The following is a 144,179-nucleotide window of genomic DNA, read 5'->3' as shown; positions in this document are numbered from 1 at the left end:
CATGGCAGAAGACATAGTGGCATTAACAAAGAGCAATAACAAAACCTGCTTAAAGTTCCAAAACCCCCCCACCCCAATACCTCATAAACTTAGAAGTATCTATCGCAGCATGGTCCAGGCCTGAACCCCAACAGGGGGTAGCAGCTAGGAGCAGCCAATGGATCCCCTGTACAAGTCTCCTACCCATAGAGAAACGGAACAACAAGTGGTCAGAGATTTGCAAGACAATAGAAGCCTGCAAGAAAAGTATCTCGTGAGTGACATATGGCCTGAATAGTTACAGTTCTTGGAGTTGCATCTTTCAAGACTTTGAGCGTTGAAGGTGAACATAAGGGAGTCGCTTGGTACCAATGCACATCGTTTAAATTAGAAATTAAGTTTTCTAACTTTCATTGACAAATTCGTAGTCCTGTGTCTACAGGAGACTTGGGCAATCGAAAGTATACATATGAATGGGTACAAGACATACCACACTCCAGCGACCCAAACCCTAGTGGTAGGCCAATAGGGGAGGATTATGCGTTTATATATCTCAAATCGGCTGGCCACACATAAGAGTGTGATGGTTAGTTCTGAATTTTTTTCCAAATGGTGTTAATAAAGATGGATAGTAATAATGCATTGCTTCATGTAAATTTCTATAATAACATTGAAATAGCCCATTTGGGATTCATATTAGAGAAGCTTAGTAGAGATATTGCTAATTCAGAACTAAATGCCAGTGCTGAAACCATACCTATTTGGGGTGGGGATTTTAATACTAATTTGTGTCCATTGGTGGGTGGCGGGAAGTGCGGTGTACCCCTGGATAACAATGATCCATCATTTCATTTCCAACACACTATAAAAGGCGACCAGTTTAATGAGATTATGTTCAAACATGACTTGGGATTTTCTAACGCCTGTGCATGCCTATGGTAGAGTTCGATTATACATTTATAGGGAGAGGTGCTAAATCACTTATTGATTTTATTATTACCCCAAATCGCTATGCTAGCTATATGAAGGACTTTGTTGACCACCAAAATGTCATGAGTGACCACCTGGCCATTAGTGTGAACATAAAAATTCCAAGCTGGGAGTCTAAGAATAATAGTAATAAAATAGCATGGGTGCAGGATATAGAACTAGGGAGAAAAAATGGATATGCTATCCGCTGGGGAAGTAGGGACACTATAAAACTAAGTACTGAGATAGTAGTAAAAGCATTAGATCCAATCTTAAAATGCCTAAGCGATAGCCCGACGCATGACGAAGTTTTAACTGCTTTCCAAAACATTACTGAGGCGGTTAGAACCATCCTATTTAAAGACCCTAAGGGTACCCAGAGGGTGAGAGGTGTTGCGCCGCGGCCAGGGCGACTGACGCTGGAATCTGGGGATCAGGGTTCGATCCCCGGCTCCGGCGGCAGGTTAGCCCAGCACCATGTGACTCTGGGCAATAGCTTGCCCCCAGCGCCTAGAGACCCTTACGGGTGGTTGTGCGCTTTACAAATGTGGATTATTATTATTATTATTATTATTACCCACAACACGAAAAAAGGATGGTTCGATAAAAATTGTACCGAAGTTACTGTAACTTGAAGAAGGCCTTACATAGTGAGGCGAGAGACGTGACTGAGATAAGGGAGTGTAGAAAACTATCTGTAACTGTAACAGGCTTGGATAGACTTCTTTTCTAAAGTATATGCAAAACAGAAGTCTAATGAGGAAGCAGTTGAGAGGCCTGAAATAGAGAATGCAGAACAGCCCTTCTTACCTATTAAACTTGATATCTCACTCCAGGACGTAACCGCCGCAGTTAAAGCAAGTAAGAGTGGCAAAGCCGCTGGCCCCAACGGGATACCAATTGACCTATATAAGTCTAATCTGGAGGTATGGGACCCCATTTTAACAAGAGTTTTACAAGCATGTTGTGAAAGAGGTTTTATCTCTACATGGTCCGAATCCATTATAGTACCCATTTATAAAAAGGGCGATTGTGAGAACCTTGCTTCTTCCGCCCGATATCCTTGTTGGATTCTTTGAGGAAGGTGTTTGGCAGGATTGTACTATAAAGACGTGAGTCCCATGCTCTCCATGCCACTGGAATCAAGCTATCCTGGCTGATGAAGGCTGATAGCCAGAAACCGGTCCTAGGATGCTTGATTCCGGTCCAGGGAAGACATGGCTTGGCAGTTCGGGCTGGACTGTTCCCATGAGGCACAGGGTCAAGACTGATTTGCATATGGTCATGTCTGAACTGGGGTGGTGTGGTGAGCAAAATAATGATGGATTAAACCCAGATCTGTGACTGGGGGTGAATGTTTTGCCATTGTGCAACATTCCGTCCATCAAATGTTGTTTTTGCATTTGTCCTAGAAAGATTACAGGGATGGGCCGATGAAAATGACATTTTGAGCGATGTCCAATATGGTTTTAGAGCTGGTTTAGGTACTAACGAGCAGATTTTGAATTTAAGTATTTTAATTGGTAAATATACTAGGGCCAAAGTATGGAATTTTTATTCAGCCGTTGTAGATCTTTCAGCGGCTTTTGATTGTGTAGTTCATGAGAAATTATGGGGTATTTTAAATGAACTGAAAGTTGACCCTGTTTTAATTCAATTTTTAAGACACTTGTATACCAGAGCTACTGCAAAAGTCCGCTACGGCAGTGAGGGCGAGTGTACCGCCTCATTCATAATTGAACGAGGTGTAAGGCAGGGTTGCGTATTGGCACCACTCCTGTTCTCCTTATACACCAACGCTTTAGAACAGGAGTTGGTGTCACATATCAGGGATCCACCATCTGTAAATTCCCGCCCAATCGCATCTCTCCTTTATGCTGATGATGCCGTCCTCATTTCCCGTACTCAAATAGGATTACAAAGGGCCCTTTCATTTTATACTAGTTTTATGGATAGTCTTGGCCTAAAACTAAACGCCAAGAAAAGTTTTGTGATGTCATGTGGGACAATTAGAAATAAGACTAGAAGTTTCCAGGCGGTGGGAAATAAGGTGGAGACCATCCCTGCGTTTAGTTATCTGGGCATGCTTTTCGATAGATCTGGCTCTTGGGCACCAGCAGTAAAGGCTAGGTCCCTACTTTTCATGAAGTCAATCGCAGCCCTTTTTAACTTCTCTAAAAAATTGGGGAAAAGGCCACCAGAAATTTTATTACAAATATGTATCGAGCAAAGTGCGTAAGTACAGCAATTTATAGGGCAGGAATCTGGGGATTCCAAGACTGTACCATAATTCAGCGTACGAAAATACCTTTCTGAGGTCCCTTTTAGGTGTTCCAAATAGTGCCCCCATTTTTAATTGCCATTCCGAGCTGGGTTTTACATATATTTCCGATCTGATTAAGGTGCAGCCAGTGTTGCTATGGCATAGAATTTGGACCACATAGAATGCTGGACTTAACAGAGAAATAATAAAGGACTCAATGAGATCAGATAACGTGCGTACAATTTTATGGTTGAAATATGTTGACAATTTTATGCAGGATAAATGCCACCCAGAGTATTTCACCATGCCCGATAGTATGAATCTTATAAAACTGAAAGATTTTTAAAAAGTTGTTATGACTCACCTAGAAGAAAATAGGTTCGCATTTGAGTTGAATAAACCTATGGTAATCTGTCATTCAATTGACCATCACGACTGTTAATATTCAACCATACTTGCTGTGTGTCCAGGGTGGCTACGATAGGTATCTCTTGACCAGATTTGGTCAATAGAACTATGCTAATGTCCCTGTGATAAAGTATCTAGACAAAGCACAATGCCTGTAGTTTTATTCTGTAAGTTGTATACCAAAGAGAGGCTAAGATGGTTAAAACCACTTTTAAAACAGGGAGGATGGAGACAATGTCGCCCTGCTTTTATACATTTACAGATGCTCGAAAGTTACTACTGTATTGGGTCTATGGTGGGCTTCCTAAAGAATGTATTGAGGACAGGGAAAGGTGTTAATATTTGAACTTTGGGTAACGTGTTTCAAAATGTTTACCCAAGGGACATATAACATTTTTCTAAATATACTATGAACATTTTAGAATTCTCCACATGTTAGCTGTACATAAATGAGTATTTTTAATGTAATATATGATAATGTACTGTTTTCTCTTTTTTCATATGTTTGCTTTCATGATTTTAACCTTACAAAATCGAATAAAGCTCGTTTTGATTAAAGTTTGTATACCTGGGGGTTGATACGCTGGATGTGATGAAGTCTGCCTATTCAACGGGGCTCTACTATTTTTGAAAAAGATGGTTCCACCCAAATATCTCTGGTTTGTAAAAGAATCCAAGGGGTAGAACATGGACGACTGGGGACCAAGGGGAGCGATGTTCAAAGCTGTAACCAAAATCCTTTCTGCTGTATGAGGTCTGTTGAAATTGATAAAAACACAATCACCCTTGCAGAATGTGGGGTAGTAGCCTACCCAGTTAACCCTTTGCACCGTTATTACAAACGTTGAGAGGAGTTCCTATAAGTATCAGGAATGAACTAAAGGACATTCTAGACAATATGGTTAAAGATGACATCATTGAAGAAATAGAGTCATCGGAGTGGGTTTCTCCCATTGTTTTGGCCCTTAAACATGATAAAAGTATCAGAATGTGTGTGGATTTAAGAGCATTGAACACAAATCTTGTCACTTATTGTCATCCCCTTCCTAACATCAACCAAATGGTGTGTATGCTGGAGGGTGCTTGCGTGTTTTCTACTTTAGATCGCCGATCTGCATACCATTAGATCCAACTTACAGATTATTCTAAGTATTTTACAGCTTTTATCACTCCTCACGGCCTCTTTCAATTCAAGAGGATGCCTTTTGGATTGGCTTCGGCCGCATCCGTTTTTCAGAGGGCGATGTATCACATTTTTAAAGATGTAGGGATGTTTGTCAAATGCTTTCAGGATGATATCCTTGGTGTTCTCTAAAAATGAAAGTGAGCATTCCAATCATCTTAAAGAGGTGTGCTCTAGGTTAGGCGAGTATGGTTTAACATTTAAAGCTGGTAAATGCACATTTTTTAGCAAATCTGTGGAATACTTGGGTCATACACTTTAAGGTGAAGGGGTTGTACCAAAGAAGGCCTTAATTGATGCTATTATTAATGCTCCTGCTCCTGATGATAAGGACAAACTGCTCTCTTTTGCAGGTTTATTTGCATATTATAGCAAATGTATACAAAATGTTGCTACTAAGATGGAACCCCTTAGAGAATTGATTAGAAAATCTTCTGAATTTGTTTGGTCTGAAAGACAAGAGGCTGCTTTTAAGCACATTAAAAATGAGATTGTTAATGCTCCTACTCTAAAGTCCCTTTGCCTTAACAAAAGGTGTATCATCACTGTGGATGCCAGTCTTTATGGTCTAGGAGGTGTTCTTAGTCAATGTTCCGGTAAGGAAGAGTGGTGTGTGGCATTCACTTCAAGGACATTGTCTTCTACGGAAAGAAGATATTCAGTGATAGAAAGAGAATTATTGGCTTGCATTTGGGCAGTTGAACACTTTCGTAATTATGTTTGGGGAAATAGATTTACAGGTTTATTTGCATATTATAGCAAATGTATACAAAATGTTGCTACTAAGATGGAACCCCTTAGAGAATTGATTAGAAAATCTTGTGAATTTGTTTGGTCTGAAAGACAAGAGGCTGCTTTTAAGCAAATTAAAAATGAGATTGTTAATGCTCCTACTCTAAAGTCCCTTTGCCTTAACAAAAGGTGTATCATCACTGTGGATGCCAGTCTTTATGGTCTTGGAGGTGTTCTTAGTCAATGTTCCGGTAAGGAAGAGTGGTGTGTGGCATTCACTTCAAGGACATTGTCTTCTACGGAAAGAAGATATTCAGTGATAGAAAGAGAATTATTGGCTTGCATTTGGGCAGTTGAACACTTTCGTAATTATGTTTGGGGAAATAGATTTACACTCAGGGCAGATCATAAACCTCTTGTTGGAATTTTGTCTCCTGGTGGTGGCTGGAATTCTACGGCTCATATTGATCGAATAAAATAAAGGCCTCAAGAATATGATTTCCAAATCGTGTATGCACCGGGTAGGAGTAATGTCACAGCTGACTTTCTGTCCAGGTTACCCTGCCAGGAGGAAACCATTTCTACTATTGAGCAGGATGTAGATGTTATTGCGACAATAGGTGATTGTGTCTCTCATGAATTTGTAACTTTATCTGAAAAAGAATGGTTTGAGGAAATGACGAATGATGTTTTGTGTCAGCAGATTTCAGAGTATGTCAAAAAAGGATGGCCCAAGGAAAGGTGTGTTTCTGCTGATATGTCTCCTTATTGCCATGTGTATTCTGAAATTGAAGAATCTGGAGGTTTGCTGTTTAAAGTAGGTAAGATTATTCCTCCTGTGTCTATGAAAAAAAAATGTTGTTGTTATCTCATCAGGTTGGTGGAGAGTGGAATAATGGTACCAAGTTAGTTTTAGATGTTTAACAATACCAATCACACAATTGTATATGAAGCAGAAGGCTAAATTACAAAACATAGGCCAACCAATATAGTCATTAAACCACCAAAGATTGCAAAATTAAACCACTATGGTACACATTCTTTAAATTCAAGTCAAGATAAATAAGAAAAAAGAAAGCCAGAAAATAGTTGTATGGAAAAATATATATACTTTGTGTATTTATTCAAATGTTAACATTTTATCACAGTGATAGCAAATCATTAAAAAAATATACATGAAGTATATTAGACATTTCATTAAAAAACTTAAAAAATCACATAAAGTAAACATTGGTTAAAAGTTCAAAAGAACATGGGTCGACGCGGCGTCTTCAGTTGTACTCGGGTCTGGTCAAGATGGATTTCCATCTTGACCAGACCCGAGTACACGCTGACGGAGTAGGAGCAGGGAGGCCGAATTTAAAGCCCGAGTGGCAGGATGATCCCCACTATGGTATGAACGCCAAAACTGATACACAAGCCAATTGAAAAGCTCGTGATAATATTCAGTTGCCAGTCATTTAAAACTGGTACAACTGAAGACCAATATCGGTGGCTCCTACTACCAGAGCGATATTCATTCCTAGACAAATACAAGATATCAATACAGCGTATGTCTAAACTTCGCGAACTAATAACAGTTCCTGACCGGATTCTATAATCGGCCCACGGTATTCCAAGATTTATCTGGAATCCATTTCTAAATACAGAACTTGGTCCTGAAGAAGGTTGTCTATTGTTAGCCTGTAACCGAAACGCCGCGTCGACCCATGTTCTTTTGAACTTTTAACCAATGTTTACTTTATGTGATTTTTAAAGTTTTTTAATGAAATGTCTAATATACTTCATGTATATTTTTTTAATGATTTGCTATCACTGTGATAAAATGTTAACATTTGAATAAATACACAAAGTATATATATTTTTCCATACAACTATTTTCTGGCTTTCTTTTTTCTTATTTATCTTGACTTGAATTTAAAGAATGTGTGCCATAGTGGTTTAATTTTGCAATCTTTGGTGGTTTAATGACTATATTGGTTGGCCTATGTTTTGTAATTTAGCCTTCTGCTTCATATACAATTGTGTGATTGGTATTGTTAAACATCTAAAACTAACTTGGTACCATTATTCCACTCTCCACCAACTTAGTGGTAATTTTGTGGGACAAATTTGGTTTACAACATATCTCCCCTGTCCCAAAGTTGACAGATAAGGGGGCCTCCTTTTTACTTTCTATGAGTTATCTCATCAGGGACACTAGGGAATTTCTTCTATGAAACGTCTCATTAGAGCAAACTTTTGGTGGCCTGGACTTGATAAGATGGTGGACAGAACAGTTAGAGAATGCTCGGAGTGTATAAATAGTGACAAAATGCTTCATGTGTCTTCAGCTCCTCTTAAACCTGTCTCTTGGCCTAATTTTCCATGGCAAAAGGTAGCCTTTGATGTTTCAGGTCCTTTTAAGCATCTTCCTATAAATGCTCGTTATGCTTTGGTCATTGTGGATTACCACTCCTAGTGGCCTGAAGTTAAATTTGTAGTCAATGCTTCATCTCAAGTTACTATTTCTTTCTTAAAAGAAGTATTCGCTCGTGAGGGCTCTCCAGAAGTCATTGTCACAGACAATAGAGTACAACTTGTCTCTCATGAAACGAAACAATTTTTTCAAAATTGTAATGTCAAACATATTACTACATCTTTATATGAACCCAGAGAAAATGGCCAGGTGGAACGCTTCAATCGAGTTCTTAAGGAAAGTGTTCAATCTGCTGCCTTATCCTGTGAACCTTGGATGGATGTGGTGAGAAAGAAATTATGGGTATATCGTATCACTCCACATTCAGTCACTGAGGGAAGTCCTTTCATGCTTTTGAAAGGTAGAGAAGCATCTTCTGATATTTGTCCATGGTGGATTAAAAAAATTATTAATACCAATGGTAAGGTTGATGTTGATTCTATTGCCAAACGTGTTGAAGATAAACAAAACAAGATGAGAAGGGTGTTTGATTCTAAAATGAATGTTAAGCTTCCCAATTTTGTTGTGGGGGAGTGGGTCAGGATAAAAAAAAACTGGTTTCTTGGTGAAAGGAGTTTCCAAATTTTATCCTCCCATCAAGATTGTGAAAGTTTGTAAAAATAGTGTTATTACTTAAGATGGAAGAGTATGGAACATACGAAGAGTTGCCAAATGTTATATGTCTTGCAATTCCCACAAGAGTAACAAAGTTCATGATAATTCTGTTCATGATAATTCTGTTCCTCCTATTCAGTCCATAGCTTCCAGAGTCAAAAGCAATGTACGACCAAATAAATTACGTGGAAGATACTTATGTTGAATTGTTTTAATTTTATTAGGGGTGAGATGTGTTACATTCTTGTATTTCCTTATTGTTCGGTCTTGCATGGCTGGCGTACATGCTGTCTGGAACTTGGAACATATTGATGCTCCTGCATCTAACATGTTGTGTTCCAGGTTCCACAGCTGGCAGTTACATTTGCCTTCCGTTGCTGTCAGGTGTGCTGTGCCTTCCTATTAATTTAAAAAAACGTATTTTCCACTTACCTGCATTTTGGAGCTCTCGGATCTCTACAACGGTATTAATATTTTTCTCTACCCATGTCCCTAGCGCAGTATTACAAGATAACCAATGTAAAACTTTGTTTATCAGTTGAGAATAGTCCTCCTTGGCACCCTTGGTAAGGGTTGGCACATTCCCCAGGATCACAACATACGGCGTTGCCTCTGGTGGAAGATGTATAACAAGCAGATTCTGCATAGAACCCTCCCCTTCCCCCAGAAGTGGCTCTCCAGCTATATTACTCTCAAGAGTGGATTGATCACGTATAGCGGGCCTATCCACAGGGCCCATGTTCAAACTAGAAATTCAAAACTGTGATTCAGAGATGGCTGCGCAGGGCCCCTTTATGGATTCAAAGGGGAAGGTGAGGGTTCCCTGAAAGAGGGGCTGTCAAGGCAGGTCCTTTCGTTACCACAGGGTCAATTAGACACCTTGATTCCAGGGAACCCAGTTGGGAGTCCATCATGGCCTTCAAAGAGACCTGGAAAGATTTTAATATGCACGTCATGTCCACCTTTGTAATTACTTGAGTGCTTGAGGGCTTCTGGGCTGTCATCTCAGCTCTCGGTTTTATTGGCCTTTCCACCAGACAATTGGCCCATTCTTTTTGTGCCTGACCCTTGCCCGACCAACTCTACCCCTCCCGGTCTCCCTCGCGTGGCAAATCCAGTAATTATCGGTTGCTTAACCTGATGCTTAGTAGGTGTGCCAACCACATGTCCTTGGCTACAAGGTACATCAACCCCTCTATAATTATTGACCAGTATAGTGGGTGTAAGTGGTAACTGGTGGCCCGTTGTGCACCTGTCCAGACCATCTACTTCTTGCAGCCCGGAGTTGTTTGATAATCCATCAGCATTGTCGTCATAATGGCCCTTGCTGAACGTGGGAGGGGAGCACAGGTGACCTGGAAAGACGCCAGATTGATCACCTTGTCAAGAGTCCATTGTCACGACTGTGGCAGGCTTGGCCCTCCCAGGATCCATGGTCACCCTGTGTTTTCCCCTTGTGTACCCTGACCAGTGTCCCTTAGCGCGTTTCAGCATGTTTCAGCACAAATATGAGTAGACTCGGGGTCTACTTGCACGCACAGGGTATTAACCTCACAGACCCAGGTGCCCAAAACACAGTGTCAAAATATCCATGAACACCCAAGTGCCTCAGCCCTCTAACCGGCCTCTTATGGATATTTTACAACTGATAATACCAACAATACAAATGATTACAAGGGGTGGCGCCTCCCAACCTGCTTCTCTGCCTCTGCCACTGGAGCTGAAGGATGACCAAACTTACAGTGTTGAGGTCGTCAAGTTTGAAGAGGCGAAAACAAAGAGGGTAAGTCCAGCCCAGCCTCCTCCAGTCTTGGACGGGCGCCGACGGGCCCACCCTTGGCCCAGCACACCCGGCCCTTCACACGCTGCGGAAGTATTGGGCCGTTAATATGCGCCTCTTGACGCGTGCACAACGTCTCCCCTGATGCGGCCTGCCGGGAAGTGGAGTCCCCTGATGCACCGGTAAAAGTTGCAGCGTCTGTTTACTCTGTCCCGTGCTGTGGGAGTACCGGGCCGTTAATATGCGCCACCTGGTGCCTCCTTGCACGTGCGTGGCATCTCCCCTGATGCAGCCTGCAATGTCATCTCGTCTGCCACATTTCCAAAAGGATTGACACGACATAGTGCCTCTCATGGAATGTGCTTGAAATATCTTGAGGTCGACGCCTGCTAACTACATAGTTCCTTTAGCCCAGCGAGGAATTGTTACACAAGTCACTGCGTTGAAAGGTTTAACAAAGTAAATGAGAAGCTGATTAACAATGTCTTAGCGATGTTCATTCATTTTATAATCATATTCTTTCATACAGTCTACCTCACATACCGTCAGACATTGTTTTAGTTCTTCTACCCATTTCAAACTTCACTCCAAAAGCATAGTAAATTCTATTGCTTACCTAAAGCTCTCACATCCGTCACACGTCGGCAAGAAATAAGGCACAGTAAGGAGGCTAGCTTCATGGAAAGCATTTTTTGCTTAGAAATCTTTTATTTGGCCACAAATTCAATAGATTTAGGACCAAATTAACATCCCAGACAGATTCATATTAAGGCTTTGTGGGCTTCTTAATCTTAAGGATCCTACAGACCATAACGCTTTTCCCAATGATCTTTCCATGTGCTAAGCTGTGGCCAGCTGAGACTGCTGACTTTTAACAGTTAAGTGTGCTGTACCTAGGGCCCTTGTCAAATTGTTCTACCAGAAAGTTAGATACCTGGAATATAGGTGCCTCCATGGGATCCAGATCTGTTTCCAGGCACCAAATTGCATTGTATCTCTTCTGGGTCCCTTGAGCCCAGTACTCCTTGAGGAGCGCTTCAGCTCTTCCCAAAAGTCCTGACATCTCTTTAGATCTCCTGACACCTTCCAGGCAAGGAGGTTCTAAGTTCCTGTCAATTCAATTCAATTCAAAGATAGCTTTATTCGGTATTTTGACAAAAAACCATAAAAGCAGACAGAAATGCAAGATACATACGTTGAACACTCTAAATAACTTTTCTCATTAAAAACTCATTACCAAGTGCAAACATCATACGTGGACGAACATATAAACAAGTCTTAAAATCCATATAAAAATTAAAAAATTCATTAAAAGATCATAAAATTCATACGGTGTTCAGGGATACATGTTTTCATTTTTGATTATTATGTATTATTTGATGTAATTATGAACAAAATAATACATTTTATCGTCAAGATCCTAATTATTACCCATGGTCCCTCTACATTTTACAGCGAATGTCAGAAATTTGATCGCCGTAACAATGGTGAGTTCATCTTGCAGCATGTACAGTCTGATCAGTGCAGTTTTACAATTTCTCAGACCCCATCTCTTTAGCAATGGTATCAAGTATCTTTTTCTCCCCCACTGATAATACTTGCAGAAAAAAATGCAATGTATATTTGACTGGGTGGATGAATCATCACACGGGCATTTTATCAATTTGGCAGACCAATCATTGGGAACAGGGAACGATGTTAACCTGTAAAAACACTCAGTCCGCATTCGTGTCAAGAGCATTCTATGGTAGCACGAATAGGTTGGCGCCAGGTAAGGATGAAGGCCCACACCGTGAAGAATGCAACGGTGGGCTACGATAGTAGACTTATTCCCGTCTAAATACCACCTCCTCTCCTCTAGTAGATCAAGGCATGCCACTTTTAAAGCTTTTTTAGTTATTTGTGAGCATGATGTGGGATTTAGATAGAGATCTGGTTGGCCAATTGAGTTCAGGAATTTTTTAACATAGGCCAACCATGGCTGCTTGTTAGGGGCGGATTGGTTTAAACAGTCCTGGATTACTTCCCTGTTAAAAATTGTATCCTCACATGTCCATATCTTGTACCACAGCATAACTGGAGCTATCTTTATCAGATCGGTAATGTGTACTCTATCAAGTTCGTTATGGCATATGGTTGTAGACGTGGATCGTGGGACTGATAGCAGGTATCTCAAAAATGCGTTTTCCACTGTTTGTATTTGGGTGCAATCTGCCAATCCCCAGATGCCAGCCCCATATACAGCAGTGGAGAAACATTTCGCTGCATAGATCTTGAGAAGTATATCTACAGGTTTCCCGCCCAGTTTTTTAGCAAATTGTTTGACAGCGCCTATTGTGCGAGAAAAGGCCAGGTTCCGCGAGGTAATTGCTGATGTCCATGTGCCTCTATTATTAAAAATGATACCTAGGTAAGAAAATGTTTTGGTCGTAGCTATCTTTATGTTGTTTAGAAAGGTTTTACAGTCTAGTTTGTTTTTTATAGTAGTACAGGGCATTGTAAATGTTTTACCAACATTTATTTTTAGACCTCTGGTACTCATAAAAGTTGAGAAACCCCTTAAGGCCCTCTGGAGGCCCAGCTGTGTGCGAGCCATAATCACAGCATCATCTGCATATAATAAAAGTGGGACTGAGAGGCCATTTATTTTAGGGTAATCCACTTCTAGGTCATTTAAAAAGACTGCTACCTCATTGATATATAAATTAAAAAGGAATGGCGCAAGGATGCAGCCCTGTCGAACACCCTTTTCTATGGGGAATTTTCTAGTTCGCTCTCCGTTTTTGCCATATCTAACCGTGGCACCTGCGTCTCTGTACAATTCCTGTATGAAGTATAAAATATTTTTATCTATCCCCATTTTAACCAAGGTTTCCCATAACACTCTGTGATCTAAACAGTCAAATGCCGAGGATAGATCGCCGAATGTTAGGAACAGGTTCCCTTTTTTTACTCCAATATATTTGCTCGTTATTAGGGCCAGGTTTAAACCCTGCTCTACAGTGCCTAGGCCGGTCTTAAAGCCGTATTGGAATTTCAAGAGAATCCCATTACTCTTGGTCCAGGCTTGTAATTTAGTTAACAGCACTCTGCCTGCAACTTTCATCAGAGTGTCTAGCAAGGAAATGGGACGGTAACATTTTGGGTCCTGCCTGTCCCCTTTCTTGAATATTGGGATTACTATTGCTTCATGCCATGTGTCGGGAAAACCTACTTTGCTGTAAGCGTTTATTACGTTTGCAAGCAAGGGCGCCCAAAGATCTACATTCTCTTTAAATAAATCGATGGGAACTCCATCTGGACCAGGGGCCTTTAAGTTAGCACTCTGACAGATTGCTTGCTCAACCTCTGATGGGGTAGTAACTACATTTATTGGGAAACTAACTTGACTCGGTGCGTGTTCCGCCTGCCCACTATTCAGATCATCTTGTGGTGTCGTTGTTAATAAGTCTTTCTTATATAAAGAGGTAAAGTAATTAACCCAAACATCTTCCGTTAAGGCTATCTCCATATAGTCACCCTTACTATCCGAGAAGAAGGGGGCATTAATTTCTTTCCAGAAGGAGATGTTATCCCGTAAGGCACTTGCCTTTAACAAGGCTTCCCATGCTTGGTTTTTCAATTCATCCTGTCTAGTTCGGAGGGTCTGCTTATAGGCTCGCCTGGCGTCTTTCACTAAACCACTATCTTTTGGGACAGTCTTTAATGCCTGTAGAAGAATTTTATGGGCTTTAGTACAGGCAGAATTGAACCAGCCGTATAGTCTTCTTTCCTCCCCTATCTTTTGTTTTTTAGTTAACTTATCATTTACAGTGGCACTTATCCTTTCATAAGCCCCTATAATCAGCTTGGGATTAGTGCTAAATTCTAAACAGGTAGAAAAATGTTCCTGTTCTTTCTGGACTAAGTCCTTCAAGAAATTTGTGGAGTCAATCTTTGCCCATTTGATGGCATATCCGTTTTTCCTGGCCAAAGAAACCGAGTGACAATGAAGTGTACCCGATATGCTTGTTGTATGGCTCCCGGGCTTTCCCACAGAAATGCTGGTGCTGATCGGGAAGTGGTCGCTTAAGGCCAAGTCTTCCGTATCGAACCTCCCCAAACAACCCTGGTTCCTATTGGACGCTAAGATGTCATCAATTACAGTGCCTGCCCCTCGGCCAAAAAAGGTTGTTTGGAATGCTACAGGTGGCTCACAAAGTTCGTTGGCAAAACCCAAGTCCCAATCATGCATGAGTTGATTTAGCATGTTGCCCAAGGTAGAGTGTTCAAAGTGTGAGGTAGGATCACCTCTTAAGTTAAATATGCCACAATTTTTTGTGTCGCTGTAAGGACATAGATGACAATTAAGGTCTCCTGCTATGAGGATACAATCTGCATCCCGACCACCTCTCTTTAGCATTGCAATAAGCTCAGCTATTAATGCTTTGAGATCAACTTTTGACACATTATTGTATATGTTGATCAGAAAAAATGACCGCCCTTTCGCTTTAATCGCGAGTCCTTGTAATGAGCTACCTACACCTATTTTAGGTCCTCTCGCCTCGTATGTGGTCAGTTTTATATTGCATAAATTAGAGGCAAAAATACACAGGCCCCCAGAACCTCTTCCTCGATTTCCCTGTATGGAAGGAATATAGAAGGTGCTAAAGCCCTCTATATGAGTCTCCTCCTGGTCCCAACACTCCTGTAAGCAGATTATGTCCTGATTTCCCATAAAGGTCAGGAATAACTGGTCCCTAGATTTTTTACCTAGCCCTGCAATATTCCAGGATGTTATTTTTAATCTGGTTATTCCCTCATTTTGTAAGCTCCCTTCTGCCTGCTGGGTTAACAACGCAATGCCCTCTACACTAGATACTACCTCTTTTTGGGTTAGTGTAGTATCCGGCAGACTTAAGTATGTGTTCGGGCTGTTGAATTTTTCGTGGGCTAGAGATCCTTCCCCTGTTACACCCATGGCTAGTTGTACTAATAATTGCTGATCTGGGAGCAGTAAATACCCGCCTGGGGGGTCGGGTATATTCCCTGATGGGAGGATATTGGTACTATGAATCTGGGGATCATCATTATGGGTCTCGACTGATTGGTCTAGAACCGGGTAAACATGGCATAGCATTGCTGGCTGGTGGGCCCCTTGTTCCCCTTTTGTTAACATTATTGGTCAATCGACCATATCTAAACAGTCATACCTGTTCCTTGTGGGGGCACCCCTCCAATATTCAGGATTTGGCTCTTCTCTTCTAGGTAACCAGGGGCGAGCATCCCAACCTCTGGTCCAGTAATTATTTCTGTTCCTATTTCTGTTTCTATTGAAGTGCCCCACCTGTGTCCAAGGCCAGTCCTGGGCTTCCTCCCAACTGGTAGAATCACCATAGTTAACAATATTTAAAGGTGGATAAAAGAAGGAGAGACGCTGTACGTCAATCCCCCCCCTTTTCTCTAGAGCTGGCCAAGAGGAAATGTAGTCGGCTGTGGAAGGGTCATCACAGTTGACTATGACACAGTCGCCCTGTACGCTTTTTTTAGTATCGCCAATCCAAAACACTCTTCTAACTGAGTTGATTCTATTGTGGTTTGAAGGTTGTAGGGGTCTATTTTGACTCAACCACTGCAATACCTTATTGCGCAGTGACCATGGGGGTTCATCTACGCTATCTGCCAACTCGGGGACCCCAGTAAGAATGATGGTGTATGGGGTCGCCTCAGGAGGCAGATGTATCGGGCGCCTATACCTAGTGCCTTTCCTCTCATTGGCCTGAGGTTGAAAGGACTGAGCTTTGTGTGCTATATGTGGCAGCTCCTTCAGCCTAGCTGGCTGAGTGTTTGGTTCCAGGGGGGCCGGAGTTATTTGGGAGTTATCTATAATGCCATTTGGCTTTACATTCCCTTCTGATAGGGTGGATTTTGGGGTGTTTTGTGGGTTTTGTGTGGCCCTCTTAGTAGATTGAGTGTTTACGGCTCTTTCGAGCGGAGGGGGCTGTGGTCGGGTGACTGGTAAAGAAGGTTTAGAAGGTTGGGCCATTTTAATTGGCTCTTTGGGTTTCCCCTCCCCTGTGGTGAGTGTGCCTAATGTTTTCTGTGTGAAAACTGGGGTGTTTAGTTTCGCTAACTGTTTTTCTATGATCATGAGGCTCTTTTCCATAGGCTGCAAGTGGCGTTTTAACAGCTCCCCCAAGCTTTTTATGAGGATATCGTGTAGTGTTGCACATACAGTGCATGGTTCCTGTGTGCCACCCACAGCCCCCCGAGCCTCTAAGATCTCTCGCGAATCAGTGTTTTGAGAAGTCAAGATGTATTCTACATTTTTAGTAATAGGAGTTGACTGATCTAACACGATTGTGTCACTGTTTGGAATAAGCGAAGTCTTGGTGTTATGGGAATCAAGAGTGATCCCATGTAAGTTCGTCTCTATGTTTTGCCTCTTAGCTATAGCACCCTCCCGCCTGCCCGTGGAATTCGGCTCTACTGTATCCACATGATTGTGGGAAAGTTGTAAGTCTGGTGTTTGTTCCAAATCCTCACTGTAGTTTGACCCTAGTGACAGTTGGGTAGCAGATAAATCCACGGTGTTTGGGACCGTGTGTATTAGGACATCGATATTTTCTGCTTGGTTAAGCAGCGGAGTAATCGGACCCTGGTGGATAGGAGTTAGGGCAGAAGCTAGAGGCCCCATAGATGATCTTCTCGCAGCCTCCAATTCGTGTGATACCCTACGTTCTAGCAAGTGTATACTTTTCTCAATCACTTCATTGGTCTTGGTAATGAATAGGTCTATAGGGCCTGTTATCTCGGTGACTTTAGGGGTCTTTTTCCTTCTAGTACCCCTATTCATTACTGCACAGCAGAAAGCGAGTTCAATGGTAATTGAATAATCTAGGCTGTCCACAATGCACAAGCAGCCGCGTGGGTCCACACGGTGTCTGACAGGAGATAAAGGATACAAGTAAGAAAAGAAGAATGAAATACCGTGGCCCAGTCCAGTCCCTCACAGTCTTGAACGGGCTTAAACGGGCCCGCCCTTGGCCCGGGCTTCTCCCGGCGTCCCGCGAGACGGGGGTGACGCTGTTTTTAAGCGCCTCCTGGCGCGCAAACGTCTCGGAGAGTGCCGCTATGGATGCTGGGTAATGTAGTTTTTGGGCACCACACCACGCTCCACTCGGCGGCCAGACCCCAGGATGTAGCAGGAGTCGGCGGCGGGAGGCGGGCGGTCGCAGGCACAGGTCCCAACAAACCCAGATGGGCTCAAGTTCAACACAGGTCCGTGAGTACAGCAGGTGAAATTGGCAGAAAAGTTCCCCCCCTCGACCGGGGTGACGCTGTTTTTAAGCGCCTCCTGGCGCGCAAATGTCTCGGAGAGTGCCGCTATGGATGCTGGGTAATGTAGTTTTTGGGCACCACACCACGCTCCACTCGGCGGCCAGACCCCAGGATGTAGCAGGAGTCGGCGGCGGAAGGCGGGCGGTCGCAGGCACAGGTCCCAACAAACCCAGATGGGCTCAAGTTCAACACAGGTCCGTGAGTACAGCAGGTGAAATTGGCAGAAAAGTTCCCCCCCTCGACCGGGGTGACGCTGTTTTTAAGCACCTCCTGGCGCGCAAATGTCTCGGAGAGTGCCGCTATGGATGCTGGGTAATGTAGTTTTTGGGCACCACACCACGCTCCACTCGGCGGCCAGACCCCAGGATGTAGCAGGAGTCGGCGGCGGGAGGCGGGCGGTCGCAGGCACAGGTCCCAACAAACCCAGATGGGCTCAAGTTCAACACAGGTCCGTGAGTACAGCAGGTGAAATTGGCAGAAAAGTTCCCCCCCTCGACCGGGGTGACGCAGTTTTTAAGCGCCTCCTGGCGCGCAAATGTCTCGGAGAGTGCCGCTATGGATGCTGGGTAATGTAGTTTTTGGGCACCACACCACGCTCCACTCGGCGGCCAGACCCCAGGATGTAGCAGGAGTCGGCGGCGGGAGGCGGGCGGTCGCAGGCACAGGTCCCAACAAACCCAGATGGGCTCAAGTTCAACACAGGTCCGTGAGTACAGCAGGTGAAATTGGCAGAAAAGTTCCCCCCCTCCACCGGGGTGACGCTGTTTTTAAGCGCCTCCTGGCGCACAAATGTCTCGGAGAGTGCCGCTATGGATGCTGGGTAATGTAGTTTTTGGGCACCACACCACGCTCCACTCGGCGGCCAGACCCCAGGATGTAGCAGGAGTCGGCGGCGGGAGGCGGGCGGTCGCAGGCACAGGTCCCAACAAACCCAGATGGGCTCAAGTTCAACACAGGTCCGTGAGTACAGCAGGTGAAATTGGCAGAAAAGTTCCCCCCCTCGACCGGGGTGACGCTGTTTTTAAGCGCCTCCTGGCGCGCAAATGTCTCGGAGAGTGCCGCTATGGATGCTGGGTAATGTAGTTTTTGGGCACCACACCACGCTCCACTCGGCGGCCAGACCCCAGGATGTAGCAGGAGTCGGCGGCGGGAGGCGGGCGGTCGCAGGCACAGGTCCCAACAAACCCAGATGGGCTCAAGTTCAACACAGGTCCGTGAGTACAGCAGGTGAAATTGGCAGAAAAGTTCCCCCCCCTCCACCGGGGTGACGCTGTTTTTAAGCGCCTCCTGGCGCACAAATGTCTCGGAGAGTGCCGCTATGGATGCTGGGTAATGTAGTTTTTGGGCACCACACCACGCTCCACTCGGCGGCCAGACCCCAGGATGTAGCAGGAGTCGGCGGCGGGAGGCGGGCGGTCGCAGGCACAGGTCCCAACAAACCCAGATGGGCTCAAGTTCAACACAGGTCCGTGAGTACAGCAGGTGAAATTGGCAGAAAAGTTCCCCCCCTCGACCGGGGTGACGCTGTTTTTAAGCGCCTCCTGGCGCGCAAATGTCTCGGAGAGTGCCGCTATGGATGCTGGGTAATGTAGTTTTTGGGCACCACACCACGCTCCACTCGGCGGCCAGACCCCAGGATGTAGCAGGAGTCGGCGGCGGGAGGCGGGCGGTCGCAGGCACAGGTCCCAACAAACCCAGATGGGCTCAAGTTCAACACAGGTCCGTGAGTACAGCAGGTGAAATTGGCAGAAAAGTTCCCCCCCTCGACCGGGGTGACGCTGTTTTTAAGCGCCTCCTGGCGCGCAAATGTCTCGGAGAGTGCCGCTATGGATGCTGGGTAATGTAGTTTTTTGGGCACCACACCACGCTCCACTCGGCGGCCAGACCCCAGGATCTAGCAGGAGTCGGCGGCGGGAGGCGGGCGGTCGCAGGCACAGGTCCCAACAAACCCAGATGGGCTCAAGTTCAACACAGGTCCGTGAGTACAGCAGGTGAAATTGGCAGAAAAGTTTCCATCATCTTGTTGTGTTTGAGACGTGTACAGAAAGAATATTTGTCTCCCAGGAAGAAATATTCACTTACAGGTGTGAATGTGCTTAATCCTGTTGTTAGCTGTAGGCACCTGTGGTATTTGGGATTAAGCAGAGACCCTATGAGAGCATATCACACTGGTGAGAAAAGTGTAACTTCATATCATAACTAATCTCTTCCACGCAGCCCTGCTAGTACAGAATTTATGACATTCATCATCTGAGTGGGGGAAAGGCTGTCAAGATCAGAGGGTGTTCTGCTCATCTATGTTTCCTAAGAGTCCTTCTTCGCAAGGAAGAATAAAGGGTATGTTGCAGGCCAGTACCAAGATTGTTGGAAACCATGCTTGAGATGGCCAAAAGGGAGTTATTAGGATCAGGGAGCATCTCTCCTGACAGACCTTCTGAAGAACTCTCTGGATCATCGTGAAGGGGGGAAAGCATCAGCCTGAGTTCCTTACCAGGGATGTATGAAGGTGTTCACTGCTAGGGCACCCCGGTCTGGCATCCAGCTGGAATATTATTCCAGTTGGATGGTGAATCCGCTTGCAAACAGATCCAAATTCAGTGGGCCCAAAGGACGCATAGTTTTATGAAGATTGATATGTTTAGCTTCCAGTCACTGTAGTCCCTTAGAAACCTGGTATTCAAGTCGGCTGAGACATTGGCTTCCCAGGTATTCTGCTTTCAGGGAGATCTTGTGTTCCAGGCAGAACATCAAAGCTTCTTGGCCAGATCCGACATATCTCTGGATGTTGTGCCACCACAATGGTTTATATAAGCTACTGCTGAAACATTGTCCATCCTCAGTAGTTCTGATCTGCCCTGTAATTAATGTTTGGAACTCATCACAGATAAAGGCCTGCGGTTAGTTCCAGAAAGTTTATATGGTGAGACCCCTCTGTGTGGGACCACAGTCCCCCGGTATTCTCTGAGCGCAGACAAGAGCCCCATCCCAGGAGACTCGCATTGGATTTGAGAATGTAATCCGGAGACGATCCAAAGATTTCATGTATGCCCCATGCATCCAGGTTGTACTGCCACCAGCTTAGCTCTGATTTTGCTTCCTGATTCAAGGAGATGTATCCTCATACCACAAGCCTGCATGAAGAGTTTTTGCTTTTATTCTCTGGAGAGCACAGATGTGAAAGGGTCCTAGAAATATGGCCTGAATGGAAGAAGACATGAGACCTAGAAGTCTGGCAAGTTCTCCCAGGGTTAACTGATGTTGCTTCAGTACAAAGCGTATATCTTTACGGATTTTGTCAACCTTCTTCAGGGGTAGAAGAAGAATAGATTTTACTGTCTATAGAGCAACCCAGAAATGTTATGTTTTTTCAGGGTGTAGCATATACTTGTCCTTGTTTTTAATGACGCCCAGGCTTGGAGATAACATTGGCACTCTTGAACCATTGGAATAGTGAAATAGGCGTCTTTGAGGTCTAGTTTTACTAACATGTCTCCTTCCCATAAGATGTCTCTTAGTAGACGGATACGTTCCATTTTGAAGTGCCTGTATATGTTCAGGTCTCTGAGATTTACTACTGGCCTCCAACCTTTATCTTTCTTTTGTACCAGGAAAAGTGTTCTTACAAAAACGTTCTGATCCAGTTGGATTTCTATTATGGTGCCCTTTTCTTTCCTCCTCTACTACCTTCTCTTGGTCTTGGGATAGACTTAGCTCTCTTGGGGAATGGGATTGGCGCTGTAGTTGTAAGAAGTTTATCTTGAACGCCTGGACAGTTTCTAGGACCAAAGGGTCCCCAGTGATTGATTGCCAGACTTGGGAAAAGAGTCTGAAGAATCCACCTACTTTTACCCGGAAAGAATTGTGAGGTTGAAGGTTGGTACTCACTGCTAAAGGTGTTTGTGTTCTGTCCGTGTCCCTGGAGGGCTCTTGAACGGGAGCCTTAGCCACATTGTGGATAAAAGGGCAGTGGTGTATCTTGGTGGAAGCTCCTACTGGAGCCTCTTGGTCTGAAGTTGGGCCTGTATGAAGCACGGCCAGCAGAAAGGCCTCTTCTTTCGGCCCATCCAAAAACACTCTGGGTGAAGACCCTCCGCATGTTACACTGGGCCTTATCTAAAGCAGTAAAGGTAGCTGCGAATTTGCCCAGAGACTTAATCATGCCATTCCCCGAATAGGAGGCCTTTGGGGTTTTCGGATGGTTCTTGAGTAGCTAGGTCACCCAACTTGGAGTTTATCTTGGCTAAAATTACTCTGCGCCATTTAGAGTTTATGCTGGTGTTAGCATTACTCAGCAGGATGAGGGTGTCAGAACCCCACAAGTCTTACCTTCTGCTTGTGATGCAATCTCGCAGAGATGACATGAACAACCACCTTCTCCCACCTTACCCTAGAAATGGCGTGTGTACTGACCAGGATAAAGATGGGACCGGGGGATGAAGCTTTAGTGGTATGGAAGATATCCTCCTGACGACCAGAATGGTAACCCCACTGTGTTCTCAGAATCCCTCTGGAAACACCGTCTGGAAGGAGAAGCACACGGTAACACTATTACCACTGATACATTCAAGCTTGTCTATACACAGTACACAAACAGTGCTCAACGAATCGTATACTACGTAATGAACAGGGGTTCTGCCCGAATTACCCTCCCATACCTGGGCAAGGAGCATCACAAGGATGAAAAAGTAGAGAGAAAGGTACTGAGGGACAAATAAAGCAAAAGCTACTTCAAAACAGGATACAGTTTATTATCCTGTTTTCTACAATATTTTTGTCATCATTAAATGATATGATTTGAAAAGGACAATATTATAAATCACAAAACGGGTGGCCAGATTATATACAGTAAACAAAACTTATAATAGCAATATATACATTATATAAACAACTATGTACCTTAAACAATAAATAATAAAAAAGGGAAGAAGAGGGGGAAAAAAACACAATCAATTATCTGTCGACGCAGTCGCGGTCGCGTTTCCGCCAGTAGTATCTTGTGGCTTCATCAGGACAAGGGTACTTAAACTGATCAAGCGGTCCCCCCGAGAGGGGACACCACCCTGAGGGATACAGCCAACCTCCTCCTATAGGACAAACAGTTCGATCTCTCCTTGAAACTCCAAAATGATCAATTCGGGGTCTACAGAAGTATTTAGTTCACGGGTGTGTATTTAAACAAACACCTGGGCGTATCACAAAACCTCATTAGAATCGCGGGAACCACCTCTACGATTACAGCTCCCCAGATAACCATTAAACTGGAGGGGCACTCAGTGTACGTCCAACCGGTCCACCGTCCGAGAGTTAACAAACAATCCCGAATCGTATAGTCACCATATGTGTGGCACCATAATGGACGGAAAAGATACTTTTTCAGCAGGGACAGAATAATAAGGAAGCGCTCCTGCGCATGTGGCAACTTCACAAAGGAAAATGCTAGAGCTCCTGCGCATATGGCAACTGTACAAAGGAAAAGGCAAGCGCTCCTGCGCATTTGACAATAGTATAAGGAAAAGGCAAGCGCTCCTGCGCATGCGGCAACTGTATAAAATGAAAAGGCAAGCGCTCCTGCTCATGTGACAATAGTATAAAGGAAATTAAAGCGTACCTGCGCTCGTGCCCAAAGAACAACTGATATGCTAGGGCACCTGCACTAGCAGCCAAACTGAAAGGAAAAGATAAGCGCTCCTGCACTTGTCTTTTGGCATCAAAAGAACGGCTATGTGCCGCAGGCAACGAAGATACGCCAGGAATCTTTGGACTTGTTTCACGGAACAAGGGGACGGTCATTGCAGTATGGTTTTGACCTTCATATTATCCATTTCTTTTGCTGCAGGGGTTAGGATATGACTCAGGAATTTTACTGAAGTGTTGTGGAATACGCTTTTCTCTAACTTGACGTACAGACTGTGATGTTGTAGACGTTGAAGGACGGTACATACATGTTGTATGTGTTCTGGTGTGGTTTTAGAAAAAATCAGGATTTCATCTATGTAGATAATGCAAAGAGATTGATGAATTCTCTCACCACTTCGTCGATGAAATACTGGAAGACAGCAGGGGCGTTACAGAGTCCGAAAGGCATGACCTGGTATTCGAATAGACCATATTTGGTTTGAAATGCAGTCTTCCATTCGTCACCCTTCCTGACCCTGACAAGGTGGTAGGCCGCGTAAATCCAGCTTGGTGTAAATGGCGGCGTCTTTTACCTGATCAAGCAGGTTGGATATCAGGGGTAAAGGATATCGTTTTTTTTATTGTTATGGCATTCATGGCCCTGAAGTCAATGCACGTTCTCAGGTCCCCCTCTTTCTTGGCCATGAAAAAGAGGGGAGATGAATCAGGCGATCAGTAATGGCGTATAAATCTGTTGTATAGATACTCGTCAAGGTAGGTGTGAAGGTGGTCATTTTCCTTTTCCGTAAGAGAGTAGACACGGCTACAGAGAAGCGTGGAACCTGGGAGTAGGTCTATCCTCCAGTCGAAACTGCGATGAGGAGGTAGTGTATTAGCGCCTTTATTATCAAACACTGTCGCCAGGTCTAGGTATACTTTAGGACGTCCCCCTGAATAACCGTACCCATCCCAGTCAGGGGTAGCGCATGGGCTTGTAAAGCCCTTTCACCAGAGGATTGTGTCCGTGGGTAAGAGGAGTAGTTACAGTGAGCCGAATCCAATGATATAACCCTGGATACCCAATCGATACTAGGGTTGTGGGTTACTAGCAATGGGAGGCCTAATATCAATCGGAACTGGGGTGCGTCTATAACATTGAAGGTGATGGACTCCGTGTGCTTGTTCCCAAATGTCATCTCCATGTTCTCCGTTTGAAGACAGATAAGACCAGAAGTAAGATCCATGCCGTCCACTGCCTTTATGGTTCCTGTTTTTTCTTTGTTCACTGTAGCCATGCCTAGGCCTGTCATGTACTGGGAATCAATAAAACTCTCAGTGGCTCCTGAACCAATAAGGGCTGTAACCTGCCGTACCTGGCCTGTCTGTGCCCGTAACGACACATCTACACCCAAATGTTGGTTGCTGCCACAGAAGGCAGGTGTCGATGTCTTGAAGGACGAAGAACCCAGTAGCTGGACCCCATTTTCTACTGGGTTACGCCGTTTCCTGACCCGTCTCCCTTGGATATCGGAAGGGCAAATGGTTTCTTCCCTCTTGGAGTAGCTGGTTTTACAGGACATTCCCTGACATAGTTTTCGCTTTTGCCGCAGTAGAAGCACTTGTTCTGTTTTCTCCTTTTTTCCTTTTTGTCCTTGGTAAGTGGACCATGGATACCACCTATCTGCAATGGTTCTGGGCCATCATGGGGTTTTGATGGCTCGTCTCTGGGTTTTTCTCTGTACACCAGGAACCGAGAATTGCTACCCTTGATTTTTTTGATCTTTCGTTCCTATTTTCTGGAATTCAGCTTGACCACCAGATCGATGAACGGACCAATCTCTACTGGGGGCTCTGGCATCTGGGAGATAAGGTGCTTAAGTTCATCACGTTAACCCCTGTAGAAGACGGACACCTTTTTAGACTCGGGCCACCCTGTTTTAATCACTAGTCTACTAAAGGTGGTGATGTAGTGTAACAATTCTGTGTTGTCCTGTTCCAGGTTAAGACGCTCATTGTCCGCAGCTTGTACGAACTTGTGACGGGTGAACTTTCTTCGCATGGTCTCCTTAAATACCGAAAGACTGTACAACATGAGATCGTCACTCTCCACCAGGGATATGGACCACTGGGCAGAGGTACCCCCCAGATAGGTAAGGATAAAAGCAACCTTGGAAGCATCATCCAGAAAGGCAGACGCATGAAGTGTAAATGACATTGGTTGAGGAAAATATTGTGTTTGGCACTGTCCCCAAACAAGCACTCTGGAGCAGCTAACTGTACAGAGTGTGGGGCTATTAGATGCATGGGAGGAGTAGTATGAAAGCGCTCCTACGCTTGCTACAGCAATGAAGATACAGCAATGAGCACTAGAGAGAGCCAGAACCAAGAAAGAAGCAAGCACTTCTGCGCTTGCTAAGTACATGAATCAGGACGTCCGAAGGAGCTGGATGAACAGACTCCAGCAGGGCAAAGGCATTAATCCAAAGGACTGTTCGGGCGGGCACCGCAGGCAATTATGCAGTTTCCCCCAGAAGCGCTGATTAGCTGTTTTGGCGTCTACTTCCGGTGAATGGAGGCTAGACCGCCAACCGGCACAATGTGTCCTGACGTCACCGAGTGCCATAGAAGTCAGGAGGCATGCACCACACACACTCGCCAGACATGCCTGCCGGTCTGGAACCATGACATAGGGCCCTTTGACTCAAACCCCTAAGTTGAGGGACATCTACGGGGTTTTGGTCGAGGTGGCATTCTTCAGCTATTCCTAATCCTGGCTAGGGAGCCCAGTATATCGAGGAGACAGTCTTAGCCTTAAGAGACCTCTCCATGCCCTTTCTAGGGTCTCTGCCCATTTTGAACAGGAATGGTATTAGTTCTGGTTCAAGGTTAGGGGTCAGACATACTTTATCCTGAATGTCAGGTCTAGAGCATTCACTTCAAAGGGTGTTGCATGTTTCTCTTTCCAGTGGGTTCCTTAACCACTTCTTCATGAATTTTCTCACATGGTCTTGGAACCACCATTCCCCACTTCTAGGGTGTTTAATGTTATTGGGGGTGAACATTTCCTGACCTAGAGGGTCCAGTATTAGGCCACTAGAGGAGTCTATCAACATCCAGATCACGTTGGTCCAGATCGAATATGTATTCGTCCAGTAACTCTTCATTTTGGGAGTCCCTTTCTTCCAGTGCATTTTCTGGTGCCTTTCTTAGGCTAGTGCGGGTAACTGTGCTGTTTTGTACACTCCTTAGGTTTGTGCAGCGTCGGGCACCCAACATACTTGAGGTGCTTAGACCTCCCTTTAAATTTGAGATGCTTAGACTTCCCACAATGCCATTGGAAGAAAGACACTCAATATACTTGCTCTTTTTTAATCTCTTTCACCCATTGCTTAGCACTATCTGACTCAGATATTGTGTCTGGGTCAGGTTCTTCCTCAGAGAGGATGGGCCTTTTATTGACCATAACCTGATGTATGGTCTCACACACACAGGTGCGCAGTTTTTGATGGATTCATCTTCTAAGTAAGTCCCCATTTATTTTTGAGAGGGGGGTTTCAGAGCTCTGGCTATCCTGATCTGACACTTTTGGGATTTTGAAAATAAGGGGTAGTCTCTTGTAAGTAGAGATATTGTTAGGAAATGAGGAGGTATATTCCTGATGAATTATCTCTACCAGTTTGTGCAGAGATGTGTAGGGATAAATATAAATATATATATGGTTTGGTATTGGATTATCTCTAGGGGTTATTTCCTTTAAAATATATGGGTTGATATCCTCCTATTTGGATTAAAAGTAAGACTGCGTAGTGGGGCTATTCTTTTAGCATATATAAATAAATATCTTTCCGGAGCGCAATCCTTATCAGAAAGACAATCAGATGTGTTCAGGTGAAGGGAGGTTGGTTTTACCGGGGGATTTATCCAGACGGGGGTAAGGTTGGGGATAAGGATACCGTAAATTGGAGGCCTGAATACAGAAAGGGAAACAAACACAAACTTTAAAACAGGTATGAAAAGTTTCATGAAATGGTCAAAACAAATATAACAATGAACAAAGTCATATATAGTTACGTTAAAGACAAGCATGAATCAAGTCATATTCAGTTATTGTTAAAGACAAGCAATGTGCAAAGATAAAGAAGATACTGTAGTAACATAGTCCACGCTGGTAGGATGTGGATTAAGTAGGTTTATTGAAGTAGACAACATGTAGCATAGATCCTGTACAGCAGCCCCCCCACCAGGAGTAGCCTGCTAGCTGCTCAGCCCATCCACCAACTGTCTCCACTCACACCAGTCACCCAAGCATTCCTCTCATGGCCCACACACCAACATTCCACACAGAACACTCACACTGGCTGAGCAGATAGGAACAGGATAACATAGACCACTATGACACACAGGAAGATACTGCATGATCTCCTTCCTAAAATAGAAGAATAATGAAACCAAACTTTTAAAAACTGTAGACAATAAAGTACAACAGAAGTCAATAGTCCATAACCCAGGGATGAACAGTACAAACCACATCACGAGGGGGAAAAAGACTACACAAGGAGGAAAGAAAAGAGAAAAGGTACATACAAAATACTCATCCTCCTCCATTAATAAAGAAAAGAAAATACTAACACAATGTGTATACTCCCCATGTAAGGAGAAAATCCATGGACAATGTGGAAGAAGGGACAGAGACCCAAATTCTTACCCCTCAAATAAGGGACCAAAGAGACCAAACCCAATAGACTATGAGGTAGTGAAAACACCCACTACAACAACCAAAACGTGAAGCACAAGGTGACTTACACACTTAACATAACGAATGTGTAGTACATGGTGGCTTATGCACACAAGGAACAAGAAAACCTTGCATCAAGTGGGACTCAAACCCATTCATAACATGAAAGGGAAACTAAACCTCCAAAACCAACCCTTTTGAAAGGGTAAAGTGGCTATAGTGTGGATATGGGACTAAATCCCATTCCTATTGTGAGAGGCAAAAATCCCTTAGGCCAACCCTCATGTAAGGGTAACATGGCTACCGTGTGGACATGGGACTAAAACCCATTCCTATCGTGAAGGGAAAAAAACCCTTAAGCCAACGCTCATGTAAGGGTACAATGGCTTACAGTGAGGACATGGGACTAAAACCCATTCATGTGTGAAAGGGAAACAAACCCCTTAACCCAACCCTCTTCTAAGGGTACAGTATCTTAAAGTGTGGAAATGGGACTAAAACCTATTCCCATCCTAAAGTAAGGGATACATAAATTGAAAAAGGCAAGCCAAAACACATCAAACATGCCACCATCATGTAAGGCTTGTAACACCCACTTAAAATATAAAAATGGGCATAGTTAAATACAATTGCGAAAATCAGAATAGATCAATTTTAAAACATAAACATTTTCTAAACCAGCATGAAATGAACAACGAATCTGCACCAAACACAGTAGATTTACCAACATTGAACTGCATAGTCGGCTAACCATTAATTTAAGGTGCTACCAGTAGGTCGCAGATGCACCACACACTCTGTGTAGCAAAAGTGCGGCACGCGTAATGATCAGCACAAGTCTCTTGGACTAAATATCTCCAAAAGAAAATTAGTGGTTGCCTCAGCCCACACGATACCTTACATTTCCAAGGACAACATTGGAAGTCATTACAAACACTGATGCTCATCACCTGATGGGTCTAAAATAAACACCAACACACACCAGGGCTTCATGTAATTCTCAAAATGACAGTTTTTGCTCCGAACACATGTCCTTGCGCAGCGTTAATAGTAGAGATGACAAAAAGAAAGTCTAAAAAGATGTTGCTCACTCTCCTTAAAGGTGCAGTTCTTGTAAATGTGTCCAGATGAAACAAAGTACAGCACGCGTGGGCTGGGGCTGTCGATGTAGGTCTGATAGGGCTGCATGGCGTGCTGTTCCAGTTTATTTGGTTTCCTTTGTGGCTCCTTATATTTCCAAAGTTCCTCTTGAAAGACAACTTGCGCTGTATGTATGGCCTCATGTGACCCAGACTTGTTGGAATTTTTCCTGTGTGTTGTCTGCGCTTGTAGATTGGGAAGCTTCTTCCCAACATGTTACCTGTATGTAAATATCATCTTTAGCTTCATTCAGACCAACTTTTATGCGTGAGAAAGTCTCCAACTCGTCACCAAAAATATGTAGTAACATAGTCCACACCGGTAGGATGTGGATTAAGTATGTTTATTGAAGTAGACAACATGTAGCATTACAAACAGAACACTCACACTGGCTGAGCAGCTAGGAACAGGATAACATAGAACATTAAAAACACATGAAGATACTACAGACACTTATCTGTGTGGAGCCGCATTTAAAAGAGGCAGATTGTACTGAGTGCATGCCTATTATAGCCTAGCTGCATTATGTTCTAAAACAAACTATATTGTTATGTAATACTTCAAAGTGGCTGTGTGGAGTTGGCAATAAAAGATTAATGCATAATGGTAGACTCTGGTCTTGTAATGAAATGTAAATGTGTGTTAAAAAGTGATGAAAAATACATGCTTAATAGGTTTGACACTTCAGTTCTGTTAAGATGGGATTGAACACTTTTTAACTTTTGACACTCTACTAGACCAGTTTTTTAGATAATTTTACATTTGACTCTTTTCATTAATCCAAACTCTGAAAGCCCAGAAAAGGAAGAATCAACTGTATCTATCTTGTATGCAAAGTGTTCATTATGTCACAGACCTAGTAAACTATCTTAACATCCTGATATGAAATCAGAAAAGATCACTTATAAAAGTGAAACTAAGAATTCACAGTCAACAGGTGCAAAAGTAAACACAAAATGGCAATAAAAAATGGCACCCCAACTAGAAAAGCATGAAAGCAACATTGAGTGTGAGACAGAAGACAACTCAAAACAGAGTTACAGCCTGATTTACGTACCAGGGAATATTAAAAACAAACATATTTCCATATTCCTCTTGTATGTATATTGTCTAATGCAGCCCACATAGAAAGAGGAAGAAACGAGGAGAAATAATGATATTTCTACTCATTACGCCTCTGTCAAGTACGCACACCAATTTTGGAGCAAAGCCAGATTTACAAGTGTTTGTAAAGGTCCATGTAATGTGCCTTCTAGGTTACTTTCTTATTACTAAACCACGTAAAGTAAATGACAAAAATGGTTTTGCGTCAGGACTACGCCACAAAAGTGATGCCACCCCAATGGAAAATCATAGTAGTAAGTCTGGGCCAAGGTTTATAACACCCACACACATACTTGTTTCTGTGTAGCCACAAACTTTTTCGGTACCCATTGCCAACCTTGAAATGATTGGAGACATTGCGCTGATATACTATAGTTCTTGCAATAATGCGATGCATGAACATAAATGCTTACATGTGAGCATAAATGGAAATTCACTAAATATTTCCAGGACTATTCTTGACAACTCAAATATTTCGAAAATTTACATATAATGTTGAAACCTACATGTACAGATTTTTTTTTTAAAGAATTGGAACTTAGGGATGTACATTTCACACATAATTTGCAATACTGGTGTGGTCATACTCACTTGTATGAACCAGTGAAACCATCTTTTTAATTACAGAATAGAATCTGCTAGTATTCTTGCAGCATATAAAGTATGCTATTTGTGGATATGATTGGACTAGTTTCTTTAATGACATACAATCCAGGTTGTTTGTTCTACTTTTGAATTACTTCATTTTCCACCTTTCGCAAGACAAAACATCTGTTTACACATTGTTTACTTTCCACCTTCCTCATTGGTTGCTAGACCGGGCATAAATTTTGTTGGTTGCAGAGAACAACAAAGGCACAAGTATACCCAACCAGATTGACCCAAATAATTTCTCCACTACTACTTCATCTTTCCTTCCAGGGCATCCAGGTAAAGGGCAGAAGGTTAAGGTCGCAATCCAGTGACGTCTTCCATGTTTTGGCCTGTTAGGCCATGGACAGATGAAGATTCCAGAAACTCTGACTTTCCCCCTTCCGTTTCCTGAACCCCTTTCTCCTCTCACTGTAGAGTAAACACCATATATTACCCTTTGAAGACCTAACCATATAACACTCCTTGATTGGTTAACAGTGCCTTCTATTGGTTGCTCCAATCTCTCTTCTGCCCCTCCTGAGTAGACCACATAATATTTCTTGGTGATTTGACATCGCCATCGCTGGCTTTCTCGTTTCTGCCACTTCTAAGTAAACAACACAATATTTCCAGGAAGTTTACCAATACTATCAATAGGTCACAGCTCTGTTGCACCTGGATAAGCACCTTATAATACTCTTGAGGGGCATAGCAAGGGCCTTCATTGGGCTACTCCTTTGCCGCTCATGGGAAGACTCAGTAATATTACACGCTGCTGATATTAATGGGTCAGTTCCATATAAAATAATTTTGCACATCAAAAGCAGTTCCTATACATGATAATGCCCACCCAAAACATTGTAAGTACCTGCAGGCACAGCTGCATCTGTTCTCTAGCTCTCTGCAACACTCAATGCAGTGCTTAATTTGAGCCGGGGGTTCCGGTGCTTGGCACCAGCACTTAATTGGTTTCCCGATGCTTGGCACTGCACTTAGGGCCTCATTACGATGCCGGGCAGAAAGCCTCCTGACAGCGTCTCGAAATCGGGATCGACCGACTGATTTGCGGTAGGCGGTTCCGACCAACGGATTATGATGCGACTGAACACTGTTCGGTCAGAGTCCCATTGTTCCCTATGGGAGCTCGTGTTCCACCCGACAACCGGCCGTAACACAGGTTCTATGGGGAAATGGGGTGTGTGCAGAAAACACAGCACCCTGTTGCAGGCACCCCATTGTGCCTGCCACACAGTGCAGGGGTTTACAGGGGGTTTGCTTAGGAACCCCTTTGGCCCCCAACCGGATGCCGCAGGATGAAGGGGATCCTGCCAGGGCTCCCAAAGTCACTTTCCGACAGCCTTTCCATGTCAGACAGGCTGATTCGGAAAGGCTGTTTGAAACCGACATCGTAATCCCGAGGACAGAAACACTGTCCATAGGGGTGTACAATGTGGTTTCGACCAACACGGATACTCCGAGAGCCAGTCAGAACTGATTTGGAATCACCGACTGGTTTACTTTCCGACCACAAACATTATAATCGGTTGATCCGAATGTAAACTGACAGAGTGAGTCGGAAGGGTTCTGATGCGGTCGAGGAAATTCCGATTGTCGGGAGGAGGCTTTCCACCCGGCATCGTAATAAGGCCCTTATTACAATACTCTGCCACATGGTGACGCTGCTCATCTAATTTAGAGATGAGCAGAACAACGGTTGTTTATGAATTCAATATACATAACAAAATACTAATACCTTCCTGCCCGGCCATTTCTTTAGCTTTGTGGACCTGGAATAATCGGACTGTTGCACTTGCAGCCGAGAGAGATGGTTAGTGGTTGTTTTGTTACCCTCATTGGCAGAGATGATGGGGAAATGGGTGATGAAAGCTGCAGTAAGGATTTGATTTGATTGATTTGATTGGTATATTTGTAAAGTGCACAAATGCCCGGGGCCGTCTTGGCGCTGGAGTCAGTAGAGCAGAATGATTGCTGATATGGTAAATACGCTTCCTTGTCAGGGCCCTTGCACTTATTATTTTATAAATTAAGCACAGACTCAATGTACCTTGCACCCACTACATCCTCAGACCTCATACAGTTCTTAAAACATGTCTCACTTGGGACAGGTGACAAACAGCACCCTTCAACCGTGCCCATTAAAGGCCTATATAAATAATACAATCAGACCACCCAGAAAGCGCTTTGGATCTGGATAAGGTTATGAAAGGCACTACATATGTAACAATACAATACAATATTCTTATTTCATTGCATTATATTTCTTAGCAACCCTCTAGGTAACTGTGAATTATTATTACACAAGGTACACTGCATGGCAATTACCTGTGTAATATACATGATCTGCTAGTCCGTTATACTAAACATAAACTACAAACTCCACAGTTGCCTGATTAATTGCAATCAGAAGTTCTATGTATGTTTACAAGACAAAACCGCTAACGTTTTAAAGCATCCCATGTAACTGAAATAGCATGATAACGTGCAACCTCATTATATAACGAATTACACAATAACTTTGCATGAGAGTTTAGGGTGTGCGAAATTGTGTAATTGTTTTTACCTAAAATTAAGTGAAATAACAGGAAAATGACACGTAAATTACCAAAAATGTTCTTTTGAGTGTCTAGAGTAAATTGAAGGTGGGGGCATAGCTCACGTTCGAAAGTGTCACGCAAAATATTATCTGCTAATATATGTTTCCTGTGAGGCATTCTGGGTAATTTGCATAACGCGAAAGTGTGCGAATTAGGAGAACTGAGCAAGCATAATTTGAAAAATACCGCAGGCCCAAATAGATTACTATTACAAACTGCAATAAACGGCAAAACAAATTGTACCCCTTTAGCATGACTAGGTTACTAACAATGGTGCTAGTAATTTGCAAAGTAGTTCAGCGCTTCGTGAGGTGTAGTAAATGCTTTTTAACTGTTTAAGCTATACCATATAACACCATGAATTTATAATAAATAGGTCGCAAAAGCAAGCTAATGAACTACAATGGCAAACTCTTCACATTAGACCAGCAGAGGGAGCCAGGGGCAATGGCTGCAACCAAAAACCTGCAGTCATGAACCTCATTCATTGAAGGGAAACTACACTCTGATGCTGCCAATACCAACCAACAGGAACAAAGAATTCCCGAAATACATTTTTTTTTACATATTTGCACAGACTTTAGTAAACACGAGATAGTTCTTAACTCATACATTTGAGGCACATGACGCCCAGAAACATGCGAGATATGTGCTACATGACGGATAAAAGAGACGAGGAAAGTTGAAGGGGAGGACCGGCCCTCTATGTGATAGAAATCTGTGTCATTATCCTGTGTCCTCTCTGTTGTTGTGCTTGTCATTTCCAACATGAAAAACACAATTCGCATGCTGCTTCCTACAGAGCCTCTGTCTCTAAAAAAATAATAGTGGCTCCAGCCCATGCCACTGCACAGTATAATCATAAACCTGTTTCGCAAGCCGGTTTCCAAAAGTAATAGTGCCTTACTCCTGTTTTACATGAATTAAACCTGAATTTCCAGGCATGATTCAAGAAGCATGTTCTGTGTTGTGTCTTATTATTGTAGGCTTAGGTGTGACTTGTTTATATATTCCCATGCATAGGACTTGCTTACTTACTGACATCCGCTTAGTGAGTCACAAAACATACGCATAAACAAACAACACTACAGGCACACATGCACATACAATACATCCAGACACACAGGCAACGTGTAGATACTTCTCCACGTGCGCATGCTATACACATGCACACAGAGGCAACAATACAGGCACACACACGCCAAGAATATCTGTGCATGCACACACAGGCAATAAATACAGGCATATTTTTAGTGCTGGGAAGGACGGGGAGCACAGAGACCTGCAGAGTGATGGGACACTTTTTAATTCTCAGTACACGGAAGGACAGGATGTCAATGGGTTAATGGTTGAATACATGATTTAAATGAATGTACTAGGGCACTTGTCAATTGATAGTATCAGGAAGAACAGAACATCGGTGAGTAAATGGTTGAATACATGATTGAAATTATGCAAGGTTGAATGACTAAATAAATGCATGAACAAATATATAACTTTCACAGTGGACGGATTCATACATCAATTATTTTACACATGAAACATCCATCTGTAATGTGTAAGTCACAGCCCCAGCCCCAGCCCCAGCAACGCAGATGAGCAGCCTACTGAGTTTGTTACAATTATGTGAATAGCCACAGGGCTGCCTTCCCATAACATACATCAGAAAGCCACCCGCTGCTTATAAATGTGTGTAACCTGAAGGTCTCAAAACCCAAAAGGAAGTCTAGGGAGTCCATTGACCTACTATATTGATCTGTGTTTAATCTGTGGCATCAACCTCTATAAAAGGTTCATTATAATAAATCTGTTACAGAGATCTGTGCTCATCTGCTGGTCACAAGGAAGAACCCATTTGAATGCAGTGTTCATACTTAGGGTTCAAATGAGCATTAGAGATAAAAGTATCGCCTCAACCCTGGCTGTTTAGGTCTCGCGACCTATCAATGCGCGCATTGAGCGGAGCGAGAATTCAAGTGCTCAAAAAGCTCGTCAAACCAAGGGCTTTTTGCTGCGGTTTTCTTTGAGTTCACGTGAATCACGTGACCAAACAAGCACGCGCATCAGCCTCCCTCCCTCCCTCCTAATTGCATTTTTTCACGGCCGCCCAGCACATCAAAGGGCTTCGCCCAGCGTGCGCTCTGCGGCTTCTCCTCCCCTATTTAACCCCTTGCATGCTGATGACGGAACCGCTCCGTCATCAGCTGCGGGTGCGCTGTGCTGATGATGGAGCGGTTCCGTCATGGCCCGCCCCGCTCGATAGAACGCTCATGCGCGGCGCGAAGTCCGCGCCTGCGCTGAGGGTTCTATTGAGCGGGGCGGGCCATGACGGAACCGCTCCGTCATGAGCACAGCTCAACCGACGCTGGTGACGGAGCGGTTCCGGCACCAGCATGCAGCCGCCGCGCGGCCGCCCCGCCCCCTTAGCACTGCGGCGGAATAGCCGCCGCAGTGAAGGGGTTAATCATGGCTGGCCGGCCGTACTTTCAGTTTCCCGGCCGCTCTTGTTTTATCTCTCCCCCACTGTATCTGATTACCTTGCGCTGTGCCTCCGCTGCAACACACAATATCGAACTGCGTCAATGTGACAGTGGTCTTTATATCAAAAATGTACTTTTAGAGATGGGATGTCTTGCGCTCGCCTCAACTAATCGCTTTCACAAGTTTGCTTTTTTCCGCTATTAAAAAACAATCCTCCTGCTACACTTAAACATGGTGTCTCTTTCACTTTACAGCATATCGCGCTAGTTCCTCTTTCTTTCAGCGACGCTCCACATTCATTTTCTGTTGCACTTGCGCATTGACACCAAATCCACAGACTGTCTTTTACAATCCTCATGGGGGGTCAAGTGCTCCTCTCAACCTTCCTTTATGGGTTTGTTTTCCTGACTGCTTTCGCAGGATCTTGAAGTTCACGCTGCGACTTTGTCATTGAGCCGGCAAGTCGTCGCAAAAATGATGTTGTAATATGAAGCTCTGGGACTAATAAGCTTGTAATTAAAAGGCTTTATTAAGCTTCATGGTCAGGCGTGACTTCTCCCCACGCCAGCACAGGGTAAACTGCAGACGAGTAGAACGTCAGGCTCATTTCAGTAACCACTGGAACAAACAAGCATTGGCATAGCCGATAGGTCTCGCCTTTGGGACCTTATAAGTGTTTAGCCATGCAGCAGTTGATTTTGTTGCACCAAGGTTATTCGGCTGCATAACTAAATACTTATAAGGTCTCAAAAGCGAGACCTATTGGCTATGCAATGCTTGTTTTAGTTTTGTCTCCCCCTGAAGCAGGTACTGCTAGATTGGCTTTGACTCGTCAACATTTATTTTTGTGAAGGATTAGCAGATTAGCAGTTGCCCCGTTTTTATGGATTTTCTGCCACCTGTTGTAAAAATAATGCCAGCCCGCTTGGCAGATCAGATGGAGGAGCCCCTGTTTCAGGAGTGCTTCAAATGTAGCAAACGAGCCCTAGACACGAGCCAAGAAGCTGGCTGCTCACCCAACTCGTTTGTCAATGACCCCATCTTGATAGCTACCAGTTGTATTTCTGTGTCAATGTATCTGCAGTCCTGCCAACTGAATGCAGATTTATCACAGTGCATTTCACAACAGTCAAAATGCTCCACAATGCAGACTTTCCTAGCTTTTAGTAAAGTCTAGATGTTATTAAAGACACAGAGAGAGTATTGTGCTTACTTTTCTTGATTTTCTTGATTTATTTTTAAATAGCAGCAAAACCTTAAACAAAACCTAAAGCTCCCTTGATGCTCGTCAACATTAGGCCATTAGGAAATAAACAGTATTAGGCCAATCAGTGAAACTCCTTCACAATTATATCCTTGGCTGCGACCGAGAGCCCTATTTTCTTAAATGAGGAAGCAATTAAACATTACGAATCCTTGGAACAATTCGAAAAACAATATGAACATCCAGCAGGAGAGTCTAACTTTCCTGAGAGGTTATAACAAAATGGCCACTTGAACTAGACAATGAATTCCAACAGCTTGAGGTTCCCTCTGGAGTTGATGAATGAACCATAGATGTTGAACATAACAGGTAACCATTGAAATAAGAAATCATTTTCTTATGAGTTGGAGTTGACTTGATTGGTAGCAGCAGACTTACATTAGGGAGGGAAACTTTAGTCATTAAATGGTGGTATAGTACTCACCTTTGTGGTTATAATAAAATCTTGATTTTCCTTTACTAACAGCTAAGAACATCTGCTTTTTTGACAAAACCGGCGCACTCATTTTATATTTGTTTAACGTATATCAATAACACTGAAGCAACACAATAAATGGTGTGAGGCTTTTTATCATAAGACCAGTCTGTCCATCTGAGGGTATCCTCTAGTCAAGAACTACCCATTAGACATCTGGTGGAACGAGCCCCAGAGAAAGTAATGTCGATACTAGCAAAGAACATAACCCATCTCATCCAGTGGCTAAATTAGGTGAAGAAACTGGTTCATAAGGTTTTCTACATAAATTAGCAACCCGGAATAAGAGGACATTCTTAGATGTTCCGTTTTCTGCTCACAAACTTGAAGACAATTTCAAAAACAGAGCTTTCGTTGATATGCAAAGTAAAGACAAAACAGTCAATGACATAATACCATTGAAAACAATATAGATTAACAAAGAGTATTGAAACATCGCAGAAAAAATTGTTAACAAAAATATACCCACCCTTTACTTAATACAAACATAAATATTGATGACCAAATTTGGGCAGTTAAAAATATCTATTTCTACTAACATTGAAACCACAAATATCAGAAAGATTGTTACCATTAAATAACTATTTAAAATGTAAAACAATATGGAAATACACAATATAAACTGCACTAATACGCACAAATAAAGTAAAATATTACAAAATACTATGATACCTCTGTTTTTTCTAAACAACAAATAAAATTTAACTCAAAATAAATTAATAAATCGTCTAACTACATTATTGAAATATTCTAATATTCAAATAAACGGTAAATATAAATAACTAACTGTAGGTACTAAAGGAAAACTACAACACAATTTACAACTCACAGAATCACCAAAAAAGTTCAACAATGGAGATAGGGACGTAAGTGAAATCAAAGTACTTCTAAAACTACCCATAAACTGTGTTTAAAATAGAACTAATACATGTTATACACTAAAGATGTTACATTCACTACTTTCACTTTTATTGAAACCATTTTGGCAGGAGTTGTGCACGAAAGGGTTCACAATTACTGTTCTCGTTCCAATCTAATCCATTTAGGGAAAGGTGTTGGACACTAGAGGGGTCCAATCTACTATTCCCACTCCAATCTGAGCCATATAGGGGAATGTGTTGGACAATAAAGGGGTCGCATCTATCATTCCCTCTCCAATCTAACCCATTTAGGGGAAGGTGTTGGACACTAAAGCGGTCACATTTACCATTCCCACTCCAGTCTAAACCATTTAGGGGAATGTGTAGGACACGAAAGTGGTCACATGTACCATGCCTACACCAATCTAATCAATTTTAAGGAAGGTGTTGAAAACTAAAAGTGGTCATATTTACATTTTCCACTCCAACCTAAGCTATTTACTGAAATTAGTTGGACACTATTCCTACTCCCATCTAAACAATTTGGAGGAAGGTGTACATTTACTATTCCCACCCCAATCTAAGCCTTTTAGGTAAAGGTGTTCCCATTCTAATCTAAGTCATTTAGGGTAAAGGTGTTGGGCATAAAGTTGTCACATTTGCCATTTCCACACCAACCGAAGCCATTTAGAGGGAGGTGTCGGTCACTAAAGTGCTCACATTTACTATTTGCACTCTAACCTAAGCCATTTAGTGGAAGGTGTCAGACACTATAGGGTAGAGATGTGTGGGCGAGCACAACTATTTAGAAGTTGATTAACATGAAAAAATTAACTTTTTGTAAACTTAGTGTGCTACGCCCTCAACTGACTGCCTAACACATGACATAAATTTGATTAGGGCCAAGCTATTGTGTGTAGCTCAGACAAGGGGGGCACAGCTGGAAATAATATATACACCGTGTAACAATGTAATCAATTGGTTAGTAAACAAACAACGAATGATATATGCAGTTTTTCAAGAATCATTTATCTTTTGACAGGACAATTGTATCCTATATACAATACAAACGTGTAGTTTCAACAAAAGAACAAATCATAACATTCCATAATTCTTCAAAAGTACAAATTATAACATTCCATGAATCGTCACGTCAACTTTCAATAATTATGCCCAATTCATTTCGAGATTGGGGTCCCTTCTTCAGGGTTAATCTATAATGAAATGAGAAAATAATGATACAGCTTTTACATCAGCATCAGAGTTGTTGTGTCAACCAGAATATACAGTAGTAATATTGACTACAAATGTGTCATGTTAGTTGCTGCTGCATGTGGGCAACATAAAATGTGGTTAACTTTGTAATTAATTTTCCTTGGTTGTTTGTATACTAACCAATTGAATACATTGTTACACTGTGAATATATTATTTTCAATTGGACACTATAGGGGTCCCATTTACTATTCCCACTCCCATCTAAGCCATTTAGTGGAAAGTGTCGGAAACTAAAGGGGTCCCATTTACTATTACAACTCCCATCCAAGCCACTTAGGGGAAGTGTTTGCCACGAAAGTGGTCTCATTTAACATTCCCACTGCAATCTAAGTTATTTAAGGGAAGGTGTTCCCACTTCAATCAAGGCCATTTAGAGCAATGTGTTGGACACTACCAACAGCAACTACTGACCATCTACAGACAACTCTTTGGCCACCTAGAACATCACAAACTACTGGACGACTCACAGTGAGTATTCCAAAGCAACCACAGCACCAAAATTGCCCTCATTACTGCCACAGATGACTTAGCCATGGATAGACAGCTGCCCTCTTCCTCCTTGACCTCTCTGCCGCTTTTAACACAATCTTCCCCCACACACTTATTGCCAGACTACACATGGTGGGAATACAAGAACCAGTTGTTAGAAATGGTGGCCTCTAGTTGGCAGGTTGTTGTATAGTCCAAGTAGGGACCCTTCTTTCTAGTCAGGATAAGAGGCATATACTACTGAAATAACCCCTGCTCAACCCCTTTGTAGCTTGGCACGAGCAGTCAGGCTTATGTCAGAGGCAGTGTGTAAAGTATTTGCACATAACATACAGTAACACTGTGAAAACACTACAAAAGGACACCACACCAGTTTAGAAAAATATCCAACATTTATCTGAGTAAAACTAGATCAAAACGATAAACATCCAACATACAATAATCAAAATATGCACAATGCAAGAATAACCTTAGAAATGCAGTTCCTTGAAGTTGGTAGTTCCATCTGGTGATACCATGGTGCTGAAAACAACCAAATCCAACGGTTTCAGTCGAACGCATCAGTGCGGACCGGCATTGGTGTCAGAAGACTTGTAAACAGTATTTTTGTTTGTTCTGACCGACTGTGGCGGTGTGGGTCGGCAACGGCGGTCATCAAAGCTGCTGTGTGAAGTGGAGCGGTGCGTCGTGTGGTGCCCTCAAATCGCGGTGCAGGTAGCGGCTCAGTGGCAGTCATCCAGTGGCATCTGTGAGACCAGGGCTGCGGTGCGAAGCAGGGGAGTGCTCATCGTGGTGCTGATGGTTACGGTGCAAGCGGCGGTATCCGTTGAATATTGGTGGTCGATGGGGCTGGCGTCGGTGTGCCGCGGTTGAGGTATGGGATGGGGCAGTGCTTTGTGTAGCTTACGAGCGGTGCCCCCAGACCAAGGTGCAGACCACGGCAGTGATGTCAGCTGGCAACGGCATCATCAGTAAAAACAGGGAGGTGGAGTGAAGCAAGGTGGTGCCAAGTGCAGTGCCTACAGGTTGCAGTGCAAGCAGGGGCTCTGTAGTGGCGACCGTCGTCATTGAGACCAGGTTTGCGGTGCAAAGTGCGGTGGTGCCCTCTGCGGTGCCTTTAGGTCATGGAAACGGCAGCGGTCTTGGTGAGGGTGTTGGGTTGAGGTTTCCCGCTTTGATGACTGAGACACATGGTCCCAGAGGCGGTACTGAGAGTAAGGTGAAGTCTTTGCTGTTCCTAAGACTTCTTGAACATAGGGCAAGTTCTACCTCAAGCCCTTGGAGAAACTCAAACAAACAAATTGCAGAAAGTTCAGTCCAGTCCTCTCTCTTCCCAAGACAGAAGCAGCCACTGCAGGACAACACACCAAAGCACACATCAAAGTGGTAATTCCTCCTCACAGCTTCTCCAGCTCTTCTTCCTGGAAGGTTTCCGAGTCCAAAAAGTTCTAAAATCCTGGGGTCTGGGCCGCAATATTTATACCACATTTCCCTTTGTTCTCTTTTGGCAAAGAGTATTTGCGCTTAGTCCAAACCAGTTCTGTTCTCTCTGGCCCAGCTTCCTGGCAGGAGGTGGAGACAGCATTATGTAAGGCAGACCAGGCCTATTCAGGTGCATGGAAATCTCCTCCCACTACTCTAAATGCAGCCTAGGTCTATTCAGCCCAGCCCTGACTCCTCCTGGAAAGGCAGGACACACCTCGACCCCCCTAGTGGCTGTCTAGAATGAATGCACATCCCCAGCCCCTGTCACTTCACAGCCAGAAAGTCGAGCCACAACCCAGCAGAGGCACACAGGATGGTTAAGCAAGAAAATACCCACTTTCTAAAAGTTATACTTGGAAAATGTTACAAAGTGTCCCACATTCTATCCTATGGGACAGATAGCCTTTCAATAGCGAAAAACAAAATACACTGTAGGAAATGTCACACACATCAGTGCATGTCCTACCTTTCACATAAACTGTGCCCTGCCCACAGGGGTACCTTGGGTATACCTTAGGGGTGACTTACCTGTAATGAAAGGGGAGGTTATGGCTTAGCAAGTGGATGCATTTGCCAAGTCGACATGGCAGTAAAAACTGCACACAGACACTGCAGTGGCAGGTCTGAAATACCTTTACAGGGCTACTTCTGTGGGTGGCACAATCAGTGCTGCAGGCCGACTAGTAGCATTTGATTTACAGGCCCTGGCACTCTCAGTGCAGTTTACTAGGGATTTACTAGTAAATCAAACATGTCAATCATGGAAACACCAGTCCTTAACATAATTTATAGTAGGAACACTTACACTTTAACACTGAACAACACTGAGAAAGAGCAGAGACACTAAACCCTCAAAACCAGGAGGTCAGAAAGCAAAGATTCTGGGGGTAACCCCACTGAAAAAAACAAGTCTAACACCAGTACTCAAATGAATGGCTTTCTTCCTCTCCAGAAGAACACAAAAAGTCAGGTTTAGGCCGCTCACATCAGAACCCAAGGACTTAACCCCAGATTCATCAATGTCCCGATTTGCGAGTCCTTAATAGTGATTATTAAGGAATCGCTATTAAAGACTCGCAAAACGGGATTCATGTAGAAATCGCACAATTAAATGCGATTTCTACTGCTTCCTTATTTGCGATTCGCTAATTGCTAATCGCAAATAAGGAATGACTCCCCAAAGGCCCATAGGAATGAATGGGGATTCCTTATTTGTGATTAGAAATTAGCGAATCGCAAATAAGGAAGCGATTTCAAGGGTGCCAGGGTGTCCAAAGGACACCCTGTAGCACCCCTGAAATGCAAATGTACACAGGTGTTGCGCACACACATGTCCAAAGGACATGTGTGTGTGTAACATACAACTTAGAAAAATGCACTAATGTGCATTTTTCTAAGTTTTCGCTATTTACCACGAAGTTATACTTTGCGGTAAATAGCAGCCCCATATTGCGAATTCGCAATTTTAAAAAGGTTCATGAATAGCATTTAAGGAATCCCTACTTGAGATTCCTTAAATGCGATTCTTCGCAATTAAGCGATTTCTGTAATTGCGATTTTTGCATTTGGGATGATGAATCCCAAATGCAAAAATAGCGCTCGCAAAGGGCCGGATTCTCAGAATCTGGCCCTTTGCGAGCCGATTTTACATTGATGAATCTGGCCGTTAATCTGCGGAGTCCCACTGAGGTCATCACTCAGCCCCACACTTTTCAACATATACATGACTCCTCTGGTTAACCTCATCATATCCCACAGACTCAACATCTCCTATGGTGTTGACATCCAACTCATTTTATTCCGTCTCAGATGACACCATCACCACCAAGACAAACTTCAAACAATGCATGACCGTCGTGGCTAAATGGATGAAAAAGAACTGCTTCAAGCTCAGCAACAAAAAATTGAAGTGCTGATATTTGGGAATAAGAGCTCACCTTGTGACTCCACCTGGAGGCCTACAGAATCTGGACCCACACCCATCCCATCTGACCACGCTAGGAACCAAGGCCTCACCTGGACACCAACCTCACCATAAACCCCAGGTCAACGCCATCACATCCGCATGCTTCCAAATTCTCCACATGTTACGTAAAGACTTCAAGTGGCACCCACTGGACATCAGATGCACCATCACACAGGCCCTAATCACAAGCAGATTGGACTAAAGCAATGCACTCTATGACGGCATCCCAACCCATCTTCTTTGCAGTCTTCAAACCATCCAAAACATCACCGCCAGACTTATCCTTGATCTCCTGTGTCGATTCCACAGCACACTACTCCTCAGAGAGCTCCACTGACTGCCCATTCAAAAGCGCAGCCAGTTTAAACGTCTCACACACGTATTCAAGTCACTACACAACACGGGACCCACATACCTCAATCACTAGCTTCACTTCCACCAACCCACCAGACAACTTCACTCAGCATCACTCTCACTTGCACACACACCCCACATCCACCGAAGCGGAACAGGATGTCGATCATCCTTCTACCAAGCTGCAAAATCCTGGAATGACCTCCCCTAACACATCAGGGCCTCCTCACTTCTTGAAGTGTGCAAGACACTGAAGACCTGGCTTTTCAATTAGTCTTCTTGAGGTCCCATCAAGACTGCCTGTACTGAGGCCCAGCCTCACCGCATGCCTACTCTCACCTACTCAGTGCCTGGATGTCCTCACCGGTGACAAACAGCACAAATTTACCTTACATTACACTAAAAAGGTCACATTTAATATTCCCACTCCAGTCTAAACCATTTTAGAAAATATCTAATGCTTTAACATCAGTGAGATGTTTAATAGAAAGTAAATAGAGTAGCATAGTTAATTTTGCGCATACAATTTTTTAAAGACAAAGCAAATTATCCACCTAAGAAATAAACAATTTAAAAATGGTAATAACATCTTACTAATAACTATACTTAATCATAGGCGGATTTCAAAAAGGTACTCCCTTTAAAAGATAACAAGTCAAAGGATATTCTTAGACACTTTTTCTGATTACTTTAACACGTTCTGCTGAAATTGCTGAATGGTTAGAGTTAACTGTTGTGCAGGTCTGTCCTTGACTAGCCAAAGGGGCTAGAAAATGTACAGTTAAATTTGCATCAAAAGAAAAGTACTCAACAAATTTCACCCTATCACCAGCCAGCTCATGTTGACCAAGTGGAATGCTAAGCTTTTGAGGTACTTGGTGCACAAGATTTTCAGATAAATTCTGCGTCTTCTGTCCAAATGCCTAAAATTACCCAAGCCGCCCCAAGGCCTTCCAAGCTGTTAGGGGTAAGGTTGTGTTCAAAATGATATTGTGCATACGTCCTTGAGGGGTCTGTAGCAGATTGGAGCAAGAGGATAGTAGAACTGGACAGTCTGATGCTAGTTCCGACAGTGTTGTGAACTAAGCCTGGGATTGCCAAAATGATGTCACTAAAACTATGCGTGCTCCTTGATGGCAGACTTGAACTAGAATGCTAGAAATCATTGTAAAGGGATGAAAGGCATGATTTCTCCCTTTAGACCAAACTTTTATAAATGCATCTTTTGCAGCAGACAGGGGATGAGGCGTCTACTTTGAAAAAGAAGGAGCTTTGGCATTTAGGTGAGGGGCAAAAGTTGCAGCAGAAATGATCACCACTTTGAAGAAAGTCCTTGGAATATAGAAGGATGAAGACGCCAATCACTGGAATATCCCAGAACTAATGAAATCCCTTTCCCAGTTTTGACAGGAGTTTAAGTTTCATTCCCCCTAAATGATTTACATGACTAACTGCAGTCACATTGCCCATTTGGAGTATATTTGCCCACTTACCTAATTATTGGCAAAGATCTGGATGTCAACAGAGCAGGAAAGTATCTCTAAGCAGTTTATATCTAGAGAGGACTCCTGTTTGGTTCTTATGCACTCCTAAGGACTTTATTTTAACAGTTAATTTAGTGAAATAAACCATATAACTACTTGTGACAAAGTGGATTCATCAATAATTCAATATGTACTAGTTAAGAAGCCCAAATATATCAAAGAGAGGGCTAACAGTAATGACTTTTTCAAATATGAAAATGTATTTTTATTGTCTCTACAGTATCCTAGAGAAAGGTACATACAAACACCATTGGACACAAGTCAGCATCTTACATAAACAAACATGCAAAAGATTAGGCATTTCCAACAAGTAGTTCATGAGCTATCAGTAGTTCTCCAGTTACCTGTGAGTAGCTCTCCTGTGTGCATCCCAGACTACTAAATTAGAAGCTTTTGCTTGGTTGAATTATTACTTGTATACTAAAATTGAAAAGCATGTATTTGAGACGAAAATGTGTATTTTTCCAGACCTCATGCGATGATGAGTGGAGAAAAATGGTTAATTTTGAAAATGGATTTAAATATATTGGAGTTGGCGAGATTTATTACTCATATAATGACTTTGGTGCTGGGGATGGGTTTAGCTATGGATGTTTTCTATTACCCATGCAGATGTATTCAAAATTGATAGCGCTATTTTACATTATAGCAGGCAACCCTGCCTAATACATTGATGTGATTCCGGCTGACAGTCTTGGCTGGGGTGCTCACAGTTACAGCACTAACATCAGTAGCTCTGGCTGATTTTAGTTGAACATAAGTAGCCCTTATTACAGAAAAAGTTGGAGACTCCTGCTATCAATAATTCATTTATAATTAGTCAAATCAATGTCAGTTCAATCAGTGTCAGTGCTTTTCATGATTATCATCAGGACTAAAGTGCAGACCTGTAATAAAAAACATAGGTTTCAGGGACGTTGTAGTTAGAAATTAGCATATAAAAAAAACCTTAAAAATTCACAGAAAAAAACATAGGTTTTAGGGATGTTATAGTTAGTTGGAGATTTCACTCATACAAAACCATAGAAATTCGGCTGTTATAGTTAGTAGACCTAACTATACATCGCGCCCCTGCAATGCACTGCTGATGACATCACATATTACATCACTCATGACAAGCTCAGTGACATCATTCATGACATCTCAAATTAAAAAATTACATTACTGTGGTTTCATGCAGTGAATGTGTGTTTCTGTTAAGTATAAAAATATGTTTTATATATATATATATATATATCCATATAACGTGCAGCCATCGCTACACTGCGCTTTGACCCCTCCTCTACCAACAGTAGTCCGTGCTGGGCAGCGAGCCCATTAATTCCAAGGGGAGCAAGGGGAGGAGCCCCGAAACGCGTCGAGTGACATTGTTTCTGTTTGCCATCTGCTGAATAAATATTCTGAGAACACGCTATTTGTGTCCATGCTTCACGCTGTCCCAGGATTGTGAGGACGTGAGTGTGATTTCCTGGAATATATATATATATATATATATATATATATATATCCATGATCTCCGTTTCTCCGTCGAGGCTGCCCGCTGTTAGCGCCTGCCCAAACAGCACAGACACGGACCTTAGTTCCAGTGCAATTTTTTATTCAGTAACTTGCGTGCTAGTCGCCATAACGTTTCGGCTCTACCCGAGCCTTGTTCACATGACAACGTGAAATCTAAGAACACACCCTTTTGTAGGAATCCTTCCCTCTGCACGTGATACTGGTAAGTCAGCATAGACAGGGTAAACAGACTACACAAGAGCACACATTTCAATATAAAATGCATTTACACATATTGTATATATGAAGAAAATCTTTGTGTTAAACCATAGTGCGATACCTTATAGAATTGCCTGAACATGAACTGCAAATTAAATGAAATGAAATGACAATTGCCGATGCGCTCACGTAATTTGTGGGCACATTTACCCTGCGAACAATATTCATACACAGTATTTCCGGCCGTCTCATAAAACGAATGCACTGGAACATGAATGAAATATAGAATATTTAAAAATCACATTTATCTGGTATTGTGATTTTAATTTGAATATCCGGATAATCCGTATGTAGCTACACGTGCATAGTTAAATCTATAACACAATAGTGCAAATATCGCAAAATCCTATATTGCAGGACATTGGCTGTAATCTGTACAGTAAAATCCCTGTTGGGTGCAGCATTTACGTTTACCTACGGTCAAACTTGTTGCCAAAATTGACCAATTCAGAAATTGCGGGATAAATCCCTAGATGTCCAATCCAATTTGTACAATACCAAGAATCTGCTGCAAAGCCTTGCAGCTGTGCAAACAAAGGGAGTGCAAGAAAAGTGCAATGTGCGTAAACAGTGTAACACCACTAAATGTGATAAATCGACATTAAAACGGGTAAGTAGCAGTTATCAATTCAAAATTGTCTTAAGTGGGCAGACTGAGCCCAGTCACGTCCATAAATTTCTATATTGCACCCACAATGGAGTGTTAGCAGCAATGATGATTACTTACATAATTCTATCATTTTCTTCATTTTGTATCCTCGAGGCTCATAGGATACATGAGTAAAGTATCATTATTGAAAACCAAGATATTGAAGTATAAAGATATTAAAGTGCAACAGTGCCTAGGTTCTACCTGGAACAAAAATCTCCTGAGTCACATACTATCACATGAGATCAAGTGCAAAATATGGCAATCTTTAGTAACTATACCTGATCATGTTACTTAAAAGCACTATAAAATAATAAATAGTACATAAAATGATTAAAACTATGACCACAAAATGATTAAAAAACCATTATAAAATCATTGAAAGAATCAAATTCATATATGTACAGGTAATTACAGTGTCCATCTGATATCTAACACATATACCAAATTAAAAGCAAGTATCCTAATAGAAACCTAACCTAGACTAGTGTGCATATCTTCAGTGACATTCAGACCCCCTGGGGACTTGGAGTCTAGACGGAGTATATACTTAGTTTCTAGTCTGCGGAGCACAGCTTCCCCGTTCCCTCTACGTCTACTTGCTGGTACCGCATCAATTACAAAGAATGTTAATTCCTTGTTATTGCTCTGATGTACATCTTTGAAATGGCGGGCCACCGGGTAAGTATTGTCTTGGTTAGAGATTGCCCTCAGGTATTGCAGGATGCGTTTATGCACCTCCAACTTGGTGCTGCCCACATACCTGAGTGCACAGGGGCATTGGAGCACGTAAATAGCATACTCCGTTTTACATGTTAAAACCTTATCTATTTTGTGCTCCCTATCCCTGAATACATCTTTATAGGTTTTGGTGTTAACCCCATGTGTACAAGATTTACATACTTTACATTTGAAAAATCCACCATGGGTTTTTAAACAAGTGCTTTTTCCATGATTTCGGGGTTCGTGTTAATGAGGCAGTCCCTCATCGAGGGAGCTCGACTGAAAGTGAGGGTTGCCCTGCGTGGAAGTGTTGGACCCAAAATGGGATCACTCATCAGAGTAGGTCAGTTACGATTGAAAATACGGTATAACTCACGATGTTGTTTATTGAACCCCGTTATAATTCTGAACTCATTCTGTGATTTAATATCTCCGTCAGTAACCAAGTTGCCGGTGATGGTTTGATCGTATTTATACAGCAGATCTTGTCTCTGACACTTGTTTGACTCATTGTGACCGTAAATCTAAGATTGAGCCTATTGATATTGATGGCCTTGACAAACTCCTCTGCCGATTCCTTGTCACCCCGCCACACTACAAACAAATCGTCTATGTAAGGATACCAAGCAATAATGTTTGTTTCCATCACCACGCTATATTCTGTTTTGAGGACCAGTTTCTCCCAAGCTCCCATGTGCAGACATGTGTAGCTTGGGGAGAAACTGGCCCCCATAGCGACTCCCTGTAGCTGTCGGTAAATCAAATTGTTGTACATTAACACGTTATTATTTAAACATATCTTAAGTATTTCTAGTAGCATAGCAGTGTGATCTTTAAACTGTTCCTCCCGTTGGGATAGATAGTACTCCATTGCTGCTATGCCATCTCTATGCAGTATGCTCGTGTACAATAATGAAACATCCAATGCTAACATCCAGTAGCCTTCCTCCCACTCAACCGCTTGCAGTTTAAACAGGAAGTCCCCAGTGTCCTGGACATAGGACTCCAGTGATTTTAGTGCCCCCTGCAAAAAATAGTCTATATAGACTGATGTTTTCTCCAGCAATCCACCCCTGGCCGAGATGATAGACTTTCGGGATGAAGTATATGAGTGGGATTGTCGGGTGATCATTTTTCAAAAATGTATATTCCTCGTCAGTCAACAATGCCTTGCTTCTCCATTTAGATAGTTTTCTGTGGTATTCTGCTTGCAACATTTTCACCATTGTCATATTGCTTCGCTCATAGTGCTCCCTGTTGTTTAGCTGGGAATAGGCCTCTTTGTCATTCATTGACCTTGTCAGCAGTACAATGTTTCCACCTTTATCACTGCCCGGTACTATGGTGTTTTTATCCTTACTTAATTTGTGGATTAGTGTCTCATATTGCTTGCTCCTCATGTCAAACCTAGGCTTCTTGTGACTAACTGTCTTGTGCAACTCTTTGATCTGAGAAATGACATTCTCATTGAATATGTCAAAGGAATCCTGTGGCATAAGGGGACTGAAGGTTGAAATGGGTTTGAACGGAGTAGTCGGAGATATTTGCTTTGTAGCTTCCTTGTTACCGTACTACTCACACTTCCAGATGTTATTGCCTGAGAATCCATCCCTTCAGTCATCAATAAACCAACGATCCCGCTGGGCATGATTGTTCCAGATGCCGTGACATTGTCAGAGATCTCTTGTACTCTTGCCACTGCCAGATTTTTGTTTCTCATTAGGTGGAACTTCTGAAGTTTTAACTTCCGCACGGCTTTGTACACATGCACTCTTGTATACGTATAGTTCATATTTGTTTGTGGGGCATAGGATACACCAAGTTTAAAAATGTTCTCTTCATCCTTGGTAAGTTTTGTTGGGGTCAGGTTAATAATAGTGGTTTCATCAGCTGTTTTGGCTACTGATTCTTGGCTTTCCATTGTCCCCTGCCTCTCTTTTTGAAGGATGTTCCTCCTCCTTGCCCTGTGCCTCTGTCTGCGCTTGTAGTTTGCGTATATTTCCTCCGTAGTTCCTTTGAATGCAAGGTCGTAGGGACTGCATTCGTTCCTGGCACAAAAAATGTATCTCTTCTCCCAAATGTGGTTTGGCCATATTGTTTGTTGCCAATATGTCTCGTTGGTCTGGCTCCGATTCACTACCTGACACCGAGTTGAAGTCAGATCTGGTTGAATCAGTTTGATCCTTATTTCTTGTTGCCACTTTGGACTGGCCCTGGGATTTGTTCTTAGTACCCCGATAGGCATCATATTTTTTGGAGAAGGTAAATATATATATATATATATATATATATATATATATATATATATATATATATATATATATATATATATATATATATCCAAAGGTTCCAATCTCCTGGTGACACTGTCTCACTTGCAGATAAATTTATTTCTGTGCAAAAAGTCGGCATGGCGCTTTTCGCGCTACAAAGAGCGCTTGATCAGATGACATGGTGAAGTGTGTACATTGGTTTAAATACAGTTTGAATGCTCTCGTGTGCAATTGGCTTCGCTAGCATACAAATTCAACTGACATAGAAGAAACACTGTGTACAAAAACTACAGGTATGTCTTCCATAATATTCCTTCACATTGCAATCAAATTTCAATGTTAAGAGCAAGTTAAAATCCACATACCACACCAATGTTGATTAATTGTGCAAAAAAGTGTTAAAGTGCATAAAGTTTTAGTTGTGGTGTGAATATAAAAAAATATATATTTCAAATTTTATCCACAGCAACCTGGTTAAATAACAGTAGTATGCAATTAATTAATCACTGTATAAATACATCCAGGTCAATGTTTGGGAGGGCTTCAAGCGACACAGATAGATATATATAAAACAACATTGGGGCCCCAATGTTGTTTTACCCCATTTCTTGATACAACAAAATTATGTAAGATATCTAATATAAGTAACAGACATTCCAGGGAAATTAAGGATTAAGGAGGCTGGTTCAAACTCTGGTTCAATCTCACTTGGTTGATATCTCGGTTTAAATACCTAGATGTAAGTGCAGGGGGGACTGTCATATTTTCCAAAATTAAATTGAAGTTGGTTATTAAGAGAGAATTGGCTCCCCCGACTGGCCAAAGGTGCATTTTTAAGAGGCTGAATTGCCCTAATATCGACACCAAGTAACTGTTACACAATAGATTAAGTTAAGCTAAAAGACTAAAATTATTAGATAAATACACTATTAGCTTAACATCTATTCCTATATATAAAATCTTATTGAATATAAAATTCATATATAAAAGAAACATGTTACTAATATAAATAGTCAATAAATAATGTGCAAACATGACAAAACCCCCAATAAACTTCATAGTATTAAAACCTGCTGAACCTCTGTACCTATTTAAAAGAGATAGTCCTATTAGATTGGAGTTTGGTGTTTTCAGAGGCATGTAAACAAATCTTCAGTGACGTTTAGACCTGATGGTTGTTTGGTGTTAAGTTCCAGAATATATCTGGCTGGGACACAATCAATGACATAATATCTTAAATCACGGCTTTTGGATTCATGTTTCAGTTTGAATTATATATATGTGTATGTATACATATATATATATATCACAAAACTCCCTTCACAGGTAATTGAAAACGCACTCGAGGATATCCTTTTTCACAGTTGTTTTATTGCACCTTCGCTCTCAACAGAAACCAACGCGTTTCACCGCCCACAGACGGCTTGATCACGGTCAATCCTCCTTCCCTCTCATCCACCTATAAGGTGTTCTCGTGCAAAGTCATGTGATTAACATTTTTCTTTATCTCTATAGGGGAATTCTGGGTGATGTAGTTTTTGTCCCTTAATTGTTTTAGCCAAACACAATTATTAGCTGCACATATTGTCGTGTCATTCTGTTCATTTACAGAACGCTCATGCTTTGTTTGAGTATCCCTCGCCCTCCAGTGGGCTGGCATTTCCTCAATCCAACCATTTTATGCCCTCCAGTGGGCTTAAGCCAAGTTCCATCCATGTGATATGTGCCTCACCCATTTAGAAAGGCATACCAACAGTTAAAAAACTCCCATTCCTACCCCATTCCCCTACATCCTATAGGTCAGTTCACAATGTTACCTAACCATTAAGCAAATTGTTTTACCTATGTACAAATATACAAATGAAGTCTCCCCTTGTGATAATGCAAAGACACAGGTTCCTAGTTACAAGATTGTTCAAAGGTGCACATAAAGTTCTTCGCTCTGGTTGAGGCCTTCCGGATGCAGAGTTCTGAAGTTAAGTATTTGTCGAGATTCCCTACATCTCAATTTGCGTTCTCTGTCCCCACCTCTCACATGAGGAACAATGGTTTCTAGTGCATAGAATTTAAGAAGCTTCCAGTCCCCGTTGTGTGCAGCCTCCATATGCTTCGCAACGGCGTTTGCTCTGTCTTTATTCGCTGTTGCCCTTATGTGCTCCAGAATTCGCAGCTTCAGCTCCTTCTTTGTGCTGCCAATATATTTTAGTGCACACGGGCACTCGATCACATACACCACGAATTCTGTCTTACAATTGATTAATTGTTTGTTCACCCAAGTTCTCTTGTTTGGTAAGAGCACTTCTTTCTTGTTTACAGTGATTTGGCACGCCTTGCATTGCTGACATTTTTGAAATCCTTTTGTTTTTAACCATTGAATTCCCTTTTTCTTGATTTCAGGGTTTTGATGGTGACTATGCACTAGCTTATCCTTCAGACTAGTAGCTCTTCTGTATGTTATTTCCGGATGACTTCCCACAATTTTTCCTACAGTCTCATCCAGATGCAAAATTCTCCAATTTCTCCTCAGGATATTCACGATTTGTTTAGATTCCTTTGAGTGGTCCATGATGAGTCTCACTTTCTGATTCTCAGGTTGCTTTAATTTCACTTGTAGAGTATCCTCCCTTTTGGTCTCATTTGCCTTTGCCCAGCATTTTTTGATCACACCTTTCTTGTAACCTCGTCTCGCGAATCTTCTCGCCATCTCACCACTGTTTGTGGTCCATTCCTTTTCCTCCGAGCAGATCCGACGGAGTCTCAAGAATTCCCCGTAGGGGATATTGTTTTTTACTGAGGCTTGGTGAAAGCTATCCGCATGTAGGGTTGCGTTTGTTGAGGTTTCTTTCCGGTAGAGTGTGGTTTCTACTTTGTTTTCATGGATGTAGATTTTAGTATCCAAGAAAGTTACTTCCTCCCGGCTGATTACATAAGTGAATCTTAAGTTTGTGTCCGTGGAGTTCAGTATTTGGAAGTAGGTCTCAAATTCCTCTGCTGTTCCGTCCCATACTATCAACAGGTCATCGATGTATCTTAGCCATTTCGCTATCTTCGACACATGATGATCGTTGTCCGGATGCCAGGCCACCTGTTGCTCCCACCATCCCATTGTTAGACACGCAAATGCTGAGCTGAAGGAAAACCCCATCGCACAACCCTTGACTTGCTGGTACACTTCTTCCCCAAAGAGAAAAATATTTTGGGTGAGGCAGAGCTCAATCATGTCCAAAAGCATCTGGTTGTGGCCATTAAATTGTATATTTCTTTCTTGGAGAAAGAAAGCACATGCCCTTATTCCAATGCTATGCTCAATATTGGAATACAGGGCGACCACATCCATTGTTATCAACATGTAGGTGGGTTGCCATGATAGATCTTGTAAATTTTTCAAGAGGTCCCCAGTGTCTCTCAAATATGAGCTTAGATTCAGAACGAATGGCATAAGGAAATGGTCGATGTAATTCGCCACCGGTTCCATTAGTGAGCCTTTTGCCGAGACAATCGGCCTCCCTGGTGGTTTCAGTGGGTTCTTGTGAACTTTAGGAAGGAAGTAAATGGTTGCTGTGACCGGATGTTTCGTTGTTAAAAATTTACTTTCATCCAGGTCGATCAGATTTTCCCTGGACCAATCCATTATTTTTTTATCCAAATTTGATTTGAAGATTAGAGTGGGGTTCTGCTCAAGTTTCCTGTAATATTGTTTATTTCTCAATTGGGAATGGGCTTCGATGATATAGTCTTTTGTATCTAAGATGACAATATTTCCACCCTTATCGGCCATTTTTATTGTGATTTTTTGATCCTTTTAACTGTTGGTATGCCTTTCTAAATGGGTGAGGCACATATCACATGGATGGAACTTGGCTTAAGCCCACTGGAGGGCATAAAATGGTTGGATTGAGGAAATGCCAGCCCACTGGAGGGCGAGGGATACTCAAACAAAGCATGAGCGTTCTGTAAATGAACAGAATGACACGACAATATGTGCAGCTAATAATTGTGTTTGGCTAAAACAATTAAGGGACAAAAAGTACATCACCCAGAATTCCCCTATAGAGATAAAGAAAAATGTTAATCACATGACTTTGCACGAGAACACCTTATAGGTGGATGAGAGGGAAGGAGGATTGACCGTGATCAAGCCGTCTGTGGGCGGTGAAACGCGTTGGTTTCTGTTGAGAGCGAAGGTGCAATAAAACAACTGTGAAAAAGGATATCCTCGAGTGCGTTTTCAATTACCTGTGAAGGGAGTTTTGTGATGTGAAATCAGCAGGGCTCTGCTGAGGAAAACGCACCGGTGGGAGAGCGCCAGGGGTCACCAGAACTGAGCCAAGTTGCGGATAGATTTGGAAGGCAGACCCGGTGAACGCCAGATGAGACAAGGACGAGCGCGGACTTGAGCGGGAAGGAGTAAGAAGCTGACCGGCGGACCGACATCGGAGGGTGGAGGTAAGCACGGGTGTGGTTTCTGATCCCTAACTGCCCAGCAGCGCTAAGTAGCGGGCGATATATGCCCAGATCTGGTTCATTTCGAGCACAAGGGCGGAATCAGTAGCGCCGAGGAAGCAGCCACAATTGTTGACAATCTCACAGGATTGCAAGTGGGAGCATTTGCAAACGGCAGCTACAGAGCTATTCAGCCCCTCGAGAGGATATCAGTATAAGTCCAAGGCAAAGGAAAACGGACTATATGTATTGCAAACACCAAAGATAAGCAGCTCTCGCAGTTAAGGTTAAATTACAAAATGGAAAAGAGGGAAGCAAAGCGAAGTGAGCAACTAGGCTCTCTCTTTGATGAAAATGCAGTGACACAGCAATCTGAAATACACAAGCAAAATACACAAAAATCGGACACTAGAACGAAATTGAAGGTTTGGGAAAAAGTGAGCAAAAAGGAAATAAACAAATGGTGGGAATTAATCACCATAAAAAAATACTTGGAAGTAAAGAGAGTGCCAAGGGGTTTGAGGTTATCGCTGATGCCTAGTCAACAGGATGTCACGGATGAACTACTGAATGAATGGGGACAGCATCTGTTGGAATCCTCATTAGGACTAATGGTGATACTGGTAAAGCATCTGGAAAAATCTTTGGCTAAAATAAAGGAGGAATTACAAGAATTAGAAAAGGAATTGTCAAAAATAGAAATGAATGATGAGATGACGAAACTGAGAGCCGACCTGGAGAAATACGTGGAAAAACATGAGGACACAGTAAGAATTCGTAAGGAAATGAAATATCAAAGAGATAAAGAGGACTACATCCATGGACGCATTTTTACATATGCGAAAAAATTCGACATTTTTCAAAGCCAGAAACAAAGCCACAGGAACTCAGAAAGCCGTTCAAGTGCAACCTCACTAACATCAGTGGGCACGAATGAGGAAGGAACAGAAGAAAATATGGATCAAGCCACGAGGGATTTTTTAGGGGATATGAGGCTCGTTCTCAGCCAAAGATTGTGGGAACAGAACCAAAGCCAAGGTCAAGGAGGGAGAGCCAGAGGCAGAGGGCGCAAATGGGTACCAAGATCAGGTCCACCAACATCAACAATAAAAAAACCAGGAGAGGCAACAGGAGGAAGTGGCTCCTCCGAGGAAATCGGGACAAAAACCAGGAGCATGCGCCAAAAAACCTTGAAATAAACTGGCAGGAACAAAATGCGACAGATGACCTTGTGATCATGAACTTATCATCTCGTCCCCTAAATCAAAATGAAGAAACATTGCTCAAACATGGCATTAATTTCTGTCCAACCGAAACAATGGATATGGCACAGACACGCATAGATATATATAAATATATCAGGAAAATTAAACTGGCAAAGATCTTTGAGGAAAATCAAGAAATGTCGAACTATACCAAAAAGAAAAGGGAAAAGCAACCGGAGATAAATACGGAAGCGCAAGGACTGACAACGAGCGACTTACCAGCGCTGATGATACTTGTAAATCTGGACAACATGGATGGCAGTGATGAAATTCCTGAAGAAGTTGTTTGCCCTCAAAAAGGAGCTGGCCTCAGTGGAAAGAAACCGCGGTCTAAATTTTATCCGCAATTACCTCAAGGCAACAAGATTGACCTTTTTCAGGAGGCGGTGATCCAGGACATCTATAAAATCAAAGGCAAGAATTTTCAGGACAATCTAAAAATGGAAGAAAGGGCTGCCCTAAAAAACCTCATGGAGGATCAAAAAATCACAATAAAAATGGCCGATAAGGGTGGAAATATTGTCATCTTAGATACAAAAGACTATATCATCGAAGCCCATTCCCAATTGAGAAATAAACAATATTACAGGAAACTTGAGCAGAACCCCACTCTAATCTTCAAATCAAATTTGGATAAAAAAATAATGGATTGGTCCAGGGAAAATCTGATCGACATGGATGAAAGTAAATTTTTAACAACGAAACATCCGGTCACAGCAACCATTTACTTCCTTCCTAAAGTTCACAAGAACCCACTGAAACCACCAGGGAGGCCGATTGTCTCGGCAAAAGGCTCACTAATGGAACCGGTGGCGAATTACATCGACTATTTCCTTATGCCATTCGTTCTGAATCTAAGCTCATATTTGAGAGACACTGGGGACCTCTTGAAAAATTTACAAGATCTATCATGGCAACCCACCTACATGTTGATAACAATGGATGGGGTCGCCCTGTATTCCAATATTGAGCATAGCATTGGAATAAGGGCATGTGCTTTCTTTCTCCAAGAAAGAAATATACAATTTAATGGCCACAACCAGATGCTTTTGGACATGATTGAGCTCTGCCTCACCCAAAATATTTTTCTCTTTGGGGAAGAAGTGTACCAGCAAGTCAAGGGTTGTGCGATGGGGTTTTCCTTCAGCCCAGCATTTGCGTGTCTAACAATGGGATGGTGGGAGCAACAGGTGGCCTGGCATCCGGACAACGATCATCATGTGTCGAAGATAGCGAAATGGCTAAGATACATCGATGACCTGTTGATAGTATGGGACGGAACTGCAGAGGAATTTGAGACCTACTTCCAAATACTGAACTCCACGGACACAAACTTAAGATTCACTTATGTAATCAGCCGGGAGGAAGTAACTTTCTTGGATACTAAAATCTACATCCATGAAAACAAAGTAGAAACCACACTCTACCGGAAAGAAACCTCAACAAACGCAACCCTACATGCGGATAGCTTTCACCAAGCCTCAGTAAAAAACAATATCCCCTACGGGGAATTCTTGAGACTCCGTCGGATCTGCTCGGAGGAAAAGGAATGGACCACAAACAGTGGTGAGATGGCGAGAAGATTCGCGAGACGAGGTTACAAGAAAGGTGTGATCAAAAAATGCTGGGCAAAGGCAAATGAGACCAAAAGGGAGGATACTCTACAAGTGAAATTAAAGCAACCTGAGAATCAGAAAGTGAGACTCATCATGGACCACTCAAAGGAATCTAAACAAATCGTGAATATCCTGAGGAGAAATTGGAGAATTTTGCATCTGGATGAGACTGTAGGAAAAATTGTGGGAAGTCATCCGGAAATAACATACAGAAGAGCTACTAGTCTGAAGGATAAGCTAGTGCATAGTCACCATCAAAACCCTGAAATCAAGAAAAAGGGAATTCAATGGTTAAAAACAAAAGGATTTCAAAAATGTCAGCAATGCAAGGCGTGCCAAATCGCTGTAAACAAGAAAGAAGTGCTCTTACCAAACAAGAGAACTTGGGTGATCAAACAATTAATCAATTGTAAGACAGAATTCGTGGTGTATGTGATCGAGTGCCCGTGTGCACTAAAATATATTGGCAGCACAAAGAAGGAGCTGAAGCTGCGAATTCTGGAGCACATAAGGGCAACAGCGAATAAAGACAGAGCAAACGCCGTTGCGAAGCATATGGAGGCTGCACACAACGGGGACTGGAAGCTTCTTAAATTCTATGCACTAGAAACCATTGTTCCTCATGTGAGAGGTGGGGACAGAGAACGCAAATTGAGATGTAGGGAATCTCGACAAATACTTAACTTCAGAACTCTGCATCCGGAAGGCCTCAACCAGAGCGAAGAACTTTATGTGCACCTTTGAACAATCTTGTAACTAGGAACCTGTGTCTTTGCATTATCACAAGGGGAGACTTCATTTGTATATTTGTACATAGGTAAAACAATTTGCTTAATGGTTAGGTAACATTGTGAACTGACCTATAGGATGTAGGGGAATGGGGTAGGAATGGGAGTTTTTTAACTGTTGGTATGGCTTTCTAAATGGGTGAGGCACATATCACATGGATGGAACTTGGCTTAAGCCCACTGGAGGGCATAAAATGGTTGGATTGAGGAAATGCCAGCCCACTGGAGGGCGAGGGATACTCAAACAAAGCATGAGCGTTCTGTAAATGAACAGAATGACACGACAATATGTGCAGCTAATAATTGTGTTTGGCTAAAACAATTAAGGGACAAAAACTACATCACCCAGAATTCCCCTATAGAGATAAAGAAAAATGTTAATCACATGACTTTGCACGAGAACACCTTATAGGTGGATGAGAGGGAAGGAGGATTGACCGTGATCAAGCCGTCTGTGGGCGGTGAAACGCGTTGGTTTCTGTTGAGAGCGAAGGTGCAATAAAACAACTGTGAAAAAGGATATCCTCGAGTGCGTTTTCAATTACCTGTGAAGGGAGTTTTGTGATGTGAAATCAGCAGGGCTCTGCTGAGGAAAACGCACCGGTGGGAGAGCGCCAGGGGTCACCAGAACTGAGCCAAGTTGCGGATATATATATATATATATATATATATATATTTATATATATATATATATTTTTGTGGCGTGGTTCTGAGAATGGAACGCCGGAGCTCTCTGTTGTAGCGTGGTGCTGTCTCCTCAAAACGACAGAACCAGTCGTAGAAATGCGCACAGAAACCGGATCAGCACCGGTAGGCTTGATCACGGGGTCAAGCCTTCGGCTGAAGGCGAAACGCGTTGGGTTAAGACGAGTAAGCTAAAATAAAGCAGTTGGTCTAAAAACTGAACTTTGCCTGAGTGAGTGCTTCCTTACCGGTGCTGATCCGGTTTCTGTGCGTATATATATATATATATATATATATATATATATATATATATATATATATATATATATATATATATATATATATATATATATATATATATATATATATATATATATATATATATGCCAAGGTGTATTGAAGTATGAGTGGGTCTATGAGTGTCTGAATGGATGATTTAGTAGGTGTGTGACTGACTGTATAAGTTGGTGATTAAATGTGTCTTACTGAATGCATGGGTTAGTGACTAAACTGTGTGAATGCCTTTATTAGTCTGTTAGTTGGTGTGTAAGAGGCTGCATGACTTGGTGAGTAGCTACATGAGGGTCTATATTGGTTATTTATTGGTTGTCTGAGTATCTGTCTGGGTGCCTGAGTGTCTTTGTGGGTGGGAGTGCGTGTGACTCTGTGCATAGATATGTGAGTGGTTGTTTCAATGGATGTATGGGTTCAAGAGTGCATATGGAAACAGCTGTATGGGGGGATGAGTGTGTGTATGGGTTTCTTGGTGAGTGAATGGATGTCTCAGTGGTGCATGTGTGAGTAACTACATATGTTTTAAAGCAGTGTATGTGAGTGTTGGAGTATATAAATGACTATATGTGAGAGTGAGGGATTGCAAGACTATCTGTATAGATGAGTGTGTGTTTCTATGAGTGATTGTTTAAGAGAGTAAGTATGTGTTAGTATTTGTATAAATAAGTGCGGTGGTGTGTGTATGACTGTATAAGCAAGTAAATGGGTGTGTGATAGTTTGTTTGCATGACTGACCAGGTGTATGAGTAACTTTGGATGAGTGGCAGTGTGTGAGTGTCTATATGAGTGTATGAGTGGATATATCAGTGGTTGTGTAGATAAATGACTGTGTGTATGAGTGACTGTATGGGTGAGTGGGTGGATGTGTGTGTAGACGTATGAATCACTGAGCAGGTATGTACTAACTGCTATTGGTCTGTCTATGTTTTCGATATTGGTGGTCTGTATTTTAGAGTGGGTGTATGAAAGGTTTTATTAGGGTATGAGGAGGTGCATCAGATGATCATGTGGATGATATCATCAGTGATGTCCCTGAGCATGTCATGAGTGATGTAATATGTGACATCATCAGCAGTGTATTGCGGGGACGCAGGTTATAGTTAGGTCTACTAACTATTATGGCTGAATTTCTATGGTTTTGTACAAGTGAAATGTCCAACTAACTATAACGTCCTTGATTTAAGGGGACTTACTCCCCCAATTTACAAGGCACCAGAGGGCCCGTTTGCACAGTGGTGAAGGGAAGGGGAGGGGCCTGATGTGACAAGTGTACAAACGTGCCCGTGGCATGTTTTAGGTTGGGGGATTAAGTCCCCTTGAATCCTGAAGGTCCCTGGGCACAACTAGCCCACCAGGTACCTACAGTTAGCACCACAGAGCTGCGTTGCAGAGAGGTGGTCCGAGGCCACGCCCCTTTTTCACCTCTCTGCAATGCAACTCCCAGGGGAGGTGGTGGTCCCCGGGGCTTGGGGGTCCGTAACGGACCCCCAAATCTAAATATACAGTGCCCCGGGGAGGTGGTGATCCCTAGGGTGTGTGGGGGCTCATGCCCTCCCCATACATTTTTTTAATTAATAAACTGAGCCCCGGGGAGGTGGCAGTCCCCGAGGCTGCGGTGGGGCTGCATGCCCCCCCCTTCAACTCATAAATCTTGCTCCGGGGAGGTGGGGGTACCCGGGACAGCGTGGGGGGGATTGGGGCCCCCATGCATATTTTGTTTTTTTGTTATTAAACTGACCCCCAGGGAGGTGGCGGTCCCCGATGCAGTGTGGGGGGATTGGCCTCCCCTACCCATTTTTTTCAGTGCCCCAGGACCTGCCCACCCAGGGGCTTTAATACAACAAAGCGCAGGAGACCGCGCTTCATTTATTAAAATTTTCTCGCCCGGATTCGCGACACCATTGCGAATTCGGCCAATTTAAAAAAAATGCTTTTTTGGGCCCTCTGGGTTCTTGTGGGACCCCCGAGCAGGCCTAGGGGATAAGAGTGTTTCTACCCTGACCCTTTTTCTTGTTTTTTCACTGTGTTTCATTGTTTTCTTGTGACTCGGTCACAAGATGGCTGCCAACACTTCCTGGTTTGGAGTATTGGCAGCCAATCACTTTGAAGCTCGTGCTCGGGAGGGGTTGCGATTCAACCACGTCCCTATATATCGAAACATTTTCTTTTTCAAATTTCTCAGGAACTACTGAACGGATTAACACCATTTAACAAAAAGGACTCTTTCTGGACCAAGGGTTTTTTGCCAAATTTGTTTTGAGCCCCCTATTTTTTATCAGCCCCCACTTGTCAATTCACCCCGAAACTTTCAGGAGCTGATCAGAGTGGGCCACTAGTTTTGAAAATTTTGCAAAGATTCGTCAACCGGCGATAAAGATATTGAAAAATCAAAAGACGCTTTTCCTATGGAAACTAGGTCCTAACTATAACTACCTACTGGCGACCGCCAGTAGGTAATATATATGTATGTATATATATATATATATATATATATATATGTCCACCAACCTGTCCTAACTTCGAAATGCGCTCTTTGTACAGCTGGTGCGCGTGTTGAGGCAGGACAATCCTCGTGATTATTTCCTTCACCAAGACGCCAAAAATAACACGCGCACTCTCACAGATCTCAGATTAACGATTTATTTTGTTTGTAGCAGTGCCATTCTCCCCCTTCACCAACCCGTTTTACCCTTCTGGGCTCGATCACGGTGTAAAATATCCATGATATCTATATATATCCACACAAGAGATTTCTTCAGCCGAACAAAAGAGACCAGAGGGACACAGCGGGGAGCCAGGAAGATTTGTTTTATTCAGCAAAAACAGCATGACCGGTTTTGGCTTGAGTGCCTTAATCATATGCCTGTACCAGTATCTCTCACCAGTCGCTTTTCAAATGTTCCATTTTATTTCCATTGGTCTAAACTCAGCTTAGTCGATTGGTTCCTGAAAACCCATGATCGCAGCCTTCTCCAGCAGACTACGATTCCCAGAGAGCACCAACTTGGCTAAACAGGGTAAGTGTTTTTGCGTCGACTGGTAAAACCCCAAGTAAGTGCTGGTGATCATGATAAAATGAAAATGGGTGTTGATTAAAATGTCAGGTATCATTACTGAACACACTCATCTCCCTGGCCCCCTCACGTCTCACTGTATTTCCCAAGTCCTGTGATGCCAGAGATTCCGCTACAGTGAGCTTGCCTCACCGGGAAGTCATATATATAGATATATCTATAATTTCAAACTTCGGTGAATCAAAGTACAGCGGGCACTCCAGTAAGTATGTGAATTTTCTTTTTCTTTTTTCATATAGCAGCCAGTTCCAGCTCACTGACTCGTTTTGGCTTTTCCAAGCCGTTCTCAAAGTGTGTGAGCCCCACCACCTCATGAGGTAAATAAACAACAGTTCTTAACCATGAAAAACATACTTGTTGTTTTCAGGGTCCTCCAGCCGCGGAATCCATTATTTTCACAATAGATAAAGCAATTCATAAATTGTTTATAAATATTTTAAAAAAACAATCACACATATATAATATAAGCAGAGTAAATTAAAACATGAAAAAATGTGTTTACATTGAGTATGAGTTTCACAATATAAATAGATAAATAAATAACAATATTAAATATCCAATTAATCTTATATATTATATTATAAAATCCCCTCAGGTCCATAAACCATTAAACTCATTCATGGCTCTGTCTCAAATTATACACTGTAATAAAATGACTCTTATGGCTCAGCTGGTGCAATCACTGTATTTCTTTATCTTGCTCCTAATGCCATAATATAAACAGTACTCCAGGCAAACACCTTGGGCCAGTGCCCATATCTCACAATGTATTTCTACATACAAGTTAATGTGCAATCAGGACATACCTTTTCCTTTTTCTCTGAATTTACCCTTCTTTAGTTTTTCCCACAGATTATGTTATTGATGCTGTTTTTCTCTTATTCCTATATATTCATAGGTTATATATATATATATATGATCCGTCAAGCGGGGCCGAGAAAAGGGGGTCAAAATAATGTATTTCTCATGTTAATTCCGATTGGGAATTTAGACACTACTACATCCCGAAAAGCTGAACGTAATTGCATACAATTCGGCAAAAAGCTAGATATTGGTCCAGAAAGCGACCTCTTTGTGATTTGGTGTAAAACGGTTCAGTAGTTTTTGAGATATTCAAGAAAATCCAAATTTGTATATCTAGGGTCACAAATACTTAGCGAATATTTAAAATCTCATGCAGCGATCTGATTAGCTGCCAACACTTCAACCAGGAAATGTTGGGGATTGGGCCCCCAGGGCCTAACAAGGCTTGGGGAGAGGGGCCAAGCATCCCCCTCCCCCTTCCCTTTATTAAAAAAAACTAAACGGCCCTATGGATGGGGTCCCCAGGGCCTTACAAGGCTTGGGGAGGGGGCCAGGCTGCCTCCTCCCCTTTTAACATATATGTACAGCCCTGGGGCATGCGGCCCTACTCCCTTTTAATTGAAATAAAAGCCCTGGGAGATGGGGTCCCTAGGACCTAGGACCTAACAAGGACAGGAGAGAGGGCCACATGGCCCGTCCCCATTAAAATATATATGGCCCTGGGTTTGGGTGTCCCCAGGGCCATAATAGGTTTTGGAACAGGGGCCACGTTGCCCCATCCCGTTTAAAAAAAAAGGCCCTGGGAGATGGAGTCTCTAGGGCTGAGGCCAACCCCCTGCCATGCACAGCCAAAAGCCATGTGAAATGTGTAGTTGACTGCCTTTGGTGGGGGTTGGCCACTGGGTATGGCTGCATGTCAGGACTTCTGTGTGCATTGTGGGGTTGGTTGCATGTGGGGAGATGGACACAGGGCCTGGCTTCAAGCCAGCCCCTGTGGCGAATCCCCCCATGGTGCACGACCAAATGCTCTGCACAGTGTGGTGTTGGCTGCCTTTCAGGGGGTTGGCCACACAGCCTGGCTGCACACAGTGCCCAGCACAGAGATGAATTTACATATCGCAATGAAATATTACTTTACGTAAAAAAAAACTAGAAACTCACTGAAAAAAACAAAGGTTAATATAAATAACGTTATAGTTAGGTGTGAAAAAAAATGTTTTTCTTTTTTTTAAATCCTAGAAATTCACTGAAAAGAACATACGTTAAAATAACGTTATACTTAGGTGAATTTTTCAGTGAAAACATGAACATTTTGGCAAAAAAACACAGAAATTCATCAGTTATAGTTAGGAGAGCTAACTACAACTTGCGCCCCTGCCATGCACTGCTTATGACCTCACATATGACATCACTCATGACATGTTCTACGACATCATTTATGACATCACTCAAGACATCTCAAATTACATTGTTAATGACATCACTCATGACGTCACTGATGGCATCATCCCGGCTTCTTTTGTACACATTGCTCTATAAATGGGTATACCATTAGAGCTATGGCAGTTGAAAATAGCTCAGAATAATATGAAGCATCTTTACTGCTAGTATGCATACAACCCCATAGGTAAAGCAAGCTTGTGTTATTTTATACCATACACTCTATGGGTAGCCGGGTTCATGTTGACCACAGAGGAAAGGGTAAACTATACTGCACATAGTGTTCAATCTGTATATAACAGTTCATGGAAAACCAAGTTCATCCAGATACCCAAGCGCTGGTACATAACTAATACATTACCATGGACGGTCTTTACCTGTATCAAACCCCTAGCAATCACTGAAACTACATTGAGAAATGAAGTGGATATGAATAGAAAAGTGCATACTGTTAATACGGTTTACTCTATGGAGAGAGTTTACTCTGTAGCACACTGTTTGCAGACATTGAAACTTTCATGAGAAATACAGCACAGAGTATTAAATGTAGTTACTAAGCACAGTGTACACTCTATGCAAACCTTGACTATTCACTTAAAATAAGTAGGGTCTGATCATACTACCTGCAGCCCTCATAATGTGAGGAAAAATGTACAGATAGCTCATCTTCATCAGGTACCTGCCCATAGACTGGTACCTGGTGAACACAGTACTCTATGTTAAGTAGAAATTATCATACTGAGATGATTCTGTCTAATAACTCAAGGCTGCTTACAATACTTAGTAGGTAGTATGTAGAAACTTTGCCCTGTTGGAAACTTTTTCTGCAGTACCAAAAAACTTGTGTGGAACATAATGAACACAAGTAAACTATCATCTGCACACAGAGTTACTATTCAATTGCAAAGATTTATAGCGTGTTCAATACCTCTACACACCTGTTGTGCATGCGTTTTGTAAACATTTATACCAATTAGCTGGTCACTGGCTGTACAAAATTAGGTAGAAAAGTACTGTGGTAGTTACCCACCACTATGTAAACTATAAAAACAAACTAACACTCATTGGATAATGTCATCAATGATGTCATCAGTGCTTTCATCACTGATGTCATTTGAGATGTTGTCAATGATGTCATAAATGATGTCATGAGTGATGTCATAAATAATGTCATGGAACATGTCATGAGCAATGTCATGTGAGGTCATAAGGAGTGCATGGCAGGGCACAAGTCAGGGAATTTCTGTGTTTTTATATTATACTAGCAGCCCGTCCCGACGTTGTGGGGGGTATGGCCGATGTTCAGTGTTGCCTCAGCCTTTACTTTTTGTTTGCGTAGTATGGGTGTTTAATTCATCCGCAGGTTTTCATTGAGCCACACCTAATTTTGTTTTGCTGTCCTTGTTGAGAGTGTTCCCCCTGTGTGCGAATGTTGTTGTTTCCCAAATGTTGTAATTTGCGCCGCAAGTGCAGCAAGTGTTACAGTGGTCGCTCAGATGTTTTTGCCTGAAATTGCGTGTTTGTGTTTGTGAAAGGGGCTTTCCTTGTTTACATTTTCGATCCCTTTACTGATGTCTTTTTTTTGTTTTTATGGGTGCAAGTACTGGCAGTGTTCCACTGAGTGTTTGAAATTCGGAAGTGTTTGTGTAAGTTTTAAATTTTGTCCGCAGCATACGTAATTATTCGGAGCCTTGTGAGTAAAGTCTCGTTCATATTCCGTCGATTGGCTTTCTTGTCTAAGAAATGGGTGCCTCTTTTGTTTATGTTCCTCCCCCTGTGACAACGTTGTCGTTTGTCAAATGGTTAAACATTTGTTATATTTTTGTATCGCAACTCGTGTGTGCGTTAATCATTGTGTGTCGTGATTGGTGGGCTGTGCGAAGCAACGCGAATGATAGGCGGCCCTTTTTGTAAGTCTGCCCCCTGTGGCACTGTATTATTATGGAAGGCGCGCCTCTTTTTGGATGTCATCCCACGAAGGCGTTAATGTTTGAAGGGTAACGCCGACGAATGCGCGAATGTCGAGGCGAGTGATAGGCGGCCCTTTGCAAATGCGCGGGATGCACAGTTAAGTGTGCGCCTTGTCCAGTGAAATCATTGAAATCGCATTTGCGCTATGCACATTGAAGTGTGTGGTGAAGTGTGTGCCTTGCACAGTGAAGTCAGTGAAATCGCATTTGCGCTATGCACATTGAAGTGTGTGGTGAAGTGTGTGCCTTCCACAGTGAAATCAGTGAAATTGTTTGGCATATGTTTATTGTTTGTACTTTGGGCCATGCCCCTGTAAACGCCCACATCTTTTGTTTGACATGCCCCTCTAAATGCCCACATCTTTTCTTTGACACGCCCACGCTAACGCCCACAAGGGACTACTTTCCCACTTTTGGCGTTTTTGGTTTTTAATGTATATGGTGTCCACATCTATAGCCTATGCCCTTCTGCTACATCTCCCCTTTCAAATGGTGTATTGGGTGTAGTGATTGGCGCAGTACTTTTTGAGTTTACCTGGCTCAAAGGTTTGTGTTCTCTCTTTATAATAGTAGTATATATATATATACACTAAACCTGTTCACAATCCAGACTTACTGCCATTGTCAATGCTTGTTCACACATATATTACTTTACTTTAGTTTTTTCAAAGCACTCTTCCCTTTTAGATTCTTGCAGCTTTCTAACATTCATTCTTCTGATTATTGTATATCTGTTCCCAACCATACACCTGGACTTGTCTTCCGTAGTGGTATCTCTAGAGGGGGGCATATGCCCCTGCTCCATTTGTCCTGGCCCCTCTTTGCATTACACCACCACACCTGTTGACTGTGCTGGGAGGTGACACAGAAAAAAAAGACAACGCACCCAGGTACACAATTTGATGAACTACCTTTCACTGCAAAGCATTAATTGTTTGAGGCAATTACACAAGCCTGTGTTTGTTTAACGTGTTTATATCTGAGTAAGGATGTTGAAATGAGATAAGAACAAACATTTAAAAGAAACAAAACACTGAACTTTGCCAGTCATATTTTAGTGAACCAACTATAATTTCTGCCCTGCCCTACACTGCTTATCACCTAACATATTACATCACTTGTGATATGTTAAATGTCATTATTGATGGCATCACTGAAAATATCTCAGATTACATCATCCATGATACTGCTGTTCATGTTACTCTATATCACTCTATAAGCCTCTACATCATTTTAAAAAACAAAGTTGTTAATGAATGGTGTATAGCCATGACCTCATTTGGATTGCAGGTGCATGTTTTAAAGTAGGTTGTGACCTAAAGCCACAGCCTGTTTAAAAAAAATATGTGACAATAGCCAAAGCATTTGTTGCCAATAGATTATTCACCAGTGGGTGTCTGTGCATGTGTCAGGGTTAAATAGTTGTAATTCGGTGCTAAATTGTAATGAGGACTTTCATACGGCATGGATATTTATTTCCAAAACTTGGTTGAAGATTTTAAGGCACTGCAGATCATTTAATAAGGTATAATGTCGGAGTGACCCACTTATAGGTGGTTTAACTCCCACCAGGGTTGCAAGCATGATGGTAAGTTTGTATGTCGTTGTGCTCATCTCAGGAATTTGTGCAGGGTATTTTACCAAACTACGAAGGGTTGTCCATAGGGCCTGGCTGGAGGTGTCGTATCAGGGCCAAATGTCTCGGGAAACAACCTTTACAACGCAACTTTTACAACGCACTACCATTACAACGAAACTTTTACAACGCAACATCCATTACAACGCATGTCTTTACAACGCAACCATTACAACGAATGACACTACAACGCATACCATTACAACGCATGTCATTACAACGCAGTCATTACAACGCATACCATTACAACGCATACCCCTGGAGTTATAATAGTAATATTTACCCCTACACTATCCAACACTTACCCTACTGTTGCACCCCCTGGTGTTAGAATAGTAATTATTACCCCTACACTATCCAATACCTACCCTACTGTTGCACCCCCTGGAGTTAGAATAGTAATTTTTACCCCTACACTATCCAACACTTACCCTACTGTTGCACCCCCTGGAGTTAGAATAGTAATTTTTACCCCTACACTATCCAACACTTACCCTACTGTTGCACCCCCTGGAGTTAGAATAGTAATTTTTACCCCTACACTATCCAACACTTACCCTACTGTTGCACCCCCTGGAGTTAGAATAGTAATTTTTACCCCTACACTATCCAATACTTACCAATCATGCAATGTAATTTTTTGCGTTGTAATGGAATGCGTTGTAAAAGTAGTATGCGTTGTGATGGAATGCGTTGTAAAGGTAGTTTAACAATATTCGTTGTAATGGCATGCGTTGTAATGGAATGCGTTGTACTGGATATTGCGTTGTAAAAAATGCGTTGTAATGGTATGCGTTGTAAAAGTATGCGTTGTAAAGTCATACATCCTAATGTCTCCCTGTCAACTTCTTGAGGGTCATGTTAAGTGCTTACGAGGGTGATCACAGTAACATGAATAGAGTACAAACTCTTTTTTGAAGGGTGTTCAAGGTTTAAAAGGCGGGTGACCTCATTAAAGTTTAGGGAAGCATTTATATTGTTAGGTAAGTAAATACAAGTAAAAGTGTTTATTCAAATAATTTCTAAGCTGTATTTTAAACAAAACCATATCTTGTTATCACACTTAAATATATTGTTACTTTAACCTTAGTTTTTTTGGTGAAAATATATATATAAACTGAGACCTACCCAGAGTTCTCTCCTTCTTTTTTGCATAATTTATGCGTCACTCTATGCCTGAAAGGGTTTTGTTTTGACTTAATACTGGGTGCTCCCTTGTGTCTGGACAAAGCTATACCTCTCTGAAGAGCTCTAATTAGAGCGAAACACTGTGTCAGGGGTTGCTTTTATTCATTCCAGGTTGGCTTGAGTTGGTATTTTACCAATTCAAAGCTGTAATATTGTGCCTGGAGTGATAAATGGCTTTTGTTATTTGACAGCTCGGCAAGGACTGCACTGTACTAGTCCTATGCTTAAAGACTTTGCTGTTTAAATGGCGAAAGACTTTGTCATTTTCTATCTCGGCATGGATAGCACTGTCTAATCCTATGCTTAAAAACTTTGATAGAAAAACAGACATTTGAGGTGAGCAGATCTAGAGTGTCGCTGGTGTTGAGAGTGCTCTAACAGGAGCTGCTTTCCACCTAAACTGAGACCTACCCAGAGTTCTCTCCTTCTTTTTTGCATAATTTATGCGTCACTCTATGCCTGAAAGGGTTTTGTTTTGACTTAATACTGGGTGCTCCCTTGTGTCTGGACAAAGCTATACCTCTCTGAAGAGCTCTAATTAGAGCGAAACACTGTGTCAGGGGTTGCTTTTATTCATTCCAGGTTGGCTTGAGTTGGTATTTTACCAATTCAAAGCTGTAATATTGTGCCTGGAGTGATAAATGGCTTTTGTTATTTGACAGCTCGGCAAGGACTGCACTGTACTAGTCCTATGCTTAAAGACTTTGCTGTTTAAATGGCGAAAGACTTTGCCATTTTCTATCTCGGCATTGATAGCACTGTCTAATCCTATGCTTAAAAACTTTGATAGAAAAACAGACATTTGAGGTGAGCAGATCTAGAGTGTCGCTGGTGTTGAGAGTGCTCTAACAGGAGCTGCTTTCCACCTAAACTGAGACCTACCCAGAGTTCTCTCCTTCTTTTTTGCATAATTTATGCGTCACTCTATGCCTGAAAGGGTTTTGTTTTGACTTAATACTGGGTGCACCCTTGTGTCTGGACAAAGCTATACCTCTCTGAAGAGCTCTAATTAGAGCGAAACACTGTGTCAGGGGTTGCTTTTATTCATTCCAGGTTGGCTTGAGTTGGTATTTTACCAATTCAAAGCTGTAATATTGTGCCTGGAGTGATAAATGGCTTTTGTTATTTGACAGCTCGGCAAGGACTGCACTGTACTAGTCCTATGCTTAAAGACTTTGCTGTTTAAATGGCGAAAGACTTTGTCATTTTCTATCTCGGCATGGATAGCACTGTCTAATCCTATGCTTAAAAACTTTGATAGAAAAACAGACATTTGAGGTGAGCAGATCTAGAGTGTCGCTGGTGTTGAGAGTGCTCTAACAGGAGCTGCTTTCCACCTAAACTGAGACCTACCCAGAGTTCTCTCCTTCTTTTTTGCATAATTTATGCGTCACTCTATGCCTGAAAGGGTTTTGTTTTGACTTAATACTGGGTGCTCCCTTGTGTCTGGACAAAGCTATACCTCTCTGAAGAGCTCTAATTAGAGCGAAACACTGTGTCAGGGGTTGCTTTTATTCATTCCAGGTTGGCTTGAGTTGGTATTTTACCAATTCAAAGCTGTAATATTGTGCCTGGAGTGATAAATGGCTTTTGTTATTTGACAGCTCGGCAAGGACTGCACTGTACTAGTCCTATGCTTAAAGACTTTGCTGTTTAAATGGCGAAAGACTTTGTCATTTTCTATCTCGGCATGGATAGCACTGTCTAATCCTATGCTTAAAAACTTTGATAGAAAAACAGACATTTGAGGTGAGCAGATCTAGAGTGTCGCTGGTGTTGAGAGTGCTCTAACAGGAGCTGCTTTCCACCTAAACTGAGACCTACCCAGAGTTCTCTCCTTCTTTTTTGCATAATTTATGCGTCACTCTATGCCTGAAAGGGTTTTGTTTTGACTTAATACTGGGTGCTCCCTTGTGTCTGGACAAAGCTATACCTCTCTGAAGAGCTCTAATTAGAGCGAAACACTGTGTCAGGGGTTGCTTTTATTCATTCCAGGTTGGCTTGAGTTGGTATTTTACCAATTCAAAGCTGTAATATTGTGCCTGGAGTGATAAATGGCTTTTGTTATTTGACAGCTCGGCAAGGACTGCACTGTACTAGTCCTATGCTTAAAGACTTTGCTGTTTAAATGGCGAAAGACTTTGTCATTTTCTATCTCGGCATGGATAGCACTGTCTAATCCTATGCTTAAAAACTTTGATAGAAAAACAGACATTTGAGGTGAGCAGATCTAGAGTGTCGCTGGTGTTGAGAGTGCTCTAACAGGAGCTGCTTTCCACCTAAACTGAGACCTACCCAGAGTTCTCTCCTTCTTTTTTGCATATATATATATATATATATATATATATTATATATATATATATATATATATATATATATATTACCTACTGTCCATCGCTAGTAGATAGTTATAGTGAGGACCTATTTTCCATAGCGAAACCATTTTTCCCTTAATAAATGTAGTGCTGTTACAGATATCTCCAAAAAAATTTCCAAACTAGTGCGCACCTGAGTTCAGCGGCTCTCTGCTAAGTTTTGGATTGATGCGTCAAGTGGGGGCCGAGAAAAAGGGGGGGTCCCAACACGTGTTTTCCCCAAGCAACTTCCTACATGACTACCCCCAAACTACAGAATGGAATTACATCAAATTTGGCAGAAAGCTAGCTCTTGATCCAGATAGAGCCCTTTTTTGTAATTTGATGTAAATCTGTTCAGTAGTTTTGGAGTTATTAAAATTTTTTTTTATATCTAGGACCTGAACCCTCCACGATTGAGAGGGATCTCATCCTGCGATCTGATTGGCTGGCAACACTGCAACCAGGAAGTGCTGGCAGCCATGTTGGTACTCTGACTCAGCCACACACCCCCAAAAAGTTATTTAAAAAAAAAGAGAAGGGGGCGTGGTCGGGCAAGATGGCCGAGCAGACGTGACCTGCTCCGGTCCGCGCGGCGCTCAGAGGGCTTTCCCGGAGGCACTTCGGAACGTAGCTTGCCAATCTGGAGCGTTACTGACGGTGGACTGTTCGGGGAGTATTGAGCCGCCTCTCATGTGAACGGAGAGGTACTGGATCTCCGCTTTTCGCCCGCCTACTCAGCGCTGAACCCTGATCGCAAAATGGCGGCTGGAGAGTGAGCCGGGACGTCCGCCGGGAGCTCCGGCCACAGACTACATAGACCCAAGAGGTGAGCGACAGACCGGCGGTGCTACCAAACACCTGGGGGCCCCCACTGACATCCCGCTACCGACAGGCTGGCCCTGGGGGAGAATGGAGATGGCACCCCCGATGCCTGACTCCAAGATGGCGGCCGCTGGGACGCTCTGAATGCACGCCGGCCTCGTGGGGCTCTGCGGGGTCCCTGCACTCCGGAGCTTGGCCTAAATGTTTGCGAGGCGCCCAGTAATGCAGCGCAGACGATTCCTGAGCACCGACCACTCGGACTAACGGCGGAACCTGGGAGGAAAGCAGCTTTGTCGGGGCCTATGCCGGGAAGCCTTGGGGGGCGACGCGCCGAGCGGCCTGACGGCTTGCAACGCTGGTGAAGGGCGAGGAAGCCCATCTAGGCCGAGGGTGATGGGCCTACCAGTGAACACTGCATAATTATTGAAGGGCTATCACCTGCACATCTCTATCACGGCTACAAGCTGAGGGGCACAAGAGTCTTCGCTGGCATACGTGGAAACACCGAGGAGGGCGACCCTAGTCCTTATGCCTCCGAAGAAGGGCACAACTAAAGGAACTGGCAGGGTTTCAGATTTCTTCGTCTCCACTGACTCCAGGCCGGCGCTCCGGGGCTCTACGGAAAAAGCAGCCATGGCCCTCTCTAAGACGGACCTCCTATCCATGCTTAAGCACTTCAAGTCAGAAGTTCGAAAGGAACTGAGCCAGGACATGAAATCTTCCATTGACCAACTGCGCTCGGATATCACGGAGCGCATGCCCTCACTTCAACATGATGTGGACTCAGTAGGTACAAGAGTGCTCGACTTGGAGGCCAGCCACCAAACACACAGTCAAGCGTTGGGGGAATGCCAAGACGACATCAAATCTCTGATGGAACAGCTCCTGCAAACGCAGCTGAAGACCGAAGATTTGAAAAATCGCGCAAGGCGGGAAAATGTCCGCATCAAAGACCTTGAAGAGGGTGCGGAGGGGCCCGACCTGGAGGTGTTCATGGAGGGCCTCTTTGTGGAGATCCTACACCCCACGGTGCTCAAAATAAAGCTTGACAGGGTGCAGAGAGTGGGCCCCCCCCAAAAGGCGATCGGCGGTGGCCCCGGGATGTCCTGGCGAAATTCCACTCGTATAAAGTGAAAGAAAAGGTTCTACAAGCTGCAAGGGCCAAGGACTCCGTCTCCTTCCAGAACTTTACGTGCTCCGTCTTTCAAGACATTGCTCCGTCTACTCTGGCGAGACGACAAACTCTACGCCCTGTCACAGCCAAACTCTAAGACGATGGAATTAAATATAGGTGGACCTACCCCTTTGGTCTTAGCTTCGAACTACACAACAAACGACACCACCTCACTTCCCTGGGAGAAGGTCTGCGTCTCCTGGGGCAGCCGACAGAGGAGGGAGACCCAGCACCGGACACATCCGAGACCCCGCCGGGAGGTACTGCTTCCACCTCGCCTTGGTCGCAGAACACGAACAAGAAAAACCGCTGATGGTCTTCCTGGTGAGCGATTTTCTTCTTTTTCCACTCTGGGGAGATACCGCGGAGACTACGGCTGGCCACCTCCGGCTGTGGAGGACACATCCATACCGTCTGGGCCGCCGAGGACATTCCTATCCTCATGGTTGGCTAACGCTGTGCTGTTTGAATCGAACTGTAAGTGACTTTAAGTTCCAATGACTCTATGTTACTACCGCTGAAGTGCTGCGCGGTCCGGGTCCCAGGACCCGTAGTTCCCACCAGTCTATGCGTGGGGTGGGCTATCCCGCGCGGCGGCTACACAAGTATTTACAGTTTTTGTTATGGTTGTTCATTCTGTTGATGGTTCTGGGGAAGGGGGGGAGGGGACAATGGTGGTGGCAGCCTACTTCCATCTGGGTTGGCTGATTCTTGTGGGAGAAATGGATGGGGGAAGACGGTCTGGCGGGGACACAACGGAGCTTTCCATTGCGTCTCGAGGGGGGTAGCAGGCATAACACTGGAGTCGACATACGATCGGCCTTCGGGAAATGGAGGGGGGAGTCACATCGAGAGGTGCTCACCTGGGATCCCGGGTGGCCCCGCCAAGAGAGTCACCCCGGAGCTCACTTGGCAATGCCGCTCACAATAGGTACCTGGAATGTTAAAGGGCTTAATTCTCCCCAGAAGAGGCAGAAAGTTTGGAAGTACATCTTAGACCACCATATAGACATAATTGCACTACAAGAAACCCACTTAATGAAAACTGAAGACTTCCGCCTGAAACATAAATTGTACCCGCTTATTTATAGGTCCTCTGCTCCTACCAAGCACAGGGGGGTGGCACTCCTTTTTCGTTCCTCTACTCACTTTCAGCCCCTGGGTATACTAACTGACAAGGACGGCCGGTGGCTGATGGTTAAAGGACGGCTGAAGGGGAAGATGTGCACCTTTGTGACGCTTTACGCCCCCAATAGCGGGCAGAAAGATTTCCTGAACACTCTCTTGGGTAAAGTGACGGATTTCGCTGACGGCCCTCTATTCCTGCTAGGTGACTTCAATTTAGTCTGGCATCCCACACTAGACAGCACACATACTAATCGCTCTGGTCTGGGCTCTATCCATCCTGACACTCAGGGGCTTATTCAAGACATGGGCCTGTTGGATACCTGGCGCGCCCTCTATCCACACACCCAAGACTACTCCTTTTTCTCCCACGTACATCATTCCTACTCTAGGTTTGATTACATTTTCGCCAGTCAGTCCTTGCAGGGCAGCTTTAGGGAGGCTAAGATATTCCCCATATCCGTATCCGATCACGGCTTATACTCAATTTGCATGCCCTGGCTTGGCAATGCCCCTTCACCGGCCCGATGGTATTTCCCAGCATCCCTAGCCAGGGACAAGGACTCGTGTACCCTCCTGCGGGAGACGATCGAGGACTTTTATGAGCATACTCATCCGGAAGACACTTCTGAATATACTACTTGGGACGACCTCAAGGCGATGGTTCGGGGCAAGTGTATTGCGCTTAACTCCGCCCTGAATAAACAAAGGGCAAAAGAGAGGGACAATCTGGAGGAGGAACTGGCGTCTGTCGAACGTACCCACAAACTTGCACCCACCAGACAAACGCTCCGCAACCTCACGGCCATCAGAGGCAAGCTAAGGGCTATTTATAACAACCGAGCTGAATTCACTCTCCTTAAACTACGCAACCTATCCTACACCAAAGGCAATAAGGTAGGGAAACACCTCACGAGGCAGCTGCGAGACAAACGGGAGCGGGAGTACATAGGGGGTATTCCAGACCCCTCGGTGGCACTTACACACATGGATGAGGACAAAGCGAACCTGTTCGGGGACTTCTACAGAGCACTGTATTCTGCAGACGCCCTAGACCCTGACGCACAGCAGGATTTCCTTCAAAACCTACCTATCCCATAGGTCTCCCCAGCCTGGAATGATGAGCTGACTGCCCCGATCACACTGGAAGAAGTGCTTTCCGCTATCAGGGCTCTGAAATCCCATAAGGCGCCAGGCACCGATGGATACACTGCACTTTTTTATAAAACTTTTGCAGCCGACCTTGGCCACCACTTGGTTCGGCTGTTGAACCAGATGGCTTCCGACGGCAACACGTCGAATTCTATGGCCGAAGCAGTGATCTCAGTGATTCCTAAGGCGGGGAAAGACCCCACACTTTGTGCCTCCTACAGGCCCATTGCCCTTTTAAACATCGACGCCAAACTCTACTCTTCAATCCTAGCTAAAAGACTGAACGGCCTTATGCCGCTCATTATCCACCCAGATCAATCAGGTTTTATTGCGGGACGCCAAACGCACGACAACACTCGGCGCATCATTCACCCAATAGAGAAAGTGAACAAATTTAACATTCCTGCCATCCTGGTCTGGCTCGATGCAGAAAAGGCCTTCGATCGCGTCGATTGGAAATTTCTTATGACTACACTCACGGCGTTTGGCTTCTCCCCCAAATTCATACAAATGCTTCAAGCCAATTATAGGCTACCGAGGTCTAGAGTCTCGGTGAATGGCGCCCAGTCTGCTCCCTTCTACCACTCCCCAGGTACCAGGCAGGGGTGCCCCTTATCCCCTTTACTGTTTGCCCTTAGTATTGAACCTTTGGTCATAGCCATCAGAGAACACCCGGGAATTGAAGGCCTTCCATTCACGGGCGAGTCCCATAAAATATCCCTCTTCGCAGACGACGTCCTCCTGTCCCTTTCCAACCCAAGATCGTCTCTCCCGCACCTGCAGGCTGTACTGAGCCGCTTCGAGAACGCGGCTGGCTTCAAAGTCAACTTGACCAAATCTTACATACTCAACATCACTCTCACTCCGGCTGAGGCCTGTCACCTTAAGACACTGACACCCCTGGCATGGGCTTCCTCCTCGCTCCAATACTTGGGGGTACAGCTCACATCGAAAGTGGAGAAATTGTACAATGCCAATTTTCCTCCTATTCTGACTCGCATCCAAGCAGAGCTCACGAGGTGGAAGTCGCTTTTCCTCTCTTGGGTGGGACGTATCCATGCCCTCAAGATGACACTCCTTCCCAAACTGCTGTATCTATTCCAATCACTTCCCATAGAGATGGACAGACTTCTTTAGGAGGGTGAAAGCAATGATCCTGCGCTTTATTTGGCAGGGAGGGCGCGCTCGTTTCTCTTTTCAAATGCTTCGTCGTCCCCAGAGGGAGGGTGGAGCTGGCCTTCCTGATATGCATCTTTACTATAAAGCAGCCCAACTTAGTATCCTTGCCGAATGGTCACAAAAAGAATCCGAGAAACACTGGCTCCATATGGACCGTAGTGTAGCGGGGAGAACGATCTGGGACCTCATCTGGCGTGCGAAGCAGGACAGACCCAAGAACACCTATCTTAGCACCCCAACACGTACCACTCTGAAAGTCTGGGACTCGGTCGCATCATTTGATGGCTGGACTTCCTTTCCCTCGCCCTTCACCCCTATCCATTTTAACCCGGCTTTCCCCCCAGCACTTCCTGAAGGACCATTTGACACCTGGAGGGAGGGGAGTTGTCTGGCTTTGACCCATCTGTTCCACAACTATGATCCCCTCACATTCGAGAACTGCAAGAGAGACTATGGGATAGGGGACTCTGAACGCTTCCACTACACTCAGATGCTACACTGGGCCCTAGGTCTCCATGTGCGGGAGGGAGCGACCCGATCCCTCACCAAGTTTGAATCCTTCCTAGTTAAATCTTCAAACATGAAAGGTGCCATTTCCTTCCTGTATAAACACCTGCTGTCTTCAACACCATCCCCTCGACCGCGATACATGTCAATGTGGGAAGGGTTGGCCCAGCGGGACATCACTGACGAGGAGTGGGCACACTTGTGGTCTGATATCTTCAAATTCAATCGATCTGCAGACTTACGAGAAGCACACTTAAAGACGATGATGGATTGGTACCTGTATCCATCCAAACTAGCTCGGATCTTCCGAGGTACAGCAGATAGGTGCTGGCGAGGGTGTGGTCTCCTGGGAGACTTTCAACACATTTGGTGGGACTGTCCCTCTATCAGGCCCTTTTGGGAAGAAATTCTGGCGCAGGTAAAGGATTTACTGAGGTACCCTATACTGACCTCCATGGTTGGAACTCTTCTGGGTGTCCGAGACCCTATGCTAGAGCACCAAACTAGGGCGGACAAAAGAATCATGTGGCTCTGTATAGGGGCAGCTAAAACCACCATTGCAGCGGCGTGGAAGAAAAGAGAAGCGCCGGCAATATCCTTGTGGCATTCCCGTCTTTGGAGGCCCCTCAGTATGGAACGTATGTCAGATATCTTCCGAGAAGACTTCAAGAACTTTGAATTCAGGTGGGGACCGTTGGTCGCCTTTCTGTCCCGGGCTTGCCCTCAGCAGTGTGTCCACCCACAGTACGGGCCCTACATCTTTTCCAAATCTGCGACACTAATCTGTGCTACCGCCACCACCAGGGGCGAGGTGGGAGGGGGGAGGGGAGAAGTTTGGGGGGGGGGGAGGGAGGGAGTTCAATTCATTGTTGCCTCATGGTCGCTACCAATGCTTTTTTCTCTTTTTTTTCATTTCTGAGCCCCGGGGGGGCGATCCTTATTTACTATCGAGCATGGACTTTGCCCAATGATGACCCATTGGGAACACAAGCTCTTCCTTAGGGATGTTGGAGCCAGATGACTCACCACTGACATTAAGGCTGAGGAGAGCTTCTTGGAGTACCCGTTATTTTCAGAATCTGTAACCTGTAATTAGATTTGTACATTGGGCCCGGGGTAAGTGAACCTAGTTCGTTGGGTTACTTCTTAGCTCGTTTTGATTACATGACTTTGATCTGGTCGCCCCTGTGTGGGAACATGGGCGGATTGTGCCATGAGTTGTTTACAAAAAATTAATAAAAACATCTTTGACAAAAAAGGGTAATTAAAAGGGAGAGTCATGGACTCTGCTCTCACCATGAGACGACGATAAAGAAATCACCTGTCACAGTCCCCCAAGATCAGATTGCACTCCAAAAGATCCTCAATGCATTCACCTCCAGTTCAGATTGTTTTTCAAAATGGAAAATGAAAGAAAACACACTTGCTTTGCTTTCCCAATGCCCACAAAGTTAGTTTTTTTCACCGGGCCGATTTGCCACATGGATCCCATCCCCATGAACCAGTCATAATTCAAATGGAGTGGGCCCCCCTCCACGAGCCGATTTCGGCCCCGGGAATCCAATCCCCCGGGGCTCCTCCGTTACTTCGCATTGCTCCTGCATACAGGGATCTGCTAGAAATGCAGCTCCCTGTGTGCAGGAGCAATCTTTCATCTGTTGACAGTGCAAGGGGAAGCAGATGAAAACTCCGCTCCTAGCAAGCGGGAGCGGTTTGACAGTTCCCGCTACCTGGGAGCAGAGTTGTGTTTCCTCTCGCTCGGCTGGTAAGCACACTGCTATATCCTGGGATGGGCACCCAGGACATAGCAGGAGCCGGGCCAGGGCCCTTAATGGGGGGCCAGGCAGCCTCTCTCCTTTAATTTTCACAGGCCAGCCCTGGGAAGGTGGTGATCCCAGGGTCTGTTTATAGCCAGGAGGGGGAGCAGAGCGGCCCCCCTCCTAGTTTTTAAAGTTATTTGGAACCTGGGAGGTGGTGGTCCCTGGGGCCCAGGGGTCCGCGCAGCCCCATTACAATTTTGTTAGCCCTGGGGCTTATTGAAGCTCCTGGAGTGGGTCTGCGTGGCCCCCCTGCATTCTGTTAAAAAAGCACTAGGTAGATGGTGGTTCCTGGGGCTCAATAAGATCCATAGAGGGGGGTAAACATAGTCCCCCTCTAAAATTTAAATAAAGCCATGGGGAGATGGTGGTCCCCAGGGCCAAAAACAGCCTTAGGAGGGGGGCCCATGCAGCCCCTCCTTTATTTTTATCAATATGTGCATATGCACCTGGGATCTGGCCCACCCGGGGACTTTTTTAAAACAAGCGCCGGATACCAAGCTTGTTTCTTTTTTGGATTTTTGTTGCAGATTTGTGACTCTCTCATGATATTGCAGCAAAATATTTTTCACACTTTTTTTGTCCTGGCGTGGCCCCAGGGGCACTCCAGGACCAGACCTACAGGGTCAGTATATACCTACTCTGCCCCTTTTTCTTATTTTTTATGTTTTTTTGGGACTCGCTGAACTTGAGTCCCAAGATGGCTGCCAACACTTTGTTGTTGAAGTGTTGGCATCCAATCAGTTATCAGCACAGGGACTGTCTGATCCTCTGAGGATCCACGTCCCTATATATCCAAATTTGAATTTCTTGTTATAAGCCTAAAACTACTGAAAGGATTTACACCAAATAACAAAAAGCACTCTTTCAGGGCCAAGAGCCAAATAGCTGGGTTCTATTTAAAATATTTTCCCTCACTTTCTCTTTCTGTCGAATGGAGGCCTTGGATTTGTCCTGCCAGTGGTTATCCACAACAGTGCCATTCCACAAATGCACATATCCACTGCTGGCAAAGGTCATCCTTCCTATTGGCATCATTCAGAATACTCCGATTGCTGCTTCAGTCATAATGCGAACCCACCTAAAATGTAAAATAGCACACCATTTATACTTTAATCAGATTACCATGCCTTCTGGTTTAAGTGTTCTTTCTACACATCTCTGTTAAGGTCAGTATTATGCAAGTACATCTCTGTTTTTCTAACTTATTCTGAAAGGTCCGCGAATAAAATATACAGTTGTATTTTTATAACCCATGGCTTTAATCTTTTATTTCAGCTATCCATTCAGCAACTCACCCCGTTTCATCGCTTGCTTAATTTCACAACACCTTAGAAGAATCATTGCATTGTCCCCGAGGAGCTGTTAAATGGGGATTCATTTAAGATTCGAGAATTCAGAATATCAAAGCCAGTCATGGTCCTCTGCCCTGGCTATTTAGATGAAATAAGATTCGCATTTTTATTCACTACTCTCACTGCACTGCTTTTATTTCAGTTGCTAAAGATTACAATTTAGTTCACTTCATTTAACCCCATCTGGCAGAAGTTGGTTATACGAAACGCAACAAAAAATCCAACAAAGTGTGAGTGTGAACAAAATCCTTGAAATCCGAAGACTGTTTTTTCATCCCTAATAGTTGCTTAACATGCATGCAAAATGTTCAAAGTCTGAGAAGTTGGTTTTGCACTCGGATATGGTTTTACTCACTCATAGTTTTTCATGGGACTAAATCTACTCCAGTGGGCAGTAGAAAAAGCGCTCCCGTTCCAGGGGGCGTATTCCTGGGAAATGTAAGCACATGTGCTTATTCATATATCAATGGCCGTAATAAATCCCTATCCAAGAGGGGCAGTGTTGAAACAATTTCCAAAAATGTTAGTGATGTAAATATTTGGGGTTCCCTACAGGGAAAAAATATAAAAGATAACAAGTGAACTTGCGTATTTTTTTCCATTCAAGAATATTCACGTGTAAAAAAGAAATCTGCAACACCTTTCCCATGTGTGGTCTGAAAAGATGCGACTGGCTCAGCTTTCCAGGTTTAACCCAGCAACATTTATGCGTTCCTGAAATGAGTTACTCTACACCCATGCGAGGGGGTGAACCTCTGGGTGTTGATTTACTAATTTCTTTAGGAATTAGGCCCTGTGTTGCTCTATTGCCTTGCCAAATAGCCAAATAATACCGAATGCGGGTAACATGATTCAAATGCATGTCTATGAGTTCGTTTATTATATATTCATTATACATTAATGTAAAGTGCCATTTAGGTACCTAAGGCAATTGGGACTTCCAAATGATGGCACAAACCTGTGGTAGGATTCGGGAGCCAGTAGTCATTTTTAAAGGCAGATTCATATAGTACGGGATTTTCTTAATTCAATGTTAGTGTACGCCTACTAGAGCACTACTACATATTCTGAGTAAAACAAAACAAAAAGTTGCACCCCATACTGTGCTTCAGTTGACTTTTTGCTTGCAATTTCTGTTTAATTCTGTAACCGTAAGTGACCGGCTAGAACCACTGCTTTACAGACGTACTATGTATCTGTAACTCTAATGACATCTTACAGCATTCCAAACTCGATGCAAATTAGTCAGAGTGTTCATAAGCTATAAGATGGATGGGCCCAAAATCATCTTCACTCACTCTAAAAATGGGATTTCCCATAGGAAATTGTTCCCTGCAGGTAACTCTGAAACCACTTAACTGGTGGCCACCAACTTTTCATGCCACAGGAGCCTATTAGACATTTGATACTTTTTCTTAGTTTGGTAAACATCCATTCATCGCTTTTGGAAATAGATGCCAAAAAGTCAAAGTCCAATGCACAAGACCAAGTATGTCCTTGTTTAAAAAAGTTTCCAAACACTTGTGTCAGATCGTGTTCAGGGGGCTACAGGAAATAGGAAAAGGACAAATTCACTCAGAGTCTCCTCCAGTTAATATTGGGGCTCCAAAATACTGGTAGGATTACTTTTTCCATTGAGAATTGCCGTTTTCATTATTGCAGTTGCATCTTCACTACTTCTGGTCCTGACGAAAGCTGGATAACAGCTGAAACATGTTGACCACACTGCTGAGCGTCTTACGGTAGTTATAATTTCAGACTACAAAATGCCTGTTCTTAACCACGACACCAGAGCAGTATCCAATAAACATATTTTCTGCTCTTGTAGTTGTTTTTAACATTTCTTTTAGTTCACTTTATTTTGAGCACTGCACATCCATTAGCACCATTCTGAAATCCACTGTGGCTTGAAGGTCATCACAGTTTTCCGATCTCTACACCATCTTCGATGGGGTGAGTGAGATTTGGAATATACTATCCACTTCCCACATGACGATGTCTCCGCCACGTTTGGTGGGCTGATGGGAATACTTCAGCCTAGTGGTATTTCTGTTCCACGCATTGCTTCCACAACAACACACATTGTTCTTCTGACTATGTACCTCCCTGTTTTGTACTTATGGCTACAGGGAAGGCACAGGCTACTGTTCCCATCCGTGGTGGTTGGGGCTGTTTGCTATGATGTCGTGGGGTCTCACTACTGTAAAGGCACCCTGGGTCTCCTAATAAAGTATGCTTGGAGTGACCGTGAAAAGGCGCTGGCGGAGATAAAAAATATGGAAGAAGAACTAGCTAAGTTGGAGGAAAGTAAGGAAACTATAGAAAACATGAGGATACAGATGAAAATAAGACTTGGCAAATATGAACAGAAGATAAAAACGCGGAAACAAGAAAAATTTGACCGTGATGAGCGAGACTATTCCCAAGGAAGGATTCTGATGTTTGCACGTAAATTCGATACCCCTAGAAAAGAGCTGAATAAGAAAAGCGGGCAAGGATCCACAAGGACAGCGGAAACTTCAGAATCTAGTGCAACGGAAAATGAATCCGCAGGTGAAACTGCGATAAGGGATAGAGGCCAAGCGAGAACAACTACAATGACACCTTTTCAGGGCGAATTTCAAGTAATCAAGCAGGCATGGCTACGAGGTGGAAAGAACAAACCCCCAGAACGAGAAGAAGAAAAACCAGAAGAGGTGGCGGGGGCTACAGGAGGAAGGGGACGCGGAAGACCCAAGAGATCGAATTGGGTGAACCGGAAGAAATAAATGAACACCAGGATACAACAGAGGACATCACAGTTATAAATTTAACACCTAGAGTTCTCACTGACATCGAGAACAAAGTTTTAAGCCTGGGACTTAGTTTCTGCCCAACTAGCCATCTAGAATACATGCAGACGCGTATAGACCTGTTTAACTTTGTCCGAAAATTGAAACTGCACAAATACTTCAAAACCAGATCCAATCTGAAAAGCACAATTGGGACACCGATCAGAGTAACGGCCACGGATGTACTAAGAGGACATGATCTACCAGCAGTTGAGATCTTACAAGGTCTAGCTCTTGAAGAACACACAAGCCAGCTCCCTTCACCTACAGATGAGGCAGCAATGAGAGCTGCAAGTTTAGGAATTGAACAACAAAGAGAGGAAAGCGGCTACAAACCTAGATCTCATTTCAATCCACAATTAACACCAGATGCGATTGATGTGTTCTTGGAAGCAATGACAAATGATTTGCTAAAATATAGAACGAAGAACTGGAAAAATGGAAGAAACAGCAATAACAACATTAATTCAGATGAGAGGAAAGCGATTCTCGACCTAATGCAAGATGGAAATGTGATAATCAAGCCTTCTGATAAAGGCGGGAATGTCGTCTTACAGATTAGGAACAATTATTGCAAAGAAGCAATGAAACAACTATCCAATATAGAGAACTATGAACTCTCCACGAAAGAAAAATACTTAGCCAGCATACAAAGATATGACGAACTGATTTACAGTTGGTATCGCAAAAATATGCTGGGCAAAGAAGAATATTTATTCTTGAGAAGCGACAACCCTATAACACCAACATTCTATCACATTCCAAAAATACATAAGAACAACACTGATCCTCCGGGTAGACCTATAATCTCATCACAAAACAGTTTAACTGAACATCTTTCTACTTTCATTGATCACTTTCTCAGCCCTCTGGTACAAGAACTGGACTCATATATAAAAGACACGAAGGACTTCTTGTCAAAAATTGATAAAATCAAATGGGATCCCAGTTACAGAATACTAGTATTAGACATAACCAGTCTATATATGTGCATCAGTCATGATAAGGGCATTGAAGCAGTGGAACATTATCTTAAGAAGAGACAACTGAGGTTTTTGGAACACAATACGATGCTGGCAATCTTTGTGGAATTTTGTCTGAGAAACAATATTTTTTTATTTGAGGATGTCTTTTACAGACAAACGTCTGGAACAGCGATGGGCACCTGCTTTGCCCCCAGTTATGCGAATTTATTCGTAGGCTGGTGGGAGGAGCAGGTGCCCAGGTTGCTAGAGGTGGATGGCGAGAAAGGCTGTGTTATTAAATGGTGTCGTTATATAGACGACTTGTTTATAATCTGGCAAGGATCAGAACAGACTGCCAAAGCCTATATTGACATCCTCAACAGAAACGATAGAAATCTGAGATTCACTGGGTCTATAAGCAACACCTGTGTGGAATATCTTGATCTAAAAGTGTTCATAGTGAATGACAAGATCGAAACATCGCTCTTCCGCAAAAGTACAGCAGGCAACTCTGTATTGTATGCAACCAGCAATCATCCTACTGCATTAATACAGAGTATCCCCTATGGGGAGTTGCTCAGGCTCAAACGCAACAGCACCAGAGACTCGGATTTCAAAATTGCAGCATCAGAGTACATCGGCAGATTCAAGCTGAGAGGTTATGCCGCGGCTACTTTAGAAAGTGCATTGCATAAAGTCAATTCGTTGCCAAGACACAGCCTACTAACAGACAAGAAGCAAACGAATGCTGATGATGGAACCGAAATGGGAAAATTCCGGCTGGTAACCTCATATTCGGCGGAAGCAAACTATTTGAAGCATATACTTAGAAAAAATTGGCATATCCTAAAGACCGACAGTTGCATAAAAGATGACATTCCAGCTTTTCCTTTGGTAACCTTTAGGAAATCCAGATCTTTAAAAGATATGTTGGTGCAGAGTCACCTAAGGAAAGTTGAAAGGAAACCCAATACGCTTGCAGATCTGAAGGGCTTTCATCCATGTTATAATTGTAAGGCCTGTGCGCACAGCAAAAGGGTAAAAAGTTATGAGATACCGGACACAGGAATAACAAAAACAATCAACAAATATCTTACCTGTAGTACCCCGTGTGCAGTGTACTGTCTAAAGTGCCCGTGTGGACTATCATATATCGGGAGTACGATCAAGCCTCTAAAGCTCAGAATCTTGGAACATTTAAGGGTGATTGACAAAAACGATCAATCATACCCTGTCGCCCGACATTTTCAAGAAAAACATTCCAGCAACAGACACCAATTGCAATATTTTGGTCTGGACCACATACCCGATAGCCCCAGAGGGGGTGATAGGCTCCACAGACTAAGAAGACTTGAGTCCCGGTACATAATAGATTTAATGACCAAATATCCTAAGGGACTAAATGCGGGAGAGGAATTGGCATCTCATATTGGATTTTAAATGATACCCAAACATGCTCAGAGAACAGGAGAGAAAAAATTCAGCGATAAATAACTGAGCCATAAAAAACTGAGCTACAATATTGTGTGATATTAACATGGGAATAATGAAATCAATGGCTGTGTGAAGTTTTGATTTTGCAAAATTTTGAAATCCAAATAGGTATCCGACATTTGAATAGATAAAAATATTTTGTAATCCTGTAATTTCGTAATTCCTCATCTTTTGGAATTATGGAATACACTGAGATACTATTGTATAAAGTGTGGGTGACCCTTCCCCAATTAAATCTTTTAACTTATGAAATATGAAATTGAGAAAAAAATAAGTTGAAAAGGAGGTTTGTGAAAACAATTTTTTGTCAAGGGAGGCTTGCCGATCCACGGCTTGATTAGTTGCAGCGTCATGAGGTATGTTGAAGTAATTTGACCATGCTGATACACGGCTAAATGAAACAACTTGATCTGGGTGGGGATTACCAAGATGGCTCTGCCAGTAACAGGCACTGTAATAATATACCAGGGATGCAGTTCAAAATGTTTTTACGAACTATACATGCCGAATTAATTAACTGGGGCAGAGTTAATCGCTTGGGAAAATAGATAACCCAGAGACTGTTTTGCTGTGTAGCCGATATACGGCGTGAAGGCATAATTTCATTAGTATGTACCATAACGGTATGACATGAATCTAAAATGTGCATGTGAAAAATTATTTTGCTTATGAAATGAAACAGCAAATTGTAGCGTAACTATATGTATGACAGAAATGTTACGATGTATACATTTTCTTACTGAAACATAACGTGATGCACAATGTGTAGAGCACCCAATATGGCGATTGATTGGAGTCCCTTGTTTGTTTTCACCACAAACGTACGCAGAGATCGTTGTTAAAACATGGCGTCTCCCCACAATGTTTGTAACATTGAGGAAGGCGGAGCGCCGAAACGCGTCTGTTGCAAATATAATCAAAACATCTGAGAATTACCCCCGGAGTGCGTGGTTTCTAGTGCGAGCAAGGTGGAAACCCTGAGCGGAATATATATATATATATATATATATATATATATATATATATATATATATATATATATATATATATATATATATTCCAACCTTTCGTCCACAGATAAGAAAGAACGATGTCCAAGCCTCAGTTGTATGCAAAATGGAGTTTAATTCACATCCCACTCGACGCGTTTCGGGAAAGCCTTCCCTTTGTCATATATACACAATCTCCGAATCTCTCGCCAGGAGCCCAATCTCTGGATACCATGCGCAGAAAAAGAGAGGAAGACCCAGAGTGCAGGTGAGCAGTGATTTTTATTCAATGGCGTGGAAGGCCCAGCTCGACAGAACGTTTCGGGCTGCACAGAGGCCTTGATCACATGACGCAAGGGGGAGGGAAGGCAGAATTTAAAGTGCAAGTGCAAAGTACCTGAAACCGTGATTGGTTGCCTAAATCACATGTTTTCAATGTAAAATGATAGACATAGAAGCCATATCACTAGGCTAAAAAGTGCATTACGAGATAATCCCCATACAAAACCCCCCTGTTTAATAACAACCTATACATGTGCAAATAAGCATATCTTAATACAAGGTGTTCCCTATGTACATATGTAGACACAATCATTAGTAACAATTTACACAGAATTAATTTTGTTCTGTGAAAAAATGCACATTGTGGCAAGTGCACAACATTTAATCCACAATAAATATATACTAAATGAATTACTTAAATATATACAGACTAGATGAATTGAACATACAAAATTTAAAAAGTATGAATACAATTGAACCAGTGATATGGGAAGTACCTTGACGTGCCCAGATAGAAGTAAAAATTGCACATAAGATTGTGATTCTAATATTAGTTGTGGAGGAGATAATAGTTGGTCAAATACCTTATCGCAGCCTCCAAGATTATAACAGGGTTGAAACTTGGGTCACCTAGCAAGCCTACACATTAAACATGCGATGGTGCAACCAGCCGTGACAGTGAAAAAGTGATTGATATCATATCATTGTTTTTTTATTTATTCATTATCTTTTCCTCTTTATATATATATATATACACACCATAGCCTAATCCTAGACTATGATAAATTTGACTGTGTCAACAGCTTTGCTACTCAGATATAGGTTCATTAATATATAGCCATGCTTGATTTTAGTTAGCAGATTTTTACCAGTACGATGCATATTAAGAATGAAGCCAATGGAGAAACAGACTAAGGATAAGGAGCGAAAGCTGTTCAACATCTAAACCAGTTTACAATGAAGAGGGGATTTCAAAGACAAGTATAGATTACAAATTCCGACATTTTTCCCTCCAATAATGGGGTCGCATTTAATGAGATCCCAATACTTAGTGACGATTTTCCTGAGCACGCCATGCTGCCTATTGTAAGCCCAGATGAGTCTCACTGGTTGTGCTTTAATTTCTATTAAGGTGGATTTTTGCTTCCGTTCCAATATCTGATTGAGGGGGAAAGCATTAGCCTTGCAAATCGCCTTGCAATCTCAGTTCTCTTGTAACCCCTAGCCAGGAACCTGATCTTACTCGCCTCCTGTGCTAGGTTGCATTGAACATCAGTGCTACATAACCTCCTCATCCGCAGCATCTCCCCATAAGGTATGCTGCGAATGAGATGGGCAGGATGATGACTATGGGCATGAAGCACCGTGTTTCCTGCCGTAGGCTTCCTGAAAAGTTTGGTCTGTAATTTCCCCTGACAAGACTCAATAGTGATGTCTAAAAAATGTACCTGGTCTTGGCTGATATCTGATGTGAAGGCCAGATTAAAGTTGTTGCAATTAAGAGTATTAATGAATTGCTCAGCCTCTAGACGGGTGCCACTCCAGATTAAGAACACATCGTCAATATAACGATACCAACGAACTATCAACTTTGCCGCAATGTCAGAGTGTTCACCATATAGGACCTGCTTCTCCCAGTAGCCCATATGCAAGCAGGCGTAGCTGGGAGAGAAGCAGGCCCCCATGGCAACACCCCTGACCTGTTGGTAGTACCTGTTGTTGAACATAAAAAAGTTGTGATTCAGACAAAAAGTAATCATAGATATGAGCATACGATTGTGCTCAGCCATCATCAATGGTCTCTGACCCAAATAAAAATCAACAGCTCTAATACCATCTAAATGAATGATACTGGTGTATAAAGATGTAACATCAAGTGTAATTAGCCACCAGCTTGGATCCCAATCTATGTCATTAATTTTTCAAAGGAAATCATTAGAATCCTGAACAAAAGATGGTAAATTTTGCACATGTTCTTGCAAAAATGAATCGACATAGACAGTTGTCTTCTCCAGTAACCCCCCACATGCTGCAATAATAGGTCTTCCCGGGGGCTTAGCCGGATTTTTATGAATTTTTGGGATCAGGTATAGAACTGGCATGATGGGGTTGTCATTTTTCAAAAATTTCAGTTCATCCATACTGATGAGTCCAAATGACCGCCATCCCATCAGTAAAGAATAAAAGTCAGTTTGGGCTTTTCTCACCACACCAATGTCACAGTGTTTATAACAGTCTGAATCATTCAGTTGAGAGAGGGCTTCTTCCAAATATAGTTGTTTCGGCCATAAAACTATATTGCCCCCCTTGTCTGCCTGCCTGACAATGATGTTATCATTTTGCTGAATCTTACTGACCAGTTTTTGGTATTGGTCGTTCTGTTGGTATTTGTGTTGTTTGGTTTTTAACATTATATATCTATCCACAAGAAACTCCTCTCGTCACTGAAACACAGGAGACAGACCACAGGACCAGATGTCAGGTTTCTTTTTTTATTTGCTCAAGTTCGTGGAAAAGTGCATAACGCGTTTCGGGCTACTAGAGCCCTTGTTCACATGCAACCAATGTTTGTACATTTTTTATTTTTATAGTGCACATTTTACCCAATCACCTCCGCCCCCTCCATACATCACATGATCATAGAAATCAAAGACATATTCAAAAATAGAAAAGCCTATATGTCCGTATAAATACATAGTTATAAAATAAAATCACATGTGTACACTAGTTGGAGCCAGAAATCTCCGGATAAATCCATCAAAATACTTGTATCTAGAGGGGGGCAAAAGAAAGGGGCGAATTATAAAAAAATCCTTCTTTAAATAGTTAGAATATTTATACATTGTTCAACAAGAACAGAATGATAAATGGGTAAGATCTTGTTGTGCTATTTTTAAAGTACAAAAAGTGCATGTCCATAAAGTGCAAAAGACCAATTATGACAAATATTTTGTCTAGAGGAAGAAAAAGTGCCAATGTGCATGATAAACCAGCTTGTAAACATTTGCCTCATCATAGTATTTTCAACAATTGGGTAAAACCACATTTTGCTAAAATTAAAAACATGATAAAAGCATTTGATAATCCAAGCAAGCATAATCATAAATAAGTAAATATTGTAAAAACACCCTGTGTATAAAAATTGTGTAAAAATACAGAATAAATATAGGTAATGAATTACATATATTTACAGATAGGGAATAAACCAAGAGAATTTCATAGTTTCCGACTAACAGGGAACCTGACTAGACAGAATGAGAAATGTAATAATTACACGGAGGGATTGTTTTTACATATGAAAAAAGCTAAAGCAACCTCCAGGCAAAAGGGAACCTGACTACCTGGGAGCATAAATCAGTGACTGACAATCAGACCCTAAAAAAAAGGGGGAGAATTTATTTGAGAGTATATTGGCGATTCTAAAGAAAAGTATGCAGATCCTCCGTATTATTAAGGCCATTCGGACTTTTACTATCGAATTCCAATATCATGTTTGATTCCAATTGCCTTAATTTTAAATCCCTGTTACTACCTCTCCGTAATTTCGGTATTGCCCCCACAACATAATAAGATAAACAGTTTACATCCTTATTATGTGTTCACTCAAAGTGGCGTGCCACTGGATAACTAGAGTCACTGTGCAGAATGGCACGTAAATGTTGCAGGATCCTGACGTGCACTTGTTTGCTGGTACTGCCGATGTAATTAAGGCCACAAGTGCACGTCAGGACATATACCGCAAATTCAGTTTTGCATGTATATTGACCTACAATCGGGATTGCAGTCTCACTGAATGGAGTAAAGTAGTGGGTTTTATTAGTACCAAATTTACAGGCCCTGCAACTGGAGCATTTGCGAAATCCACCTGCTGTCTGCATCCAATTCGCTTTTTGCTTAAGTTCCGGACTTGGCTGGTCCAGAACGGCTCCCATATTGCGTGCCCTGCGGAAGGTTATCGTGGGTTTAGGGGGTAGTAATGCACCCAAAACCGAATCTGTCATTATAATGGGCCAATTTTTGGTAATGATCTTCCTGATTGTACTTTCGTGGTCACTGAATGCTGTAATAAACCTGGGGCATGTCTCATTGTTTGTGTCTCCTTTAGAAGAAGAGTGTTCTATGACATTATCGACCGGGAGGAGGCTATCTCGAGTTCTCAAATTTGCTTTTTTCAAAGCTTGGTCAAAGATCTTCTTGGGGTAGCCTCGTTCCCTTAATCGAATTTCTAGGTCCCTCACACTGTTTGTAAAATCTTCATTGGTGCTGCAGATCCTTTTCAATCGAAGGATCTCTCCATAAGGGATGCTGTGGATGGTATGCTTGGGATGAAGACTAGACGCATGTAGGGTGGTGTTACCTGCGGTTGGTTTCCTAAATAGTGTTGTTTGAATTCTGTTAGCATTATCAATATATACTTTAACATCTAGAAACTCAACCTCCTTTTTACTGATGTGGGATGTAAATTTTAGGTTCAAATGATTTACATTGATGTCATTGACAAAAGCGATAGCCTCTTCTATTTCACCCTGCCACACAATGAACACATCATCAATGTACCTGAGGAACTTGATTATTTTTTCATTTACCCATGTTTTGTGTATCCTGTTGAGGACCTGCTCCTCCCACCAGCCCACGTGTAAACATGCGTAGCTGGGTGAGAAGCAGGCCCCCATTGCTACACCTCTCACCTGGCGCCAAACATCTTTTTCAAAGGCAAAAAAGTTATTGCACAAATACCACAATATTAGGCTTAATATAGCCTTGTTATGTTCATAGAATTGTGCAGGCCTACGGCTCAAAAAGTGTTTAACAGCATTGAGACCGTCAGTATGGGCTATGCTGGTGTATAATGATTCGACGTCAAGCATCATTAACACCATATCTTCCTGCCATTCTACTGTTTCAAGTTTTTTCAAAAAGTCAGTGGTATCTCTCACATAACTCTGTAGTTGTTTCACAGGTTCTTGCAAGAAGAAATCTATATATTGGCCCACTTTCTCACCCATGCTGTTTATTGCTGAGATAATTGGTCTCCCAGATAAGGGTGAGATGCCTTTATGTACTTTGGGGATAAGGTAGAAAACTGGCTGGGTGGGGAATTCATTGTACAAGAATTTGAACTCCTGTCCTGAGATTAAAGCTTCTCTCCTCCATTTATTCAACAGTTTGTATAGGTTATCTTTGGCCTGACCATACTCTTTGTTGCTAGCCTTGATATAGCACTCGCCATCATGCAACTGTCTGTGTGCTTCGGTAATATAGTCAGATTTTGGCCAAAGGACCAAGTTGCCACCCTTATCCGCTGTTTTAATCACAATGTTCGGATTGGTACCTAGCTTCTTCATCAATGCAAAATAATTTGCCCGTTGCTGACTGAACTCTTGTCTCTTATTTCTGTTAACTTTCTTATAGAGTGTTTTTACCTCTGAAATAACACAGTCATGAAAAGTATCAATCGCATCCTTTGTCATTAATGGTACAAAATCAGACTTGCCTTTGTATGGAGTTAATCCCGCGCCTTTCTGTACCATATTGATTTTACTCAATCGTCTTTGAGTTGAGATTTCTTCATCTTGAGCTATCGATTGCAGATCCGATGTTGTATTTAAGTCATGCATATCCAAAAATAAGGGGACATCAGCTGCCACTATCTCAGGAGCCCCTGAGACTGTAGCAGCAGTACGGGTGTTAGTGCCGTTTTTCAATTTTTGCAGAGCAAATAACTTTTTTAGTTTAAGTTTGCGTATATAGCAGAACACGTCAACACGAGTTGGTGCATATTTGAATGGTTGTGCTGGGCAGTAATTCAAACCCAGAGCCAGCAATTGTTCCTCTGCTTTTGTCAGAACCACATCCGAAAGGTTGATGACGGAGCTATTTATTGGTGTTTCTTTTTCCGCCAACCTTGTGGTTTCTTTTGCTGCACATTTTTGTTTTTGCTTCCTTCATCTCTCGCGTCTTCTCGTGTTCCGGCGTTTCCGCCTAAGTTCCTTTGCCGCGGTCGTAGTGTTGAGAGTCTTTCCGACACTAAAAAATCTAGCTCTTGCTCTATATTAAATATTGTCTCCGGTTGTTGTTGAATAAGTGAGTCCACACTTGAGACACTTAAAGCACTCGAAAGGGTATTAGATTCCACTGAGGTTATACTCCATGTGTCATCATTATTTCCACCGCTTGCACATGTGCTTACATTTGCTCCCGCAGCTGTTGCGGTCTGCTGCTTATTACCCTTTCCCATGTACTGTTGTCGTTTTGTGTTGTTGTACTTTCGTGCAAAAGTGAATATCTGGCCATTGGCATAGTCTGCCTGGTCTCGTGCAAACTTACTTATTTTTCTCATTTTGATTTTGTCCCCATGTTTTTTCAGTCTTTCCAGCATTGCCTCCTTTAGCTTTTTTGAAATTTCAGTTTCCGTAATTTTGTCAATATCCTCTTGGATTTTTTCGATCCGGTCTATGGCCGCATATTTTAATAAAATCCGAACCGAGTTCATAGAAGCAGCCAGATTATTTTCGCCCCACTCTTTAAGCATCAGTGGGTTTGGTTTTTCGAAACTGGGTGCAAGTAGTATTCGCAGTCCTCTTGGCACCCGCCCAGCAGCAACATACTTTGATAAAGAGTAATGCTCCCACCACTTTGTGATTTCCAGGCGCCTCTGCTTTTCCAACTCTTTATAAAGCGCTCCGATGTTTGTTTCTTCCCGTACAGATGCATTGGCTGGGGGTTGCTTACTGCTAGTGTGTCCCGGCGCAGAGATTTGTTCAAAAAGCCCCTCTGCTTCCTCCTCCCTTGCACGGAACTCCTCGGCGGACATGCCTCTCCCACAGATTACTTGAACTCCTTTTGCTGTTAATTTCACAAGCACGAACACGCCTACTACTTGGTCTTTTCTCAATCCTTTTAAGGCGTTCGTGAAAATTGGTCCACATAAAGTGTTACTTTCCCACCTCTGCAATGCCACAAATAACTCACTGCGCCGGTATTCCTCCAAACGACAGACGGAGTCCTCCGACTCCGCTACCTATGGCGGGTCCACACCGTACGTTGTAACAAGCTGCTTGGCTGCTGAGGGGGCGTCTGTAAATATCCAACACGAATATTTTGAAGCACCGGCTTGAAAGCAGGACGCCACTCCAGGGAAAGGGGTCTGTTAACGAAGGCAAGCCAACCTCCGTAATTAAATCCACAAGAAACTCCTCTCGTCACTGAAACACAGGAGACAGACCACAGGACCAGATGTCAGGTTTCTTTTTTTATTTGCTCAAGTTCGTGGAAAAGTGCATAACGCGTTTCGGGCTACTAGAGCCCTTGTTCACATGCAACCAATGTTTGTACATTTTTTATTTTTATAGTGCACATTTTACCCAATCACCTCCGCCCCCTCCATACATCACGTGATCATAGAAATCAAAGACATATTAAAAAAAAGAAAAGCCTATATGTCCGTATAAATACATAGTTATAAAATAAAATCACATGTGTACACAAGTTAGAGCCAGAAATGTTGGGGCGGACAGGATTTTGTTCGATATATATATATATATATATATATATATATATATATATATATATATATATATGTATTCATTTTCAGAAACCTTCCTTAGTTCGATTACATGTAGCACATACAATCGGCCTACGTGCTTTAGCAATGCTGCCTTCTACCGGACCTAGCTGCCTTTTTGGATCCACCCTTTTTGAAATCGCTTATCCCGGCTATGTTTACAAAAACAACGAAACCGCCACCAGGGTAAGTAAGTGAGTGGTATTTTCCCTCCACCATTTTCTAATCTCTATCGCCAGGATTCATAACCTTTCATGAATTCCCTCCCATAGGACGAAGTCGCCACTCATATTCTGAGAATTATAATTCATGATATACCAAAAATAAGTCTATTAGTAAAACATACTTGATAGTATAATCTATTATATATCTCAATAAAACAGTAAATACACTCTCCAAATAATACTAATTTAGAAACTGTGGCGGCCATCATTGAATGTATAATACAAATTATGAATGCCACCATGGGATACTTGATAATATGAGCAATCCACAAGTAGAAAATTAAACAGATTTGTTTTCCTTTCTTTCCACTTTCACAGTTTTTTTGGAAGACAAGGAGTCCAAAATCATGCCTCACAAGTTTCACTGATAAAGTTCGCAAAAATTTGATTAGAGATGATTGTACTCCTAATAATTATATTTTAGAAAAAGGAGGAATGTAGCACATCAAACTGAAATTCATTGGCACAAATCACTCACAGTTCTGTTAATCCAAGTTGCACTAAAACCATTTTAGGTCCTAGATGGAATTCTCTCCTCCATCCCAAAGATCTAATTTCATATTCAATATTTTCCGTTTCGAGGTAACTCTTTTCGTGGCATCCTTTTATCACAAAATTGCATGTTCAAATTATATTTACTATCTGTTACTTGCTATGACAAACTATGGCAGCGTATCCAGTAGGGCAGATGTTTAATAATTTCCTTGGCTGTAAGCGCAACCTTAAGGTTAATTATCTCACTTTAGTGTTTCATAATTGGACATGAATTTTGGCATCTCGAGTATGCATCCAGCCCCCCCGGGGATTTCACTGTCCAATAATAAGATCATTCCAGATAATTGCTTCTGATTTCTATCATGAATTTCCCAATAATGTTTGCCTATAGGATGGTCTTAATTCTTTATAACTCGCAAATGCTGCAATATTCTTATTTTGAGTTTCTTTGATGTGCACCCTACAGATGTCTTTTTGCGTTCACATTCTAAAACATAAATAGCATATTCAGTTTGCAATGTAAATCTTTCGGTTATTGTTCTTTGGATGTCTTCACAGGTCATATCCTGTTTCTTATTAAACTTATTTCATGCAGGCTTTGTAGGAGCCACACTTCCAGAATCCTAATATGTTGGTTTCTAGCCAATGTGTATTGATTATAACTGTATCAGATATCATGTGACTACAAGTGAGTACATCACCCGCTGATGCTTTTAAGAAATGACAAACACCTTATAGTAAGTTTTTTTATTAGTTAAATACTGACACCTTCAAATCTTTTATCTCAGGCCGAATCCCATGAACACAGTCTTTGCTCCTCTCCTCCAACCCACCCAGAGAACTGACCCACCATTTCTTGTCCATAAAGGAAGAACTTAGAGAAGGTCAGCACAGAGAACATAACATTCACAGCACATGCATTCCATGGCAATATTCAACAAAACTAGTGAGAATTCCCTCGAGAATTGACAAGTCTGGTAGCCATCTTGAGCCTGGACTTGTAGAAATATCATGCTCAAACAACAACCAACCGCCAGTTCTACCACACCCTTGTAGGGTCAGCATCACACTCAAACTCAAGAGTCCCTACACTTTGCAATGCTGCGCTTGCACTTACCTGAGACTTTTTTTTAATACTTCGCAAGAACTTACTGGAGTGGAATCCTGATCTTGTCAGTCCTTGGTCATCCTTCCAAGCACGCCTTTGGAGCATGAGTAAGCCTTCGAACCCTGAAGCATTTCAATCATAAGATCTTTATTTACTTCTTTGAGGACTAATCTAATTTCAAGTTCTTTCTGATGTCCCTACCCAAGTAGACAGGATCTTTGTTTGGCCACATTAACGAATCCGCTGGCTGACCTCCCCTTGAAAGATATATATATTCTCACCATTCCTTCCAAAAGAATTGGATCCTTGATGTGTTCTCCAGGTTTAATATATGGAAGGTCTGGTATATACCCCTTTCCTTAACTATTATTCCATGAATAATTCATTGTCTATAATGATTAAAGGTGAACAGCAGTCTGCAAAAACTGAGATGGGTTCTCCACCTAATTCAATCATACTAGTGGTATTACTGAGATCATTCTCATTTTCACTTACTTGGACTTGAACCACTGAATGTTCTTTTTTTCCTGTTCTCCAGATTCAATCATATGACTTGTTTAGTCATCTGCTCTTTACAGGTGCTGGCAAATATCTTGTTACATTTCTTACGTGCTTCTTCCGAGGCCGGACAATTAAGACTATTGGCAAGGTGCATACCGTTTCTACATCTGAAATATTTTTAATTTGTATGTCTTTGAATACCCCTTATTTCTAGAAAACTACAACTAGTTTACCTCAAATACTCCCTCAACATTTTCCTTTTTATTCTGTCCAATTTATTTCACTGCCACTATTTTCATTAACTTCATACATAGAGCTGTATGTTCAACATGGTTGCCTATATCTATGGCATTACTTGAATTTGGAAGGCTTGCTGTTAACTTCTTCTGGATCTGAGGTTTATTAATATATCTAACCAACTGGTCTCAGATTATTAAATTACAAAGAATTACAAAATCATGTGTTAGTCAGTCCCATTAATATTGGAATACATCTTGTTACACACTCATTCTTGGCTCAAGCGCTACTAAAAACATGTGCCCTTACAATACAATACAATTTTGTCCTCTAAAGTGTTCTTCTAGTTTCTTATAAGTCATCTAAGAAACATTTCTTTGTGCTTCACTTCCAACCCCGTTTATCCAGGGAACATTCCGGTAGCCTTTCAAATACTTTTTTCCCTTTGATTCCTAAATTACTTAAAGAGTATATGCTCCTTACCCATTTGGAATCATTACCGCTCGTCACAATAGTCACCAGTGTTAATGATTCAGATTGGGGTGTAAGTTTTGTAATAATTACGGCTAGGCCCTTAGTCATTTGGGACTGCAACACCTCCTCAAAAGTAAGCGCTGTACCAGCCTTGAGAAATGAAGGGTGGCGGCTGCTATCTCAGACTGACTGCGTTACAAGGGCCAATTTCACCTTTGAAAGTAGGGCTATTAATGAGACAACTGGCTGGCTAAATATTGAAACTGAAAATGATCAATGCACACCCTGTGGAGTAGTGACTATTGTGACCAGCGTTAATGATTCCGATAGGGGTGATCACTGGAGGGCTTACAGATATTGTCAGCAACTACTGAGACCAGAATGCACCAAAAATAGTCCCAATTGGATGGCTCATTGGAGGTCCACTGGTATAAATTCTCCACCAGCCACTAAACAAGTTTGATAGATTGCTGTTATTACCCATGATTAAAGTTAAGAGACCAAAACGCGTAGGTGAGGCACACACACCGTTTCATGTTGTGGCAGCAATAAAATACCATTGGAGCTTACAACCAAGTGTGTTTCCTTTCTCCAGGGCATAAAATAAGTTTGTAAAATATAGATATGTATGTATCTGTATCCCACCTTGCTTTCAGATGAGACTGCCACTTCGGGGTGTAGTATGGCCTAAGGCCTGCTTTTGCGCGCATGTTATGTTAGCATGGCTTATTAGAAGTTTAAACGCCATTTTACCTTTTGCTGCCTTTGCACACAACACTGCATAGCTGTTTTTGTAAGTTAGCCTTCACGAAGGTCTACACATGAGAAAAGGTTTTGTTTTCGGCATCTCTAGACTTACATCGTGCCTATAGTCTGCACAGTGAGTGCTAAAGCCGCCAAGGCTATCAAAATATGGTAGCTGTTTTTCGGCATGTTCGAGTAATGCTTTCTAGACATAACAATTTAGCAGCTGTGAGCCAACTAAGATTTTGGCACCCTTATTATACACACACTCACCATGAATTCACACTTGGAAGATTTTCGTTTCCAGGGATGCAGAGAGTCTATTCTGATCCAGATGTAATTTACTCTTACTGAGCGGAAAGGTAATGGGGTCCCCAAGCAAGCCTAAGAGACCTTCTTTAGTTTATAATACATAGTTCCTATATAGGGAGGGTGTTACAACTAGGCGCTATAGGACCTGTTTTAACCAGCATTATAATATGCTTTCTCCTTTTGTGTTTTATGGAATTGTAACCATGCTGATCATATTATTTTTAATCATATGTCTGCTTATGTTGGCTAAGATACTGCACATGAAAACACATCGTTAAAATAAACATTTTAACCTTACCGTGTCTCTTCTTTACTCCTGTTTTGGACTGGTATGAGAGTATAATAAAAGAGTGTTCTCACTTCCCACCATTCCTGAGTTTGTACTAAGTCGCATATTCTAGGTTGTCTAATCATTGGTTGCTTTGCTATAGGACGAAGAGCTAATGTGACACTGATGCTAGCTGGTTGGGTTTTTTCTAGGTACTGAGGTGAGTTTCTGGTACACCACAATTCACTGATGTCCTAGGTCTCTGTGCACAGTTCTGTGTATGAGGAGGATCCTTGCAACATGGCGCCGCCAACGAGTGTGGTCCTATTGTGGGACTCTCGAGTAGTGCTTATATCAGTCCACGACCCCCTCACTATTGTTTCCGGTTGACGGTAGTGATGGATAAAGCCTACCTATAATTACATAGGTCTGTTCAAGCTTGATCATATAAAACGGTTTTCTCTTGAAATACTACCCAGTTGTGCCTTTTTGTTACATTGTACTTCTTTATTACTGTGTCAATATGGCTGCGGTTGATGTCCCTGCTCACAGTCGATTGGCTGTGTGGAATCATTTGCAGGATTTCCTTGTTTCTTTGCAAGGACAGGCAGTTGTTTTTGTTGTATCTGCTGAGTTGTTTGAGTTGTTTTACTCATGGGTCACGTTTCCTGTGGTTGACGCTAATACTGGTGTTTTTCACACTTACACCCCGAATGCCGCGCCTGCAGTGTACGCTCCGTATCAGACACAGGAAGTTCCGATTTCTGCATGGCAGCATGCCGTTTGGTTTAATGGCGCCATCCCACATGTTATAACAGCGGTCAGACAGGGACCGTTGTCCATCCCAGGCGCTACTTGGCCTGTTTTAGCTGCTCATACCCCGCATCCTCAGGCGGGGCAGTTAACAGCTCCGCAGCTAAGAGCCCTTTATGCCTCTGCAGTATCAGTAATAAGGGGTCTGGTTCATTACATTTCCCGCATCCTCCTGGGTGGGGCCCCGGGGGGGGGGGAGGGGGCGGTGAATCCAACTGGGCCGAAGGGACTGAAGCTTAGTCCTGTTATGGTTAATGTGATTATGGGCAAGCGTACCCAAGACAGGGATGAGTTGCCTTTTTGGCTTGCCGAGAAATTTGACCAGCTGAAGGCAGTTTCCAGGTGTCTAATGCTTTGTGCGATATTCCAGAGGCCGAGAAACCCCGTCAGTTACCGAGAATTATTACGGAAGCTTATAAGACCGTAATAGTTTGCGTGTTAAGCCTTTTGCTAAACACAGCAGCAAACACAGCAAGCGTCATCTGAAAAAGATGACCGCACAAAAGTTCAGAAACAAAATTGGAGTAAGAACAAAAAACAGGGGTCCCGTCCTGCTTCACCTACACCTGCCTCTACTGAGCGTACCTATTAGTTGCGTGACGGCACTACGATTAAGTCTCCTGAAAGATTTCAGGTCCCTGAACAACGTTCTCCTCGCTCTTTGCAAGAAACATCGGTAACACCCACCGGTGTAGAGGCGGCGGTAGAGGTCAAAGTGCCCAACAGAGCTGTGAGCAGCCTCGCATGGCTGACGGAAAAGGCAAGCAGGACAAGTCACCGCGTCAAAGGCCCCAGTTTTAGAAGAAGAAAGTTACCGCAGTAACAGCAAGATATGCCACAGATAGTGAGAACGCAGCTTCAGAATCTGACATGGGCACTGACACTTTTGGACAGCGTGGTGGAGATTACCATAATTTGAGAGGCGTTCCATCCACTACTGAAGGTGACAGCGACTGAGACCTTTGTTGTAGTAGAGACAGCTGACACTAGAGTGGCGCTCCCTGATAGACTTTATGAAATTGTCCTTATCATTGAAGGTGACATAGAATGTACCATAAAAGGGGTGTTTTGGGAAAATCTTTCTGCTACCTATGATATTTTGTTGGCGGAGGTCGACTGGCCCCACCATTTGATTTAGCTACTCCTCAAGGGGAGGAGGTGATCCTCCCTAGTTTTGTGCACACTGTGCCGAAAGAGCAAGCGCTGCAGTTTGCAGAAGATTGGGCTAAGGCGCTAGTGCCGGCTTTGTACCGTACTCACTGTGAATGGGACAAATTTTCCCCTCGACATGAGATTCCTTTGCGGGCCATGCCACAGCCTCAACCCCAATACCCCATGCGGCGTGAAGCGAAAATTTTGTTTGTGGAAATCCTTAAACAATTGGAATATCAAGGAGTGATTGAAACGTCTGTGTCTCCGATGAATAACCCTCTTTTTACTGTGACCAAGCCAGATGGTTCATACCGTTTGCTATTGGATTACCGCCACTTAAACTCCCATTGTCGTACGTGCGCGGTGCAGAGTACCCACAGTTCTGCTCTTGTGGATAGTCTTGTGCGTAAACGGTTCAAAACCACGCTTGACATATCCAATGGTGTTTTTTCCCACAATCTGTCCTCTCTTAGTAGTCAATGGATAGCTTTTACCAGTGGTGGCAAACAGTGCCAATTTGCTGTTTGGCTATGGGCTATAAGAATAGTCCAGGCGTCTTTGCCGCCCGCGTTGTCTCTCTTAGAGAGACTCGACGCAGATGCATGTTCGTATGTGGATGACATCTATCTCACGGACGATGAATTATGGCCGCATCTGTGTGGCGTTAACCGTATAATTTGTCAGTTTGCGGATTTCGGTTACAAGTTTAACTTTGCAAAATCACACATTGCAGAGTACACAGTGTTGTTCCTGGGCTACGAGCTCAACAACGAAGGTCGAGGTTTAACTCCTCACTTTCTGGAGAAATGCGCACTTTTGCGGGCTCCCACAACACTGAAAAAGCTACAATCTTTACTGGGATTTTTGAATTTCGGGCGTACCTACATTCCCGAATATGTCTAGCGTATCAAGCCGATTTACGCTTTGATACAACCTACTTTCTCCAAATCGTGCTGGCTGCCTGAATATTCAGCCATCTTGCATTCTTTGCAGGCTGATTTTCTTGAATCTAAATTCTTGTCTACTCGTGACAACCACACCAACCTGGTGATAAGAATCGTACCAGGGGCAGTTGGTTTCACGTACCTCACTTTTAATGAGGGTGACACAGTCCCTATCGCTTCAAGTCACACTTGTACACTTCTGCTGAGTTGCGGTTTTCCACTGTGGAAAAAGTTTTGACAGCAGTGCAAATGGCGATTCTTAAGGAACGTGCACTTTCGCAGGGAAAGCGCATTTTGGTTGTTACTCTGTATCTTGCCTTGGAGGCAGTGACGAAAGCCAGTGACCCTTGAGAGATGCTGTCTGTTGGCTCCTGCTGCTAACACTGCGTTTTTGCACACATTTAAAAAAAAAAAAAAAAGATTGTAGCTCTCTTTGGATGGTTTTAATTTTTCTTCTTTGTGGGAAATATTAAATTTGTGGGAATTTGATATTGTGAGGGGAACTTGTGAAATTGGGAGTGAATTCAAATCTGGGCTGACGGGGCAGTCGGGGCTTGAACAGGGATGTGTTTGGTTGAAGACACTCCCGAGCCGCCATTTTTCCTCTTAGTGAGTGGTCCAGTTGCTCACTGGAGGCTTCAAAAAGGGACGCTGTGCTGCGTGGGGGACCCTTGAGAGGAGCTGATGCTGTCTGTCGGCTCCTCCTGCTAACACTGCGTTTTTGCACACATTTTTAAAAAACATATTGATTTTAGCTCTCTTTGAATGGTTTTAATCTTTCTTCTTTGTGGGGAACATTAGATTTGTGGGAATGTGAAATTGGAAGTGAATTGAAATCTGGGCTGACGGGGCAGTCAGGACTCGAACAGGGGTGTGTTTGGTTGAAGACACTCCCGAGCCGCCATTTTTCCTCCTAGTGAGCGGTCCAGTTGCTCACTGGAGGCTTCAAAAAGGTAAACCTGGCTACATGAGGGATCTAATCCCACTCTGGCCAGTGCCATTCCTCCTGACTATAGAATAGTCAGGAAAGATAGACAGGGAAAAAGAGGGGGGGGAGTAGCTGTTGTTCATAAAAAGTGCTTTTCTTGCACGTCCATCTCCATTATAGGCATGGAGGACGCCGAATCTTTGGGTTTTCTTATAGAGATTTCTGCTAACCAGTCGGTAGCCGGGGTGATTATCTACCGACCGCCGGGGCCTTCTGGTCGCTTTTTGGAGTCCATCAGCCATGCTATAGCACCCATTGCAACTAGGTACAGCCAATGTCTTGTCCTAGGAGATTTTAACTTACACTTACACAAAAAGGAGGACCTAGAGAAAAGGAAACAGTTTGAGTCTCTGGAGATTCTCAATTTGACCCCCTGTGTGACATCCCTATCCCTATGATATGGTCTGACCACTTTATGTTGACTTTTAAATTAGAAATAGACCAGAGGACTAAGTCGAAGCCTCTACCTCAGGCCATTGAATACAGATCTTTTAAACAGATAACGCCGGATTCTTTGGCTGAAATATTGACCCTTCATCTTATTCATGTGAAGGACTCCCTGGAGGAGGGTTCACTCGCTCTGGAGAATTGGCTCAAAAAATGGGCATTACAGCTTGCCCCCCCAAGGCGTGTATCACAGTTAAGGGGAAAGCTTCGGCTCCGTGGTTTTCAGGGACATTGAGAGACAGTAAAAAGGCGCGTAAATGTCTTGAACGCTCATGGAGGAAAGATTTTGACCCCATAAAGAAAAATATATATAAACTGGCAGTTAAAGAACACTTTGCCAAAGTTCGAGAGGAGAAAAGGAGCTTTTTGATTAATAAAATCGAGTTAGCCAGAAACAGAAGCCGTGAATTGTTTTAGATTGTGAAGGACTTTGTTTCTCCTAATGTCACTAAGAGTCCTTTTTTCCCTCGCTCGAATGGACGAGTCAGGTGGCGAAGTTTTTCTTTGAGAAAATAAAATTGATACAAGATTCATTTGGGAATTACATTGATTTAAATCATGATATGTCACCAACACTGACTGTTGACTTAAAAGAGGAAACGATGGCGGACTTTCCCCCTATTCACATGGAGACCTCTCTTAGTATTATGAAAGCGCTTAAATCTGGGTCACCATCTGACCCATGTCCTTCGAAGATAATGGCGTCAGTTGCGGCGGTAAATCAAGTTTTGAATATGTCTCTGTTAGAGGGCAGGGTTCCAGGGAGCCTGAAAAAGGGTAAGATCCTCCCTCTTTTAAAGAAACCTTCAGCCGACCCCTCAGCAGTAAGTAATTACAGGCCAATAACACTGCTTCCGTTTTTTGCTAAAACCTTAGAAAAATATATGAACTTGGTCCTTACTGATTTTATTGAATCCACCAAGGCTCTTCATCCCAGCCAATCGTGCTTTAGAACTAACTACAGTACTGAAAAGGCTTTATTGGAGATAACAGAAACTATCAGAGCCACCCTTGATAGAGGCGGCAAGGCAGTTTTGATACTGTTAGACCTCTCGGCGGTGTTTGATACCGTACCCCATGACAGGCTTTTACAGAGGTTGAGGGAGTGCGGTATCTGGGCTAGGGTTTTTAGGTGGTTTTCTTCCTTTCTTGAGGACCGTCGACAAACTGTGTGGTCGCCTCCTTTCACGGCGGATGTTCCCCAATTGAACGTAGGGGTGCCTCAGGGATCAGTATTGAGTCCTACTCTTTTTAATATTTATATGGCCCCTTTGCAACCCCTGGCGGAGGAATATGAAGCAAAAATTATAACCTACTGCTGTTTACGGCCGAGAAAGATGAGCAGCTAAATGAGCATGCAATCCTTCTATGCCTGACCAAGGTATTTGATTGGTTTCATCAGAACCAATTATCCTGTAATTCAGCTAAAACAGAAAAAATGTTTTTTGGACCTACGCCTGAAGATAAATGGCGTAATTGGTGGCCTCAGACTCAGTCCCCTCCTGCATGCCCAGTCACTACTGTCAAAAACCTGGGAGTCAGACTGGACTCATCTTTGTCTATGAAAGCGCAGGTGCAATCTGTGGTGGGTACTTGTTTCGGACTATTGAAGATGATGAGAAATTTCCTTCCTCTGCTGCCTCATCCCATAGGCAAACCGTGGTCCAAGCCCTCATTTTATCTAGGCTGGAATACGCGAATGTTCTGTATGTGGGAATCCCTCACTACCTGTTAAGCCGTCTTCAGGTGGTCCAACATGCGGCCGCCAGAGCTATTATGCTGGTAGGGCCTAGAACACCCATGACGAGCCATTTGAAAACTCCACTGGCTCCCAATAAAAAACAGGATACTCTTCAAGGCCCTTGTGTTGGCCTTTAAGGCCACACATAACAGTGGGGCACAGTACATTCGGAAGAGGATCATACCTTATTTTCCGGCGAGGACACTGAGATCAGCTACACAACATCTGTTGGTGATATCAAAATTCTCTTTGGTCAGAAAGGGTGGGAGATCTTTTCAGGTGGTAGTCGGTAAAATATGGAACTCCCTTCCTCTTAGTCTTAGACAGGAGCACGATCTTCTTAATTTTAGGCACCAATTAAAAACCTTGTTGTCCCATCAATAATTGCAGATTTCTAGAGCAGTCCTTCCTCATCTTTCTCTCTTGGGGGTTTTCTCTTTGGCGCGTTAGCGCCGGGACACTCTTCGGAGTAGCCGTGTGCTATAGAAATACCCCATAGCATTAACATTAACATACCAAATTCCAAAGCTTTGCACCCACGGTGGATACAATTGGCCACGTCCTTGACATCCCTGGATGTCACGTTCATTTTTGATTCCTCACTGCAGACTCAGGAGTTTTTGCAGTATGAATTTGTTCATCCTTCTCCTCTGACTATCAATCAATTAATCAATCATTTGTAAAGCGCACTAGGGTCTCAAGGCGCTGGGGGGGGGGCGCTACTGATCGAACAGCCAGGTCTTGAGTATCCTCCTGAAGGTCAGCAGGTCTTGGGTCAGTCGTAGGCTCAGTGGGAGGGTGTTCCATGTCTTGGCGGCAAGGTGGGAGAAGGATCTCCCACCGGTCGTTCTTCTTCAGATGTGCGGGACGGTGGCGAGTGAAAGGTCAAGCTGGCGGTTGGGGATGTAGAAGGAGAGCCGTCTGTTGAGGAAGTGCCTTGGCCGGTCTTGTGAAGTGCCTTGTGTGCGTGGGTGAGGAGCTTGAAGGATATCCTCTTGTTGATGGTGAGCCAGTGCAGGTTTCTCAGGTGGGGGGTGATGTGGCTGTGGCTTGGTACGTCGAGGATCAGTCGTGCCAAGGCGTTTTGGATGCGTTGTAGTCATTTGATGAGCTTGGTCGGGGCTCCCACGTAGAGGGCGTTTCCGTAGTCGAGTCTGCTGCTGACGAGGGCCTGTGTGACTGTCTTTCTTGTATCTGTCGGGATCCATCTGTAGATCTTGCGGAGCATGCTGAGGGTGTTAAAGCAGGAGGAGGAGACGGCGTTGCCTTGCTTGGTCATTGAGAGCGTTGAGTCGAGGATGATTCCCAGGTTGCGTGTGTGGTCGGTGGGTGTCTGGGCTGCCCCAGTGCCATCGGCCACCAGGAGTCGTCTCAGGCTGAAGGGTTGGAGCCGAGGATGAGGACCTCTGTCTTGTCCGAGTTCAGCTGCAAACGGCTGGTCTTCATCCAGTCGGCGATGGCCTTCATTCCTTCGTGGAGGTTGGCTTTGGCAGTGATGGGGTCCTTGGTGAGGGAGAGGATCAGCTGAGTGTCGTCGGCATAGGAAATTATGTTGAGGTCGTGCTGTCGGGCTACGTGTGCAAGCGGGGCCATGTAAATGTTGAACAGCGTCCAGCTGAGGGAGGATCCCTGGGGTATGCCGCAGATGATCTCGGAGGCTTTGGAACGGAATGGGGGGAGGCGAACGCTCTGGGTTCTGCCGGAGAGACAGGAGGTGGTCCATTCCAGAGCCTTGTCTCGGATACCTGCAGCGTGGGCATGCTCATAGTGTGCGGTGGCAGACGGTGTCGAAGGCAGCAGAGAGGTCTAGGAGGATGAGTGCTGCGGTTTCGCCGTTGTCCAGCAGGGTCCTGATGTCGTCGGTGGCGACGATGAGGGCAGACTCGGTGCTGTGGTTGCTGCAGAACCCTGACTGGGAAGGGTCCAGGGTTCTGTTTTCTTCGAGGTATCAGGTTAGCTGTCTGTTGACGGTTTTCTTGATAACCTTGGCTGGGAAGGGGAGCCGAGAGATGGGCCGGAAGTTCTTGAGGTCTCTTGGGTCTGTCTTAGGTTTTTTGAGTAGTGCGTTGATCTCGGCTGGTTTCCAGATCTCTGGGAAGTTCGCGGTCTCGAAAAGAGATTGATGATGTTGCGCAGGTGGGGTGCGATGGAGCTGCCTGCTCTGTTGAAGATGTGGTGCGGGAATGGGTCTGATGGAGAGCCAGAGTGGATTGTGGGCATGGTCTTGATGGTGTCATCGATGCTCACGCTGGACCAGGCTAGCAGAGTGTCGTGGTCGATGTTGGGCGGAGGGTCTATTGTGTTGCTGTCTGTTGGGGCTGTCTGGGTGTTGAAGCTGTTGTGGATGTCTGTTATCTTGCGGTGGAAGAAGGGGGCGAGGGAGTCTCACAGGGCTTGCGACTGCGGGATGTCGTTGGTGTTGTAGCTGGGGTTGAAGAGTTCCTTCACGATGTTGAAGAGCTCCTTGCTATTGTGCGCATTGTTGTCGAGGCAGTCTTTGAAGGAGGTCCTCTTGGCCGCCCTGATGCAGTGGTGGTGGTTGCGGATGGCGTCCTTGTGTGCTGAGTGGCTGTCCGGAGTTTGTTCACTGTGCCATTTCCTCTCTAGTTTCCGGCAGGCTTGCTTGGAGGCTAAGAGTTCTGGGGTGAACCAGCTGACCTTCTTGCTGGTGTCTCTGTGGGGGGGTTTATTCAGCAGGGCGAGGGTGTTGGCGCAGTCCTCGATCCAGCCTTGCTTGGTCATTGAGAGCGTTGAGCCGAGGATGATTCCCAGGTTGTGTGTGTGGTCGGTGGGTGTCTGGGCTGCCCCAGTGCCATCGGCCACCAGGAGTCGTCTCAGGCTGAAGGGTTGGAGCCGAGGATGAGGACCTCTGTCTTGTCCGAGTTCAGCTGCAAACGGCTGGTCTTCATCCAGTCGGCGATGGCCTTCATTCCTTCGTGGAGGTTGGCTTTGGCAGTGATGGGGTCCTTGGTGAGGGAGAGGATCAGCTGAGTGTCGTCGGCATAGGAGATTATGTTGAGGTCGTGCTGTCGGGCTACGTGTGCAAGCGGGGCCATGTAAATGTTGAACAGCGTCGAGCTGAGGGAGGATCCCTGGGGTATGCCGCAGATGATCTCGGAGGCTTTGGAACGGAATGGGGGGAGGCGAACGCTCTGGGTTCTGCCGGAGAGACAGGAGGTGGTCCATTCCAGAGCCTTGTCTCGGATACCTGCAGCGTGGGCATGCTCATAGTGTGCGGTGGCAGACGGTGTCGAAGGCAGCAGAGAGGTCTAGGAGGATGAGTGCTGCGGTTTCGCCGTTGTCCAGCAGGGTCCTGATGTCGTCGGTGGCGACGATGAGGGCAGACTCGATGCTGTGGTTGCTGCAGAACCCTGACTGGGAAGGGTCCAGGATTCTGTTTTCTTCGAGGTATCAGGTTAGCTGTCTGTTGACGGTTTTCTTGATAACCTTGGCTGGGAAGGGGAGCCGAGAGATGGGCCGGAAGTTCTTGAGGTCTCTTGGGTCTGTCTTAGGTTTTTTGAGTAGTGCGTTGATCTCGGCTGGTTTCCAGATCTCTGGGAAGTTCGCGGTCTCGAAAAGAGATTGATGATGTTGCGCAGGTGGGGTGCGATGGAGCTGCCTGCTCTGTTGAAGATGTGGTGCGGGAATGGGTCTGATGGAGAGCCAGAGTGGATTGTGGGCATGGTCTTGATGGTGTCATCGATGCTCACGCTGGACCAGGCTAGCAGAGTGTCGTGGTCGATGTTGGGCGGAGGGTCTATTGTGTTGCTGTCTGTTGGGGCTGTCTGGGTGTTGAAGCTGTTGTGGATGTCTGTTATCTTGCGGTGGAAGAAGGGGGCGAGGGAGTCTCACAGGGCTTGCGACTGCGGGATGTCGTTGGTGTTGTAGCTGGGGTTGAAGAGTTCCTTCACGATGTTGAAGAGCTCCTTGCTATTGTGCGCATTGTTGTCGAGGCAGTCTTTGAAGGAGGTCCTCTTGGCCGCCCTGATGCAGTGGTGGTGGTTGCGGATGGCGTCCTTGTGTGCTGAGTGGCTGTCCGGAGTTTGTTCACTGTGCCATTTCCTCTCTAGTTTCCGGCAGGCTTGCTTGGAGGCTAAGAGTTCTGGGGTGAACCAGCTGACCTTCTTGCTGGTGTCTCTGTGGGGGGGTTTATTCAGCAGGGCGAGGGTGTTGGCGCAGTCCTCGATCCAGCGTCTGAGACTGTGGGCAGGGTCGTCGGTGTTGAAGGGTTCAGTGGGTGGGTTGAGAGCGAGGTTTGCGTGTAGTGGCCTTCGGTGATTTCGCTCCAGCAGCGGTGGGGGATCTGTTGGGTGCGGTGGTGTGTGGTGGGTTTCTGGATGGCAAAGTGGATGCAGCGGTGGTCGGTCCTGAGGAGTTCGGTAGTGTGGCTGACGGAGATGTGCATGCTTAAGGAGAAGACGGGGTCAAGCATGTGGCTGGCGGAGTGGGTGGGCGTTGTGATGAGTTGCTTCAGTCCGAGGTTGGCGAGGTTATCGATCAAGGTTGTGGAGTTGTCGTTGTTCTTCTCAAGGTGAAAGTTCAGGTCTCCAAAGAGGATGTAGTCGGTGGAGGTCAGGGTGCGCGTGCTGATCAAGTCGGCGATGGAGTCGCTGAACTGGGGGCGGGGTCCGAGGTGTCGCTAGACGAGGGTGCCTCTGACGGTGGAATTAGGGTCTGTGTGGATCTGGAAATGCATTTGTTCGGCGGTGCTGAGCGTGTCGTCTGTGCTAGTCGAGACCCTGATGCTGTTCTTGTGGACGATGGCGATTCCTCCTCGGAATCCGTTGGTGCGGTCTCTGCGGGTGATCTTTTAGCCGTCTGGGATGGCTATGTCGATGTCGGGTACGGGGGCGTCGTTAAACCAGATCTGTGTCAGGAAGGCGACGTCCGGGGATGTTCTGTCGAGCAGGTCCCAGAGCTCGACCTCATGCTTGCGTGTGGAGCGGGTGTTCAGTAGTATGCATCGGAGGTGGTTGGGTTCTTTCTTGGCGGATGGTTAGTCGGCTCTGAGGCTGGTGTAGCTGCAGTTCTGTCAGGTGAAGGGGCTGTGTTTGCATTTCGGGGCGGCCTTGAAGCAGGTGTGACTCCGTCCGGAGTTGAGAGCGTGCAGAGTGCTGGCCTCGTAGTGGCGGCGGTCATCGTGGCGGGGGCCGGGGGTTCTGGTGCTGGGCATGGACGGGCGCAGACGGGCGCAGACGGGCGCAGACGGGCTTGACTTAGGCACGCCTTCGACGCACCAGCGGGGTGACCTCTGCACCCGGCCACTGCGCGGCATAGATGGGGAGGGAGGAGCAGCAGGGAGGTGGGAGGCGGGGGCAGCGTATGGGCAGTGGGCAGTTAGGACGGCGGGTCACAGGGGATGCAGCAGCGAGGGCAGTGAGGGACAACAAAGGTAACAGAAGCAAAAAGGGGCACACAAACAAGGGAAAAATGAGTGGCACAGAGGGCAGAAGGGCACAAAAAACAAGTGGAACAAAGGGCAGAAGGGCACAAAAAACGAGTGGAACAGAAGGCAAAAGGGGCATAAGAACAAGGGAAAACGAGTGGCACAGAGGGCAGAAGGGCACAGAAAAACGAGTGGAACAGAGGGCAGAAGGGCACAAAAAATGAGTGGAACAGAAGGCAGAAGGGCACAAAAAACGAGGGAAAAACGAGTGGCACAGAGGGCTGAAGGGCACAAAACATGAGTAGAACAGGAGGAAAAAGGGGCAAAAAAACAAGCGAAATACGAGTGGCACAGAGGGCAGAAGGGCACAAAAAACGAGTGGAACAGAGGGCAGAAGGGCACAAAAATTGAGGGAAAAACAAGTGGCACAGAGGGCAGAAGGGCACAAAAAACGAGTGGAACAGAAGGCAAAAGAGGCACAAAAACAAGGGAAAAATGAGTGGCACAGAAGGCAGACGGGCACAAAAAACGAGCTGAACAGAAGGCAAAAGGAGCATAAAAACGAGGGAAAAACGAGTGGCACAGAAGGCAAAAAGGGCACAGAAATACTGGAAAAACGAGTGGCACAGAGACAAAATACAGAATACAGAAATACAGGGGCATCTAAGAACAGAAGGCAGAACGGGCAGAGAGGCACAGGAGCAGCGAGGGGAACAGAAGGGAAAACCGGGCAGAAACACGGGGGCAGCGAGGGGTACAGAAGGAAAGCCCGGGCAGAGAGAGCACAGGGACAATAAGGGGAACAGAGGGTAGAAAAAGGGGCACGGACCACATACAGGCAGCGAGGGAAGACAGACAGCAGCAGTCATAGACACAACAATGAAAATACAGGCAATACAATAAAATCAATAAAGCGGAGGATGAACATACCTACCTATGGCCTACCATTGGCCACCAGGGATGAGGCGCAGATGGTAGCTTGCGGGTGGTGGAGGGCCTCAAACTTCCTCAGCAGCGGCAGGGAGGCACAGACCATGCTGTGCGGAGGGAGAGCGACCTACCTGGTGGGGTCATGGGTATTCGCCCACTTGAGGTTTTCCGTTGTATCATTTACACTGATGGAAGCACACAAGCGGCTAAGGATTCAAAGCATGCATATTCTTCAGCCTGCGCAATTGTGGTTGGTACTATGGTGGATGGTTAATTCAAGTCCGATGTCGTGCATACACAGACATTAGTGGACTGTACCGCCCAATTGGCAGAGCTTCGTGCTCTGATGCTTCATTGGAGTACACAGATCCCAGTGTGACTACTCTTATTGTACTGTGTTACAAAATAAGGGTTGTACCCAACTAAAGTCACTGGGACCTGGGTGAACGTAGTACTGAGAAGAGGGGTCCCAGAACACAAAAATAGTAAGGAGTATATACATATAATAACTAAGAGCATAAATCTTGAAATGATGGCAACATTGTTGTTTAATCACAATGTGTAAGTACGTTGCGTCACACGATCCTTTGGTAACTAAAATTCAACGTATCGCGTGCCCCAGAAAGGAAGGGGGGGAGGGGGAGTGAAGATATAGGAGAGAGTGTATGGTAATTTAGAAAAGTGACATAAACAACGGTCAATCGACCTTAATATACAGTACACTAGTTTAATTCGCAAAACATGGACCAACGGTTCGAAAATATTATCTGTACATCATGTTTCCAAAAAACAAATGCAATTAATGACATATATGGACGGAAGCTGAAATTAGAAAGGCTGTCAACGTTTCGACCCACAAGTTATTGCAGGCAATTGGTGCTGCCTTGCTTGGGGGTCTTCATCAGGACGGGGGTGGGGGCGTTTTACCATGAGGTCAGGTTATACTTGGCTCATGGTAGGTATCTCATATATGGGCGAGGAACATCATAGCGTGTTGTATTAGTAAAAGTATACTCGAGAGAACATCTCGGTATAAATGTGTGCCCACGGCGGATGCGTGCTGAAAGATAAGACTCGATCACGTCATTAGATCGGGAAACTGATTGTCAATGCCGTAGGGCGTGGCCGGTGAATCCCGTCGGATCGATTGGGAATCTGTTAACGGGGAGTCATCTCCGTAGAAGCGCAGTCCACGATGGTGATTATTATATGTATATACTCCTTCCTATTTTTGTGTTCTGGGACCCCTCTTCTCAGTACTACTCTTATTGTAAGTCACTCTTACTACTGTGTTCAATCATACAATGACAATCTACCCTTTTGGACTCAAAATGGTTATCGTGACTCCAAGGGTCGCACAATAAAACATAAAATGATCTCGGTTCGAGTGGCTGAACTTAAAGAACGATTGCCACTCGTGTTTGTAATTCATACTTTGGGTCACCAGCATGTTGGAGTTTGCGCTGTTGGCAACTGTCTCGCAGACGAGGCTGCGAAGATAGCAGTTGTAACATAGGCAGTGGCAGCGGTTACACGTTGCAAAAGTAAGATTGATGATGACATCTTGGCAGCTATTGGCGCAACAGAGAAGGGAGGTAATTACCCTAGAGGTGTCCCTTCTAAATACTCCTATCATTTAAATCCTGATAAAGTTACTTATGTGAGAATTAACGACGTTGGTGACAGGTTAATACCCAACGCGGACCGCAGACAGACTTTGATTACAGCAGCCCATGCTGGGATGGCTAAATCGCATGCCGACGTGTCAGCTACTGTATCTCTTCTCCAGCAACGGTATTGGTGGCGGGGTTTGTACAAACAAACGTGTGATTATGTCCTTAAATGTGACGTTTGTCAGCAAATTAAACCTTCTACTGCTGTGCGCGCGCCCCAAACACAGTTGTACATATCTAATTAACCGCTTGCGTATGTTTATTTAGATCACTGCGGTCCTCTCTCATCTGATACTGTGTATAAGTACATCTTAGTAGCAGTTGACTCTTGCACGCTCTTTGTGTGGCTATGGCCTCAAAGGAGTACTGATTCCAGAACTGTCATAAGGGATTTGCGTGTCTTTGTGGTAATTTTTGCGTATGGCACCTTCCATTCGGACCAGGGTCCAGCCTTTGCCTCTAAGGCATACAAGGATGCCATGAGTTCTTTGGGGTCCAAGTCACATTTTCGTCTCCATACAGGCCTGAGGGTAATTCAGTTGTGGAGTGGATGAACCGTGACTTAAAGCAATCCTTGACAGCGAAGGTATTAGGTACTGGCCGAGACTGTCTAACCCACCTCAATAGCGTTCAACGTGCACTAAATAATCTCCCTAGAAGCTCTCTGGGTGGGCCGACCCCAGAAGAAATGCTGTTTGGCATCAAAATGTTTGTCCCAGACCTTGATGGTCTAGACATGGCGGCGGCCGCCACATCCTTTGACATAGATGAACATTCTAATGTTTTGCAGAACCTACAAAAGACCAGAGGCAGTCTTGCAAAGGAACATTTGCCCGCCACGTCGGATGCTGCGTTGCAGACTCCGGCAGTCGGCTGGCTACCCCGAGTTGGAGAACTGGTCCGAGAGAAGATCGACAACAAGAAGGAATTCGGTCCCTCCTATCGAGCTCCAGTTCCCGTGCTTGGCGTGCAGGGTACAAGAACAGTAATTTTACCTCCTCTTCCTGGTTGAAAGGGGAACAGGTACATCTCCATTGACAAAGTCAAACTACACAGGGTGGCCGATTCTTTATAGCATGACACTTGCGGTTTCGTGTCCAGCAATGGTGCGACACTCTGTTTTTGTCCAGGATCCTGTCATCGGGCCTGATGTTGCCATTGAGATGAATACAGTTGTGAATCCTTTATTGAATACACCTGCTGGTGATCCTCATGATGATACTGAATATACTTACCCCACAGACTTGTCTATGGCTGATTTGGCGACCCGTGTGGCTGATCTATCCCGTTTTTCATTTGACACTGGCTCGACCACATCTATGTCCCCTTCAAAAGTTTCGATTTTTGCTACCTGGTTTAAAAAACATTTTTTAATTCTCCCTTGGACTTACGTTTGGCTGGTGCTGTTCTCAATATTTTTATTCATGTCCATCGGATTTGTGGTGTATTTTTTATGTTTTGTAAATGGACACTACATTCAAGAAAGAACTTCAATTAGACTAATTGATGGAACTTTGGCTCCCCACTCCTCTTCGCACATCATTAAGAGGGTCCAGACATTTGTGAATATAACTGCTTGACCCGTTTTAGATGGGATTGTATGGGATGCTGTAAAGTTTCAGATTCATGGGCCCACAGAAGTTATTAATGTTCCCAATGTACTCCTGTTGGGGAATTCCTCTTTTAATGTTCCCAGCATTAATCCTGAAGGCTCGTTGCTATGGCAAAAAAGTGCGGATTCCTGCCAACACCGTTTTCTTGGTCTGACCCCTGGCTATACAGAGGTTAGAGTTGATCCCGTTCTCAGAGTCAACTTTCAGTCACCACATATTCTGTGGCTAAATTGTGTCAGAGTTGGCTCAAAGACTCCACCTTAGCATCAGTTATGCTGCACTTGTCCAAACTAACGGACGCTGTTGATTTGAATGATTTCGTAAAAGGGCCTGCAGCAGGCAGACCGAAAAGATGGATATATGCTGTCTATAACGAAGTTTGGAAAATGTCCCAGATTGAAGCTGCCTCTAGGCTTAGAGCTGTTGATCAGGCCAATTCAGAAAAAGTGTTTGCTGTGCTAGATAATAGCATTAACATCCTTCCTTCCCGTATTTACACATTAGTGTGCAAATCATTCTCCCCTGAGGCGGAAAGCCGGGGGTTAGGCTGACGATATTTTTAAAATTGTTATATTGTGTTTTAATTTAAAATACAAATACTTTGTGTGTCACCGGGTGTTTTGAGGAAAAATTACTTTCCTTTTGAAACACTTCACCCTTGTCCTCGCAGCACATAGATCCCTGGTCCACGCGCAGACAAGTAAGAGCTGACGCGATTGGACACAGGGACGGCCGCCATCTTGAGGGTGAAAGAAGACTAGCGTTACAGTCTTCCGACCAATCTCCCCCTCCTCCATCAGCATTTGAGGCACAACATTTCCCGTCCGTGCAGCGGGCGGGCGCAGCGGGCGTGATGGCGGCGTGCCAAAGGCGCGCCAAAGGAAAGCCCGTCTGCGCCCGTCCGCGCCAAGAACGCGACAGGCGCAGGAAACTCTGGACATGTTTCTCCCACCGTAATATACCCGGCGAGCGCTCTTCGAAGTTTTAATATAGTAAACAGTTGTGGCTGTACTGTTGAGATGGATAAGATTAGAGGAACTTTTTGCTGCAGGCTTTGCAGATGGACCTCTTCCTGGTCCCCTGTTGAGATAACTGCTCCCCTAATTGATACTGTCGATAATACTTCATACTTTAAAGGAGGGTTGATCAACGCTCGTTCCATGTGTAGCCATAGCCAAGATATAAAAGATCTCATCCTTGAGTTAGACTTGGATTGCCTCCTCATAACCGAAACATGGTTAACTGATAGCAGTAACCCTGACCTGGCCATCGCCCTTCCAACAGGCTATACCATCTTTAGGCAGGACAGATTGAAGGGGAGAGGAGGAGGAGTAGCTATGGTGCTAAGAAATCACATGAAATGCCACATTTTCAATCTAGACCCCCTGAAAGGCATGGAAGGGCTCGGTTTTTCCATCAAGTTAAACGAGACCTCCTCCTTTTCAGGAAGTGCAACTAGTTTTTTTGGATCTCTTAGTGACTCTCTAGGTCAGTTCCTTCTTCGGTACCCTCACTTCACACTTTTGGGAGATTTTAATCTGCACCTTGAATCCAAAGCGGATATGCAGGCACTTAATTTCTATCAGACCCTGGAAATCTTTAACTTACAGCAGAGGGTAACACAGCCCACTCATCAAGCAGGACACATCTTGGATGGGGTGTGCACTAACTTTCCCCTCCTAGAAACCCAGAACCCTGTCCCACAAATTTGGACAGATCATAGTCTGATCCCTTTTTGCATCAGAACTTCACGACCCCAGAGCTCAGCAAAATCCAGTCAACATTCAGGGAACTATATTAACTGGACAATGGTAGAGGACAGCTTGAAGCTCAAACCCATTCAGATACAGATCCCCAGTCTGTCTGGAGATGTAGAACAAGATTCCAAATGCTTCCACAATTGGATGCAGCATGAGATCAAAGAACGTGTTACACCTCAATGTTCCCGAGGAATGGTAAAAAGAGGGAAGTCAAATGCCCCCTGGTTCACTCCAGAATTAGCCAAAGCCCACTTATCATGTAAGAAAGGCGAACGCAATTGGCGTAAAACCTACGATCCTGCAGATAGAACCTCTTATATTCAGCAGAGGAAAGCATATCTCCGCAGCATAAAAATTGCCAAGAAAGAATATTATATCAATGTCATCAAGGAAGCAAAACAAAAACAAAAAACATTGTTTTCCATTGTAAAGACTTTTACCCATCCCAGAGCTTTACAGCCCGAAATACCTCCATCCCAAGAATTCTGCAATCAAATAGCGGATTTCTTTGAGGAAAAAATTGACTTAATACAGAAGGATTTCCCTGCCCCGCAAGCCTCTCAGACTTCCACCTTTTCTGTACATAAAGAAAATACGATTGGTACTCTCAGAACTTTTACACCGGTCACTCTATCCCAAACCCGCGAAGTAATCCTGGCCTGCAAATCTGGAGCTCCTTCTGATTCCTGCCCCCCACGAATTCTCCATCAGCTAATCGATGTGGTGAATCCTATCATAAATGGGATTGTAAACTCTTCCCTTAACACAGGTATAGTCCCACGTGAATGGAAACCTTTGATGAAAAAGCTTAATAAATCCACTACAGATCTCGCCAACTTACGTCCAATCTCACTCCTTCCAGTCTTGGGTAAGATCACCGAACAGATGGTCTACAAAGAACTAAAAAGCCATGTAGAAACCTACAATGTCCTCCATCCCCAACAATCAGGTTTCCGTCCTCATCATTCTACGGAAACAGCTTTGATAGAACTTACTGACTCCATAAAACTACTGCAGGATCAAAGAATGAACACTGTCTTGATTTTATTAGATCTCACAGCAGCGTTCGATACCATCTCGCATCCAATATTGTTAGGTAGATTAAGAGACATTGGTATTTCAGATGTGGTACTACAATGGATAACATCTTTTTTAACAGATAGATCTCAAACCATTGCCCTGGGCCCTTTCCTCTCTAAAGAAAAAAAGGTTTTGTCTGGAGTTCCCCAAGGCTCCATCTTGAGCCCTTTATTATTTAACATTTACCTGATCCCTCTTATTTCTTTGATTGAATCATACGGCATACCCGTTACATCGTATGCCGATGATACTCAACTTATTGTGCCCCTTGAAAAAAACTCCACTAATGCTGAACTAAACCTTAAGAACTGCCTGAAGGATGTATTCCATTGGATGGAAAAAAAACCATCTTAAATGTAAAGCCAACAAGACAGAAATCCTCCCTATAGGAAAAAATTTCCATTTCTGTCCTAGTAAATGGTGGCCAGAGGACTCCACTGCTCCCCCTCAGACCATGGCGACAGCGAGAAATCTCGGGGTCCTGTTTGACACCGAGTTATCTTTCGACCAACATGTAAGGAATGTGGCAGGAAGCTGCTTTAGTGTCATAAAATCTCTAAAGAAGTTTTTTGACTTCCTACCCACTGACTCAAGAAAGGCGGTAACAGTGGCCTTAATCCTCGCCCGCCTTGATTATTGTAATGGCCTGATGGCAGGTGTGAAAACATCCACGCTGAAAAAACTTCAAAGCGTACAACATTCAGCAGCCAGATTAGTACTAAAACTACCAAGGAAATACTCAGCGTCGGCGGCTTTGAAAACTCTTCATTGGCTACCTCTGCATAAAAGGATACTATTTAAAATCCTGACCATCGCCTTTCGTGCATTTAATAACATAGGCTCAAAGTATCTTACTAGGCGTTACCCCCACTACAACCCTTCCAGGACGCTACGATCCTCCGGAGAAAATCTGATACAATTAGCCAAATTTACCTATAAAACCAAGGGCGGTAAGACCTTAACTTTCCTGTCTTCCAAAGCCTGGAATGCAATGCCCAAGAATCTCAGGTTTCTGACCCAGGAAAATCTGTTTAGGAAGCAACTAAAAACCTGGATTTTCAACCTAACCTTCCAGACGACTATGTCATGGCTGCCATCTAATTCTGTATTGGTAAATTGTTTGCACATTATCTAGCTAGCGCCAGGATGCTCCTTTCGGAGCGAAAGTTGCGCTTTATAAGTACACAATACAAATACAAATACAAACATTGTTTCATCTGTTGTTGATATTGTACAAAAAGACGTTGCTGTTCTGTACTATGGAAAAAATCAATTGCGATCTATAATGCCGTTTGCATGGACTCTTCAAACGTTAAAATCTGGGCGGGTGCCTTGGGATTACATGAACACGACATCGTTGTTTTTGCCTTTTAATTTGATTTGACAGTTAAACAACAATTTATGTCAATGAAAGATGCTACATTTTCACTCCTGCATAATGAAAAACTGGAACAGTTACCATTTTCGGTGGCCGAGTCGAATTCTGCAGTTTGGCTCATCCATGGGTTAATAACTTTACCTTTTCCCCTTTTTAAGTTTGTTTCATGTATGAAACACTATGCCATAGGCAGATTTGAACCTTTAGGTATCGCCTTTCTACATGAAGTGTGGAATCTCCTGTTTGAATATAGGTGCTTCAGATAGGGAAAAGAGGTTTATTTAAAAGGTGAAGATTGCACTTCTACACCAGATCACTCTTTAGTCTGTAGACATCTGCAATTGCACGTGTTTTGAAAGGCACTCCTACCCTGGCTATTACACCGACTTCCACGTTACTTGCAAACGGTAGTTATTTGTTATTCAATAATGAAGATTGCTGTGGTATGCTTGTGGGAATTCCGTATATCGTTACAGTTTCCCAACGTGTGGTTTGCTGTAAGAATGTCCTGTTTCCTCCTCCACATGAGGGGGCTCGATGTTTCCATCTGGCCTTCTATCCCGACCTTGAAAGCAGAGTTCAACAAGATGAGTCGAATAAGAGCTCTTTTGTCCCAGAAAGAGGTCGCCCTTACCTCTGCGTGTGAGACACTCGTCCTTCACGTCGCAAACACTCGTACTGAGGTACATGCCTTATTAAATACTGACCTGCCCCTGCATTTTGGTGCTTTGATTCAAACAAACTTTAATGCCTCGTCAACCACGGGCCTGGTGCACTTTTTTAAAATAGTAAGTTCTGGCCTTGTGGCCTCATTCTAAACTATATTTGGTGTGATCCCAGCATTTTTTCATTTGATTTTTTCGAGTGTCTTTGGTGGTTTCCCGTTAATTCTCACTTTGGGAGCGGTTGCGCTGCTGTTAATTTGTTTACTGCAAAATGGATGCACATTCTGTGCCCCACAACGATCTGCCCGTCTGCTCCAGCTTCGTAACCGGATGCTGCATTACTATGGATTGCTACCTCAGGCGACTCTGAGTGCGGCGTATGGTTTGTCTTTCTGGTTCTCACACTTCACTTGCGTGCAGCCTGTTTTCCATTGCCTGGATTGTGGATTTGAATGGGCCCTGGATTTGTGTCTCTGCAACACGGTGTCTCCTGACCTGGATTTTAATCTACTAATGAGTCCCTTAGTGGCTCATGAAATAGATTGTTCTGGTTTCGGGATTATGGCTTGCGCAGCGGCTCATGGGATCCTGGGCAATTGAACATATGGACTGCGGCCAATGACTTTCTGGCACGCAGTTATCTCGAAGTGAACCCGAGTTGTCCTCTGATGGTGCTAGAGGGCCCGACTATTGAAGAACATGTATGTTAGTTTCCGTTACTTAATTGGATGGCTGAAATGTTCATACATGATGAAAATGACTTCCTATTGGAGGCAGTTGCAACGTATGGTGCCTATACGCTGTTGAATTGAAGTATGACTTTTTCTGCTTCATACACACCTGCTGAACTCGTGATTTTTTTTCTCTAATGCCTTAAAGTTTTTCTTAATTTTTTAGGTCTTTTTTTCACACCATGGCCACCTGTGATTGTTTTCACTGACTTGGTTACTTTTTAATTCGGATTTTTATTCCCAATTCTCAAGTTTGGCAAAATTCCTGAACTTGGTTCTGTCTCATTCAAACTTGAACTCTGCGTTCTATGAATATTGCCCCCTTTATTGTGCATTTCCCGAACAAGGGAGGGTGTAGTATGACCTAAGGCCTGCTTTTGCCCGCATGTTATGTTAGCATGGCTTATTAGAAGTTTAAACGCCATTTTACCTCTCGCTGCCTTTGCACACGGCACTGCATAGCTGTTTTTGTAATTTAGCCTTCACGAAGGTCTACACATGAGAAAAGGTTTTGTTTTTGGCATCTCTAGACTTACATCGTGCCTATAGTCTGCACAGTGAGTGCTAAAGCCGCCAAGGTTATCAAAACTTGGTAGCTGTTTTTTGGCATGTTCGAGTAACGCTTGCTAGACATAACAATTTGGCAGCTGTGAGCCAACTAAGATTCTGGCGCCCTTATTATACACACACTCGCCATGATTTCACACTTGGAAGATTTTCGTTTCCAGGGATGCAGAGAGTCTATGCTGATCCAGATGTAATTTACTCTTACTGAGCGGAAATGTAATGAGGTCCCCCAAGCAAGCCTGAGACCTTCTTTAGTTTATAATACATAGTTCCTATATAAGGAGGGTGTTAAAACTAGGCGCTATAGGACCTGTTTTCACCAGCATTATAATATGATTTCTCCTTTTGTGTTTTATGGAATTGCAACTATGCTGACAATATTATTTTTAATCATATGTCTGCTTATGTTGGCTAAGATACTGCACATGAGATCACGTCATTAAAATAAACATTTTAACCTTACCGTGTCTCTTCTTTACTTCTGTTGTGGACTGGTATGAGAGTATAACAAAAGAGTGTTCTCACTTCCCACCATTCCTGAGTTCGTACTAAGTCGCATGTTCTAGGTTGTCTAATCATTGGTTGCTTTACTATAGGACGAAGAGCTAATGTGACACTGATGCTAGCTGGTTGGTGTTTTTCTAGGTACTGAGGTGAGTTTCTGTTACACCACAATTCACTAATGTCCTAGGTCTCTGTGCACAGTTCTGTGTATGAGCAGGATCCTTGCAACAGGGGGAAACAGTTCCACAGTTTATTATTTGCTAACGCTGTACTCAATGCATTTTTGCTGTTTTGTTCAGCCTTGATCACTATACAAATACCATATTTCTTGCTATATTTAAACCTTTAAATCATAAAGATGGAAAAACCGGAGGTCGCTCAGAACCAAGGAAAAGAGAGTGCCCCTTTTACTCTTGCTACTTTTCACCAGATTACTGTTCAACAAACTCTGGCTCTCCCCTGGGGCCTTACTTCTGGCTCTCCCTCAGACCCCTGCATGCCCCTCACTCTCAAGTTGGTCCCCAACCCGATTTCAGACTTTCTGTGTAAGGTATTTAACAACATCCTCCGATCCGGCCACTATCCGACACTTGGAAGGATGCTATTGTTAGCCTCTACTCAATAAACCCAATGCTGATCCTTCTGAATTGAAGAATTTTCTCCCCATCTCACTTCTCCCTCCCCCCGCAAAATTCCTAGAGAAATTCATCAGCACTGAGTGGATGAACTATTTGGATTCCCATGAGATCTTAGATCAGTCTCAAAATGGTTTCCACGCAGACCAGAGCAGAGAGTCCGCCCTTATTGCTGCCACTGCTCACATCCGCATGCAGGTCAACCAAGGTGGCTCGGTAGTGTTGACTATGCTCAATCTGTCGGCTGCTTTTGACACCGTTTCCTCTACACGGATGGTTCAACGTCTGCGCAAGGAGGGAGTTTCGGGTAAGGCCTTGCAGATTCTCTACTCCTTCCTGACAAAGAGAATGAATATTGTTAGCTGCGGGGTTTCAGATCTAAGGCCTTCAGCCTACTCTGTGGTGTTCCCCATGGCTCATCTCTGAGCCCTATCCCTTTTAATGTGTGTGTGACCCCGCTGGCCAAGCTGGTAAGATCCTTTGGGTTCCAGGTGATTTCCTATGCAGACGACACGCAGATCATTGTTTCTATCTCCAATGATTTGCAGTCAGTAGCAGGAAAATGTAACCAGTGCATGGCCAGCACTATCAGATGGATGCAGAATAACTCCCTTAAGATCATTGCAGAGCAAACTGAGTTCCTATTTTTTGGTCACAGACCTCAACCTGGTCAAGTGCCTGGTGGCCGGCAGATTGTGGTTCCCTCCCTGTTCCGGCTAGGACAGTCAAAAACATAGGGGTCATTTTTGATGCGGGCCTGACCTTCGAGTCTCAAGTCAGGGCACTGCTCCTATATCCTGCACTCATATATTTCAGCAGCACTGCATCGACTCACCATCATTGCACTAGTCACCTCCTGGCTTGACTACTGCAATGCCTTTTACCTTAATATCAGCACGACCTCCCTGAATAGGCTTCAGGTTGTCCAAAACGCGGCTGCCAGGCTGATCCTTAATATCCCTAAACGGCACTCAGGATAGGAGGGGCTTCGTACTCTGCATTGGCTCCCTATTAAGAAGCAAATTTCTTTTAAAGTCCTGTGTACAGTTCACAAGGCCTTGCATAACAAAGGCTCACAGCAGCTGAAAACCATGTTTCAATGGTACATGCCTGTGAGGGCTCTGAGATCTTCCGCCCAGAGAAAACTGATCTCCCCTAAAGGCCGAAAAGCTAGATGGGGTGGTCGCTCCTTCTCAGTGGTGGCCGCAAAACACTGGAATACCCAGCCCTCTTCAATCATCCATGCGGAATCGTTACCGGGGTTCAAAAAGTTACTGAAGACTTGGCTTTTCTCATTTTAGTCAGCAGCTCTACATCCTCCTCTCTCTTTTCAACCGCCCAGCGCCTTGGCACCTATGGGTATTAGTGTGCTTTATAAATCCTCATCCTCTCCTATTCTATCCTATCCTACCCCATCCTATAATCAAAAATGAAGAACAACTTTTCAAGTAAATGAACGGGCACCATCTTACAATGTATATGTTCACACAAATTCTTGAATCATCAAAAAGGAATCAAACAAATGATTTGGGAAAGGCATAAATGTCTTTTGTCAATACATTTTCCATAAACTTCCAGATGTACCATTTTACATTTTAACCACTCGTACAACATAAATACTAATACAATTAGAATTTAGTAAAATCAAGTGCCATTTTACTATTTATTTGTACCAATTCATAATCCACAAGTGTGTTTATTCCTGTAACATAAAGAAATATACAAAAAAATCAAATAGTCATTGATTTGCTAGTACTACACAATTGGTACATATTCCACCTATAAATAATAGTGGATATAATTCATTTTAAACCAAAATATTCCATAATCCATTAATCCATGATCAGTACCCAACAATATTATTTCATTTGTGGCTTTCAAAAATGTCTATTGGACTGATCACTACAGTGCCATGCTTGGCGATGTCCCTTTTCAATTCATTTACCGCCCTTTCCAAAAACAACCACATTTGGCCTCAGTGTGCATATTAGTCCATGTCCTCTGTTATAAAATACAATGCACAAAAAAACAAAATATATAGATGTAGTGAGCAACATCATTATTCATCATTATGAACCTATCCTCAATCTGCAGGCATGTATGTAGTCTCACGTCAATATTGAGACCATATGGTTCCTTGATGTCCATGTCTAGGATGAATCTGGTGTCTGGTATGCTCAAATTCCATTCTCTAGCTCCTCTTATTATACTTTTAGGCACCTATGCTAAAGCACTATATCTTAACGGGGACTCCTCTTCATCATGAAATCAGCTCAAATGTCTAGCAACTGGGTAACTGGATTCACCATTTTCATACCACATATGTACATCTACAGGTCAAACTACCCTTAAGCTTGATGTTGTTATTGAGTGTTTCTGTAATTGTAGTAGCATTTGCTCCACACTGGCATGCCTTGCATTTATTACATTTCACAAGCCCCTACCCAGGGGAAAGGCATGTCAATTTCTCCTGATCATTTCTTATATCACTCCTTGCTAAGTGAACTCGCATTGACTGAGCAAGTCAGTAACAAATGAGGGGTCTCCTGGGCAATGTTTACTAAGGAGGGCAGTCCTTACTCTCAAATTTTCACGGGTATATGTCGTGATAAATCTGTGTCCCTTATTCCTCTCTTTTTTATTTGTAGCTGTAAATAATGCTGTTTCTCATGTGCACTGCCCTGCTCTTGTAGAAGTTGCCTTGAACCTGTTTATCATTTGTCTTTCACAATATCCTTCATTCATACTCCGTGCTCTTCTGGCTCTGTACAGCTCACAAAAAGGTATACTCTTAATAAGTGGCACCGGGTGGAAACTATGAACATGTAGAATGATGTTGCCCACTGTTGGCTTTCTGTATAATGATGTCACTAAGATAGGTAATTTACGATGGTTCAGCTTGAGGAATCTATATTCATCCCAGTTTAACAGATCCTGATCTTTCCACTCATTTTAATCTTTATCAAAGTCTCATTTTACCCCCATGGAATTTGGTCACAGTAATCTTTTTGTAACATTGTGGATCATTCAACTGCTCATATGCCTCTTTCATATACATACCCTTAGGCCATAAGACAACATTTCCACATTAATCTGAACCACTAATAACTATATCTGTCTGAGTTCTCAACTTCTACATGGTTGTAGTATAATCTACATGTTATTTACTGCAATCCCACTTCTTCCTCATAGAACTGCACTGTTTTGTACTGAATTAGTTATTCATTTGTCTGAAAAGGTGTCAATGGTGTCTCTCGGGGTTTGTGGCATGTACCTAGATGTTGGTCTAAATTTTGTGCCTCCTTCATCATCTGTATTCGGTGTTGATAATTCAGACCTCAAAACGTAATCTGCATTCTGTATAATCGTATCTTGTTTAATTTTCAATTCAATCAAATCTTTCTTGAAATCAACATCTGAAATAAGCGAATTACTTTTATTGAGAGTGTGTGTATGTCCAATTGACCCAGTGTCTACATTCTCTCTTTATTTATGCACTTTCATAAGCTTTAGTTTTCCGATGAACTTATAAAGATCCACCCTACTCTGGGCATAATCAAAATTGGATTCCTGGCAACAGGACAGACCTGGAGACGGAATGAGTGTTTCTGCAGTCATAAGGGTCTCTTTAGTTGAATTCAACACTGTCCTTACATCAGAATTACGTTTTGCTGTTCCGCGTTATTCTCACACTCTGTTCCACTCTGCTTTATTTTCCCTTAGCCTCCCCTTTTCTGTTTTCTCCTTCTTTTGCTCTTCTATGGCCTTTCCGCAGTTTGTGATTTGTTCTCTGATCCAACCTTAAAAAACTAAATTCATCAGATATATATATATCCATTCAAATTGCCCCGCAAAACAAGCCTGGACCTTAAAGGGCGGCCGGTGCTGACAGTGCGAGACTTCTGTTTAAACATCCAAACAAAACCTCTTTCTCACACATCAAAGGAGGTGCACCGACACTGGTTAGGTTCCAATTCAAGTAGTTTTAATGTGAAACAACACGCAAGCCTTGATCACGGGAGGTAGTCTCTGGTTTCAAAAAGAGCCCACGTGGTATCCCTTCGTATCTAAGTGGGCCATATTCTCATGCAGAGTGCGCACAGGGAAAGATATCAGCATTTCAAAAGTGAATAACGCCGTTGTTTCCAATAGTGTGAATGACATGCTGCGGAACCACTTTTAGTTAATAATGTTTTCCCTGAGCACAAAATATCAGGTAAGCCTCACACACAGTTTGTTTTTCAATTTCACAATTGCTTATAAAAAGTCACTCCAACATGCAATAGCGGAGAAACTCCTTCTGCTCCCAACTCGCCAACACACTGTGAAAACATTCTCAGGGGGCGTGCAGGCCAGGCTCCAACACATAAATCAATCCAAATTGCCCCGCAAAACAAGCCTGGACCTTAAAGGGGGCCGGTGCTGACAGTGCAATATATATATATATATATATCACCTGATGGCGGTCGCCAGTAGGTAGTTATAGTTAGGACGCAGTTTCCATAGGAAATCCGCAACATTCTATTTGAAATAACTTTGGCGCCGATTGACGATGCTTCGCGAAATTCTCAAAGAAGATGGGGCGCTCCGCTCCACTCCTTCCCTGAAAGTTTCGGGGTGATTCGTGAAGCGGGGGCTGAGAAAAAAGAGGGTCCCAAAATGTGTTTTCCCCATGCAAATTTCCATAGGGACCTTTAGACACGGCTACAGCCCGAACTGCTGAATGGAATTACACCACATTTGGCAAAAACGTAGAGTGTGCTTCGTAGATTGTGCTTTTTGCTAAATGGCGTAAATCCGTTCAGTAATTCCTGAGAAAATCAAAAGTAAAATCATGGATATATTTGCGAAGTCGTATTGTATGCGTACCGTCTGATGATTATACGCGTACCATTACGAGCACGAGCTGCATGCTAATTGGTTGTAAGCTGTCTGTCAACACTCCATACCAGGAAGTGTTGGCAGCCATCTTGTGCCTTGGTAGAACCGAGGCACAAGTAAATTGAAAAACAAGTGTGCAAAAGACGCAAAGGAGGCAGGTTAGAAACACCCTGACCCCGTAGGCCCGCTCTGGGGGTCCCACAAGAGGGTACGCGTAGGGTATGCGTATCCTGCCGATAAAAAACAAAATGTGCATATTTTTTTTTAGCCCCGGGGGCAATTGACTCTTTGTAAAGCCCTGAGGACCGCCACCCCCCGGGGCTTATTTTAATGGGTGGGGGGTGGTCCCCGGGGCTTCTTTATATTTGTAATAATGGGGGGCCCAGAGGGGCCCCCGGGATCCGCCACCCCGGGGCTTCCATGAAATGTATGCGGGGGGCTCATGGCCCCCCGGCAGCCCCGGGGACCACCACCCCCCGGGCTTCTATTTTTTTTTTTTAAACCTGTGTGGGGGGCTCAACCCCCCCCCCCAGCCCCGGGGACCACCAGCCCCGGGGCTTTTAACTCCTGGAGCCCTTGATGGCCCTGGGGACTGCCACCCCCCAGGGCCGGCTCTTGCAGTGTCCCGGGGTGCCTACCCCTGGGACACTGATGCTTGCTATGGTAGGACGGGAGCCTCGCGGCTCCCACCCTACCATAGCAAACTGTTTTGGTTTTTGCTGCTCTCTCTTTCAAAAATCAAAGCGGATTGCTTTTCTGCATGGGGAGCATCATGTTAGCTGCTCCCCAAGCAGAAAAGCAATGCCGGCTCCCGCAGGATGCGGGGAGCCGGCAGGGACCATGGGGGGCTTGGGGACCCCCCCATGGCCCCCAATGAGGAGGGCTAGGCCCCGGGGGATAGGGTCCCCTGGGCCAGAAGTGGCCCAGGAGGGGGGCCACGCAGCCCCACTCCCAAAAATAAAATGGCTGGCCCCAGGGGATGGGGTCCCCAGGGCCAAAAGTGGCCACAGGAGGGGGGGCAAAGTAGCCCCGGGGGATGGGGTCCCCGGGGCAGAGTATGGCCTTGGGAGAGGGGGCCACGCGACCCCTTCCCGATTTATTTTTTTTTATTAAAAATTGAGGGCAGGCCCTGGGGGATTAAGTCCCCTTGCATACTGGGGGTCCCTGGGGGCCAACTAGCCCACCAGGAGCCTCCAGTATGGGCCAGGAGGCTGCGTTGCAGAGAGGTGTAAACAGGGGCGTGGCCTCAGAACACCTCTCTGCAACGCAGCCCCCTGGCGCATACTGGAGGTTCCTGGTGGGCTAGTTGGGCCCCAGGCACCCCAGTATGCAAGGGGAATTATTTCCCCCCCGCAAATGTGCCAGGGGGCTGCGTTGCAGAGAGGTGTAAAAAGGGGCGTGGCCCCATTATACCTTTCTGCACCGCAGCCCCCTGGCGCATACTGGAGGTTCCTGGTGAGCTAGTTGGCCCCCAGGGACCCCCAGTATGCAAGAGGACTTAATCCCCCAACTTAGAACGCGCTACGGGGCGCCTTTGCACAGTGGTGAAGGTAGGGGTCGGGGCTTGAGGTGATATGTATGCAAATATGCCCTGTGGAGCGTTTTAAGTTGGGGAATTAATTCCTCTTCAATCCAGAGGTCCCGTAGGGGCCAACTAGTCCAACAGGTACCTCCAGTAAGCGCCACGGAGCTGTGTTGCAGAGTGTTGTAAAAAGGGGGCGTGCCCTCTGAGCACCTCTCTGCAACGCAGCTCCCTAGGGCACACTGGAGGTATCTGGTGGGCAAGGTGGCTCACAAGGGACCTCAGGATTAAAGAGAAATTAATTCCCCAACCTAAAACGCGCCACAAAACGTGTTTGCACACATGTCACCTCAGGCCCCGCCCCCTTCCTTCAGTATTGAGAAAATATTCCTCTAATATCAGCCGAACTACGAATTCCTATTTACTCACCTGTTATCAGGAGAGACCTCAGTGCTGCATCTTTCAGTCCACTACTGATCCTGAAAAGTAATCCTAACCATACTTACAGTAACTTGAATTTCCTTCCATAGGCTAACATTGACTGGTTTCACTTGGAAATTCTTCTAAGTGTGGAGTTTTTGAACTTTAAAAAATTCCTCTAAAATCAGCCGAACTACGAATTCTGATTTACTCCCCTGTTATCAGGAGATACCTCAGTGCTGCATCTTTCAGCCCACCACTGATCCTGAAAAGTAATTCTAACCATACTTACAGTAACTTGAATTTCCTTCTATAGGCTAACATTGACTAGTTTCACTTGGAAATTCTTCTTAGTGTGGAGTTTTGGAACTTGAAAAAATTCTTCTAAAATCAGTCGAACTACGAATTCCGATTTAATCACCTGTTATCAGGAGAGACCTCAGTGCTGCATCTTTCAACTCACTACTGTTCCTGAAGAGTAATTTTAACCGTACTTACCAGTAACTTGAATTTCCTTCCATAGGATATCATTGCCTGCTATATAAAATATATATAAATTAAAAAATATAAAATAAAAAATATATATATTACAATTTCAATATTTTAAAAAAGACATTTTTTTAATTTATATTAAAAATATGTAATGTAATTTAAAAAATAAAATATCTAAAAATAAATACTTTAAAACAATGTAGTAAATCAGTATAAAAAATATAACAATTAATACATTTGAAAATTATCATTTACAAAACCTATGAAATTCACTGAAAAAACCATAGGTTTCAGCGACGTTATAGTTAGGAATTAGCATTTAAAAAACCTTAGAAATTTACTGAAGAAACCATAGGTTTCAGCCACGTTATAGTTTAATTAGCATTTAAAAAACCTTAGAAATTCACTGAAAAAACAAATGACAAATGACATCACTGATGACATCATCCAGTGAATGTGTATCTTTCTGAAAAATAAATATTTTTTATATATGTATATCTGAAGGTTGATGGAAGAATACATGGGTAAATAAATGTCTAAATGGATGTTTTTTGTGTGTAAAATTGATTGGTTAACTGACTTATTAAATGTATCTTAGTGAATACATATATTAGCGAGTAATGTTTAAATATTTAAATATCTGTATCTGTGTCTCACTTTGTGTATAAGTGGCTGCATGGGTTGGTGAGTAGCTACATGAGTGTGTATATGGGTTATTAGTTGTTTTTTTGAGTATCAGTATCAGTGTCCGTATGGTTCGGTGGGGGATATTACTTAGAGCACAGATGCATGAATAAGTGACTCACTATTTGTATGTATTTTGAAGACAGCATGTGTGCAAGACTGTATGGGTGGATGATTGTGTGTATGGGTGGGTTAGTGAGTATGTGTTTTTATAATTGATTGTTTAAGAGAGTAAATATGTTTCCGTTTCTGTAGAAGTATGTGTAGGGGTGTGTATATAGCAGTATAATCAAGTAAATGGTTTTTTGATAGTTTATTTGCATGTGTGAATTTGTGTGTGAGTAACTATATGGATGAGTATTAGTGTGTAACAGGATGTATAGGTGTATGAGTACATATGATGAGTAAGTACATGCATGAGTGACTATATAGAACTGTTGGTGAATGAGTGGATGTGTATGTAGATGTTGGAATTACCTAATAAGTTGTTGTAATTGGTATTGGTTTCTCCTTTTTTAAGAAAATGTTAGTTTCTATTTTTGAATGTGTGTGTCAAAGGTTATTTTATGCTGATAGGAGGTCTGCCACTTTGTCACAAGGATGTTGTCATCAGTGATGTCATTTGAGATGTCATCAGTGATGTCATGAGTGATGTCACTGACCATGTCATGAGTGATGTAATATGTGACGTCATCAGCAGTGCATTGCACGCGCAAGTTATAGTGAGTCCAACTAACTATAACGTGGGAATTTCAATGGTTTTATGCGAGTAAAATTTCCACCTAATTATAACTGGTGTGAAACCTATGGTTTTTTCAGTGAATATATATATATATATATATATACTCTCAACCGTGCTTCAGCAGCAGTATGCAGCTCCCGCCCTGCCGCAAAAAGCATCTCGGACACGGACCTTTAAGTTAGTGCTGGTATTTATTTTTCTGTAGCAGAATTATGCCGCATGACGTTTCTGCTCCATGGAGCCTTGCTCACATGATTGATATATATATATAGACGTGTTTAGTGACAGAGGCATCACAGAATTGAAAAGTTTAAACAGACAAGTCATGATTCAAAGTAAACAACGGGATTATAACAACAACCAATACCATCAGCTTGTAAAAAAACTCCAAAACAACAAGGATGTGATAATAAAAAATGGGGACAAGGGAGGAAATACAGTCTTATGGCAGTTAAAGGACTACATGACTGAGGCAGGGGGACATTTATCAGACATTTCATGTTATTCAAAATCTTCACAATCCACCATGGTTCAAAGTCATGAAAAAACCCGTAAACAAATCTCCAACTGGAAAAGACTTGGTTTACTGTCCAAAGACGAAAGTAAATTCTTAACAAATGATCATCCCATCACTCTGAATTTATATTTCCTCCCTAAAATTCATAAACAAGTCACACCTACTCCCGGTCGCCCTATTATATCTGCGATTGGGATTATGAACGAAAACATATCCAAATATGTAGACTTTTTTTTGCAACCCCATATGTCCAATCTAAAATCTTACCTAAAGGACACTACAGACTTCTTGGCCAAAATTGCAAGTGTAAATTGGTGTGACAATTATCTATTCCTTGTAATGGATATCGAGTCTTTATATACATCCATTAACCATCAACAGGGTATCAATGCTTGTAATTTTTATCTGAGTAAACGTGATATATGTTTCCGTGATCACAATGTAATGTTGATGGAAATGATCAGAATATGCCTCACTACCAATTTTTTCCGTTTCCATGGCAACATCTACCAGCAGCTACGTGGTGTGGCGATGGACTCGTGCTTTTCCCCCAGCTACTCATGCTTACATGTGGGATGGTGGGAGGAGCACGAGCTCAGAACCATGCACCGGCGCTGGTTAAGTAACATCGTCAATTATTGGCGATATATAGATGATGTGTGTATAATCTGGAAAGGGACAATAGATGAGGCGTCATCTTTTGTGTCTGATCTCAATACCAACACATTAAATCTTAGATTCACGGCCTCTATCACCTCAGATACAGCAGAATTCCTTGATGTACAGTTGTTTATAAAAGATTCCAAACTTGAGACTCGATTACACCGCAAATCTACAGCGGGCAATTCGATTTTACATGCCCGAAGCGCCCATCCCCGACACACTATTAAAAGTATCCCCTATGGGGAATTCATTTGGATCTGTAGAATTTGCAGTGACGCCGTATCACTTGATGAGTGTTTAATGGACTCCAAACGCCAATTTTTAAATAGGGGTTACTCTGAACCAATTTTGGATCAAGCGTTAATTAGAGCTAGGTCGCTAGATCGTAAATCCCTACTTGCACCGAACAACTCTGATAATGTTATTTCAGAATGTTCAGTAAGATTAATCACAACTTTCTGTGCACAGGAACGCAAGATACGGCGCATCATCTGCAAGGAATGGCCAATCGTTTTGACCGATATTATTCTAGGTCCCATTTTACCTGTCACCCCTGATATTACCTTCAGGAGGGCTCCTTCAATGCGAGACGCATTGGATAAACCATCACCTGAGGTTCTTCCTAAAAAACCTTGGTTCCACAAAACAGGATTTTTTAAGTGCACTTCCTGTCGTGCTTGCACGTTTGCAAAAAACACTACCCACTATATGACTGCATTTAGTGAGGTCCCTGTACCTATCCGAGAACATTTAACCTGCAGGTCGGAATATGTGATCTATAAATTAAGATGTACCTGCAATCTCGAATATATTGGTAGCACGAAACTTCCTGTGCATAAACGCATTCTGCAGCACATAAGAGCGATTGTCAATAGTGACGAAAACTATCCTGTGGCAAGACACTTTCGATCTGTTCACAACAAATTGCTAAAAGATCTGGAATATACTGTCTTGTGTTCAGTGCCCCAGCCCGGACGGGGTGGGAATAGGGAAAAGCTATTACGACAAAAAGAATCGCACTTCATATTAGCATTGGATACCAAGGCCCCTAATGGGTTAAATTTAACGGGAGACCTCAATAACTTTTTGTAAATCTAGCCAGAATATCTGTTTTGTTTGATAACGTTGTTAGTACTGTTTAAGAAAACAGCATATTCTTTCTGTAGAATGAATTTATATATTTTAGGTCATCGGCTGATGATCACTATCACTTTAATTGGTTATATGTTTGTATTTTGACATAACCATATTTCTACAGATTGATATACTTTTTATCAAAAAACTGCAAGCTTTATACAACTGCCTTTACTGCTTACTCGGCTGTGAGCAACATTTAATTTTAACTTCACTTAAATGTGGGTGTTGATTTTATGATTTAGATTTTTTGGTAACAGAACGACACTTTTTGAGCACTAATATAGACATACCATATGAATGAATTAGATGTCCACAAAGAATGTACTCTCAAATGTGACCCTAACATTCGCAATAGGCAATTTTGAAGGTTTACGCATTGCGAGACAGTTATAATGAATTTATTGATATATATATTCTATACAGTGACATTTGTCAAAGTATTGTATTTCTGTTTGCAATTTTGAATTTTATTAGGACACTATGTCGTTATTATAATTATTTTCATTATTTGCAATCATGTTTACTGATTATTATAGATGAACTATTCATTAACTGTTTTGCTTCTATTTTACCAAAATTCGTTGCCTTATACAATTTTACATTAAGTTGTTAAAAATGTCAATTGAATTCTTGGTTATTATAGTCATTCAATAATGGTGTCTGTTTGTATTTTCCAAACATACCTTTTTGCATTGGTCTGTCTTCTATTTTTATTCTCATCACTGTGAGGTAGTGCACTTTTTTGATTAGTCCCACTATTATGTTTACTATAAATTGGTTGTTCCTTCTGAGCGCGTTATGTGAACAAGCTCCCTTGAGGAGTGAAACGTGTCGCCGGATGGACATTTGTCCTTTATTTTCATAAAAATAAACAACTTTATTCTGCTAAACATCCGAGAATTTGGATCTTCTTTGTTATGGCTGCATCGTAAAATTGAGGTTGGCGTGAGGTCCGCACCTGAAGGAATTCCGGCTTCGATCGTCCGAACAGGATTGTTGGATTTATATATATATATATATATATTACCTACTGGCGGTCGCCAGTAGGTAGTTATAGTTAGGATTGGCTACCATAGGAAATCCGCAACATTCTATTAGGAATAACTCTGGCGCCGGTTGAGGAATTTGTGTGTAATTTTCCAAAATTTTGGCCAGCTCCGCTGAGCTCCTTCCCTGAAAGTTTCGGGGGGATTCGTGAAGTGGGGGATGAGAAAATAGGGGGGTCCCAAAACATGTTTTCCCCATGTTAATTTCCATAGGACGGTCTGACAAGTCTACAGCCCGAACCGCTGAACGGAATTACGCCAAACTTGGCAAAATTGTAGGGACTGGTACGCAGATGTGCCTTTATTTGCTGAAAATTGCTCCAGTGGTTTTTTTGAAAATTAACTTCAAAAACACATATATATCTATAGGCGCGTTCCGTCCGCTCTCCGGTACGCGTACCGGTGTGGTTCTGAAAATTCTGGACTCGTGTAAAAAACTTTGTCGTAGCATAACGAATTTGATACCAAAAGACCGAGAATGGCTAGTACACTATGTACAAGCATTTTCGTCATATTCGAGTGACGATTTCACCTCGAAATCGTCATTTTCGTCCTGAACCCTTGGCTTCCATTTTGTGTACGGCAGCCATTTTGTGAGTTGCCCTCACATAGGCAGACGAATTAAGCCAAATTCGATTCCAAAGGACACGCACACCTTAATTGACTTTTCTGCGACCTGGGCAAGCTGGAACCATTGCCCAAGGCCAAACCTGTTTGGTCAGTTCCTCTCCCAGTGGCCGAACGAGATAGCATCAAGGCACAACATGCCATAAACCCTTTTCATCGCACACACACCCTGCCTAATCTTGCTCACACCTGTCCCTGTTCTTTTCTCTCTCACTTGCTTTATGATGAGGAGGTGCCCGTTTTTATTGGGGGTCCACCGGTATCTGATGGAAATACTGGGCCTTGCCGGATAATTTATTGTGGGCTGAACGAACTGTGATGTGTGCTTGTCATCATGACTCTGCTTTTCCTTTGTAGTGAAAACATGTGAATGGTATACTAAAATGTGAAGAATGTTTGCCTAAAGCACAATATTTCGTATAAAAAGGGAAGCCTGACTTTGTAAGTTTGAGCAGTCTCCTGAGAATATACACACCGTGTTGTTGTACTTCTAGGACGCCTGTTACTTGGTTGCAGCCAATAAAATCGATCCTTGACTTCACCTAGAAGACTCTGAGTTTCTGTGGTCTAAATCAGGAAAGTACTCGAGGTCTTTGGGTGTGTACCCTGACACCACTGGGTTACCGGTTCGGTACCGGTTCTGAAAAACCCAGTACCTCAGTTGGCGCCCAACGTGGGGCGATACCAGCGGTACCGGTCCAGCCAGAGGTTCGTGAGGAGCTTTGTGTGAAAATTCTGGAGGAAGGCCAACCACTTCATCGACCCCTGCATGTCGACGTGGTCCGAAAGTCTTTGCTGCGAGGTTCCCCGCTTCCCGACGGCTACGAAGGACTGCTGCCCTGGCTATTGCCCTGATTTGGACCCTTGATGTTTGGCAGAGCGAAACGATAAGACGAGTCTTCTGGTGACGTCATCGATATCTCAGTTAAGTATAAGTGGAGCGTCTCCCAGTCCTTAGTTGGTTCTTAGTTTTGGGTATCCCTTCGGGGTCTTTGATTTGGAACTTGCAAGTGCCAAAGCCGAAGGACTCGTGTATTCACGAGAAATATCATAATCGATAATCCTTTGAAGTTTGAAGCTAGACTAGAGAGCGAAGATGCCTGGTCTTAGCAGACTTGGAAATGTGTTTTGTTGTGGTAGTAATAGGGATTCCCGATTGGAGGACTTGTGCCCGGTTCCTCCGATTGGAACTCCAACTTATGAACTGTATGTGAAACATGGAGTAGGCCCCATCACATATAATGAAGTGTGGATCAAATACACCAGAAAAGACGGTGTTTTAAAATGGCCCCAATATGGTAGCTTTGACACGGAAATCTTAGATAACCTTGAAGTTAAACTTTTTAAGAAGAAAGCCCGGCAGGCGATGTTTGACTCTTTCCGCCTATGGCGTAAGGAAGCCAAACAGAAAGAAATTAAATTAGCGAAGAAAAATAAGAGAGAAAGGGGTATTTCGATAATGCAAGCTGCTATGCAGTATAAAGACAATGAAGAAGAACAGATGAGTGAGCAGTTGCACAGGCAACGTAAAATTGTAATAGATAAATGCTATCCAGTTTTACCGCCTCTTCAGCAAGAGGCAGCAAAAGAGCTTGAAAAAGATCCGTTAATGGCGCATTTGTTAAGTTCGCCACCCCCCTATGCGCAGAATGCTACAGCACCTCCGCAACCTTTAGTTGCGCAACCTGTGATTGCATTGCCTCCTGCTCCTCCACAGCACCCACCAGCTACTCTTCAGCTGGCTCCTGCTCCTCTGGTGCAGCCTCCTCAAGGGCCACCGGCTTTTACACCTGCTCTTCCTATACTTCCTACAACTTTGACTACTATATCGACTCCCACTTCTGGTACTTCTCCTGACACTGCCTCTGCATCTGCCTCGTCTCACCCTGCTTTCCCTCTTGTCTTTTCATCGACTTCTCCTTCTGTTCGTCAGAGAGTGGCTAGTACTGTCGCTAGTTTTTTGCATCCTCTCTTTGGTGCAACGAGTGTAACTCCTGACACAGAGCGCAAGCAGTTGCGTAGTCAACTGCCTGATTCTAGGGAGAAGGAAACGTTGAATTGTTTGGCACATAAATGGGTTGCTGTCCCGCAGAGATATGATTTAGAATGTGTTATGGATGTCTTCAACCAGTGGGAAACATCGAAGCAGAGATACGTTTTTGAAAAAATGTGTGCTTTTCTGTGTGAAGATTTAGAGGAAAATGATTTGGACTCTAATCCGCCTGAGTTGAGCCATGTACGGTTTGAGTTTTCAAAAGGCGCAATTGTGGGTTCAGATGTTAAGAAGGCAGTTGCGACGCTGTTGTCGCTTAGGACTGAAGGTGTTTCTAAGTCGTTGTTTGAGTCTCATTCTTCTGTTAAGAAGAAGGGGAGACAGTACCCAATGAGAGAAGGTCCTCCGGTATGGAAGGAAGCCGTGCAGGCTGATGCCGCTCTTCATATTGATGCTGTACCAGCAAATTTTCAGCATGTGTGGGTACATGTGCCATGGAAGCGAGCTGAAGTTTTGGCCCTTAAACAGACATTGCCTGATCCCTGTAAGAATCCTGCAGGGTATTACAAGGAATTGTCGCAGACTGCAGGCTCATGCATTATGAATTTAGCCGATATCGATATGTTATTTGGGAATGTTGTTCCACAGCCTTTATGGGGAAAGATTCGCCATGCAGATCATGATCAAGAGTTAGGTGACTCATGGGCTAATATTGCTGCTGTCGATGCCCGACAAGTTGGTGGTGCTAAACCTGAACCTTTATTAGCAGATCTCCCTGGCAGGATCATTGATTACATGAAAACTTTAATGCCAGCGATGCGAGTAAATTGGGATGAATTGTCTGCATGTAAGCAGAAGAAAGATGAAACGGTGTCAGATTTCTTCACCAGGTTTGAAGAAACGTTTGTCGACCACAGTGGTCAAGATATGAGCACAGAAGGCGGTCAGCGATTGTTCGTCGATAAATTTGTGCACAATCTGCTTCCCGAGTTGTGTAAAAAGTTGAAAGATTCAGAGAGTTTTTGGGCAGTTTCCTCTTCAGCACAGATATTGGCTACTGCACAGTACTACGAAAATCGAGACAAAGACGAGAAAGATAGAGCAGAAAAGAAAACTAAAGAGTTGAAAACGAAGGTTCTGTTACAGCAAGCGTATCCGGTCAGAGTAATTATCAGAATAATTATCAGCAGCCTCAACAGTATCAGAGGAACTCGCAAAGAGTCGAGTATACTCAACCACGTGTTCCCGTAGGTCCCAATCAGTGTTCATATTGCAAGGAAGAGGGTCATTTTAAATATAGTTGCCCTGTCTTGTTACAGCGCGCAAATGGTGTTTCTGGCTCAAGAGGTCGAGGTGTTCAACAAGCACCTAGAGGTAGAGGACGTGGAAATTTCCCCCAGAACGCTCGTTCCCTTCCGCCTCAGAACTCAATGAATAGGTTCAATCAACAGAATAACGCATCTGGTAGGACAGCTCAGTACTATGCTGATGATTACTATGCAGAAGATGAGCACATGGAAGGTAATGATTGCTAGGACAGCCATAGACAAAGAGAGGGAGTTGTTTCAGTTCCAGTAGATCAAAGTGGACCATACGTTGAGGTGATTACATCAGGTGTGTCAGAGCCTTTTCTGTTGGATACTTGTGCTACAAAGAGCTCTATTATGCACTCCAAACTCCCTGGTGCACCTTTGTCTGGCGAAATGAATGTATCAGTAGGTTTTTCTGGCGCCCCGGTTAGAAATCCGATTTCTGACCCTTTGTCTCTTTCTGTTGGTCCTTGTGAATTCGAAGCACCCCTTATTCTGACAACAGGTTGTGGTGAAAACTTGTTGGGATTGGATCTGTTAAAAAGATTGTATGCAACTTTGTACTGTTCTCCTTCGGGAGTACAACTTACACTGGGTAAGAAAGTGGTTTCTCCAATGTATTTGTCAAGGAATAAACTTCCGACAGAATTGTCGTTTCTTCCTGATATTCTTTGGGCTACTGGTCCTAATGATGTGGGCCTTTTGGAAATACCACCATATGTTGTAACATTGAAAGCCAATGTTAAAATGCCACGCATTCCCCAATACAAAATTTCTAGTGAAGGTGAAAAAGCGTTGTTAGCGATCATTTACGATTTGATTGAAAAGGATGTGATTGAAGAGACAAGAGGCAACGTTTGCAATAGTCCTGTTCTGTCTGTTTTGAAACGAACTGATCCCTCTCAGCCACCTGTGTACAGATTTGTGATTGATCTTAGAGAGGTGAATAAAATAGTTGTGCCACAATTTCCAGTTGTTCCTGACATTACTGCCCTATTGACTATGATTCCAGTTTCTGCCACCTGGTTTTCGGTGATTGACTTGAAGAATGCTTTCTTCAGCATCCCGATTTCTGAGGAGAGTAGGGATATTTTTGGCTTCAGTTTAGGAGGTCGAAGCTTCCGCTTTAAACGCGCTCCCCAGGGCTACTGTGAAAGTCCATCAATATATAGTCAAGCCTTAAAAACACAGCTTGATACGATTGTTTTACCTGATGGCGCTACCCTCATTCAGTATGTTGATGATTTGCTTGTCGCTGCAGATACTGAGGAAGTCTGTAAAGAAGCCACGTCGTCTTTGTTGCGTCATTTGTGTGATTTGCATCAAGAAGTGTCTCTCTCAAAATTGCAATATTGTCGACAAGAAGTGACCTAATTAGGTCATCTCTTATCGAAGGAGGGAAGGAAACTGACCCCAGAAAGAATTCAGGCAATAGCAAAATTAAGTGTGCCAAGAACACAGAGAGAAGTGCGTGCTTTCTTGGGTATTACATCGTACTGTAGACAATGGATACCAAATTTTTCCTTGCTGGCCAAACCTTTGGTGGCATTAACGTGTAAAGATACACCCAATCCTGTTCCTTGGTCTGAAGAGTGTCAGAAAAGTTTTTCTGAATTGCGCACAGCATTATGTTCGGCTCCTGTGTTGGGTACCCCCAACTACAGTAAGCCCTTTACATTGTATGTCCATGAGAAAGATGGTTGTGCATTGTCAGTGTTGACACAGTTATTTGGAGACAAGCAGCGTCCATGTGCATATTTTTCGTCGACTTTGGATCCGGTAGCTAAAGCATTGCCAAGTTGTTTAAGAGCAACAGCGGCAGCAGCTGTTTCTATTCGACAGTCTGCTGGGTTAGTGATGAATAACACGTTAATTGTAATGGTCCCACACGCAGTAGACACGTTGTTGAACAGAACCAAGACACAGCACTTAACTAGTGCTCGATTGTCAGGTTACGAATTAACATTGTTAGCAAGTCATGTGCACATAAAAAGATGTAACACGCTAAACCCAGCTACGTTGTTGCCGATTGCAGAGGAATTAGATGCTTCAGAACAGCATGATTGTTTTCTTAGAACAGAAGAAGAAACGAAAGGGAGAGTAGATCTCCAGGATACTCCTCTTGCTGAATGTGATGGTATCTTATGGGTGGATGGCTCATGCTTCAAGCTTCCGAATGGTGATACGACTGCAGCATATGCTGTCACGACTTTGCATACGATTGTTGAAGCTGCACGTATCCCACATAATTCAGCTCAAGCAGCAGAGTTGATTGCACTTACAAGAGCATGTGTGTTGTCGAAAGGAATGAAAGTGACCATCTACACCGACAGCCAGTATGCGTTTGGAGTGGCTCACAGTTTTGGACGATTGTGGAAAGAACGTGGGTTCCTGACTTCGCATGGAGCTAAGATTCAGCATGGTCAGTTGGTGAATGAGCTTCTTGAATCACTGACCTTGCCTTTGCAAGTTGCGATTGTGAAATGTAGCGCACACAAGAAGGTGACTGATGATGTTGGTCGTGGAAATGCATTTGCTGATGAAGTTGCAAAAGAAACAGCAAGGAATGTGATGAGCCGAATGTATGTTGCAGGCCCTGCAAGATGGGTTGGTGATGTTGGAATGTGTGAAGACACGATAGAGAGTGTGAAATCGATCCAAGCTGAGGCTACAGAGAAAGAGTTTAACATGTGGAGAGAAAGTACGGGTAGAATGGATGCAAATGGTTGTTGGGTTGAATTGTCAGAGCATCAGAGATGGTTGCTACCCGACGCGTACGTGCTTGCAGTGGTTACAATGGCTATTGGAATGGCTCATATCAGCGTGAAAGGGATTTGCAAGTTGTTGGCTCCAGTATGGCAAAATGCAGGAATTCCTAAGTGTGCAGAGAATGTGGTCAAGAATTGCATGGTGTGTCTGAAACACAATCCTGGTAGGGGAACCCCAACTCCAGCTGGTCATTTTGCACCTCCTACGTATCCGTTCGAGGTTTTGCAGCTAGATTTCATCCACATGGAGAGGTGCAACAATTTAAAATACGTACTCGTTGTTTGTGCCTTCTCAAGATGGGTAGAGGCCTACCCCCTAAAGGACAATACTGCCTTGTCCACAGCGAAAGCCCTCGTGAAATAATTCTTCCCTAGATTTGGAATGCCGAGAATGGTCTGGAGTGACAATGGGAGTGAATTTGTGGGTCGAGTGATGAAGAAAGTATGCGAAGGGCTAGGCATTCATCAGAAGTTCCACGCTGCAAATCACCCCCAATCAGCTGGACTAGTAGAATGCTATAATGGCACGTTACAACTTAAACTGGCCAAGATCCAAGCGAGCACTGGTCTTAAATGGCCTGATGCTCTACCCTTAGCACTCCTATCCACCAGAATGACTGTGCATTCGCGAGTGGGGCTTAGTCCTTATGAGATCGTTTTTGGCCGCCCGGCTAACATATGGGGAGTGCCAAGGCCCACAAAGTTCAGTGAAATCGAACACCCTGTTTTGCTGGACTATTTGTACGAATTGACGGCTAAATTGCGTGTTTTACATCAACAGGTCCATGACACCCTGCCTCCGGTCTCTGAAACTCCAGGTCATCCCATCGACCCTGGATCCTGGGTTCTCGTGAAGAACTTCCAGCGAACCAAGAACGACCAGCCCGTGTGGACAGGACCGCACCTCATCCTTCTTTCCACAAGATCAGCTGTTCGAGTGGAAGGGAAGAAGCACTGGATCCACGGGGTCCATTGTAAGAGGGTACCTTTACCTCTGCCGTACGACCGGTGGGTCCAGGAGGGTGTCGCCGACTCAGAGAATGAAACTGTGCCACGTTTTCTGCCTTTCAGTGATGCACGTGTAAAAGGAACACTTACTGAAAAAGAGAGTGACAATATTTTGCAACCAGCTGTATCGCCGTCAGTTCGATTGGACACTACAGAACCTGAACTCCTTTTCCGAGATCACACCATACCTGGAAAGCAAAGATACAATCTGAGGTCGAGAACTATGGACTAATAAAAACAAACTTTCTTTTTCAGTACTATTTTTGAAAAGCGCAGCTCTCCCATCCGAGAAACTTGCTTATTTTTGTTTTTCAAACCGCCATCCGGGTTCCGCTGCTAGGGCCGCGATTGCCCAAAGTCTTTGGGGTGCAGCTGATGACGTTAGGTCGACAGTTCTGGTTGGTCTAAGGGAGTTGCCCTAGACTGACAGAAGCATTCCTTAGCAGAAACAACCTCCCATCGCGGGCAGCACTGTATAGAGGATGGAGTTTTTCGAGATGGAGAGACCTGCCAAGGAAACGAACTTTAAAAACAGAATATGTAAAATGATGACAAAGAAAAGCTTTTTGATATTGTGCATTTTCATGTTATTCAGTGTTATGTTATTTTTAATAGGATATGTTTTATTCTCTTTTCGAGTAACATTTGCACCCACTACATCGCCCATACCTCCTCCTACTGTTTCCTCTCATTCTTTTCAGCCCCCTCCTGAACACGAATCCGCTAGAAGATTAGAGTTTATTAATAACTCCTTTGTTCAGCTCTTGCACCAACACCAACTAGTAATGAACACAACTAACTGTTGGGTGTGTGGTCTTATGCCTCACACAACGGATAAAGGTATCCCTTATCTGGTCCTGCCTTTCAGCCATAATGGTTCTGTGTGGGCATACAGAACAATGTTCATATATGCACGTGACGTCCACCCCCTACGTTCTGTAAAAGACAATCCCAAGAATAGTGCTCTAGTTAAGGGTATAGTCGACATGATTAAGGAAGAGATTTCTTATGAAACTACC

This window comes from Lissotriton helveticus, chromosome 10 (genome assembly GCF_964261635.1).
Source record: "Lissotriton helveticus chromosome 10, aLisHel1.1, whole genome shotgun sequence".
Taxonomy (NCBI): domain Eukaryota; kingdom Metazoa; phylum Chordata; class Amphibia; order Caudata; family Salamandridae; genus Lissotriton; species Lissotriton helveticus.
The sequence above is the reverse complement of the archived record's forward strand: the minus strand, read 5'-3'. Positions refer to the sequence as shown.